The sequence below is a fragment of the Pygocentrus nattereri genome, chromosome 4, assembly GCF_015220715.1.
Source record: "Pygocentrus nattereri isolate fPygNat1 chromosome 4, fPygNat1.pri, whole genome shotgun sequence".
Classification (NCBI taxonomy): domain Eukaryota; kingdom Metazoa; phylum Chordata; class Actinopteri; order Characiformes; family Serrasalmidae; genus Pygocentrus; species Pygocentrus nattereri.
The window spans coordinates 13624842-13769020 of NC_051214.1; the positions used below are offsets into that span (position 1 = coordinate 13624842).

The 144179-nt window shown below is 38.3% G+C and overlaps 4 protein-coding genes and 1 non-coding gene across 13 annotated transcripts; 1 reads left to right on the forward strand and 4 right to left on the reverse strand.

The window, feature by feature from the left end:
- Positions 1 to 21117: 21117 nt before the first annotated feature.
- trnaa-cgc lies at positions 21118 to 21189 on the forward strand. The gene has a single exon. It is a non-coding gene; the product is annotated as a tRNA-Ala (tRNA).
- Positions 21190 to 25162: 3973 nt separating this feature from the next.
- scml4 (Scm polycomb group protein like 4) lies at positions 25163 to 86222 on the reverse strand. Of its 6 annotated transcripts, none has more exons than XM_017712967.2 (10): positions 86204 to 86222; positions 84883 to 84984; positions 68075 to 68315; positions 48921 to 49144; positions 44750 to 44879; positions 35828 to 36028; positions 34477 to 34677; positions 33506 to 33712; positions 31848 to 31993; positions 25163 to 31033 (listed from the first exon to the last, which is right to left on the reverse strand). In XM_017712967.2, exons 3-10 carry the CDS (start codon positions 68277 to 68279, stop codon positions 30908 to 30910), a joined length of 1440 nt encoding a protein of 479 aa, XP_017568456.1. In that variant the 5' UTR covers positions 68280 to 68315; positions 84883 to 84984; positions 86204 to 86222; the 3' UTR covers positions 25163 to 30907. The 6 variants fall into 6 exon arrangements, with proteins under 6 accessions (XP_017568456.1, XP_037393904.1, XP_037393903.1 ...); XM_037538007.1 differs by lacking the exon at positions 86204 to 86222 and adding an exon at positions 85329 to 85709; XM_037538006.1 differs by lacking the exons at positions 84883 to 84984; positions 86204 to 86222 and adding an exon at positions 84680 to 84803 and having other exon boundaries at positions 33506 to 33709.
- A 3261-nt stretch (positions 86223 to 89483) lies between these two features.
- On the reverse strand, positions 89484 to 113828 carry sec63 (SEC63 homolog, protein translocation regulator). Of its 2 annotated transcripts, XM_017712969.2 has the most exons (21): positions 113638 to 113828; positions 110179 to 110278; positions 106923 to 107037; positions 104736 to 104848; positions 103177 to 103238; positions 103003 to 103061; positions 102812 to 102862; positions 102585 to 102693; positions 98969 to 99063; positions 98698 to 98830; positions 98435 to 98527; positions 97709 to 97854; positions 96412 to 96559; positions 96239 to 96321; positions 96074 to 96118; positions 95775 to 95837; positions 95401 to 95568; positions 95155 to 95316; positions 94748 to 94948; positions 90531 to 90635; positions 89484 to 90006 (listed from the first exon to the last, which is right to left on the reverse strand). In XM_017712969.2, the coding sequence occupies exons 1-21, from the start codon at positions 113759 to 113761 to the stop codon at positions 89869 to 89871; spliced, it is 2313 nt and encodes a 770-aa protein (XP_017568458.1). In that variant the 5' UTR covers positions 113762 to 113828; the 3' UTR covers positions 89484 to 89868. The 2 variants fall into 2 exon arrangements, with proteins under 2 accessions (XP_017568458.1, XP_017568459.1); XM_017712970.2 differs by lacking the exon at positions 96074 to 96118 and having other exon boundaries at positions 89869 to 90006.
- A 3817-nt stretch (positions 113829 to 117645) lies between these two features.
- Positions 117646 to 120973, reverse strand: si:ch73-257c13.2 (protein ALP1-like). Its single transcript, XM_017712961.2, has 3 exons — positions 120844 to 120973; positions 120126 to 120246; positions 117646 to 119498 (listed from the first exon to the last, which is right to left on the reverse strand). The coding sequence occupies exons 1-3, from the start codon at positions 120945 to 120947 to the stop codon at positions 118533 to 118535; spliced, it is 1191 nt and encodes a 396-aa protein (XP_017568450.2). The 5' UTR covers positions 120948 to 120973; the 3' UTR covers positions 117646 to 118532.
- Positions 120974 to 129657: 8684 nt separating this feature from the next.
- On the reverse strand, positions 129658 to 136734 carry ostm1 (osteoclastogenesis associated transmembrane protein 1). 3 transcript variants are annotated; one of them, XM_017712971.2, is made up of 6 exons: positions 136249 to 136734; positions 134720 to 134834; positions 134283 to 134377; positions 134023 to 134133; positions 132374 to 132539; positions 129658 to 130759 (listed from the first exon to the last, which is right to left on the reverse strand). In XM_017712971.2, the coding sequence occupies exons 1-6, from the start codon at positions 136621 to 136623 to the stop codon at positions 130704 to 130706; spliced, it is 918 nt and encodes a 305-aa protein (XP_017568460.2). In that variant the 5' UTR covers positions 136624 to 136734; the 3' UTR covers positions 129658 to 130703. The 3 variants fall into 3 exon arrangements, with proteins under 3 accessions (XP_017568460.2, XP_017568462.1, XP_017568461.1); XM_017712973.2 differs by lacking the exon at positions 136249 to 136734 and adding an exon at positions 135098 to 135178; XM_017712972.2 differs by lacking the exon at positions 136249 to 136734 and adding an exon at positions 134952 to 135069.
- Positions 136735 to 144179: the final 7445 nt, after the last annotated feature.

The window sequence follows — 144179 nt, forward strand, 5'->3', positions numbered from 1 at the left end:
GAGCAGTTAAATGTTCCTTTATTTTAAAATAGGTCACTCAAATGAGTTGTGGTTGTTCTGGGTGCTGTCCGTGGTGCTAGACAACTCTCATTCACCACTGTTCTCATTTTTGTCTTAATAGAAGTTTAGGAAGTTTGTCTTAAAAGAAGAATAGGAGTTTTTTCACAAAGCATTCAGATTATGTTTCTCTTGTCAACAGTGCCTGCAGAAAATGATGTCTTGGTAGGAGAAAGCATCTTTAATGCAAGCAACATGGCTAATATTTCGCATTATGAGATTGGTTTAAAAGCATTATTTTAGGTTAATTCAACTGAGCTCTTAGTAGTTTGGTTATGAAGCCTAAACTGAATTTTTTTTTTCAAAGGTTTATTAATTAAGTTGGTGCTATATAGAAACCATTTCATGTTTGAATGGTTCTTTGCATTGTGAAATGGTTCTTCAGATTGATGGAGGCTGTGTTATACATGGTTCTACATAGATTAAGTGACCCTTATTAATCCCTCAACAGGGGGAAATTTCACCTCGGCAACCTAACCCATCCGTGCTCTGAAACACCACATACACACTAGTGAGCACACACACTATGGGCAGTGAGCACACTTGCCTGGAGCAGTGGGCAGCCATATCTGCAGCACAGTCACTGACATGTGTAGAAAAACTGCTTTACTTGGTTTTCTTTACAGTGATGGTGATAGGATCCAGGGTCACCATGTCTACAGCACAAATATAGCCTTTTTTTAACTATCCAGGACCACCACAGAACCTACACATTTCTTCTGAGCTTTTATCTGTGATGTTGATGTTGACCTAAAATAGCAGTAAATCAGAGAAAAAATGTTTTAAAAATAAGTAAAATTCACTGAGCACTACTTTTCCTCTCAACATCCTACATATACTTATGCACCATGAATGAACTTAAAAAGTTTTTATATTTATTTAAATTTTTTTATATTTAAAAAGACAAAATCATCTCAAAATGATCATAAAGCAATATCTCAGGTGTTAAGCAACATATTCATAACCATGTGTGCAATACCATGTGTACAGTGCACTGATCATGTTGATTATATTCATATCCACTGTTTGTTGCATGCCAGAAATGGCAGCTTGTTGAAAGTAAGAGTTGGAATTCTGGAGCTATAACAAAACAGGGTTATGAAAAAAGGTCTGGCAGGTTCTGCTAAGGCAAATGAGGTGAGGCAAGGGGACCATTAGTGAAATTTTCAGAGGGCCCAAAATGTATTTATCAATGACAGTATGCACAACAATAGCACCAGTCTCCTGCATGTAATAGCCAATTGCTACTACTGTGCTAGCAAGAAAACAAAGACCCTCCACTTCATAAAGTACAACTACCTTGTATCTACACTTGGTCCATTTTATCAGCTCCTCTTACCATATACGTGCAATTTGTAATACAACTAGAGACTGTAATCCACCTGTTTCTCTGCATATTTTGTTAGCCCCCTTTTACCCTGTTCATAAATGGTCAGGACCCCCACAGGAGCAACACAGAGCAGGTATTATGTGGGAAGTCCACACTATTAGACCCTCCTACCTTATTGCTACTCTGAAAGGTCAGAGACTGTGGCTCATCTGCTGCTGCTCAGTTTGTGTTGGTCATCCTCTAGTCCTTCTTCAGTGGTCACAGGACACTGCTCACAGGACCCTGTGGGCTGGATAGTTTTGGTTGGTGGACTATTCTCAGTCCAGCAGTGTCACTGAGGTGTTTAAAAATTCCAGCATCACTGCTGTGTCTGATCCACTCAGAGCAGCACAACACATTTACACCGCACCATTATGTCAGTGTCAATGCAGTTGATCCACAGCCCAAATAGTACCTGCTCTGTGGTGGTCCTGTAGGGGTCCTGACCACTGAAGAACAAAGTGAAAGGGGCTAACAAAGTATGCAGTGAAACAGATGGATTACAGTCTAATTGTAGTACTACAAAGTGCACTTAAATGGTAAGAGGAGCTGATAAAATGACAATGAATGTAGATACAAGAGGTTTATAATGTAATGAGATTTCTTTGCAGGTAAATTTGGATAATTTTTATTGGTCCATTCATCATTAATTGTTTACACAATGTAAAGAGCAACCAGTGTCAAAGGCATTCATATTCCAAAAAAAAGGGACCATGTTTTTAACTGACAGCAGCAATATAAATTTCTAGTGCTTCTGTGCAGTTTTCCCACTTGTGACAACTTGGGACAAGTACAGATGAGAAAACGGACACAGCAGAAATGGTCAGTCACAGGTGTGGTATTAACTTAACTGTAGCCTTACGCAACAATACCCTTGACGACATTCAATTCTGGAAGCTTTTCCGAAGGAACAGAAAAAGTTTACAACTTGATGAGTGCTAAAGAAGTTAGACATGTAGAATGTCACCTAAAGGTGCTATTAGAACCCCCCTGACAAATTTATTTTTAACACAGCACATTTCTTCTGCACAGGTATTGTAGAGAAATTCCTTTAGCCGTTGAATCCAATCTCCCAGCCCTGGGACTAGGTGCTGGGATTAAAGTAAGACTTACCTCATCCAGCACTACTTTGTGCTACTCCCCGAGCAGCAGAGGCAAGATTGGAGACTGAAAAATTGTACCTGTCATTCTCACATATGTAAAACACTTCTTTTTTGGCATTTCAATTAAGCTGGAGATGGGGACTCTCACCTCTGCTGTCTGTGTGATCAGTGCTTTCTCTCCATAAGGATTTTTGTGCCATCACCCTCGAGCCAGAGATTTCTTCACCAGCTTTTGTTATTGCACACTTCCACATATTTCACACTGTCTAGGAATTATCAGTTTGCGGACTGGCTACGGCATCATTAACAGCACTGTGATGTTAGTGTCTGGCTTTCCTGTGGCTCAGTTCAATTCTCACTCAATTTTATGTTTAAATATGAGTTTCAGATAATGGGTCCGTAGGTTATCATTTATTGTACCATTGTTATATTTAAACACATTTTCAGTCATTATGGCTGATCAGTGTTGTCACATTCACATCTGCTCCTCACTTCTTTGATAATTTTGGCTGGTGAGCATAATTAGAGGCTTAATGTACTAAGGTGGTAGCTCTATCTTGCTGATGTTATGGTGTTTATCAGTGCACAAAGTAAAGGAACTGACTGTTTTGTATCAGGCTTCATTCAAAAAGCAGTTCAGGCTGAAATACTCCTTGTAAGTTCAGCATGAATGGGCAGCACTAAAATGATGTAGACTAAATAGGCGGACATACGTAAATGAATTGGTTTTTGTGACATCACAAAACCAATTAATTCAGTACAGTTTGTTCATAGTTTCCATATATGGACTGTATGGTCTGGAGAATGAACTGTGCACTACATCAAACTCTTTTATTTCAGAGAAAGTGTTTTCCATGATATGGTTGCTTTAAAGAACCGTCTATTTTTAAGTAATACTTTGGAGACCAAGAGTGTTTTTTCCATGGTTTTTCCATGTGTTTTTTCCCTTTGCCCCATAGTCTGTGTACCTACAAAGTAGACCTACATGGTAAGCAGAGCTCATAAAATGGCCAGTGGAGGTATAATGGAAGTGGATCTAATAAAGTCCACAGCTAAGAACCGAAAGAAGTCCAAACCTGGCGTCTCGACAAACTCAACCATGGCTGGAAGCAAGTGAGTACAAATTGTTTGAGAGTTGTCTGGCACAAATAACATCAACAGCATTGCCAGGTGTCTAACAGAGTGATAAAAGGTTTGATTCTTTAAATTAGGTACCATAATTGAAGGTCTGCAAGATTATAAATAAAACATTTAGAGCCCTCATGTTTCCCATATTCTAAGTGTCAATTTGTAAACAATGATTTAACACCTTGTTCAGGAACACAAGATTATGAGTCATGTATTATTTCATCTACATGAACCCTAAGGCCTCAATGCCTGATTGATGTTCATGTAAGTACACCAGAAGGCTGTTGAACATATTAATGGCATGAAAATGCTATCAGGATCTTTATTAGGAACTCCTGAGTAGAGGGGTATAGATAATTAAGGTAAAAACGTTTGGTGGTGCAGAAATATTTTCAACAGTGGCAAGAAAAAGAGGCTTAACCAATTGCCCACCATAGAGTTGAAGCAACTATCACTTACCGAGCAGATGCTGTGTTAATACTAAACCTAGAAACTGTGAAGCTATCAGTCTGCCAGTTACACTGTTTTCATCACCACTACAGTTACACTAAATAGGCTGTAGAGGTCTGTGCCAACTCAAGAGCCAAAGGAAACTCATTACACTCATAAACACTTCCATATAGCCCAGACTTTCTCTTGTACTTTAACCTTATTTGAGCTGGTTTCATTTTACCAGAGGAGGTCCACTAATGTAATTTGTAAAGGATTTGGCCAGCCAGTTTGTACAGGATAAAGTATTTGTGTGAAATCCGTAACCTCAGATGGTCCAGATGGAAACATCATAGCCTGGACATTCACTTCAGTCTTAAACTTATCCAAACAGACAAAAAGCTAACGTCCAGTTAAAACCAGAAAGATTACAATGAATGGTAAATAGTAAAGTGGGCTCATTCAATTTAACAAACAGCACCCAACAGGACAAAAGCCTTACTGCCTTGTGAGAGATATCTTCAGATATTTCATTTCATTCTCCTTCTGATTGAGCCCATCACCAAAAACTGCAGATTACAGCAGTCCTGTTTTGAGCCTGATGATAAAGGAACTGTGCCAAGAGCTACATTATAGTGGTTAGCTTAATCTCAAATAGAGGAGCTGAAGTCTATTACAAAGATTTGTAATTAAATTACCATGAAGTCGATTCAAACAGGACTGCTATTATTGAAGGTGATTACTATTAAGTAAACAAGAAAACTAGAAAAAAGTACATTTTATGTCCATTCAGATGTTCAATAAGGATTTCTCCATCTAGGTAAAAATAATTTCATTGGGTCCTTGATGATAGCCATCATCTTGCCTGTTAGCTGACTTAACAGAATTGGAAGTTGGTGTTCTCCTCCAAGTGCACTTTGCCGTCCACTGACATCTTGGGGGAAACCTTCACTCTCCTGACTTGGTAACATCCTTTGATGGGGAAGACCTAGCGAGGTGGGTGAAACAGTATCAGCTCCAAAACTGCTCAAGTGCTGAGTTCTCTACACTTAGAAAAATACGGTACTTCAAAGCTTCTTTAGCAAAGACAATGGTTCTATATAGAACCCTGAACACTCAAAGAACCCTTTGCATGCTTAAATGGTTCTTTGCATTGTCACATGGTTTTTCAGATTGACTTAGAATGTGTTGTATATGGTTCTATATAGAACTTTTTTCAAAAGGCGCTGACAACGATAGAGAAGAAATGTTTTTGGTGCCATATAGAACCATTGAGGAGCCATCTTTTTTAAGAATGTATAGAACTGCAGTAGTAGTAAAAAGTAGTAGCAACTTTTTAGTAAATCCAGCTACGTTGTAGTCAAGACCAAAAAAAGCGAGTCCGAGTTTGTAGTAGTTTAGTATAAAGTCAAGACTGAGACTAGGAATGGTGAGGCAGAGAAAAGATCAAAGGTAAATTATGAGTTTTAGAGAATGTAAGAATTGAAAGACAAAAAGGGAAAAAATCTGTTTAGTCTACCTCAGATGAAGGCATTGCATTCAGCTGGTCTTGAGGCCAATTTCAGTCAAGCTTTCTCTGAGACCAAGACAAGGTTGAGTCCAAATGATGTTGAGCGAGGTCAGACTGAGACTGTTAATTTGCCATCACAAGAATACATCCAGCATCCATCAGCATTGGTAACGAAGATTTTTTGACATTATTCTATTCTTATTGGGATTCATTTGTCCTGAAGGAAAAGGTTGCAATGCTCAAAGTAAAAATTTAGCAATTTTTTTAATGTATTATTACATTACTGCTATTACATTAGTGCTGCAATAAAGTTACAGTAGGCATACAGTAAGGCCTTTGAAGCAGTATAATAATTTTCCCAGAATTCAGCACAGGATTCTGTTTAAATGTACTGGCTTGAACACTATCCATCGTAGTAAAAATTACAGAAATCCTTTACAGTGTCGGCAAAAGTATTACCATTTAAAAATAACCAGAAACTGAATCACATTTTCTGAGTAAATAGAATTAATCACTACTGCCCTCTGTTTGTAAGATAAGCTTGATATGGGCAGGCTGTGGATCAGGGTAAATTAAGATTTTCTTGAGGATCATAAAATGCAAAGTCTGTTGACAAGATTAACAAAGTATTCAGCAATGTTGATTCAGTTACATGAAACTTCACTCATCATCACCATCACATCCCTCTTGGGCCCCAATGGCAACTTGAGGCAGCCTTGCCTCCCTCTTCCTCTTCCCTCTCACTTTAATGTCTTGTCTGTAATTACATCTGGAATCGCTTATTTCAAAGTCCTTTGCTCCTTGGTGCATGTAATCACCCAAACAAAACACCAGCAACATATGAGCATACATGCATGCTGTCAGTCCTCATCCCAATTAGGCAAATCAGATAAATCAAAGCACTCTGCTGGTGAAAGGACACAGACCACAATCTTGTTTTCTCCTCTAATTTCTCTGCTTTCCTTCTTATCCACCTCCCAGGCTTTCTCACTTTTCTCTATCGCACTTCTCTATAAATTTAGAAGATGCTAATTCCTTTTGACAGGATAGCACCAACAGTATAAAGAGGCTGGAGGGTCATGCACTCTGTTCAGACTTAGAGCAAGCAGAAATACAGCAATGAAAAAAGTGTTGCCTTTTAAATGAACTTGATTCAAACGTAAGTAAGATGAATGACAGTAGTAGTTTTGATGTAATATATTTTACCCATGTGGCACCAGTATACTTATGAATCAAGTAAATTCAAAGTAACCTTTTTCACTATTGATTTCCTACTTAAGCACTGCTATTGTAGCAACAACTGAAGGAAAAAAAGTAATAAGAAAAGTATTAGTAGTTAAAACTACTTAAGCAATTACTTTGAATTAATCTATGTCAAGTTACTTTATTCGCCTAACAATGGTTCCACTAGGTTTAATACCTATGCTACCTATGCTAACCCATTAGCTTGTTGATTGCTAGCTTAAATTAGCTAAATTAGCTAACAGCATGTACAACAGCCACTAGCAGTCACAATACAACATATAAACAATAGTTTGAGGTTTAATAAAGTTTTTGTAATATCCAAAAATATATATAAATAAACAAATATGTAAATAAACACACTCAAAGTTACTTTACTAGACCTTGTTGGAAGACATGCAGTATAGACCAGCAAAACCATATGATATGTGGTGATTTGGTTGACAGTAAGCTGGTCAGCAGCAATGGAAATTTTCAGGCTTCAAGTGATCCATCTGACACATGTATTGACAAAGAGACAATTTACTGAATGTTTAAAGTAAAATAAACATAAATATATTACCTAAAAAATGTGCCATCCTCTTTGTTCATAATATAGATAATAAAATTTTTTGAGATGTCAGCTGCTCTCCCAGCTCCATCCATATCCTTAAAAAAAACAAAAAACAAAAAACAGTACATTTGGTTACACAGGTGCAAATGATTTGAACATTCAGATTGTTGTTGTTTAGTCACTTGTTAGGAAACTAAAATGCATTCCATACAGGAATCACAGTGTACAGTGTTTGTCTTAGATTCTTGGTCAAACAAAATGGGATTAGAGGGGGATGATAAGCCAAATGTATTATCACGATACTTCAGGATTCAACTACTTTTATTCAGTACTTCAAACACTAAATCCAATTAAACAGGAGTAATTATACTCTCTTTGTAATCCAACATGCAGCTGGTATGTAATTGTTAAGTACGGCCCACTATATGCTCAGATAGCCCCCTATAGACTATATACAGATTATAAAAATTATCTGCTGAAACAAAAGTAGTTGTTCTCAACAGTGTTTGGGTTAGGATTAGGACCAGGGCTAGTACCTGAGTTGAGGTTAAATCATAGTTTTGGGTTGAGGGTACAGTTACAGCTCCCCAAGATATCTTGTGGGAGGTCCTCCGGGAGTATGGGGTACTGGGGCTACTACTCCAGGCCATTCGATCTCTGTATTCCCAGAGTGAGAGCTGTGTTCGTATACTCAGCATTAAATCAGAGCCTTTCAGTATTCGCACTGGGCTCCACTCCTTTTCATGATATTCATGGACAGGGTGTCAAGGCGTAGCCAAGGTCAGGAGGGCATTATCTGTGGAGGCTGGAGGGTGACGTCTTTGCTGTTTGCAGAAGATGTTGTTCTTTTGGCTGAATCACATGGTTGCTTCCAGCACTCACTGGAGCGGTTTGCAGCTGAGTGTGAAGTGGTTGGTATGCAGATCAGCACCTCCAAATCTGAGTCCATGGTCTTAGCCCGGACTGTAGTGGTGAAGAGGGAGCTGAGCCATAAGGCAAAGCTCTCTGTTTACTGGTCAGTCTACATCCCGACCCTCACCTATGGTCATGAGCTGTGGGTAATGACTGAAAGAATGAGATCAAGAATACAAGCAGTAGAAATTAACTTTCTTCGCAGGGTGGCAGGCTACACACTATTTGATATGGCGAGGAGCTCGGCCAAATGGGAGGAGAGCCGCTACTCCTCTGCATTGAGAGGAGCCAGCTAAGCTGATTCGGATGCCCCCTGGACGCCTCCTGGTGGGGGTGTACCAGGCATGGCCTACGTGGTCCCTGGGGTCGTCCTAGGACCTGCTGGAGGGATTACATCTCCAAGTTGGCCTAGGAGTGGCTTGGGGTCCCTGGGAATGAGCTGGAGGATGTTGCAGGGGACAGGGTCATCTGGGATTCTCTGCTCTCCCAACTGCTACCTCGACCCTATCTGGATTAAGCGGTCAACGATGACAATGATGATGATGAACATCATTCTAGCACAGTCCGTGAGTGCCCCAGCAAACCAATTTCTTTTATTTTCTTCAGCAGTGTTAAGCTCTGAGCATGACTGCTTAAAGCAGCTGGTGTTGATGCAGCAGACAGAACCAACTTGCGCATTAAAATATAATCTTTCCCTCTGATTAGAGGTCTGCACTCCTACTGGATTCCTGCTGGACTTGTGGGACCAACCACAAGATCTTGCAGCACAGGACTAATTTTCAGTGTTGTGCGCAGGAGCAGGCAGGTAATCAGTCGACTTCAGGTGGGAGCGGGATGAATCTTACATGAAATCTTGCAAATTAATAAACAGTCTAAATTGTGGCAGGAAAAATGGGCAGATATATGTAATTGAACTATTTTTTGTGGCATCACTTGGCTATTCTTGTAGCTTGGTTTCCATAAATGGACTGAATAGACTGGGAAGTAAACAGTATGTTTTGAACCTTTAAAAATGTTTACATACTACATCAAACTCTTTTATTTCAGGGCGGTGAGGAAAGTTCAGTTGTCACTGATACATGCCCTTTAAAAACTTTTTAGAAGTACATATAAATTACCGTTTTCATCTTTCAATGTTTTTTCCCATAGGAATAACCAGTAGGAGTATATAAAGCATGAATTACCATAATTACTGTTCAGGCATCTAGATACATTTATCCTGTTTCATAATTTAAAATCAAGCAATTGATATTAATCAATAAATCATGACAGCCCTACAATTAACCTAATGAGGCACTAAACCCACTAGAGGGCAACATTAGAGGGATGGAGAGACATAGAAGAGAGAACCAGATGGAGAGATATAGTGACAGATACCAAGTTAGAACACAGACACACAAGAAAGAAAAAAAAAATCCTCATTATTGCCTAAGGAAAGAGAAATGTCTTAAAACTGTTGGGATAAAATTATTATTGGCCAGACAGGAGCAAGAGGAACCCTGCTGGGAGGGGGATGACATATTTCCCCATTTCACTCTCCGTCTGTCAAATCCGATAAGCTACTTTCCTCTTTCTCATCTCCGTCTGCTTTTCTCCATTTAAAACACCTCCAGAAGCATTCGACACGAACTAGAAACTAATGTTGCAGAAGAGATTGCGATGCGGAGCCCATCCAGATGAGAGAGCTCCACCAGGAGCAGAAAGAAGCAGACGGAGATGTTTTAATGTCCTTAAGTGACACACTCATGCCAGATTCACATTCCCTTAGGGCATCTTGTCAGCATGAGATAAGCTGATAAAAGTACTGCCAGCGTCTGCCGTGGAAAAGCAACATGACTTCTGTCAGTCCGCTGTCGCCGTGCCATCACGTTGATTAATTCATCAAACCAAACAGACAAACTTTGGCGCTTTCTTTACTTACTTAACATATCTGTTCTTTCTTTAAAGACGTTTAGCTGGTGGCTTGATCATTAGTTAAAAATGATACCTGCACACTGACTTTTCGTGAGCCAGAGGAGCTTTTTTTAGCTCTGATTTCTGGCTTTTTCTGCTAATCTCAGTTTACAGAAATGCAGGTTCTGCAGGTTTTTCCTGCTGTGTGGTAACCAGGTAATGGAACACTTTGCATCAATGCACATAAGATGATGGATCAAATTCTTACATGTGATCAATTATAATCTACATATTTATTGTTTTGTTAACACAGTTTGAAACGTCATTGAAACGACAGAGTGTTGCCCTGATGCTGATGCACAGTTTGTGTTAGCTATCCTCTAGTCCAGAGGTTTTCAAACACAGTCTAGCCCTTTAACAATGGTCAGATTCTGACCACAGAGCCACACTCAGTTGGCAGGCCACTCTAAACCCAACAGTGACACTGTCTACACTCTCAGAAAAAGGGTTTAATCTGTCACACCCCTCATATCACTGATTGTACTCAAAGAGGTACATCTCCAGTAACCTTTTGTAGGACATATAATTGTACCATGTATGTATACCTTGTTTATAAACAAGCATTGATGGTGTTTCTTTTGAAATGTTTTTCTTTTCATTTATTGAAGTATTCTAAAAGTACTTTCCTAAAAATGCAAAAAGTAGTATTCTAAATACTTTCCAAAACCTTGAAACCAATGTTACTTGGAGTGAATACAGATACTTATTTTCTGTATTCTGAATTTGTGATCCCAGTACTTGTATTCTGTTACATCTCAGCCTTGTTTCTACTAAACAAGTTACATGAACTAACATTATTAAAAGCTGGTGAATGCTTTCTTCAGGTACTTTCAAACTTTAGCTCAATTGATTTTAATTTGTTTTATTTCCTAACTGCTACAGGCATCAGTGATTTATTATCAAAATAAATACAGTGGCTGTTCTATACAGTTCTGATTATGATGACATACAAACATATTCAGAACACATAACATGTATGAATACACTTGCAACTGACATTTGGCCATTTGCTAGCATTTACTACAATGCTAGGCACTGTAAATATTTCTCATGTAATTATATTTTTTAACTTGACACCAAACACACTACCTTCTTTTGAGACTTTTTTATTTAAAAAGTTCATTTTAAGACATATATGAGCATCTTTCCATTAGTAAAGTAAATGTACTGTAAATTTATTTTATGTAGTTGTAAAACTTATTTACAGCTGTGCTATGTAGAAGAAAAAAGCAGCATTATGGAGTAAAAAAATGGTGTGTGTGCACTGCTGCAAGTCACCTTGTAAAGCATGTGCAGTCTAACACAATCAGTATTACAAAATGTGTTTCCACATTTTCACCAGAGAGGTCTCCAAATCCCCAAACCTTACAGAGTGAGGCGTTAAGGACCTTAATATCATAGTTGTCCATTGAGGGGGCAACTTTGTTTGTATTTGTTTGTATTTTGATGAATAAAAATTAACCTTTTTCCTGACAGTGTAAGTTTCCATTAATGTGTTTGCAAGCATATTTTGGAATTTTGAAGAAAAACCCTCTTGATGGAAATGGCAAATATTGAATGGAATTGCCAAACTTCAGATTAAAGTTTGTTCACTTGGTTGAGGTGAAGAAATTGTTTTGCAGGTATTTACTGTTTAAATATTGTATGAGTAAAAAAAAACCTGAAGAATAAATGCTGTAAATTTGAATAAAAAAGCATTAGTTGTTTTTTGTGTCTGCTCTTTCTATTAAATCAGACTAAATCTGATTTTGAGTACTGCTCAATGTTAAAGTGTCTCTGTATGTCTTAAAAATGTTTTTCTGAAAGTGTGGAGAGTAAAACTTATTCTCTTCTACAGAACAGGCAGAAACTAATTTGAATATTTTTTTCAATATTTCAGTTGTTTGCTTGATATTATTTGACAGCTGTATCAAAAACTGGCTAATGAAGGGTCTAACAACCACTGTACCGAATACACTCATACCAGCACGTGACAAACTGCCACATTATTGTCACTGCTGTGCAGAGACTTGTATATCACCCAAATAATATCTGGTCTATTAGTAGTCCTGAGATTAGAAATTGACAAATGACTAAATCTATGTAAGATTTGGGGATTTGGAGACCTCTCTGGAAATGTGTAATTGCATGTAATGTGTGGAAGAACATTTTGCAATATCAGTTGTACTTCCCTGAGCAGTTGAATCTGATTATTATGAGCGCATTGTAGGAGAATCCAATAGGTGGCTATTTTTAGTAGCTAGTTAGCGAAAAAAAGAGCTAACCAGTTCAGGAAGAAAAAAACAGTTCTGGAACGGTTTTCAAGCCCTTCATCAGGTCACAGAGCTGTCGCTACTTCTAGAAAGCCAGGCTGATGGCTATTCTTAATGTAGCTCAGTCTCTGTAGCTTTCCTTTTTTGCTTGCAGACTCTCTTCAGTTCTGGTTTTATGCTTTCTGAGATTTTTTAGAACAGGCGACATCACAGAGGGTGACTGGGTTTGTGAGATTTCATTCTGTTCATTGAATTTACAGTGCTGTTGAGGTAAGCACTGAGAGCCATGCCTCCACTACCTAGCTCTTAGGCTGTGGCTTTCTTCTGAACCCATGCATGTGATGTTAACACATAAGGAGTATGAAAAACTCTGGGCAAATCTGAGCTGATGTCTCAGCACACAGGCGCCATGTTTTAGTATGTTTTTTTTTTTCTCTTTAGGAATGCTACTTCTTTCAATATTAACAAAAAGTTGTACATGGTGCAGCCTTAATGTGGCAGAGCTGACTAATAAATTCTGCATAGCCTACACTGTTGAGCCAAAATAACCACCTGCCTACTATGCTGGCAGTGGTGGAAAGATGACTGAAAATTCCTACTTAAGTAAATGTATTGTTACTGTAGTGAAAGTAAAAGTATTAATAAAGTAAATTACTGAAATAAAAGTAAATAAGTAATAGAAAAGTACTTGAATAAGCTTTAAATGTACTTTTTTGTATGTCAGGAATCACAACCTGAAAAAGTTTCCCAGTTGACTCGACTACGTTATTGGAAATAATCTACAACCCCAATTCCAATGAAGTTGGGATATTGTGTAAAACATAAATAAAAACAGCATACGATGATTTGCAAATCCTTTTCACCCTATATTCAATTGATTACACTACAAAGACAAGACATTTAATGTTCAAATAAACTTTATTGTTTTTTGCAAATATTCACTCATTTTGAATTTGATGCCTGCAACACGTTCCAAAGAAGTTGGGACAGGGGCAACAAAAGACTGGGAAAGTTGAGGAATGCTCAAAAAATACCTGTTTGGAACATTCCACAGGAAAACAGGTTAATTGGAAACACGTGAGTGTCATGATTGGGTATAAAGGGAGCATCCCTGAAAGGCTCAGTCGTTCACAAGCAAGGATGGGCCAAGGTTCATCGCTTCATGAACAACTGCGTAAGCAAATAATCCAACAGTTTAAGAACAACGTTTCTCAATGTGCAATTGCAAAGAATTTAGGGATTTCATCATCTACAGTCCATAATATCATCAAAAGATTCAGAGACACTGGAGAAATCTCTGCAAGTAAGCGGCAAGGCAGACAACCAACATTGAATGCCCGTGACCTTCGATCCCTCAGGCAGCACGGCATTAAAAACCGACATTATTCTGTAACAGATATTACCACATGGGCTCAAGAACACTTCAGAAAACCATTGTCAGTGAACACAGTTCGTCACTCCATCTACAAGTGCAAGTTAAAACTCTGCCATTCAAAGCGAAAGTCATATATCAACAACACCCAGAAACACCACCGGCTTCTCTGGACCCGAGCTCATCTGAGATGGACTGACGCAAAGTGAAAAAGTCTTGTCCTGTGGTCTGATGAGTCCACATTTCAAATTGCATGGCTTCATAGTAAAAGAGTGCGGGTAATAGACTGGCCTGCCTGCAGTCCAGATCTGTCTCCCATTGCAAATGTGTGGCACATTATGAAGCGCAAAATACAACAGACCCCGGACTGTTGAACAACTGAAGTTGTACATCAAGCAAGAATGGGAAAGAATTCCACCTACAAATCTTCAACAATTAGTGTCCTCAGTTCCCAAATGCTTATTGAGTGTTGTTAAAAGGAAAGGTGATGTAACACAGTGGTAAACATGCCCCTGTCCCAGCTTCTTTGAAACATGTTGCAGGCATCAAATTCAAAGTGAGTGAATATTTGCAAAAAACAATAAAATTTATTAGTTTGAACATTAAATATCTTGTCTTTGTAGTGTATTCAATTGAATATAGGTTGAAAAGGATTTGCAACTCATAGTATTCTGTTTTTATTTATGTTGTACACAATGTCCCAGCTTCATTGGAATTGGGATTGTAAAAAAGTTTGCTTATGTTAACTTATAAGTGTGAATCTCCACATACAGAAAACATTACGTTGACAGCCTTCAACCTGTGTAAAAGTGTCTATAACTGTATAGTACATTTCTACCATTAAAAAAGAGAAAGAGAAAGAAACCATTAAGAAAGAGAGAGAAAGACAGATGCTGCATTCTGTGATGACAGAATAAACTCTCTGGTGATGTAGTTTTATCTGTAATGTGAGGTTGAGCACAAACTGTGTTTTTGCCTTTGTAGTTTTAAGTAAGCAAAAGTTCAGACACAGTTCCTTTACAGAACGAACGACGACCTAAATATTACAGCATGACACTGTTAAAACTGTGTTGAAGTGATGTCTCAAGTGGCATATTGATGTAATAAGGTTTGTGAACAGACTACTGTTTAGAGCAGTAAGAATACAAAGAAACAGAAAGTGAAGAAGAAATATTAGTTTGACAGAATTACTATGCAATGAGTTTATGCTGAATGGTTTGACTAGATTTTCTGTATCACGGCCTTATACAACCGTGTACCTTAAAAACTACATAATAAGTTATAAGTTGCAAGGTAGAGTCTTGGATTGCATTTGCTGTTGAAACACATCCCACAGATTGAACTGAAATCTTGGGAATTTGGAGGCCAGTGCAACACCTCAAACTCTTTATCATGTTCCTCAAACCATTCACAAACCATGCCATGTGGCAGGTGGCATTATCCTAGTGAAAGAGACAACTGCCATTGGGGAATACTATTGCCATGAAGGGGTGCTGGGTCCACAATGATGTTCACGTAGGTAAGTTAGGTGCCCAGGGCCAGGGTTTCCTAGCAGTTTCCTCTGACCAGACTGACACATTTCTCCTGAAATGTCTAACACTCTGTCTCCAGTTCATGGTTTGTCCTTCCTCACTGGTAGGTACTCACTACAGCTAACCAGGAAAACACCACAAGTTTTGCTGTTTTGAAGATGCTCCAACCCAATCATCTGACCATAAAGATTTGGTCAAAGTCACTCAGGTCCTCACGCCTGCCCATTTCTTCTGCATCTAACTGACTTTGTATGTGTCTGCAACTATACACCCATATAGGACCTATATGGTAAGTGTAGCATGCAAAAAGTGGCAAGTGAGTGGAACTACAATTTAAGTCATTCTAATAAAGTGGACAGTGAATGTATTGCTCTGTCTGGTGTGAACTCTGATCTTTCAGCATTGTGTGCTGCTGCAGCCACACACCACAGGGACAAGGGTGATTCTTCATGCTGTTCAATCTGCTGTGGAGGAAATGAGGTCACATTCTGACCACTGCCATATCTTGACAACATCTCAACACCGACAGTGCTGGGAACAGTCTGAATAAGCACACTGTGGGCTCAAACGTGCTGGGCTAAAAGGTTGCTGGGTCCTGTTTCTAGCAATTAGAGCTGTAGCATTTATTTCAGTTACCTGGAACCACATCCTGACTCAGCAGCAAGTAGCTTTGGCTTTATCATGCAAAAAGTCCAGATTATATACAGTGAATTTGTTTGGTGTATCTGTGGAAAGAGCAAGGATTGTTAGAGTTAATCCCCATAAGGAAGGAAGCTGGAAATGCTTTGCTGTGTTTGTGCATGTTTATGTGTCTAGTGTATGTGTTTGCCTGTTTGTTCAATTGACTCTGTTTTCCCAACATCCTAAGTTTATGGATTTTGTCCACACCTGGAGGGTATGTTTTCAGTATTCGCAACATCCATTAAAGAAGTGTCGGTTCCATCCTCCCCCAGAATCCTTCACTTCTGTATTTGTACCCTCCCCCTCACCTCTTCCACTCCTTTTGAGTTGTAGCTTAAGGCAGTCCTTCATGTGCACATTGTTTTTTTTTTCCCTTTTCTTATGGTGGTTGGGGGGGTGTGTGTTGGAGGGGTGACAAGCCTTTGTTGTTTATGGCCCCTCTGCATCATGTTCTCTTCGCTAAGCTGCTCCAGTAGCATCTCGGCTGCTCAAAGAGCCCTGAGCATCCACCCAGAATCTCTCCAATAATGAGTCTAGCCTCAAGCTGCTGGAGTAGTCTTGAGCAGCTTTTAAAGTGCTGTCCTTCTGTGCAACAATGTTGGTTGAGTTTTTTTTTTTCAATGCATTTTTGAAAGATGCCCATCATAACATAGATTTTCAACAGTTACAGTCACTTGGACACTTCCCACACCTCCAAAGTTCAGTCTTAGAAGTTGGATTTTCTGCTTCTCATGATCCAAATAATTCCAAACACATTCAGTCATGTTAAGGTCTGGGCTCTGGGGTGACAAATCCATTGTCCTTTTGTTTTACATAGTTTTTTTTCTTCAGTTGTTTGTTTATTTCCTTTTCTCAGTAATGGCTTATTGACAGCTACATGTTTGCCTACTTTCAGACCTGTAGCACTGAGTGGTCTTCTCAAAGTTGAAGGAAGGACTGAAACATCTACTGATTTTTCAGATCTGAAGTAAGAACAGAGCTTGATTTACATATCTTTTAGAGATTTATGTCCAGTTTTGGAAACTTCTGTTTTTGTTGGTGTTGTTGTTGTTGTTGCTTTTACCTAGTTTTCCTTTTTAAAGAACAGTTCCCTCTTCTTAATGCAGTTGAATTATCTTATATTCTTAAAAAAGATGGCTGTGTACATGAGTCAGGTGTTCTTCCTGTATAAAACCTTGAATACTCTATTCTATTGTTACAAACTTGACATCATAACAATAGCAGAACTCTTTTGGTGCTATATTCTTTTCAAAAAAGTTCTATGCAGAACCATAAACAACACATTCTCCATCAATATGAAGAACCATTTCACCATTGCAAAGAACTCTTTAAGTATGCAAATGATTCTTTCAGTGGTCATGGTTTATATACAACTATATAAAGTATATGGATGTAATGTACATCATAACTATTTCCTGAAGAACTTGTTCCTAATATTTGATTTGACAAGAAATTAAGTAATTGAGGGGTGCTGGATGTGTCTGATGTGTGTGTGTGTGTGTGTACATAACTTTACTTGGTCCCATAAAATGGATGTGTGTTATGTATCAGTTGGAGATCAATGTGTGAGAGTAAATGAGTGTCATATGCTTTAACTGGAGGAGTTCCTCAAAGGTCAATTGTAGGTAGTATATTGATAATACAGTGTTGTAGACATATTTTATACATCTGCTGTGGAACAGACACAGACAATGTAATACTGTATTGTCAAATTTTAATATATAGTTTATATATATTAAGCATGTGATTTTTGAAACGGTTCAAATGCCTTTGAGATATGCTTATCAGCAAAAATCCTGGAAATAAATGGGTTCTCTTGCATCATATTACATTAAGTGGACAGGACCCAGGACAACACCCATTTAAGGCACTGCTCCATATTGTAGAGGTGTGCCCTCCAGATGGATTCAGGCTTGAGTAACAGCTATACTGCTACCATCCACAGGTGGGGATCCCCAGGGGTAATGCCCATTGTTAGACAAAGCTCTCATTGTTGCAGACTACAGTCAAGTGCACCGAGAAGCTAAAAATGCTGTGTTGCCCATAGTTCAAACAGATGCAGTGGCAGACTTCCTATAGGAGGCATTTGTGATTCAGACAGGAAAACAAATCTATAATTTATTATGAGATTGCTAACCAACGTTGATGGTGGTAGAGAAACATATGCAACATTTATCAGGCCACGTTATCTAGAAAAAATGAACAAAAACAGTGAATTAGAAGTCATGTGATAGTCAGCTGTTGTTTATGGAGTTTGCAAAAAAAAGCCCACTGTCTCATAGCCAGCTCCCAATATATATCCTACATAAACATGTTTTAAGGGAATTCAAGACAGCAATCAATTGTTAATATGCCATTATTCTACCATATGCCCATTTTATGACTAAATATACTGTTTTTCTTGCATATTTTAGGGGATTAACAGTGTATGGGCAGCAAATGGCCTTGGCTCATTTTGCATGCTAATTGTATTCACTTACATGGCATATCCAGAATAGTCTAGTTTAATGTTGTACAATAAGTCTGGTAAATGTGGATCATCATTTCAGTTTATACCTGAATGCTTGAGACGAGAAGGCTTAGGCCAAAAACATTTGTGACATAAGAGCACCACCTACAGGCAGAGAGCAGCAATAGCAACATATAATGGCAGCGTCGAAATGAATGCATACAAACCATACAAACGTGCAAGATGCAACAATAATATATATTTTTTATATTATTATTTTTAAATTGCATAGCACAGAGACTAACAAAGATACAGAGCCAGAGAAGAATGCTGAGCACTCAAAGTGAAAACTGTAAAAATAGCAGAAAAGGCCTGTCGTGCCCACTAATAACGTTAAAACCAAAAACACCAGTGCAACCAGACTCGCAACTCTACCTTTGTTCCAACAGATGGCGCCATAAAGAATGTCACGTACATAACAGTAGGTCCATCTGTTGATGCACAATGCGTCACCCATTGCACTAGTCATCATCGGACCAGTACCTGACCACTGGACACCAGTTGATGTCATGGTAGTGGGTACCCGTGTATCAGACACGTCAGTGTTGTTGGGTAACTGACCACTGATGAATTAGGAGGAAGTTTTCCACAAACTGTGCAACAACAGATAAACTACAGTCTTTAACTGCACACCACCAGGGCGGAGACACAGGCTACAGTGTTGCTAATAAGTAGATTCTCAGCACATTCACAACACATTACTAGATTTGTATTTCTAAAGAAGTGACCAGCACTGTTTGACTTGCTTTTAACTAAACACTAGCACCTGTAGTAGCTGGGCATGAGTTATTTCTGACTGTAGATCTAAGTCAACATTGTTTATTAATGCAGGACAAGCTCAAAGGAAAACTATGATGACACTAATCATTCAGACACACAGTGTAGGAAACATCACTTACCTTAAACTGCTACAGATACTGATACAGTTAATACATAACATTCCTATGTTGACTATGAGACTTTCTTTATTCATATTGCTCTTGTTGTGTTTACTGAGTTTTTTTTTAATCAGCTTTTATTTTTTATGCTGTTGTAAAATAATTTGGATTCTCCAGTTCTAAAGAAACTTGCAGAATCAATGGCACACGGGCCAAGCTGTGATGAAGACGAGTGGTGGACATGTCAAATACTGAAACGTTTTGACTTGTCCTAAATGATAGTGAATAATAATGTATGGGGGAACAGACAGGGCACATAGAGACGCTAGGCTATGTGGTGCACTGTGAATGAAATAAATATGAAAGAGAAAGAAGCATGTTTGGTTAGTAACAATGGGTATATAGTAGTATAAGAGTCACAGTTGACTGATTTTTGGAAAGCCCATTAAGCATGTTTCTATAAGACATCTGGGAGCTGGCTGTGAGAAAACCTTGTTACTACAAAGTCCAGTGAAAACAATTACGCCCTCATATAAAGTCAAAGCAGCTTGTTTTCCAAAGTGTTATGCGCACAGATCCATCAGAATGTATTACAGATGTCATGTAAATAAAATATTTCCATTTAACCATGCTACCCTTCTGAAAAAAAAAATAAATAAATAAATAAAAATATATTTAAAAAAAACATTTAGTGTTTCGGTTGGTTGCTGATGGTTTTGTAATGTGTTATGGCTTTTTCGGTTGGTTGATACCACAATGGATATCACAATGTAAAGGATCCTAATGGTTTAACAGGTGATCAATGGCTGATTTAAAATGCATTTGATGGTTTGCCAGAGATCTAAAGCAAAATTAAAACTTAAAGCAAAAGCATTTGCTTTTACTCCTAATGGTTTCTAAGGGTCCTTTTTCAGCAGGGTTGTATTTGCTGTTCTACTTTGTGATCAGTGAGGCTTTCGATGTGGCCTGTTTAAGGCATTTGTAGGCATTTGAGTCGGTTTGGTTCAAATGACGATGTTGTATTCATTGTGATTCCCCCAGATTGTCACACCTGTCAGCGACTTGCTTTCACTTTCAGCTAAGTTGTTCATAAACGACAGGTGCTGGAAATACACATTTATAGCAAAAACGTGCAGTTTTCTTGAACAACAGTATTAACACTAGAGATCCCAGAGATTTCAACCTACCCCCTGAAGTCCTAAAAGTGGGTCAAAAGACCCTTAGTCCAAACTGATGACTCTGATGGCTCCAATTAGCATCCTTTCATTTGTAAATGTGGCCATTACCTGAGGAATCTGCAGGGGGACCCACAGCCTGCCTACACACAAACACCTCTCATCCCCCTCTGCCCAAATTCTACAGACAGGCTCACGCTTGTTTCAAGAAACATATAGGAATTGGCAGCAAGATTATTCACAGGAAAAAAATCTTACAAAATCAATAGACACACTGCAATTTACATATATGCATTTCTTACTTTATATACTTGAATTCTATTTACTTCATATCTTAGTCCTTAGTCAAAAACATGAAAAATAGTTCTCATTCTCATTCCTTTCTTTTTGTTTTCTTTTCAATAAACGATACAAAGAACAGCACGTGCTAGGCGATGCCTCGCTCTCCACCGCGTCTGTGGTGGGGATGTAGCTCAGTGGTAGAGCGCATGCTTCGCATGTATGAGGTCCTGGGTTCAATCCCCAGCATCTCCATGAACACGGTACAAAGTCTTAGAAGACATTCTTTACAGACTTTATGAATGACTCTGGCGGTAAGAGGTGGTTGCCGTGACTTACTAAAAAGAGGCAACGGCTCTTTAATTCCTGGGAAAAGCTCGGCGCTAATGAGGCTGTTGTTGTAGCTGAGAACAGCTAACACATTTGTTTATTTTCAAATTCGACTACAAAATCGAATTATTTTTAATGTGATATGTTTTTTTTATTGGTATTTGAGAAAAAGAATGTTTTATATGGACACAGAACAAATTTTCAGAACTGCATAACATATTTTAATACTGCTTTTGTCCTTATTATACGCTCTTCAACTCCAGTTATATGTTCTTCCTTCTTATTTATTTATTTACGGATGACTTGAGACTTTTTTTGTTTAGGTCTTTCTAACAGTGCCTCATGCACGTTCATGACGTCAGTAAGCGCAAAACGCGTCCCTCAGCATCGCCAACCAATCAGCACTCAGTAGCAGTAACGCCGACGTCCCACTGCACAAAACGTGTTTGCTGAGGAAAAAAAATCCTTTTTAAAAAAAGATTTTTTTATGAAACGCAACTGTCTACTTTTCAAAATTAAAGGAAGGTATCAGACAAATGGTCAGAAATAGGTTTACTTTTTAGACATTTAGCTTCATTAATCCCCTTCATTTGTGGGAGTTTTGCAGTTCTGTTTCTGATACAATAGAAGGAATAGGAAGTGGCTCTATAGCCTTTTGAGGGCCTCAAGCAGAAATTTTTTTCAGGGTCCTCAACAGCTTTCTAGCTGATGTACTGTGAAATAAAAGGCTGGCTAATAACAATGACCACCACCAGCTCTCTAATTTTCATGAATTTAAACTGGCTGATTTGTGTGTTGCTAATAATTGGATGATCGTTTGGGGTTCTAATAAGTTACTGTGTAGATGATACAGATATTACTGTGTTCTTGATCAAGGAGTCTGTCTCAACTTGTCAGTCGTGGGCTGGAGGTTAGGGATCTGGCCCTGTGACCGGAAGGTTGCCGGTTCGATCCCCAGGGCCGACAGTCCATGACTGAGGTATCCTTGAGCAAGACACCTAACCCCCAACTGCTTCCCGGGCGCCGTGGATAGGGCTGCCCACCGCTCCGGGCAAGTGTGCTCACTGCCCCCTAGTGTGTGTGTTCACTAGTGTGTATGTGGTGTTTCACTTCATGGATGGGTTAAATGCGGAGGTGGAATTTCCCTGGTTGTGGGATCAAAAAAAAAAAAAAGTATCACAACTTTAAACTTGATTGATCTAATCCTGGTGACAGTGGCAACATTATTGTTATTTTACTGTTATAAATGCTTCTACATATTGAGGTAGTATGATTTCTTTTTCATTCAGCGATGACTCCTTTTAATGTTTCACATGATTGTTCATCATAAACGTCATACTTTTATGTGCACAAGCACAAGGTTTATCACAAAAACAAAGGATACCTTAATCTGTAAACATTTCTCCTCTTCTCCTACTCTTCTCTTCTCTGTGTACATTCTTTTTTATTACATGATTTAACCAGATGTTCAGAGGGCAACACGTGGATATATAAATTATGAAGTTACACCTGTGCTCATTTGTATTAAAGTTCTCAGTAGACAAGCCCCTAAGTTAGTCACAGGCTATCCCACAGGCAGAAGACATTGGTGGTCATTCATTTGTGCCTATTTTAGTAAATCTGGCCCTAAATGTTTACAGGCTATTCTCCTGGCCTCAGTAGTCATGGAAGTCTTTGTTTCTTCCCTACCTTTAAAAGCCCTTTGCTGAATCACTTGCAGTTTGTGTACAGAGCAAACAGGTCTTTTGATGATGTGGTCAGCTGGCCATGGGCCTAATGCTGTAGCATCTTGACGGTCCAGGGACCAATGCTAGAATTCTGTTTGTGGACTTCAGCTCAGTTTGTAACACCATAGTCCCATCTCCTGTAGGTCAAACCGTCCTAGCTACTGATGGCACAAAGATTTCTTGACACGCAGGAGCTAGCAGGTGTGGACCCAGACCCTGTGTATCGGTATACAATAAATTTGAGTGCTCTCACCCCTTTTTTAAGTCTCTGCACCAAAGACTGTGTATCTAAGGAACCATCTGTGAAGATTCTGAAGTTTGCAGACGACACAGTTGTGGTCAGCCTCAGAACCTCAGTGGTGTCATTCAGAAATTCAGACTGCTGAAGGCCTTCACGATTCAGTTCTATACAGTGATCCCATCTTTTCTTCTGGTTTGGATCCTCCACCTCACAAGAAAGAGCCAAATTCCAGGTCAGCAATGAGGATCACTGGATGTAGTCCGCTGACACTTTGACATACAAGAGTAGGGTCATAAAGTGGGCTGGCAAATTTATAGCCAACCACTCTCAACCTGGACATCACCTGTTCCAAGCACTTCCCTCTGGTAAAACATTTAGGGCCATCAAAGCCAGCACAACTAGACAAGCCAGCTTTTCCCCCAGAGCTGAAGCTGTAGCGCAGTGGACACCCAGAAATGTTTATGTACCACAATGCAAAATGAACAACCGTACAGATGTTCACACCACTCCTAAATGAGAATACCACCATTTTTAAAAAAAATTCTGCTTAATCATTAAGATGTAAACACAGTCATTCATGACAGAGAGGTATATAGAGGGCATTTTAAGGCGAAGTAGCACTCAAAGAAATAGTACAAAAACATGTTATAATACAATGTAGACATTGTAACCCCTAGTTCCTATCACCACTGTAAAGAGTCTGAAAGTTTCTCTACAAGGCACTATTTCACATCAAACCACTCTGACCACTTTTTGTTTACACCTCAGGAACATATTTATTTATGCAGAAATATTGAAAATTAGATTTATTAATGTTTTATTTTTACCTTTCCTTAGTATCTTCTTTAAATATTTGTAAATAGTCTATTATAGTCTAGCATATGTCATACACATGTGCGACATTGTAATCTGTGGTGAGAGTAGAGAGCAGGTGGAAGAGAATCTGGAGAGGTGGAGGTTTGCACTGGAGAGGAGAGGAATGAAGGTCAGTAGAGACAAGACAGAATACATGTGTGTGAATGAGGGGGAGGCAGGTGGAAAGGTGATGTAAGGAGCAGAGGTCATAAAGGTGGATGACTTCAAATATCTTGGGTCAACCATCCAGAGTAATGGACAGTGCAAAAAAGAGGTGAGGAAGAAGGTGCAGGCAGGATGGAGTGGGTGGAGACAGATGTCAGGGCAGATGTGTGACAGAAGGATAGCAGCAAGAGTGAAAGGGAAGGTTTACAAGACAGTAGTGCGTCCTGCTATGATGTATGGTTTGGAGACTGTGGCTCTGTCTAAAAGACAGGAGGCTGAGCTGGAGGTGGCGGAGATGAAGATGCTGAGATTTTCGTTGGGAGTGACAAGGCTGGACAAGATTAGAAATGAGCAGATCAGAGGGACAGTGAAGGTGGAGCAGTTTGGAGATAAAGCCAGAGAGGCCAGGTTGAGATGGTTTGGACATGTGTTGAGGAGGAATAGTGGATATATTGGGCAAAGAATGTTGGAGATGGAGCTGCTGGGTAGAAGAAGAGGTAGACCTCAGAGAAGGTTTATGGATGTAGTTAAGGTGGACATGGAGATGGTTGGTGTGAAAGTAGAGGAGGCAGTGGATAGGGCAAGATGGAGGTAGATGATCCACTGAGGCGACCCCTAAAGGGAGCAGCCGAAAGAAGAAGATATGTTATATACATGTGCCCTTACCAAGACAATTTTCATTTGTGTAATATACTTGCCGAAAATAAGTGATTCTGATTCTGTTTAATTAATGTAATTTTAAAATAAACTGGTGGAATATTAACAATAATACTGTAGCCAATATCCTTTGAAACTAAACTCACAGGACAGGTTAGCATGGCATGTTGCTACTACTCTGGAAACTACTTATGAATGTGTTCTCTGCATAAAGGGCAATAAGAAACAGGAAATAAAGGAGAGCTGGCAGTACTGAGTGCTTATTAATGCTTTATTCAGATGCTTTTGTAATGTTTTGTATACTGTATATCTCACAAACAGACAGACAGACCACAGCCTGTCGGTGTTCACAATATTTCACAACACTGAAGCCACACCGTTGAAATCAATGAACTGAACAAAAGAAAATGAAAAAATCAAATGAATAAAATTAGTAATCATTAAATACAGTCATATTTTAGCACCAACATGAATGGTCCGTGTTACAGTCCCCCAAGTCTTGTATTGACACGAAAGCCTCTTCATAAAACCTCCTTTAATATATGAATGGTTGTCTTGTCTTCTGAAGAACAGCACTGGGTGAGACTGTCAGCAAGAGCAGCATTCATAAACATACACTTGTATTATGCATTATATCAAAAATGACACCAAAGTGACGTGGCACGAAGGCCAAAGTACAAAACGCACACAAAAGAGGAGAAAAACATTCTCCAGGGCTGTAATAACGGAGCAAGAATCCTTTAAAGGAACAGTTTGGTAAAAACCACATTTACACAATTTAGCCCAAATGGAGTCGATCAGCCAAGATGTTGTGTCCAAACCTTGTTTGTTTAATCTTACACAGGCGCTATGGGGCAAGGATGCATTTTCTCTTTGTTAACTACAAAAATGGACAAAAGTATGTCACATAGCGTAAAAATCCCAAAGTTTGTCTTTACTTTTGTCCATATTTATAGGAGGATTGGGACAATAAGCAATATAAAAATCAATAAAAATCGGGACAAAATTATTGAGACATAGTGTTTTTATAATTTTAAGTCACAGACTTTTTGCAGGTACTTATTCAGCACATCCAGGATGGCTGTATTTGTGCCAGTGAGTTGACAAAGCCTTAAGGCCTTTTTCCACTGAATTTTAGAAGTTTTGAAAGCGTAAACATTAACACTGTTGGTGGATCTAACCGTGCAGTTTGTGGCTTGTTTAGCAGAATGGGCTGTTTCCCAGGCACCATAACTATGAATGCATTTCTTTGTCCTCTTGGTCTTTTTCTTCATATTCTCAATGTTAACTACGCTCACTGGACTGGGACTTTGTATGGTTTCTGTGAGTTAAAGGCAAAAACACCAACATAGTATTAAATGATATCATGGCAACTACATATTAAATTAAAACTACTACAAAAATACTGCTTCTTATGCTGATTTATGTGTAGTCACATGCAAATGTTTGAATACCACCTGGCAAAATAACATGTTTTATTGATTTTCAGAGGAAGTTAACATATCCTCCACAGGAAACAATCTTAAAAACAGCATTTTTAAACATTTTAGAGCATAATTTCTATTTATTTGCTGAGTTTAACATATTAGAAAAAATAAAACCTACAGCATAAAATGTACAAAGGCCACGATTTATGTTTTTTCCGCAGTATGTTAAAATCAGCTAATAAAAAGTAACTGTAAATTAAGAAGTGCAGAACAAGATGTGTAACTTATTTTATTTAGAAAATCAACAAAAAATGTTTGACCAGGGGAAGGCAAATTTTTTGCATTACCGTATATGGCACCATGCCAGCATGACGCAAAGTAACACCGTGATGGGCAGGACATCCCACAGTGTAAACAAAAGTAAAAATAGGACTGGAGTTTCAGAAAAGGGATCTGTGCATATAGTGCTCAAGAACACAAAATGGGAAAAAAAAGAAACAGATGAATTCCATTAATTGTCCCATATGAATAATTATTGATTAACTATTCAGTTGTCCCAACACTAGTTTGCAGATATTAATTATTGGATGACTAACTACATTTGAGGAAAATTGTATAAAGTAGATATTTTTTTTAGCTCATTTAACACCCCGCTAATACGTCTGACATAGCAAACAATGCTAACCAGATTCAAACCTTCAGATTTGTTTACAACAAAACATTCCACCTTATGCAGTGCCATACATAATCAACAGCAGGACCGCAGGACTGGTTATGAACCTGCTAGGACAGCCCTCGGGTATTCAAGTGAAGGCTATCAAGAAAAAAATAAAACAATGGTGCCAGTGTAACGAAAGTAGTTGACACTAGGAGAAGGGCAATATGATGATATTAACTTTACACTCATACTTTGCACAATGCAAGGTTTACAGGTATGACTGTGTGCGTGTGTGTGTGTGTCTGTCTGAGTGAGTGAGGTAGGAATGCAGGTTTTATTTTATTTTGTATTTCTTTATCTTATTCCCTATATGTGAATGTCTGTCTGATACTGTGCACTGTGAGCTCCTGTAACCAAAACCAAATTCCTTGTATGTGTCGCATACCTGGCCAATAAAGCTTTATTCTAATTCTGATATTCTATCATCGTGATAAATTACTTCACAATATGCTTTTCTGAACATATTGTGGATATTGTAAATACTTAATAGACACAAACCACCTGCAGGTTTTATTATAAAGCGAGCATAGTAAGTCCTGTATAATTAAATTTACTGCTGTATACATTGAAAATTTCTTTGATTATCATCACACCTTGGCCATATTGCCCACCTCTAGTCAGTGTTGTCAAAAGCAGTCATGAGATTCCATGAGCATCAGCTTCTCACATGTAGAATTATAAAGGTAAAAGTTGACAGTGTGCAAACATTAATTCCACAGTACTATATAAACATGAGTGTCTTAATATGCCGCAGACATGACTGAAGTCTGAAGGAGTGTGGCTAACCATGATAATTGAAGTTGGAAAAGATGTTCCTCTGTTCTCAGTGTTACCTCAAAAAACCAACACCCACATCAACCACTAAGAAGAAATAATTTACAATACTACCAAGGTTTATAAATGTAGTCCTGTTTCCTTTGTACTACTGCATTTCTTGTATAGCCTTGTTCTCAGTGTTCACCATTCAGAATATAAGGTGTACCTAAAGAAGATAATCAAGTGAGATAATTTCCTTCCACAGGATAACAACTTCCTCTCCAGCCAGCATGTTTAGCCACACCACTGCACAGGCGAGCATCAACCTTTTTATGCAAGTGTGGTCGCATGTACACAGCATGCGGGTTTAGGCCTAATGTGTCAACTATTTTCGTTACACTCAGGCAAGGCAGAATGGACTTACAGGTCTAAAACAGGTGCAATGCTACTTACTATGCAAGAGCTATGCAAAGTATGGAAATAAAAATAAGGGTGGATATTACAATTAATAAGTTATTAAAACAGCACCTCTATGCTTTGAGTTATACACTTAGGCATTCAATACATCTTTTTTTGCCTCTTCTAAATCTTTCTAGTGCCAGGCACATTACACTCACCTACTGACCTCTACAGAAGGTATTACATGTAAAAAGCTGAAGGCCTTTTCAAAAGAACTGAACTACAAATCTGAAGAACCATAGGCAGTTTGGCATACTAATCCCAGTGAAGTGGCAGCTGACAGTGAAGGGCTTTAACTCAACAGCGTTTTTAATTACAATATGATGTACAGTACGTTTTCTTTTGCCTACATGAGGCATGTCTCACTGAAAGAAACAGAACAGACAGAGAGAGCCTCTCCAATGCAAAGCTGCAGATGACTCTGTACAAGTGAGAGTGTAGCTTTAGCTTTAGCCGCAGAGAGACATACTACAGTAAAGCTTAGCGGAGAGCTGATTACATGTTTTAGGCAAAAAGCTTGCTGTACATGATTTATTCCTTTTCCTCCTTTTTGTTCTGCGACACTGCTGATCTGACAAATATGCTGTGATTTAGCAAATATACACCTGTGGCTTGTCATCATTTAAATGATTGTATTTACAAAAGAATGCAGACCGAGATGCTTTATACTAGATTTGAGCCACCATTAAGTTGTAAAACTGCTCCATGCAGAAAAATATATATAAAAAAAAAATTAAATTAAATTAAAATTCTGAAGCTCAGGCAGCTCATAGTTGCCGACTGTTGACTCTGTCCACGCACAGATTGTCACCTTTCACACAAACATACTGTTTGAAAATACAGTGGGTGTCCAAAATAACAGAAACACCACATGAAATACTCATACTCACTGGACATCTCATCATAAACACCACAAAAGTGCACTTTCGAGGTTAAAACTGTCACCCATCAATTGATGTATATACCGGCCAATGAAGAGTATATTCATGTGGTGTTTCCTTCCACACTGTCCTTCAATCGAAAACAACCACCACATAGGTACACCACAGACCACATGCTATTTGCATTGGCCACAGCAGTCAGTGATGGTCCTGTGGCGGTCCTTTAACTTTGAAGGACGATGTAGAGGGGGGTGGCAAGTCAACAGATGGGCTACTGTGTTACAGTAATTGTAAACGTGCACCTGTGTGATTTTATCAGAAACATGTTTCTGATAAAACGGCCAATAAGTTTGAGTATTTAACGTGGAGTTGCCAGAATAATTACTTCATAGCTTGACATATGAATGAGCCTTCACTAAGGCCAGAAATAGTCTGTACAATGTTTATATGTATAAGGTACAGAGGTGCAGATTTTGTGAATCAGAAATCTTACCTGGATGCAGCCACCACGCACATCTCAAAAATAATACATTAATAATGTACTCTGTATAATATTGAATAGAAGCATTCAGATATTAGTTAAGTTTTCATCTTCATCTTAAGTTTTGCAATAATGCTTTATGAAGGATATTTTTGTTAACAAGAATCAAGTACTAACTTATCTGAATACCCCATGGATTAATATTGAAAGTGCACGCATAGGCAGGTAGAGATGGTGTTGCTACTATATCTGCGTTATGTGCACCTGACTGAAGTGATACCTGTGTAAGAAGCAGGTGTGAGTGGGATTTGGTAAAGAAACTCACTGTGGTTATACCTGTGTTTGGTCCATTGGGTTAAACGTTGCATTGTGCCAGTGTTTTGCATTGTCAGCTGCATTGGTATCCATGCATTTTCTGGGTGCTGGTTTGCATTAAACATGAATGTTGTAGAAACTGTATTGTAGTGTGATTTGGTGGTGCTAACTCTGAACTTATATCCAAACTTGTTCTGAAGGATTGGTCCACGGTTCTGTCCTCAAGTACTGATTCTTGTATTTTGCTGGTTGAGAAGAAAACAGCGTAACCCTGTATGGTTATTTCTGAATTCGGAACAGTTATGATTGTACTCAAACACCGCATTCTGGATGTGATCATGTCTCATGTAGCTGCTCTATGAACAAAATGCTGCAGAAAAAATGGGATCCAGTGTCTCAGGTCTGCAGAGAATTGCAGTGCCTCAATTTCATCACTAGGTGGCCACCACACAATCTGCAACTGAGCATACACCATAGAAATGTATACTACACTTGCATGGGTGCAGTCTACAACAACACGTCACTGTAAACTGTCCCTTCGTCTTAGGTGTCACACCTTTTTCCTTATCTGGGTGACTGTATATGTAATTCCAGGCTGGGTGCACTCTTCGTGACTTGGTCATCACTCAGTTTATCCATTTCAAACAAGCTCAATGTCAAACATCCACAGGTAAGCAAAATGATCGCAGTAGTCCGTTGAAAGTCCATGGGCAGTGACACACCAGGAGGGAGAGGGTTTAAAAAAATCCGCAATATGAAAAACATAAAGCACTGTAAACAAAAATCGAGTGGATGATGCCATAAACTGGTCTTTCTCAGTGCATGTGAGAGAAAGTGATTTTGTGTCTGTATGATTGTGTATATAAGGGGAAGAGTGGAGTACAGTAGGGTGAGATGGGGGATATATGCATGCGTGCTTGTGAGTAGTTGCGCATGGGCCTTACGGCAGACCAGGGCCAGATCAGAACTTGTTCTGTTTTAACTTGTCGATGTGGTAGCAGAGCTTGAGGGCCGGGCCCAGTTTGAGTCCCAGATACTTCATGATCATGTCACTCTTCAGCAAGAGGAGAGCATCTCCATCAATCTCCTGGAGGACCAATCACAACCCATCAAAAACTCCTTTTAGAACAATGCTTTCATAAATATATATCTCTGATGCTAACAACATTGTCACTGTTGCAACTAAACTTTGTAAGCATTTTAATACACATTCATGTAACAAGATTTGATTCCCAGTAATTGGGACCGTTCCTATTGACTAATGTAAAGGCAGGTAGTGTTTTCAAATTGTCAAACAATAAAACTAAAATGTTACGGTGTTATAGTTACATGACAGTAGCAATATTCCGCTATAATGGCATGTGAATAAATGTATTGTACTGTACAACAATATCACATTGTTAGTGTTCACAACATATCACAAGAATATAATTCTGAAGCCTTTACATGAAATAATACCATGTTTTAAAAAACACACTGTATAAACTGTGTTTCTATTCTCAGAGCATCATTTTAAATTATATAAATTCTGATAACAATGCTTGTTATTTTGGATCTTGAATCTGTTCATTCCAAGTAAAGGGTGCCATTTGAGTCTACACTATTTGATGATAGAGACACAAATCTGCTAGTGGTCTTCAAGCTTAAATATACGAATTTTGTTTGTACTTAACATTGTTTTTTATGCAAAAACAAAAAATATTTAAAAAAAAAATGAAAACAAAAAACATTTTTTTAGGAATGCAGGCAATTTATACTACAAAAAAAATGTATATTAACATTTACTGTGCTCAGACATATATCTGTGTCCACAATAACAGTACGATGCCATTCTGTTCTGAAATGACAATCCATCTGGATACTGTAACACTGTATATGCTGAAACTATTTTCAGAACTCACATGTTTTCGGAAGAGCTCTACATGGGGTCCTAGGGCCTGAGGGTCTGCATCCTTAATGAACCACACCACCTCCTCTACGCTCCAGCGGGACGGGTCTTTACTGGAGGGAGGCTTCGACTCACCTGCCTCCGGTGATGGACTGTAGGCTAGGGGATAGAGGGAGGGAGAGGGAGAGTGAGAGTGAGAGTGAGAGAGAGAGAGCGAGAGAGAGAGAGAGAGAGAGAGAGAGAGAGAGAAGCTCCATTTATCTAGTTCCAATTTAATCCAAAGCGACAGTTCTAAGTTTGGGCAATAAAACAATAACAATAATGATCTAAATAAAAATATTATTTTTGTATAGGTAATGCATATAAAAACACGATGCCATTCTGTTCTGTTCCTTAATCTCATACTAGCAGCAAAGACAACTGCTTCTGCTAGTTTTAGTACAGGTGCTGCATGTTTCAGGTTGAATATATACTTATATTTATAGTTTTTATAAATACTTAATACTATACTATATTGGGTCTGTGTACACCCCTTTTAAATAATGCTTTCTCTATTTTAGTCACATCCATTATTCATAGGGACATACAATAAAAAAAATACAGCCAAGCAATCTCCTTAGACAAAACCTAGAAGTAAAATGGATCAAGATAAAGGGCTTAGTGACTTTAAACATAGCATTATCATAGGATGTTAGAGCTGCCCTGGTCAACTTTAAGTGCTGTTAGTGTGAAGTGGAATGTCTAGAAGCAACAGCAGTTCAGCAGGAAAGCAATAGGCCAAACAAGCTCACTATCACTAGAGTACCCCACTGCCTCAATAGCCAGCAGGAGCTGTGCATTTAATTTCAATGAACAGCTGCACACGGTCTAAGATCCATGTGCATTAGCTAGAGCAGTGTAAAGCACTCTGGCGTGATAAGTCAGGCTTCAGCATCTGGCAGTCAGACAGATAAATCCAAGTTTGGTGGAAGTGAGGAGATCACCACCTACCCAATGCATAGCGCTAAAAGTAAAGGTTGGTGGAGGAGGAATAGTGGTCTAGGACCATTTCTCATGGTTTGGTCTCAACCTCTTAGTTCCAGTGAAATCTTAATGCTACAGCATACCGTATATTTTAAGGAATTTGTTTGCACTTCGTAGTTTGTGGCAACAGAAAAAGCCATTCATGGTTCAGCATAGCAATGCCACTGTCCAGATATAAACAGTTTGCTGAGTTTGAAAGAACTTCAATGGCCTGCACAGAAACCAGACCTCAACCCTGTCAATCACCTCTGGGATAAATTCAAACTGCAAGCCAGGTTTTACTGCCCAGTACTTGGCTGAATGGTAGCAAATGTTCCAAAATCTAATGGAAACCTTACCAGAGTGAAGGTTGTTACAGCAGCAAAGAGGGAACCAACTCCATATTAATGCACATGGTTTTGGAATGAAATGTTCAAAAAGTACATATGGTCATGATGTGTGATGTCCAGGCATCCACATAATATTGGCCATGTAGTTCACTATTCACACTTAAAACTGAGCATTATGAAATGCATATACTACGGTACTGAATGATACTATTTTTGTCAATACTGCCCAACCCTAACATACTCTAAATGCTGTAACACATGAAAGATGATTAATCACCTGGATATTACCCTAGACTATCTCTAGAAACATGCTGCTTACCACTTCTGTTTCCTTCCTGGAACGTGCTGGGACTGGCTGCCTGTCTGCACACACCCCCTGAGTAGGTGGGACCAGAGCGAAACCCATAGCTGGATTTAGGTGCTGTGTACGGTGATGACAGAGCACCAAAAGTGCTGTCAGTGGGGTCACTAGAGTAGCGCTTTGACTGCATTTCTTCAGTATGGTAATCATCCACCATAGAGTCTGCTGCACAACAAGAGGATAGCAAATGTTTTTTTTTTCCCCAAACAACTCGACATGAACATTTGAATATGAACATGTATTTCATTTATCTCTTAAACTTCAAGGGCTTGTATGTGACCCACACTTCAATTCTTCATAAATGACTGAAGTCTGATAGTACTTTACAAAGTATTGACACTAGTTACTGAAGAATGGGCTTAAAAGTCATAACTGAATAACAGTTCTACAGTTTAAAGGGTTAAAAAGGCACACAGACATGTGCCCAAGCTTGCTCAAAAAACACCTGTGCCACTCCTTAGACACGTATCCCACTCTTAGTTCCATTAACCATCAGCAATGGGCCAAATCGTCATGGGAACGTCTCCACAGAAACCTCTGAAGCAGTTGCATTATCGTAAACTTCATGACCTGATCTCAGTTCCTCCTGCTGCTTCCACAGCCACAGAGACAGAAACACCACAGTCGCCAAGCACTTAAACCACAGAACACTATAGGAGCGATTAGCCCTATGACTGCCACTTAAGAGAGCTCAGCTAGGACTAAAGGCCTCCTCCAAGCTCTCAGCGGGGGAGATCAGATAAGAGACTTAGAAATAAAAGCCTTGCTAAGCAGTCAGAAGAAAAAACAGAGCGCTCTCTACCAGAGAAAATAGTTCTGAGAATCAAGTTGGTTGAAAAAGCAGTAAACAACATGCAGGCTAAATTGGTTTGTCTGAACAAAGAGCTTAGTATGTGCAGGAGGAGAAGGAAAGTGGAAAGAACACGTACTCGACTTGGCCTGTCCTTCTGAATGCTTGTCGGTGTGGAAGGAGGAAGAGGAGGAGGGAGAGGAGGAAGGTGCGATGGGCTGGTCACTGAAGAGGTTTTCACAGAGCAGGCTCCGGCATAGCTTCTTGAGGAAGCGGAGGACATAGCCCACGCTGTTCACCACCGGGAGACTCAGCAGGTGCTGCTTACCATCAAACGTAGCTGAGAGATGATGAGAGAGTACATAAATAGTTGCAGAAGCATATTCTACAAATTTCTCCTTAACCCCAAATCAACTAGCCATACAATATTTGGTGCTCACATTGCATGGGCTAAATAATCACATAAAACACAAGCACATTTGCAGTACTTTCATTTAGCCAAATTCACAAATCAAATAATATTAAATAACATAACGGGTTGCCGAGGTAAGGAATTTTGTGCTACATGGAAAGTAAGAGGAAAGCAAGTTAGACTTATTCATTATTATGCTATAACAGTTTGATCATATGCAAAAGTTTGAACACCCATGGTAAAATCACGTTTTGTTGATTTTCTAAGTTTGTTAACATCCTCAACAAGAAAAACTGCAGCTAACAAAATAAAAAAACTGACGATAACTACTTAACTTGTAACTCCAGTCAAGGTTGGTTATGATTGTGCATCCAAAGTAATAATTAAATGAAGCTTATAGTGCACTATAATTAGCATCTTGCTAACTGTATGCCTAAATCATCACATAGTTATATTGAGTTGTTAAATAATCTCAATAATCTCTCTTTGTTAAAAACAGACAAAAGTGCAGGACTGCTACAACTGCTGTTAGCTAGGCAACGTACCTTTGTCCATTATTACAGATAACAGTATATCATACAGTGTCAAAAAACACATAAGAAACCTATTTGAGATGATTACCAAGACAATGTATGACTTAGACATGCAGTTTGCATAATATTCACTCATGAGATATACAACCCCATTTCCAAAGAATTTGAGACATGTAAATAAAAACAAAATGCAATGATATGCAAATCATGTAAACTTTATATTTACTTGAAAATAGTACAAGGACAACATAAGAAATATTGAAACTGATCATTTTTGTTTGTTTTTGTTATTTTTATTTACATTTTGCCCAGCGTTGTAAGATTCCACTACCTGTTAGCTACATTAGCCTTATAGCTCCAGCACAAAATTAAAAAAAAACAAACTTCATGTCTTGGCAGGTTGACTATGGGGAAATTGTAAATTTGTGCAAGATTATTAATTCAATAGTTGTTTTAAAGAAATTTATAGAAGTACGTCTTTAACAGCCATTTGATTGATGTATTTGATCATTAATATCCTTTTAGGATGCTTTTTTGTGTGTTACCTGATATCTTTTCTCCTCCATAGCCTTGTGTGAGCAGAGTGAAAACTGCTTTTTGCTGGTAAGCGCTGTCAATACAGCCCTGCACTGCCTGCTGCAGCACCACAGAGGGCCTGGCTGGACCTAAGTGATCAGGCAGTTGCAGAACCTTCTGCCTGTCCAAGTTAGGACCCGTGTTCACGTGCTTATTTACATAGATACAAACTAGAGAGAGAAAGAAGAAGAAAGAGGAAACATCAGATCAAACACTACAGCTCAACAGCACATCAAATGTAAAACGTTCATTTGTACAATCCCTGTCTCTTTATATTCCAAAGGGGCTATATTTCAAGGATGCTGTGATATACAATTTGCATATCAGGACTACTTATAATTCAGTATATAATATGCTGAGAGTAAACAGCGAGAAATAAAAGGATCACATACAAATATACCCATGTTATTTTTCACTCACTGATAGACTAGATGTAATTTCATGCCTTAATTTATGGGAAGCTAATGTTGGCTTCTTACTCTGCAGTTTTTCTTTTTTTTTTTTTCATTATCCACTCCACCTTAAATGCAACAGCACTTATGTTCCCGGCATTCAGCCAACTTTAGCTTCATCTGATTTCTCAAGTCATTTGACTCATATGTGCATCCCATACAGCCAAGCTTAGCTTTGTCCGATTTCTCAAGTAATTTGTCTCTTATACATGCGTCCACACAGTCTGATCATCAGATACTGACAAAAAATGTAAAATATCACCAAAATCAGTACCAGCCAATCCACGAGTGCACAAGGCCCCAACAATGCTATCTAATACAGCTGATTGAATCTGACAGCTCCCTTCACAAGGTACAAGGGTAAACAGAAGAGCTCTGGTGTTCGTGCTGGAATAAGGCTAACTCCAAAAGACGAGTCATTGATTTATGTCTGCCTTGAAGACAAGGTGGACTATGTCAGATGCAACAGACACAGCGGGAGGTGATTTTCATTTGAAATGTGACGAAATCTGCCTTGAAAACAAGGTGGACTATTTCAGATGCAACAGACACAGCGGGAGGTGATTTTCATTTGAAATGTGACGAAATCATCCATGACTTAACTGTTCGGGCAAAGAAGCTTATTAGAGTGATGTACTCTACTTGTACTATGCAATATTGAGATTTTCTCATTTGTGATGGACTGGTATAAAGGTTATGAAAAAACCCATACAAGTATATGCCCATACTAACTCTTTCATACAGTATTATCTGTATTCTTTCATGTGTGAGTATTTAAAATGGTATATAAAACTTTATTACATCTTTTCATGAAAGAGAAACAGAGGTATGCACTGCACTGTGACAACCTAAGCTGACAGAGATTCAAGGTTGAGGGGAAAAAACAGATAAAATTTTGGGCCATCATTTGCTACCAGAACAGCTTCAATGCACCCTGGCATCGATCCTATAAATCTCTGGAGCTGTACTGGTGGGACACCATTCTTTCAAAAGATATTCTCTCAGATGTTGTTTTGATGATGGCTTTTTTTCACAACTCAGAACTCTCACATGTCCATTCTGTCTTTGTAATGAGGGGTTTATGCACTGCAACACTACTAAATCTCTTTAAAATCAATTAGTAATGAATAAATCAATTTGTCTTAATTAAAAGTAACATAACAATAGCTTAATATTTGATTTCAACTTTTTGGAATATTCCAAGACAAAAGATGGGTTCACTTGAACACATTAAATTAAATAAATTATTCTAACCAGAATACAGAGAGGAGCTCAACATTTCACAGCAGACACACACACACACTCACACACACACAGAGCACATTCTCTATTCAACTAAACACAACCTGGGTCGGTGTTTCACATTCAGATCTTTGGCTCAAATATTTGGTGCAGAATCTTCAAATATTTGAACTTGCACACTTGAAAAGCGCAGTGGAGGGAAAGACAGACGCAAATACATTTTTCATACATGAGAGCGAGACACACAGAGAGAATTTAAACCTGTACTGAGAGACCGAAGAAAACAGCTGTGAAAAGCGAGAAAAGCATGAACTACTGTGGAGAAAATATTAATGATTTAAGCGCTTTTGATTTAATTTAAAAGGCCACAATCTTGAGCTTCTGCAAAAGCAACATCATGGCAGTTACCTGCAACAGAGCAACCCACAAAATAAAATGTAACCTCCTACCTGATGATCATGTAGGTGATCACAATAGCATGCACTATTTCACACCCCATTGATTTCACACTGTAATGGGCTAAGAAGCAAAAAAGGCCTCTAAATACATAAAGGCCCTTAGTGCAATTACAAACAGGCCATTTATTTTTGCAGACTTTAAGGAAGGGCCTGACCTAAAATCAAGCCGTGGCAACACAGTAACCCTTATTCTAATCAAGTTTGAATGGTTTTCAATTCCAAAAAAACATACTTTCCTTTTATTAAATAAAAAAATCTGAGCACTATGTAAACATGTTAAACTTCCAAAATGTGCCAATACACTCCACAGTCCATACAGTTCATGTATGGAAACTTATACTTGTGAATTTATCATAGTTGTGATGTCACAACCATGAAAATATCCATGAAAAAGTAACTGCCCTTTCAGTAACTTAAGTGGTAAGGACTGCTGTTATTGCAGACATCCTGTAGCAGAGCTATTGCAGTGGAATATGTGTGAAAAAAAAAAAAAAAAACATAATCCTTAGTAAAATACGTAATACCTAACCAAATACCTGCACTTTTTATAAAAAGGTCAGCATGAAACAGCATGAACAACTTATCAGAAGCATATTACACTCGAAAAGAGTGTCAACCTAAAACAGCCTGTCTTTGTTCTGCATTGGTGAGCTTCAGCATTATGTTTATAGTAATAAAATGAGAAGATGGGACGGGCCAGACTAAGCATAAAATTACTGTCCTCCAACAAACACAGATGACTAAATAAGACAGAGAAGAGCAGCAATGTTTGGCCACAGAGCACAAGGAACACATATTGAGGGGTGGGAGGAGGAGTGGGGTGTATAAGGGGGGGTAAGTGGTGGATAAAGGGAATGAGCCTGAGGGAGAAGTGTGTGTGTGTGTGTATAGGAATTCTCCAATCACTCAGCAGTCCTCTCCTACCACACACACACTCACACCCACATTCACACCGCCCCTCTCATCTGTGCCGCGCTGCTGCTTTTATGTGACAGATCGGCATGCTTAGGGATTTCCTTTCGGCGTCTGTCACACAGACGGTCCAATGGCCAGGCATCTCACACACACAGACACACACACACACACACAGACACACACACACACACACAAAGAAGCATATATACGCACACAAGCACACAACTATGCACACATACATGGTCATATCAAAAAAAGGAAGAGTGTGTGTATGTGAGTTTTTGTTTGTTTTTGAGCATTTTAAGAAAATGTAAGAAAATCAGAGAAATACAGAAGTGACCTACAATGTCGGCCGAGACTTTGAAAAATTACTAAGGATGTGCATTCCAACAAATTTTGATATTTGAGTATCCAGAACAGAACGGATATCTGGTTAACTGCAGGGAAGGAAAAAAAAACAACAACAAAATGGGAAAAATTAGTGGAAGTCTGTAGACCCACCTTTTTTAGATGAAAGCACTGGTGCTAAAACTAGGGATGTGTATTCCAGTGAATTTTGATATTCAATTATCCGTAAGACAGATATGTGGTGAACTGCATGGAGAAAAAATACGACAATAAAAAGAAAAAAAAAACAGACTTCATCTATGTCTGTGTATTCTGAATAATTTTGATATTCCAGTATACATAAGTTATCATGAACAGGTATCCAGTTAACCACATGGAATTTTCCTGATGGATGAGTAATGGAGGATGCCTCTTCAGATAGCCTAAAGATGGATGCTGATTATAAGTGTCTTATTTTTTCCTCAGTGCTTGATGTGCCGGCATGTTATTTGTCAAGATCTTTTCAAATATCTTTTTCTTGTATCTGGACCCAGCTAACATTGAATTTTCCGTTCCACCTTAAATGGCGCTGCTCTTACATTCTGGCACCTATACAGGCACCTGAATCGCTGCACCACTTAAGGTGGAATGGGAAATTTGAATAACAAATTTCAGCTTTGCATAATTTCTCCACTCATTTGTCTCAAACTTATTCATACTGACTGTCAGACTCTGCTAAAAACTGAAAAATATTACAGTTAAACAACTTGTAGTACCAGCTGGTCCACAGCTTCTTTCGTGCATAAAACCATGAAAGCAACCACATCTGATGCAGCCCTCCAAGTCTGGTGGCCTCTTAGGTCATACAAGAAAGCAACAATCCATGTTAGGCTAAAGCTAACCCCAAAAGACTGGCCATTCCTTAATGCCTGCTGCCTGAAAAACTAAATGTAGTACTTCAGATGCAACAGACAAGACAGGGGAAGGTGATCAAGGGTCTGCTATGTCTTCATTTTCATCAAATATGACAAACATCCCTGTCTCTCAGTTACTCTGTTAAAAAGACTAACATCACAGTGATTTGCACTGCTTGTATGTTGTGGTATTATGGACATATTTGTGGAATATCAATGTAATGGTCATGAAAAGTCTTATACCTGAGGAAGGAGATATACCAGTATAGTATGGAGCGCACTACTAAGTGCTTCCCTATGTATAACATTAAAAAGAATGAATCCAATCTAATCCTGTAACAAATCTCACCTAAAACAGCACATACACCTACTGGCCCTTATTCACCAAAGAGCAAAAAGGAGCACAGATTTGAATCCCTTTAATGACGTATTAACTGCTACTCGTCGTTTGATTTATGAAACTTTTGTACAGAGTACATATGACATTTGACTGGAAATGATGAATCAGCGTCAGTGCGTGAAATCAAGTGCCAGTCTACCAGTATCTTATTTACATGTAATTTATATGAATCACACCCTAATTCATGTAGATATTTTGGGCGGAAGCCAACAAAACAACAGCATTCATCAGCTCCTAGGCCAATGGCTGTGCTCATAGGCAGACTTGGAAGTCTAGCACTGAGTGCAGTGCTCTGCCCTACTGACCAAACATTATAGTGCTAAAAGTATGACAACTGGATAGAATAAAATGCGAAATACAAATGCAGTATCAAAAGTATAAAACAAAAGCACAGTGTAATATGCTTTTTAATGGAACATGCAATAGTTCCAGCATTTGCTGATAACCAATGTGCATGTAAAATTAAGTATTGGTATCAGCCAGTACTGAATGTTTCAATATCGGCATCAGAAAAGAAAAATGAGTAATGTGCCATTTCTACAGTTGGCACATATGTATGAGCACACGTCCTTACAATGTACAAAAACAAACATGAGCCCAAGTAAGCAATGAAACACAGCTGGGACATCACCCAAGAAAAGCCTAAAAATAATCCTCCTAAATATTTGCCATGATAGAGACTGCATTTATGCATGATTACAAACTGGGTTCAAATCCAGTTCAAGTACGGAAACACACACAACTGGAAACATATGAGCCAGTGGTAATGACCTCAGGCCGGCAAGGTCATGAACCCCAGCAGTAGCAGCGACAACTCCCACTGCGACCCCCACCACAAAGACAGCTCTCCACAGATTACACAAACAATAAAACACCAGGGGAGGGGTCTGCAGGAGGGTGAGGCAGCGGGTGTCTGGGTAAGCCAAAAGTCAATGTCATTCTAGATGGAATACTAGAAGCTGATATGCTGCTGCCAAGAAGGAAATAAGAGTGTAGGCTTTCCAGAGCCTGCAGACTCCATACATAACCCTCATACATAAACATAAACACATGACTTTTTCTTTAACTTTCAGTGGCTCAGGGGTTGACCTTCCACTGATATTTTAAAAAATGTCAGTAAAATTAAATGGCTGAGATGTATACAAAGTCATTCAGAGTGGTTTGATGTGAAATTCCGCGGTAGAGAAACTTAAAGAGTCAGAATCGCTCACAGCGGTGTTGATATGAACCAGGACCTCTGAAGAGTTTAATGCCTCTAAAACCTCCTTTACAGTTTTTACATTAAATGTAAATTTACAAATATGCTGCTTGCCTTTGACACTGATTTACAATAGTTTTTGGAAAGATTCTGGCCTCAAATATATTTTTAAAAAAATCATCCATGGCAAAAAGAGGTACATCCTGTGTTTTCATCGCAACCATTAAACTATGTAGAAATTTTAAGAAATCTGTGGAATTCCCTTTTAAGCATGCAGAGCTTGATTTTAGAAACCTCTATATCAGGATTATTATTGTGAGGGCAATACAACTGTGTTATCATTATTATAATAAATTGCATCACAATATGCAAAGTACATTATGGGTAGAACACTATCATATGATACCATATATTACAAAGAGACCAAATACAGAGAGCCTGAAAACAACAACAACCAGTGTATAGTAACTGTATTATGCCTTTATATGAATCTTATCTTTTTAATTTATGTTGAAAAATTGTATGAATAGTTTTCACCTCTTCCTTCTTAAGATTAAGGATGCATGATGAATCAGAATCATATCAGTATTGGCAGATATTTGCTGCATTTCAAGCTGATACCTGATGATACATTTATTGTATTCTGAAAGAGCAGGATGTTCATAGGCGATAGGCAATACTGAGCTGCTGTGCTAAAATCTCTGTATTTTATTTATGTAGCTTCATTTTGTAAACTTACAAAATGAATATTATGCCTCTTTGTAATTCTAATTCAGGTGGATTTAATAAAAATGTATATGTTACACTCACATATAACACGCAAAGAATACAAATTCATAAAAACTGATCAGGCTAAGGGATGCAATGCTGCATAATATGACAAACGACATATTAAATGCTAGTTTTAGACCAGAACTGCACTTTAATGTGGCACTGCCATTGAAGCTAGATTTAGTGATTCACATTGTGTTTCACGAAAATGCCTTCAAGTATTGTGATATTACATTTCTTCCATATTACCCAACCTTAGTCTTAATCCCATGTTAAAAGACACTTTGTCCACTCACAGGGTTTTAAGAGGAAGGCCCACTGCATTGATGCCAGACCCCTCTTTTGCACAAATTAATTAAACAAAATGGTTCTTTGTGCTTCATTATGCATAACAGTTACCATTTAATATATGATGACATTTTACAAAAAATTAATTAGCAATAATTTGATTATTTATATAATTTACTGAATGAATAATTGGAAGATCATGTCTCAAGTAATGCCCCCAGAGACCTCATCACTATTAATCTTCAAAAAAGAGAAGCAATTACTCTCCTTCTCTCTTTAGCTGTATTTCCACTTGGCTAGGATAACCTTTCCGGATCACAAGGCCATGACCTCTAAGATAACGAGAGTGTGTGTGTGTGTGTGACCCCTCGGTCCATAAGCACAGATTATGAGTCTGACATTACACTCACAAACCCTGTGCAATTACACATTATATTCAATACAACAGATAATATAATATCAACTTCATTTATTATTATGACATTAATAAGAGTAAAACTAACAAGCAGATTATTGTAAGGTTATCACATACAGATCTGACTTAATTACATGTGAAAAAAATGCACATAAATGTTCAGCAGAGGACTAACATCCAGTGGACCCTTCCACTAATATTCAGACAATGAAGTTTAAAATGTTTACTGAAAGACTTTGGCCCAATACCATTTCACCCCTTACCCCTACCACTTAGCCCTCAGCTGTTTTGCACGTTCACGTCTAGGGTTAGGGCGTCCCAATTTTTGTTGGGATGGAGGGATAGGATGAAGTGTTAGCACTACATGGCCCTCCAAATGGAGCTTTCTCAGGGGCATACTTGAAACAGTGTGTTATAAGAAAAAAAAAAGAAAAATAGGCAAGATGGCTGCATGAGCGTTAAAAATTATGATAACCATTGTTTTATGTTAGTTTTATGTCTTTTGAATGTATTTTGGTCATTTTCTTCATGACAAGCATAAAAAAATTGCTAACAGCATGCTAATGTCTCAGTAGCTAGCTAGTTAACTTTCCCGTTCCAATTTCAATAAGAAGCTGCTGAATAGCTGACTTTAGCTTCGTATCACAAAAGAATTAGCGGTAGGCGATTATAAATAATTGTCTTATATGTCTCTTTGAAAGCATATGATGCCCTAAATGTAACTAAAGCCCAGCAGCATGGTTGCTGAATTTTTCCATCCTCTGCTATTACTGAAGACGGGCCAGGTCGCCTATAGAGCAGCACTGGCAGCCTGTTAATGAAGCAAGGCGTGTTTTTTTTTTTTTGAGGAAGGTCTCATTTCGTAGGGCAAGATTTCAACCACAACTCCATTCCAAGGGGTTAGGGTGACATCAAAAACAAGGGGTGAGGGTAAAAACAAGAAATGGGATTGGGCCTTAATACACAGCTGCAATTTGAAGTAAAAAAAGATGCCACATGTACATGTAATCATGTCTGGTTCTGATCAAGCTCACCTATTTTTATATAATTTTATTATTTCCAACTTTTAATTGCTTACATAGTGGGCGTTTACATTGTTTAATTGATTAAAGCGATTTATTCAATAAATCTTGACAGACCTTATCACAACACCAGGCACCGCTGTTCAAAATTACGTGAGGCCACACAGTAGCACAAAATTTACACCAAACCATGGTGTCCCCGCTAGGATGAGCACTTCAGGTTACTAATATGAACAAAATCACAGCTATAATCATCGTTCAGCTTCATGAGCTCAGTTACAGTCCCTACTGGACAGTAAACAGTGAGGTTATGTTGGAGGAATAGACAGAACCAAGTCTGTTAACGCATTTAGAGTTCCTCAGAGAATAGTGAAGATTCATATCCTTTTCTACTGCAGCTTGTTTTTTCTTTCTTTTTAACTTGCTGTGATCATGGCTGCATGGAGTGTTTACAAGCAGTGGAAGAGAGACTGTCTGTGTATATGTTACCTGTAAGGACCTCTGGTGTGGCAGAGTGGGGAACAGTGGCAGCATCCTGGGGAATGGAGCTCATGTCTGGTTCTGGAGTGCTGCTAGGAGGGGAGATGGCCAGAGGAGTCATCGCCAATCGAGACTTCAGCTGAATACATGCAAAAACAACAGAATCAATGTAAACATTCAAAAAATGTATCATCGGTGTGGAATATAAAACCTTATAAGTTCATGTTGTTTTTACTTTTTTGGAGTTTCTTGGAATTCAATTTGGTTATGCTAATAATTACGAACATTTTCCCTCTAAACATTTGCCATACGGAAGATATAAACACATATAACGTGAATATGCACGTTTTAATAGCCCTGGTCAAATGCTTTGCTGATTGCTTTGTTGGTAAATTGAAAAAACTACACATCCTCTACAAGGAACTGGGTACTTTTTGTCTTTTTCATAAAATATGTGCAATAACTTTATAGGCCACATTTTATGTTTTTTTTTTTTTTTTTTTGCATTTCAGCATATAAGCAGTAAATGTGCATATGTGTAGTGTCCTTTTTTATTTAAAGTCAGAGGAAAACTTTTCTTCATGTCACAGGCCCTTTAAGAATTAAAACCAGCAGCAGTGCTTTTTAATGGTCAGCAGTCCTCCACTGACTGAACAAATAGAAAGAAAAAAAATATATTCAGGGCATTCTTTTTATATTGCTAATACACTGTCACTCACTTACACACACACCCCCCACCATGCGAGTGTGTTCCTCTTTAAATCAGCAGCAGTAGTAAGAGGCTTGCAGTCAGACACATGCAGCTAAAAATAACTCCCACTACAGCAGCAGACTGCAGATACATCAGTCATTGTGAAACCACACACACACGCACACTATCCCTTTCCCCTCACTGTCTCTCTCTCTCGCTCTCTCACACCCCTTCAGTGGGAAACATGAATGTGTTCCACTGCAAGTGTCTGGATAGTATTAGAAAACAGCAAGCATTGACTGGAAGTGCAGAAAAAGTATCATCTCCATTCATGCACATAAAGCACATTTAAAGGCTGATTACTTTCCTTTGAGTCTAGGGCAAGAAAATCCTTCCCTGGACACACACACGTGCTTGTTTTCACATGTCAGGACACAGAGGTATACATATTTGTTATATATTATATAGTTATACAAGAAAATACTGGAATTGTATATCTGCAAATAATGAGCAGCATCAGATCAATGTTTAGATTTGAACAATATTTCATAGCGATATTTAATGACATAGTTATTACACTCTGAAATGGCAGAATGTTCTGGATACTGAGCGATTCTTAAAAGATATCTTTATTTGATTAATATTACTAAATTTAAAACCCTACAGAAATAAATCTTAGATTTCTCTGTAATGCAAACTAGTAGAGAGTTTCCTTCAGAAAAAATTTCCTTCAGAATTTCTCTCAGTTGGCAATAAGTTTATCTCTATAGCGTTGTGTGAAAATCTCTTTCAGACTGAGAAACTCTCTCAACCAATAACAAGCTAACTCTGTAACGATGAGTGAAAATCTACTATATACTAAGAAACTCTCTGAGCCAGTCATGAGATAACTGTAGTGGCGAATTAAAAACCTCCGTTGGACTGACAAACTTTCTCTGAGCCAGCAACAAGCTAACAGTAGTAGAAAGCGAAAATCTTTCATCCAGCAACAAGCTAACCCTGTAGTGGCAAGTGAAAATGTCCTTCAGACTGAGTAACTTTCAAACAGTATAATAAATCTGTAACAATGACAACAGCTAGCAATGAGCTAACTTGTAGTGGCAAGAAAAAAAATCTCCTTCTGACTGAGAAACTCTCTCTCAGACAGTAACAAGCTAACTCTGTAGTGGCCAGTGAAAATCTTCTTTGGACTGAGAAACTTCCTCCAAACCGTTCACAAGTTAACTCTACAGTGACAACAGCTGGCAACAAGCTAACTCTGTAGCAGTGAGTGGAAATCTCCTTCTGACTGAGAAACTTTCTCTCAACCAGTTACAAGCTAACTCTGTAGTGGCCAGAAAAAATCTATGGATTCAGAAACTTTCTCTAAACCGTTAACAAAAGAACTCTGCAAAGTAAAACAGCTGGCAACAAGCTAACTCTTTATGGGATAGCGAAAAAATCTCCTTTAGACTGGCAAATTTATCTCAGCTGACAATGAGCTAACCTTCATAGCAAGTAAAAATTTCCTTCAAAACTTTCTCTCAACTGCTAACAAGCTAACTCTGTAGAAGCCCCTGAAAATCTCCTTCGAAGTATGCAGCCAGGCTCAGCAATGAGCTAACTCCGCAGAGGCGAGTGTAGACATCTATCAGACTGTGAAACTTTCTTTTAGCCACAACAAGCTAATTCTGTAGCAGCAAATGAAAATCTCCTTCAGACCAATAAACTTTCAGACAGCAATGATTCTTTGGACTAAGAACTTTTTCTCTCAGAATAACCCTGTAGTGACAAGTGAGAAACTCTTCTGCACTGAGTATGTGTGTTTTATAAAAATTACTCTGGGTTTCAGAAAGGTGCGTTATATATATATATATATATATATATATATATATGGATCACTTTACTAAACTGGTTCAAAGTCAGAGGTGATCCTACACATTAACACATTAATCATGTTTATTTTGTTAAAGTAAATGAATAGGATTACATGACTGAACATTCCATTTTGTCGTACCACTACAATAATTATGCCTCCAAACTTTAAAAAAATGTTTTGGAAGTGAAAATTTTGGTAGACAATTTTAGCTAATTTTGAGCATCTCTCAAAAATGATAGCCAGTGTATGATTATTAAATCAAGCTTTGAACAGCTGTACACACAAAAAATGCTTAATTCTTAAAGTGTTTACACTGAATTTTATACTTCGGGACACATTTGCTTCAAAACATTGGGATCTCACTGCTCACCATGTGGCCATGAGGATACAGTCTCACATCCTGCTCTAAAACAGAGGGGTGTGGCTAAAATAAGACTCAGCCTATGAACAAAAACTCTGTGTTTCAATAGAGTGACATGAAAATACGGGACAGCATTTTTAACAAAGGTTTTTTTTGTTTGTTTTAAACTCAAGGTAAAGCTAAATCGTTAAACTTCACTTTAAAATAAATGAAAAAGATCTTAAATAAATGAACAAATTTAGGGGTTAGGGAGTTGGACAGACACCTCCCAATATAAAGCAATCTATAAATTGTGATTGTTTTTCTTTATATTTAGCTTATTTCTATGACAATGCCTTGGATTTAAATAGATCGTGACATAATACTTGCAAATATCGAAGGTCTGAATACTTGTTTTTTTTTTTTTTTTTTACTATGGAACTGCAGTTAGAAAAATGGTCGTTATATGTAATTACTAGGCCTGTCAAAGAACTTTAATTTAATAAAGAATTTTAACATCTCAAAATTTTATTAAACTAATTTTCCTTGTTTGACACTTCAAATCATCTCTAGTAGTGCAGGCTTGATGCCCAGCAGCTCAGGATCTGTACTGCTATGATAAAATCCATAATTGCACCCATCACATTCAAAGCTTACAGCTTTCAAAAGGCTTTTAAAACAACATCTTTGGCAGGCAACCCTGAACAGTGCTCATGGAAGACTGGTTGGTAAAGCGACCTAACAAAAGATACCCACAGGCGGTATGAACAAGAGTGAAAGGAGTTGGAGCCATTGACTGCATATATGATGTATACACTCACTGTCCACTATGTACAGCGACTGTTACTCTCACTGGATGTTGGTGATGTGTTTACTATAAGGAAAATATATAATTTTCTTGTTCAGGTTGAGGTGAAGCCTATGGTCACATGATGAAAATAATGCTATAGAATTACAGAAAGCAATGCAATGCATTCTGTCTTCAAATAAGACATATGCGAACAGTCAAGATGTATTATTTTAATCCTTTGACAGCTCTAGTAATTATCTATGCAATGTGAATGTTTTAAGCCTAACCTTAGCCTCAGTAACAAAACACAAAAAACACAGTCTGAACTTGGACTTGACAAAGTAGGTTATTCCAGTTTTTCTGTGGTTTTCCTACATAGTCAGGACATTTTTGTTCTGAACACCTCAACATATTTGACTTTCAACAGCTTCTTGGGGGTTAAGGTTTTTCTACAAAGTCAGGACATTTTTATCCTGAAAGTAAACAAACACACTTGCTGACCTTGAATCCAGGTTTTCTCCCTCGCTTCTTTGGCACTTTGATAGGTGGGAGGGATTCTGGGTAGTGGTTCTGATACTCTGGGTGCCTTTTGAGTGGCGGACGTCCCCTCTTGCGACCCGGAACCTTTCCGGTTGGGGGCGGGAGGAAGGATGGGCTAACTGCCGCAGGTGACTGCATCTCTCCAGCCCCCGTCTGTCCAGACGTTGCAGGAATACTCATCAGACCTGAAGCCCAGAGAGGGGGGAAGGGGGGAAGGGGGGAGGGGGGAGAGGACGGAGAGGAGAGAGAGAGAGAGAGAGAGAGAGAGAGAGATTCAGAAAGCTGTGCTACCATCATATTCAAAAACTTACAAATCAAATAGTTTTTCATAGATGAACAAATGCAAAAAATTTAATTCAGACAAAAAGAATGACATTTGGGGCCTGTTTACACCTTCCATCAACGTACGTTTTCAGTGATCGGATCACATTAAGCTTTTACCTGACCACATGAAAAGGTGAGATGTAAACACCCTCCGGACACATTATCAAATTGCAATCTGAACAGTCAAACCACATTTGGAGGTGTTTAGAGATGTAGCACCAGTGTAAACGGAATGTGTTTGTTATCTGTATACAATTTAGAGTGGAAATGCATCTGTTGAGCACTGACTAGCAGGTAAGTGGACTAACAATGAATGGAAAGATGGAGGATATGCAAGGTTGGCTTTATCCACAAACTAAGAGTCAACTCGTATCATAATGGGAAAAGCCGACAAAAGTAAAATGGACACAACGCATGTGTAAAATTGGATCTCACATCACCAAAGTTCAATTTTAGAAATGGGTTAAATTTTCTGTTTCCCATGATTAAATCAAACATTGGACTCTGGGGTGGCCAATCTATTGTTCTTAGAACACCAGCAGCTTCTTTGTCTGCTTTGCAAATGCTTCCTTTGTCATTTTTTCAGTAATAACTTCTTGACAGCTAGACTTCCTTTCAGACTCATAGCACTGCGTTGTCATCTTACAGTGGAAGGATGGACAGAAACACCTGTTTTTTTAAGATCTGAAGCAAGAGTGGAGCTTGATTTTCTCCTCTCTCTCAAAGATGAAAGTCCTGTTTATCTGATGCTGACAGTTCTGGGCGTCTACCAGGACTTGCAAGGTTGTTAGGAGTCTCATTGTCTCTGTATTGTATATTTCATGATTAACTCCAGGTCTGGAAACTCCTGTTCTTTCACTTATTTTCTTTTGACTTGATGTTGACTTAACTTGTACTTAATTGCCATTTTGGCAGGAAATTAAGTATAGGAAGGGTGGTCTCTTACACATGGACTTTTACACATATTAAAACCATGCAGCTTCAAGATACTATATTAAAGCTACAGCTTGACACAAATTAAAAAGGAAGTGCCAAACCACACCTGAACTCTAGAGACTTCAGCTTGTTTAAACACCCTGAAACCACAGCAAAAAGAGCATGTCTGCATGACCGTCAACACTGCAACCTGCAAGGTAGCTCCTGTAGCAGTGTCAGCAAGGCAGGATGCCAAACCAGAAAATGGCAAATAATTCACAGAATAACTCACCCTTCTTGTAGACAACAATGTTTACTACATCACAGACATAACTGCCTTTATTTATGATGCAACACTTTTTTATATAATATCCAATCCTAATCTTCACCCAGACAAATGATTCTGAACAAACTGCTACACAATTAGCCACATGAGCACCAAAAGCTTGGTTGTGTAGATTGTGGCAGAAGCAGACGCTGAAACCACATAAAAGCATCTCATCTCTCCTCTCCTCTCCTCTGCTCTCTCTCTCTCTCTCTCTCTCTCTCTCTCTCTCTCACACACACACTATCTCTCACTCTGTGTTGTCCCCTCCCCCAACACTCGCTTAGTTCCACCCCTCCCCCTCCAGCTGTGGTGCCTGGCCTCCAGATCAGGCCCTGATGGACGGCTTCCCTGCTCTTCTCCCTCATTCCTCTCCTTCCCACTATCTCCCTCCTTCACTCAATCCAAACAGGTATTCCTCAGAAATTCAACTCACAATGCTGGGAATGTTTGCAGTGATGATTTAAGTAACAATAGCTGTTTTTTTCCCACATATTTTTTGCATATTTTTAATATCAAATAAAAATGACTTTATGGCAAGGGCACATATTGAATAAAATCTTCCAAATCCACAGAGAAGAACTCTTGATGATAAAAAGCAAATGCAATAAACACCAGTGCAATCCCATTTGCCAAGTAAAACAAAACAAAATAAAGACCAAAATGTGACCATTAAGGTGATTCTCTTATGGCTCAAGGGAGCAGGAAACAGGATTATAAAGAAATAAGAATGTACCGTTTTTGAAAAAGAAAACATAACAGTGATTTTAGTCAGTAAAGAGCCTCTAAGGTGTTTGAGCCTCTTTATTACATCAGTGCATTCTGTATTTGCACTCTAAAGGTGTGAAACACAGCCATCAAAGAGAAGTTGCACGACATTAAAGATTTCTCTGAAAACTTGCTCCATATTTCTCAGAGGTGTTTTCACGTGTCACAGAGAGTTGGATTCTCTTGTATAGACGTAGCTTAATTAGCATAATTCTCTGCAACATTTCAGTTGTTTGCTTGAATTTAATTCAGTAACTGAATGGAAACCTGGCCACTGGCCAATTCAAATTCACATTCATATTCATTCTGACACCTTGCCTGAACCAGCTTCTATACTGTGTTTTTTTTTCTGATGTTGGGTTCTTTTAATCATTAATAACTGGCAAAGTTTTAGATTTGTTGTAAATATAAGCCACTGCAAATTTTTCTATAAATGCTAGAAAAATATATTATATGCTGTGTAGCATAAGTAGAGCCAAACTGCAAGAATGATAAGACTGAGAATTAAAAGAGACAATAAATCCATAAAAATAATCCATATCCCCTGCCTAAATTACCATTTTTCTGATTTTAATATTTTACTACTGGGTCCTAAGCGGATTATAACTGAAGGGTTTTGTTGCAAGACATATTATAGTCCACTTTCAAGATTTTTTTCCACTCATTAAATGTTACTGGTAGCAGGTTTTACACATTTAAGAAATATCGATGCTATAATATGTTTAATTTCAGTTTTATTATTAGAGAAAAATGTGTTTTCCATTATACATCAGCTGTTATTCTTTTCAAAAATTATTTATATCCAAAATTATTCTGAATTATACCCTCCAGTTACTACCTACTGCAAACTTGGTACAGTATCTATCCATCTATCAATCCATACACATTCAACATAATGACAAATTGCACCCTGGCACTCTGCTGTTTGAAAATGCTCAAATTTGGCAATCCAAGCAGAACTGTGTACAGACAAAGAGGCAAAAGCACTGCTAAGCCAAGAACTGATGAGTGTTTAGAGAATCCTCCACATCCTCCTGTACAATATGCCCATTTTAAAACAAACTCCATAATGTTTCATTCACAAGAAAGATGCCAGATGCACTGAACTAAGCAGCTGCTGAGGCAGTAAGAGCTAACAATTTTCAGCATCTCAAGACAAAATAAGAAACCTTGATATCATTCTGCATACTAAGCATTATATGAAGCAATGAGTGATCAACATGTAGCTTTGCACTTCAACTAAACTCATTCCCACTATAGTTCACTGTTATATTCTAACATTCTTTGTATTCTCTTCTATCACTCTGTCTTGTCTGTCTCTCTTTCCCAGTCTATTCCAGTACATTTCCCCTCTTTCCCCTTCTACCCTTCTTTCCAACTCTTGCATTTTCTCATTCTACCACTTTCTACATTTCACTCTCTCATTCTACCACTTTCTACATCTTTTGCATCTCTTGCCCTCTGTCCTTCTTTCCCATTCTCTCCCTTTCTAATCTCTTTCACTCATCATTACAAATTCTATCAGTCTCTGTATCTCTTCTGCTCTATTTTTCCAGTTTCCGTCACATCTCCTTCCGATTCCACCACTGTATATCTCTTCTCCACGTTCTATCACTCCCTACGTCTCTTTGCCATTCTACTACTTTCTACATCTCTTTCCCACTCTCTTATCACTTTCTCTTTCCCATTCTATCACTCTCTACATCTTTCCTTCTATCCCTCTTTCAGGCACTCTTTTCTCTTCAGTCTCTATAGCTCTCTCATTTGTCCGCTCCCTATATATATTGCCTTCTATCCCTCTCTACATCTGTTCCCTTCTTTCTTTTCATTCTCTAGTTCTATCCCGTTTCCTCTCTCCCTCTGCCCCGGTCTCGTTAGTGGAATGTATTGCGCATGCTCAGTGCTAAATCCTCCTCTGCCCCGGAGGGAGGCGACTTTTCATTCTGATGCCACAAATTTCGTGCCCCACAAATCTCCTCCAGCGACCTGCACAACCCCGCGAAGACCTGTCAGCTCACACAGCCAACATGACCCTCTCGCGGAGCCCCTCTCGCACAGCTCGCGCGTGTGTTTACGAGCAGTGTGTGTTGTTGCACTGCGTGACGCGGCTTCCTTCCTCCTCTCTTTAAAAAAAAAACCTACAAACTAAAATGCCGCACACTGACTAGTTTTAGCTGTTTTGGTCACACGTACCTTCCCGTGTCCGCTGAAACCCGCTCGCGCGCCGCTCCGCTGCTTCCGTGTCCCTCTTTGACCGGCCCTCGCTCTGAGCTCGCGATAAAATAAAATCCCCGGCAGCCCCGAGACGACGCAGAACCGCGCGCGCGCTCTCGACGACTGCCGCGAGCCACGCAACCGACACGCGCACTACCCCCCCCCCCCCACCCCGCTACATTCACTGCACCCCCCCCCCTGCGGTCGTCATGGCAACTGGGCTCCTAACATCCTCCCACCGTTAGCGGCTCGCGCTGCTGCGGAGCCTGCGGTCTCGAGACCCGAAAAAGGCTAAAAAAATTATAATTATATGCATACTTATTATATACGTACTTCACATGTTTTTTTCATGCGTTGAGTACTTTAATTAATTTGACCAAAACCAGAAAAAATAGGGGGGTGTATGTACTGTGCATTTATTAAAAAACGCATTTGAGCATCAAATACATTTAAATGCAAAAATGTACTACGCAGCTTTTTGCCCATTTTTATTCAAACGTTTGCCAACAAAACATTAAGACTGATATCCAATTTATTAACACTTAGCACGATACTGGACGGCAACAAAATGTATACGTATCAAATTCCTTATAGGATATGCTGCCCATAATACCGAATCAGAGATCTACAAAAATGCAATTAGGGCATTTACTGGAACACGGTCTAATTTCGTTCCCGATAATCCTGTCCCATTAATGAACACTACAGTTTATTTTCTAATCTCCACCCTGCACGCTGGATACACCGCGCTGTATTCTGCTATTTCTATCAAAATTGCAAGAACAGGGCAGCATTACGATGCCAATAAATCAGCCAACATTTGACACTGGTGTGAAGGGGTTTTTGGGGAAGAGAGGTTTCTGTCTTCTGAGAGAAAAATAAGCAGTATACGGTATAAGCAGAATAAGAACCACATGGGCTCAAACGTTTAATATATCACTGGACTGGCTTTCTTATCTGCACGTCTACGGCTGCAGATGAATCCTACAGCAGAGAGTAGCTGTGCAGTTCTCTTTAGTAAATACCCACATGCCACTAAATCCAACAGGCCATACTGACTTTAGAGTAATAAAACTAAGCCTGCATCATCACTGCACTCCCAACAGGAGCATTACTTTGTTACAGCACATTACTGAAACGTTCACCCAGTTACAGGTTCGGAATTCACCTGCAGTTTTGAATTGAAATGGAAATAAATAATTCTGTTGAACCAATATCACTGTAGTCAGACAGAAAGACACACTCACAAACACAGGCCTTCAGCTTGCCATGGTAAGATATTATGTAGAACATAAGAGAACAAGTTGGGCCTCATAAACAAACAAACAAACAAACAAACAAACACACAAATGAATTTGTTTTTTAAAATATTTTTATAATAATTTACAAAACATTACAGGAGTTGTGTAATTGCAACTAATGCCAATCATTATAATCAACTTTAACAGTATTACAAATCAGTACTCTTACTTTCTGTAAGTATGAGCAAAACCACATAAGTGCCCAATTTAAAAAGTAAATCAGACTCCACTCAAAAGCTCATTAAAAAAGTGTTCAGGCTAAGCTATGAGACAGTCCCACAGTGCTGACAGTAGATTTCCCCACCTCACACCTGAGCAATGTAAGAAACTGAAAGAGATAGAGTTTTAGTCATCAAGTAATGGGTGACTCTCTCACACGCACTGTTTATACAGGTAGAACATGGGGTCATCATTGCTCTCATATCACAGCTGTCATAAGGTCCATTTTTTAATATCATTTGAAAACACATGATAGAAAAAAGCCTTCAATTTTTTTTGTACGCTACATCAAATTCTACCATTTTTGTTGCATTTTATTTTTACCTTTGAGGTCCACTTATAACATTTTTGTGGTTTTAGGTACCAAAAATGGTCAAAAACCATTTCCAACCCCTCTTTATCCTTAATAATTATGCATGCTGTTTTTGTTATTGTGCCTTTAAGGCTAATATAAGACAAACGAGCTCTGTTCTGATTGCCTGTAAATGAGTTGGTTCTCCTGGCATCACAGAAACAACAAATTTTAAACCGGCTGTTTTTCCCTATATCAACTGTATGGAAAACAGAGTAAATAGCTTGAAACTTTAGCAATGTTTACATATTATTTAAGACTCTTGTCCTTATAAGTATCTATTTGAAAGACATGAAGTTTTCTTGCGACAACAACAAACTATCTATATGTCATAAAGATCCTCTAAGCCTAATAATAAAAACTAAACCTCAAGTCAACCAAAGGAACAAAAATAACTTATAAAAATAACAATGGAACATGTAGCTTTCATGAAAATACTTTACAAAGTCAGAACCATCTTGTTGGGCCTGATAAAGTAGGTTAATCCTGTTTTCCTCTGTTTTTTCTACAAAGTCAGGCTATTTTTGTCCTGAAAAGCTCTATGTATCTGACTTTAAACAGTTTATCATGACTTGGGGCTAAACATACGAGCAAAGCTGAACCCTTTAAACTCTGTGAAAGGCTCACGCTGCGTGAGCCTGCAGGCAGTGCTGTACTCTCTTGTATTCTCTTGTACTCGAGTGAAAGGGTTAAAGCTGCAGACAGAGGTGTGGGTGGTGTGGGGAGGGGGCAATAAATTACCCTTTCCCTTTTTTTCCACCATTCTCCAGCTACAGAAAGACCACAAGCGCTGCAACACACATGCAGCTATTTTTCCGTAGAGATCCATGCGTGCGCACACACACACACACACACACACACACACACACAATCCCTGCTGCTTCTTCCACACATAAACACTCTCTCTCTCATACACAGACCTGCCCCTGACCTCCCACAGGGACCCTTGCATTTGACAAACTGCTTCCAGGTCGGCTGAAGGTCAGACAAGTGGTCTGAAACCCACACACACCTGACAACAAAGAGGTGAGTTCAAGTTCAGGGTCCACTCTCCCTCAGTCTTAGTATTGTGGGGATGAGAGCAATTAAAATCTGCTATCATTTCCCAATAACAAATTAACTTACTTATCTGCTGTAATACATGAAAGGCTGGTGAAAAAAAGAAATGGAAAAAAGCACTGATATGAAAAAGGCTGTCAAATTATTCAATTTAATTCCACTAAAAAAGTCATTCTTTCAAATGTAGCTTCATGATTAATCAGTAATGACTAGATGACAGTTTGTATGATGACAATGCAATATTTTTAATTGACATCTTTTTGAAGACTGATTAGAACATTCCACAAAATGTTCTGGATTTTTTTTGAAAGGCTATGCATGGTTTGCTAATAATGCAGCAGGAAACAAATATTTTGTTTATTCATGGGAATTATCGACTGATACATCACCCACTTCAACCACTGGTCAATAATTGGCCTAAACGTAGCATGTAAATGTGAAGAGCTGTAACAAGAAAATGTTAGGCCTAGCAGAAAACTGTCCAATCAGTAACTGGTTTTCTCTGTGGTCTCTAGGTAGATATAGCCAAGGGAGCACTACTACAGGTTAGGACTTCAAGAGCTGAAAAGAAGTCATACTTCATTAGATTAACCATCAGCATAACTATGGAGTGACAGAGAAATAAACCAGTCATATTCTGATTCCCAGTAGGTGGGATTCTGGAAGTCCTACATACATCACTAGCTGTGAATAAGAGTGACATTCTTATCAATGGGTTGTCCAAAATAGAAAACAGCAATGGCATCTCTATACCAGGGTGGTCTACAAAAAAAAAAAAAAAAAAAAAAAAAGTGATACTACTTTTGATCCCACAACCGGGGAAATTCCACCTCCGCATTTAACCCATCCGTGAAGTGAAACACCACATACACACTAGTGAACACACACACTAGGGGGCAGTGAGCACACTTGCCCGGAGTGGTGGGCAGCCCTATCCACGGCGCCCGGGGAGCAGTTGGGGGTTAGGTGTCTTGCTCAAGGACACCTCAATCATGGACTGTCGGCCCTGGGGATCGAACCGGCAACCTTCCAGTCACAGGGCCAGATCCCTAACCTCCAGCCCACGACTGCCCCAGGAGTTACTGTTAAGCTGCTACAAGGTAAAATATGTCAAACCAATATGCTAATATGCCTGTCAGAAGCAAATCATTAGATGCCATTTAGAAGATTCATGTATCAATCTCCAAAAAAAAAAAATTCTAATTAATATTTCTCCTGTTTTTTTTTTTTACCAGCTTTTGACATTTATGGTCTAGCCTAAGCTATAGTCCACAACAATAATAATATATATTACATAACAGCTACTACAAGCTGCACCATCATTCACCCAGTTTAACATTTTAAAGTGCTGGAAACTAGACAAGCTATACGTAAATTGTTTTTCAGGACAAGCAGATGTTATTTTTGTTCAAATGAAAAAGAGTTATGTTTAAAGCTAATAAACCACTTTTACATTGTTTGCTAGCTAATGTATGCAACACTGTAACAGGACAAGCTGCCAAATCTTGAATAGTTTAACTCTTTAAAATCCCAGGCTTATTGCATACTAAGGCTTATTATTCAATGCAATGTGGCTTAGCTGTTCTTTAGATTATAGAAATGTGTAATTAAACTTTAAGCCCACTGGTGGGCCCTGGCCATTTAAGGTGTTACACTAGCCTGCTAAATATTTCTATTTAACAGAAACTGATATGGCTTAATATATTCCAGTGACTAATGTTAGTAATCTAACATTATAAGCCTTAGTGATGTTGCAAGGGTCATATTAGCTCCATCTGACAAATTGCTTACAGTGTAAAGACTGCGCCTCCTCAGGGAGTAGTTTGGTCTGTCAGAACACCACCACAGAAGAAAAACTACCATTTGCTGTGGAAAGCTAGACTTGCATACGTTGTAGGTCACTATTTGATGTACCATTTTAAAAACCAAATGCCCGGGTTTTCCTTCTCTTCAGACATAATTGCTCTTCTTCTTGTGCTATGTACTCACACAGGTATGACACTACAAGTGCATTGCTTCCCTCTTCAGATTAAGTTGTTTACTCACTTTAGGTTGGATGCCACTTAGAGTAACAAACAAAAATAAACAAAATATTTTATTTTCATTATTATTGATAATGTCCAATAATTATTTCAGCCCTATTTGCCCATGTTCAGTATAAGTTTTTTTTTTTTATTTAAAAAAACCCAAGGATTCACTGATATGTGAACTGTGAGTCAATGCCAATCACTGATCATGTTCATAGACTTATCTGACAGTGTCAGCGTACATGCGTATTGTGCAGAATTCAGGAACTACCCTTTAGTTGATTGGTTTCCAGTCATGACCATTAAGTACTAGTTATTCATTTTTGAGTGTCACACAAAAGCAGTAAACATATCTAACAGAATATTACGCAAAGGCCTCCAGCACCAAGTATAATATCAAATTTATCAATACTTTATTTGTACACTCTTTACTTTTGTGCAACTACTGTCACTTTAACTCTTCAATCCTTCCAGTCTTAAAACCCTGCATTATGGCTATGTCCTCCCAACAAAGGTTCACACAAGCAATTACCCAACATGCATTTTAGCTGCCTAACACAAATGTATTTCTCATGTGCATCTAAAATGGTTAAAGTAAATATTTCTCAGGAAAAGATATAAAATAACCGTTGTATAAAGAAAGAGAAAGTTTGAGTAAAATAAGTGAGTTTCAAAAGAAAAATAGGGCTCCTAACAACCATGCAAGACCTGGTAGAGCACCAAAACGGTCACCATAAGACAAACAGTAGTTAAAACTTTTATCCCAAAGATATAGAGATAAATATATAGATATAGAGAAAATATGAGACAATCTAGCTAATGCCACTCTTGCGTCAGATCTATAAAACGATCTTTCTGCCCAACCCATCCACAGTGAGAAGACGTCTCATTGCTATGGGACTCTTTGGGAAGTAACAGAAGACAGTATGTCTTATATAATGAAAAACTCTTCAAACCATGTCTACAAATCGTAGTCAACTATGGTGTAGGTCAGAGGTGGACAAAGTACACAAATCATGTACTTGAGTTAAAGTAGAGATATCCAAGGTAAAATACTACTCCAGTACAAGTAGAAGTCCTTACTCTAGATCTCAACTTGAGTAAAAGTACAAAAGTATTTGCCTTCAAACGTACTTAAGTATCAAAAGTAAAAGTACTAAAAGATTAATTATGACTCTAATGTCCTGTTATCATTTTTGTAACAAGACTTGCTTCATGAACTCATTTTAGGTGAAAATCCTCCAGCGTCTCTCTTGGTAAATCAGTCTTTTAATAGAATGTCATTAATTAGTGATGCTGATGTCTATTAAAATTATCATAAGCACAAAACACTGAAGGCAAACAGTTTCCATCAGGTGGAACAGAGTGGCTCTGAAATCACTTTTAAAAACAAGCAAAGTTTCAGTTTAAGATTACTTTGTAAATTAGTTACAAGTTGAATAAAAACTTGCTTTAAACACAGGTTCACAAATGAGTTTCCTTTACTATATTGATCTGTAGGTCTCTGAAATGGTGTTTGTATGAATTCAGAAAAAAAGAAACATGCCAGTCATGACTGCATATGTGTACATTTTTCTATATTGTGGTCTATTTACACAAAGTTAGTTCATCATTTAGGTAGATGTATGTGCTCCCAAATTTTTATGCTGCTGCATTGACATTGAACTATGAGCTTGCACTAGGTTGGTATGACCAGCAGGTCAAAACAAGCTCAGAACAAAGTGACCACTGTGCCCTGATTGATGTTCTTGCTTTGCACTTTTTTTTTTTTGGAAATGTTACGTTTTTATACACACAAAAACCAAAAGGAACAACAGATTTCTCAAAATATAGTGGAGTAAAAACTAAGATGTGTATAGTTGAACTGTAAATTTGTATAGTAATTAATTCTATTTATATTTTTTATATTTTTCTGCTAACAGACACCTTGTTTATTTATTTATTTATTTATATAGTATATCTTATATTTTGTATTTTGTATGATGCACATCTTTGTCTACTTACTGCTCTTTATCTGCTTACTATGTATTCTGCTGTATTAATGCAAATTTCCCCCAGTGGGATAATAAAAGTCTATCTCATCTTATCTTAAGATATTTGACTTTGAAATGTAGTGAATTGAAAGTAAAAAGTCACCCAAAATGGACATGCTTAAGTAAAATACAGATACACAAAAAAAAAAAAATACTTAAGTACAGTAACAAATTAAATTTACTTAGTTACTGTCCACCACTGGTGTAGGTCTGACCTTTGCATAGTACTGTATGTTGTGCTATTAAAATGTAAAAATTGGGACTAGAGATTCCTTTGGATTAGCATTACAGAAAATGGTAACGTTTACTTCTGTAGGGCTACAAATGCAGTAAAACAAATAAAGTTTCGATACTTTTGTGTAGTAGCCCAGCATCTCCTAAACACTGAGTAAATACATAATCAAATACCAGTTAGAAAAATCTTAACATCTGTCCAGTGTCAATATTTTTTAAAGCAAAATTTGGAAAACACCATGCCTTCCAAATTATTTTACTGCTTGGTTTTTAAACTCTAATTATTCAACTAATCAGGAAAATAATTGCTAGATCTTTCAATTACTACAATAAATGCCCTGGGTTCACAGAAATTCAGAGACCATTCTGCCACCAGAACACAAAACAAAAGATAAAATGAATACTTTAGCACAGCAAATATAACATGCAGAAGCACATGAACACAACATAACACAAGCTCAGGTCACACACATATGCACACACCCCACCACACACACACACCTCAACAGCAAAAGGAAGGGAAAAAAATCAAATAGGTCATCAGCAAGATCGATAACCCACAAAGGGTTGCCATGACAACAGCCCTCGCCAATAAAAAACAAAAGGAAAAGAGAGAGGGAGAGATACAGTCAGCCGGGGAAAAGAGCATATCATTTCTTTCAGTCTAGCACAACCCAGGGCTGTCATTCAACTTCTGTGTAGTAGATTTAGGATTCAACCAGCCTTATCAGTACTACAGCACTGCTTTCGCAAGAACTCATTTCATATCATTCTTGTAACAGCAGACAGGAAGAAAAACTTTCAAGAGGGCCTAGCTTCAAGAGCCACATCAAAAGACACGAACCCGAAAAGCAAACTCCAGGAACTACTACGGAAAACCACTGAAGGTTTACAGAAGGAAGCTGTGCATCTTCAAAATAAGATGATTCCAGCACATGAAAAAGATCATTGTTTCACATTTAAACTGAGGTTGTGATCATAAAGATGTCACCAGGGATGCAATAATACATCCCTTAGTCAGTCCTTATAATTATATTAATCTTATAATTAGTTATCTATTATAATAATATATAATATTACAATAAAGTTTACTATGGTTTAATAGTTTAGTTATAATAATGCTCCCAGGAAATTTAGTTTAAGTGACTCTTAGCAGTCCCACAAAGAGGAAATTTCACCTCTGCATTTTAACCCACCCATGCAGTGAAACACCACATGAAACACACTAGCGAATGCACACACACGTGGGACTAGTGAGCACACTTGCCTGGAGTGGTGGGCAGTCCTATCCACAGCACACAGAGAGCAGTTGGGGTTAGGTGCCTTGCTCAAGGGCACTTCAGTCATGTACTGTCAGCTTGGGGGACTGAACCGGCGACCTTGTAAGTCACAGGGCTGGATCCCTAACCTCTAGCCCATGACTGCCCCTTATAAGCTTTAATTTCATCAGTCTATTAAATCTGTCAGAGGCATATCTGAAAATTTGTTTAAAATGGTAGATATTATTAAACTTTATTAAAATGAAATACATAAAAACTGACCACATTTCACTACCTTACTGCCTCCAATTACCAAGTTATCTTTCTCGTGCATGTGCATGTCAGCAAAAGCTGTGAAGAAAGCCAGCAATGTTCTGGTAAAACAAAGTTTTCATTCATTAAGTGATAGAAATGACGGCACTTTCAATGACTATCCAACAAAGGGGGCCTTAGTCTTAAAAAGTTTGAGATCTACGGAAAGGTATGCACTCCTTTTTTCCACCAAAATACAATCCTTGGGCTATTGCTATTCTATTCTGTAAAAATGCTTTACAATAGAATTTACAATAACATATTGTTTTTAAACAAAGGTATGCTTTTTTATTTTGCTATGAATTCTGAGAGGCAATGTCCATTCTTAACAGCTGCCTGCATAATTTAAACCAGGCTCGTAACATCTGTACAAAATTAAAATGGTAGAAGGGTAAACCTTAAAATGATTTCATGCCAATGTAGAGTGTAAACACATCATGCATAACAGAGACGTGACAACATGGCATTGATGGTGTACATATAAGTAGTAGAGTCAGTGAATCAGGAGTTGCTATAGTTACAGGCCCTGACGTGCGGCAGTTGTAACATGGTAATTTATGCCTGTGAGTAAACATCACTTGTAGTTGTGACCAATAAAATACAGGCAAATTAACTGACCTTCACTGGAATTGTGATAATTAGGTATCATTTAGATTACAGTTTGCTTTAGGTATATGTTTTTCAGTATTGTACAATATTGTTTAAAATTGGAGTAAAGCTTCTGTAAAATCTCTACTGTAAAACCAGCCTTATAGTACAATACAGTATATTTGCAGCACCTATAACTAAGTGGTTTTTCCTCACTGTAAATTTTAAAGCATTTATTTACTGTGTAAAGTCTTCCACCATTCAAGAATCTTATCCACCTGAATTGGGCTTTGGGGAAATTTAAGAAATCCTTATGAAACAATTGGCTTCCTAAAGAACCGAATGGTTGCCACGTCAGAGATTTACACCCCCTCAAAACACTGAGAACTCAGAGAGAAAAAAGTGAAAAAGCATGGTACTCTTCATTCTTATCCTTTATTTTTACATGGCTATGGACAACAAATTAAAAAAAATAATTTAAAGGCTTGTGCCTTCATCAAAGTCATTTTGGCCACAGAGCACTTTCAATACTAAACATTTATTTAACTACCAGCAGCACCCTCTGTATTTTTTATTATTTTTTTAAACACATAAGTCAAAATTGGGCCTTTTGTTGGACAGCAGTACTTGGCAGAATCTACTATGGAGATTTGCCATATACAGGCATTTGCCTTAGACCTGGCCAACACAGCAGTGTATGAAGTCTATGGGGATGGACCATTTCAAAGCCTGTGCTGGAGCTGCTGTGCCAGTCTCCTGTCCACCTGACCACTCCCTTTTCCAGTTTAATTTTTAATTTTCCAACACCATATGGCTGGGGACAGGATCCAATAAATCAAAAGTTAATTAAAGGCAAAAGATTCATCTTCAGCTGCACCTCAATCATCTCAAGCCCATTAACAGTGGTGGAGAAGACTGACAGCTCCAGCCTGAAAGCTACTGGTGTGTTTGTAAATGAGAGAGATGAGAGAGAAGGAGACAACATGACATGCAATGCTAAGGCGTTCCTTTTTTAAATTCTTAGGAAAACAATGTATGCAGTGATGAGGTGAAGAGGAATTCCACCCAACTCCGTTTTCTGTTCAGAAGTGATGACAGGAACCAGGGGTCGCAATGTCTACAATGCAAATACAGGCATTAAGTAATGCAACACACATCAATTCCACCTTCTTTACAGCCAAATTGGCCAATGACAGATTTTTATGGCTTTTTTTTAACAGAAAGGTCACGCAGTGTGAAATAAATGAACATGAGGCACTTTAGCACATTTTCAGTACCTCCTAATAGCCAAACTTGCAATGTAAATATCACTATTTGCTCATTATGGTTTCAAACTGGCATTTAAAACTTTTCACTTTTCACAGACATCAATTTAAAACACAAGCACCAAATAAAGTGTCACATCAAAAGCAAGAGGCAACTGACTAGACCTATTACAATTATTAGATAATCGCTTGATCACAATTATTTATCACATATTTTTGCATACTTATTATAACACTGAATGTGAACTGTGACAAAAACATGTAAATAACACCGTTAACATCTTTAGCTACAACATCTTTAGAAGGCAGAGATGAGTAATGTTTTTATGTTAAGTATCAATAGCTAGGAAGCAAGATAGCTGATGAACAAACAGAAGCTGATTAAATTGTTAATCACAATTACTTATAGGGCAATTAATTGTTAGCTAAAATATCTCTTTTAACTATTTATTTAGCACAATAAGTCATGCATAATAAGTGCACTTACCATTCTCATGATATTTACATCATAACATTGTAACAGAGATCAACCAAAGTCAAAATAAATCAACTGGATGATGAGCAAAACTGATTTTTTTAAGCAAAAATCCTGCCCATTTTATTTACTGTTCAAAAGGACCAATGAACCTACATGTACCTTTTAGCTCAAATTTAAAGGCATTAGGCAAAAACATTAGAGATGTCTGGTTCCTATCATCACCACTTTGAACAGTTCTCACTCAGCAAGTTTCTTTAGAACACAGCATTTCACCAAAACACCATTATATGTGTGTGTGTGTGTGGGGGGGGGGGGGGGCAATAGAATTTAACTGTTAACTGTTAACTAATTAACTGTTGCAATTAACGGCCCATATCCTACATTCTTCTTGGTCCACTTTCAACTTCTCTTTATTCCTTAGAATGAAACAAGCTTACTGATAATATATGAATCACCTCTGTTCCAGGCTGAATTACTCCTTATAACTGCAGCAGAAATGGGCAGGGCTGAACTGCTGTGGGCTGAGGTTTTTGTGACATCACAGAAACAATGAATTCAAAATGGGCTGTTTTCACAATTTTGTTTCCGTATTTGTAAACTGCATGGATTGGGTATTTTTGGAAACTTCAACAATGTTTATACATTAAAAAAGTTTTGAAAAAAATTAGTTTCTCTCAACATGGACCCTTTAAATGCGTAAAATTCACAGCGTGTTGTCTCTTGCACACAAAAACAAAAGCTACAGCAATCCATGCCCCCTCAACAAGGTTTGGATGGCGCCCAAAGATCATGGAGTATGGTGAAATTTGCACAGATAAAATGGTATGCTGCCTGCTATTTTCAAAACTGATATGATTCATTGTTGGCAGCTGTTCCAGCAAAGGCGTTCTCCAAGCTGCTGTACACCCAAACACACACACAGCTGTGGTATGTTCTTGACAGTGACTAACAAAACAGAAAAGGATCTTCAGTCCAAGTCAGAGATCTTATCCACTTTAATTAGGCTACAAGCACAGAGACGCCTTCCATTGACTGGAATTTTGTACTGAAACACTCTCTTAATTGTTTGTGCACGCTAATCCATGCCAAAACAATAAAAGAGAACTGCAGGCTTTTAAAAAGCGGCGTCGTTCGCCAACCCCTCAAGCCAACGCCTACAGTCAGAGGAAGAAAGGAGGGGTGGCGGTGGTGTTGGGTGGTGGGGAGGTGGGGTTGGGGGGTATTCTAATAAATGCATTATCCACCACAAACAACGACGAGAAGTTATTTACTACGCTGAACGTTGCCATGGCAACAGACAGGGGAAATCTGATACCGCAATAAAGCCATGTGACGAGGTGAGGCAAAAATAACTGTGTGTGTGTGTGTGTGTGTGTGTGTGTGTGTGCGCGCGCATGCTTCAAGGTGCGATACATTTAGGCTATGTACAGAACCCAGACCCCACACCTCAGAGGAAAAGAAAAAAAACAAGAAGGATTAAAAGCGCCCACCTCTCTCCCCACCCCCTGATCTGAGAGACTGCAGTAATTAAGAGTGGCTCACGTTAATCGTCACCTTTTCAGAGCTCAGTAACCCTCGAAATCCCAGAGCTGTGTTAAATGATGTGAAGATTTCTCCCTGTCATTTGTTCCCCCCTCCTACTCTCCCCAATGCATGTATTTTCCTGCCCTCCCTCCATTCCTACTTATCTCACATATCTCTAGGCTTGTCTCAAAGCTTCACTGGACAGAGTCTGATCATTTTTTCCCCCTAATTACTTCCACATCACTGAGTCCAAGGGAAGCTCAAGAAAAGAAAGAGGTTTGGTGTTGCCTATACAATCAGTTAGTAGTTAACAGCAATATGATGGAAACTGCATCCATTTGCAAGTCAACAACTTTGAACCTGCTGCTTGGATTCAGAATGAGGTCATGACTTTCATCACAGATCTAACAGAGCCACACGAAATCTGTGCAACAGATTTCACCTGTAAACAGATTTCACAGTCTACCAGGCAGACCTGCAGGAAGATGTTTTAAGTTGAGAGAGATGACATTTGAAAGGCCCTATATCATGGACAGAGTAATTTCCTACATTTTTTTGGAAATAAAGAGTTTAATGTAGTAAAGAAACACAGAACAGTCCACTCCCCCCTGTCCATATAGTCCATATATGGAAAACTAAACTGCACAATTATTTGTTTAATTAATTAATGCCAGTATTTGAGCTCACCATTTCAGGGTTGTCACAAAAACCAATACATTTACATTAATCCACTTATTCCACAAACAGCAGTTTAGCACCCCAAACTCACGCTTAAGTTATAAGAAGTGTTTTAGATTGTGATTGAATAAGGCCTGTTTAACTATAAGGGATTAAGAGAGGTTGGAAAAATAGCCATGTAAAAACATATTTTTTAAAAATGGACAGTTCCATTCTTGAAAAAATAAAACAAAATACTTGAAAAACTGAGGACAGGAGGCCTTTAAGCAGCACTTATGTAACATATTTTGCCAATGTCCAAAGAAAAACAAGTATCTCCAATATAGTAAGTTTACAGGAGAGGGCAAAAAAATTTTTTATTTTCCATGTAAGTTAATGTAAAGAGATTTTATTCCAAGTGATTTTGGAGCCTTTCTATTGGTCCATTTATGATGAAAGTTCCACACAACATAAAATAAGCTGCTGTGTTAAAATGATGTAGAAAAGTGAAAATCTCTGGAGAGAAAAGATTTAAAATGACATCATGCAGAACGATATGAATTTTTGCATTTTTTGGGTGACATAGCAGAGCGTCTCATAATGTGCCATGATATGCCAAGAGATGCCAACATGCACATATTATTGACACATAAAATGGCGTTATCTCCTCTCTCTGGTTCTGGATAAGCTGAGATGCAACCAATTTAATCATAAAATCTCAACTTTGAATACACAATTCTGTTTGATTTAATAGTTGTGGTACAATTATTATGGAAATACACTAAATAAACACATCTGACTGGAGGAACTACTAACAGTAGAACACTAAACTGTACATCATGTGGTGTAAAACAACATACCACTTTTTACAATTCTAAACAGTCTGAGAAATGCCAGAAAAAGCATGCATACTTTATTAATAATTATTATGATCCACTGATTCTAATATCCCCAAAGTCAACACAGAGAATTATTACCTTTGATGCCTTTTTTTACAGCCATGCAGACGACCAAAAGAACCACAACATTAACTCTGTAACAGCACAGAATCTGACACAAAGCGAAGAGAACCCTTGCATACCCTTCTGACCAACAACAGCAGTGGTTTCTAACCCTGGTGCTGTTCTGCAGTTTTTCTGCTCTAAAACACCCACTTCAACTGAGAAAGAGCTTATTATTGAGCTAATTGGTTGGAACAGGTGTTTCAGAGCAGTGAAAATACTAAAATTATGAAGCACTGTACTATAACGCAGGGTCTTACTCTGTGAACAGGTGGGCGGTGTCCTGTCCCGCAACCTCTGGCCATTCGTCGCCGCCTCTTCGTCCAGATCCACCAGCTGCCAGAGGCTCCTCCCCCTGTCGTCACGACGATCAAGGCGAAGGCGGAGCCTGAAACTCTGCACCCCAAGGACGTTTGGTATCCAGGAGATGGCGGAATCCTCCAGATCCCTGCCACGCAGTCTCATTCCCTCAGCAACACACGCTCCAGCCCAAACATTACACTGAGGAAGGAAGAAAAATCAGTTTTTAAACATCCCGCCAGTGACAGAAAATCTCAGCATCAACATAATGTATGCCACTGGACGCAAGACAAGAAATAAAACTAGTGTTAGTGAATCATTTCAGTGGATGACATTTATTTCCTCCAAAGGAGGGGCACTAGTATGACGAAGTAGGCCAAAGCAGTTCAGCTTTGTTAGGATGTCAGGCTGCAAAACGTAACATTTGAATAATGAAGGATTTCAGAAATAGATGCAACAAAGCAATATTTACCAAAAATGTTTCGTACTCAAGTAGCTTCCAAATACCATAACACATAAAACCTTTATATTATTTAGATGTAAGTTTAAAGGCAGCACAATATGTGGATGTAATTAATAAGCCCATGGCATTAACTGAGACCAGGTACTTTCTATAGGAAGCCCTACAGATATAACCGCTAAATTTCAACTTTTGCATTTTCATGCTGTTTTGTAAAAAGCCTTGTTTTTTATTTTTAAAGTTGAAAGATTTACATTTATCATGAGTTTACTTTTCAAAAACAATTTCATGTTTTTACTGATACACAAACAGTTTTAGTCTCTAGCCAGAGCCTAATTTTAACAACGCCCCTGCATTTTAGAGTGTTTTAGTGTAACCCAAAACAAATATTTTCTCCATCTTTTTTGTGTTTCACTAAAGAATTTGTGTGCGTACAACTGTCTTAAGCCATGCTCAAAATTAGTTCAAATTGTTGCTACTGAAACTCACTGCTGAAACATCTGGTAAAGTTTTGGTGGTGTCATTACTGCAGTAATGTTATTATTATTATTGTTATTAATGAAATGTTTAATAATTTGTTTTAATAAAATAAAGATAAAGTATAGAGTCACTCAAAACAAAAACACTTTAATCTAAGTTGGTCCCAGTGAGTTAAAAGTCCAAAATGTGTTATTAACTCTGACTTGGAACCAGCTCGGTGAAAATGATCCACGTACAATTATTCACCCTTAAACTGAGAACAAACCAATTAAAAGCTATGATGAATTTGCCAGTGCCTCAGAGCAGTCCATTTCCATCCTATCATAACCTGTTAATTAACTATTTCCTAAAGCTAATTGCTCCTGTCCACCTCAACACAACAGCGCAGTGGAACAATGCATTCACCTGAATGACCAGCTAATTCAGAAAATTGTATGCAATCGAGATAACTGCGCTCCATAAAGGGGCCATTGAACTGTCAAGTCTAAACAGTTTGCCCCACGGGGTAAACCTCGTTTTTCTGAGACTACATAACAAAAAGTGGACAAGGCTCTTCTTCTCTTGTCTTCCCTTCCATCAACATCTTCCTCTTCCATTCAGAGCACAGTCAGTGTCTCTACCAAAGCCAAACCTCTGTGTTAATATCCAAGCCATTCCATTACCATTGTGGAGAACTAAAACATACGCACTCTCAAAATTTAAACAAAAAAGTGATCAACCTTCATCGTCATCATATTAGCTCAGTCTTTAAAAGGTTAAGATGTAGATGGATTCATTCAGAGTGTTTTAACGTGAAGTAGTTTATTGTAGAGGAACTTACTAACTTGGCTTTGTTTACAGTGATGGTGATAGGAACCAAGAGTCACAATATCTACAACGCAAATATAGCCATGGTCATTTTTTTTTATTCAAAAAGACCAGTAAACATCTCCAGAGTTTTAAATGTAATTGTTTATTATTTTTGCCTTACTACTTATTACTTAATATATATGCTGCACTTATATATATTTTATTGTATTGCACTGTGTATTGTATTGTAATTTTATTGCATTGAATGGCACAGGGTTCTGTGTTCAACTCTTCCTTTTTCTCTCAGTGTCTGCAGTGACATTTTGTTTCTAGCAGTATCTGAGCTCAGGACTCTTTTCTCTAAGCTATTGGTAGCTAGCAAAGATACTTTCTCTAGATTGACAAAGCACTTCTTGTAAGTCGCTCTGGATAAGAGCGTCTGCTAAATGCTGTAAATGTAAATGTCTGTAAACGTCTGAGAAGTGAGAACAACTACTGCTGGTGTTTTGCAGTATGTGGTTTAACATTGTCTTGCTGAAATATGCAAGGCCTTCCCTGAAAGAGACACGGTCTAGATGGGAGCAAGATGACGACATTTCTAGATTGTGTTCACATATGGCTTCTTCTTTGCATGATAGAGCTTTAACTTGCATTTGTGGATTACACTGTGCTCACAGACACCCATTTCTGGAAGTGCTCCTGAGCCAATACAGTGATTTCCAGTACAGAATCCTTCCTGTTTTCAATGCAGTGCCGCCTGAGGGTCTGAAGATCACGAGCATCCAATATTGACTGCAGGCCTTGTCCATTGCATACAAGGATTTCTCCAGACTCTCTGCATCATTTGATGAGATTATGTACTATAGATGGTGGGATATCCATGGGATATCAAGTCTGTACTATTTTATGTTGAGGAACATTTTTCTGAAATTGTTCCACAATTTTTAGATGCAGTTTTTTGCAGATTGGCAACTCTGCCTCTCTACAATGTTCTTTTCATACCCAGTCACGTGAGTTACTTGCAAATTGCTCCTCCAGTTTTTTTTTTTTTTTTTTAGTAGTACCACTTTTCCAGCCTTTTCTTGACTCTGTCCCAACTTTTTTCAGATGCACTGCAGCCATCAAGTTCTAAATGAGTACATTTTTATCATGAAATGGTACAAATGTCTCATCATGTTTGGATTGATGCTTCACTCTGATCCAGAGTGTATTCTCTCTTTTACACCATTTGGCTTTGGAAGTTATTCTTCTGTTCCTTCTGTGTTCTATGTGTTCTATGTTCTTTCATGAATAAAATACAGGTCTGCAAATCTTAGTATTCTATTTTTTTTTTATTTACATTTGACACAGCGTCCCAACTTTTTTAGAATTGGGGTTGTAGTTTTGAGATATAAATTTTGTTATCTGGATGCTTTGGATAATAAATATGATGTCTATATATTTGTTGTTAACATTGTGACTCCTGTTACCACCACTGTGAAGAAATTTAAATCAGTATTTTTTTTTTTCTACAATGCACCATTTAACATTAAACCACTCTGAATGACTTTGTTTCTCATCTCAAAGATGGAATTATGAAGATTCTTTGAAACATCTGTGGAATTCCCCTTTAGGGTTTTTTTTTTTTTTTTTTTTAAATACCACACTACATGCACTTCAGGGTTACACCGCTTACTCTGCACGTCCATATTCATTTGGTGTAGTGACTCATACATTATGCAACATCAAAAAGAGGGTTAACTGTGCATTTCCACACAACAGTCACAAAGCATATGTAAAGAAATTAAGAAAGTCCAGAAATGCCATAAAAGGTATCGCCACCTGACTCCCTGAAACCTGAAGTCATGAAAACCAATAAAGAAGAGAAGGCAGGGATTTGACTTAATGAAACGGCACGGGCCCCTCACCAAAGCTCAGACACAAGGTTTTGATTCTAAGCGAAAAACAACAAGAGCTCTCTGGATGGTGAGTGGATGAATGCACATACATTACATTGGAAAAAAGAAGGCAAAAAGGGACCTCTGAAAAAAAGAGAAAAGCTGTGGCGTCGTCTAAACTCATACTGAACTAAGAGTGCATTATTACTATAACAGATCATGTTGTTAGGTTTGTCCATTAGATTTCTCACCTTTTCCCATAGACTGCTAGGCTACAGCTGTTCCCATATTCAGGAGACCCTCACTCAATTGCCCCAGTTTACTCAAAGACTTTAGGTGTTGAGTCTTATCTGAGAGCTGTGTACAAAGGAAAGAAAGCTAAAAGCCTTCTCTGTTGCTGGTACAGAGAGTTGGGGAAGGTCATTCCCACAATGGGCTTGTGTGTTTTCACTGATAAAGCTTGACAGGAGCTGGGGACCTAAGTGATGACTGGTCATCTCACATTCTGTCTGGTTGGATTTGTTGGGGATCTCTAGTGGAAACCTACCAGATTTGGCCAAATTGTACAGCTTCTGGTTGAAGTTGGAGGAGGAAAAAGTGCTTTGGTGGATGGACAAAATTCAGGCTGGTTTGTCATTATTGTGGCTGGATTTAAAAGTAGTATGTAAAATGAATAAAGTGCACTATTTAATAATGCAGCTGAGATTTGAATGGACCTAATTTCTCCCCACATCCAAACAGTTATCACAACTTTGAGTGGCATACATTTTATTCATTCCTTCTGAGAGGAGGCCGTTGCCCCATCTATCTGTGTCATTCACAACTGGCATCTGCAGTTAGCATACCCAGTTTATTACTGATGTAACGGATGTGCTCTTGGATCCAACACAATATAGATTATCTAATTTCTTATGCATTACTGAGTGTACATTGTACTACTATCATAAAAAATTGGAATGGCATATGATCGCTTACTAATAAGCTAATACTGGTTGTACTGTTGCTTCAAAACCTCATGCACACATACAAAAGTATACTGTCCGCATGTTATAGCAGCTACCTTTACAGAAATCTGGTATATGGCCATGTATATGTATGTATGCATGTATATGTATGTATGTATGTACAACCTCAATTCCAATGAAGTTGGGACGGTGCAAAACATAAATAAAAACAGAATACGATGATTTGCAACTCCTTTTCAACCTATATTCAATTTAATATACTACAAAGACAAGATATGTAATGCTCAAATGGATAAACTTTGCAAACTTTTGCAAATATTCACGCATTTTGAATATAATGCCTGAAACACATTCCAAAGAAGTTGGGACAGGGGCAACAAAAGACTGGGAAAGTTGAGGAATGCTCAAAAACACCTGTTTGGAACATTCCACAGGTGAACAGGTTAACTGGAAACAGGTGAGTTCAAAATGAGTGAATATTTGAAAAAAACAATAAAGTTTATCTGTTTGAACATTAAATGTCTTGTCTTTGTAGTGTATTCAATTGAATATAGGTTGAAAAGGATTTGCAAATCATCATATTCTGACTTCATTGGAATTGGGGTTTTATGTATGTATGTATACACACACACACACAGAGCTGTTGTTGGAACAAAACCTTGTATCTCCTTTTTTGTTGTTTTTCAGGCTTTGATATGACTTAAAAGTAAATGTGGTCCTATATATTGTGTGAAAAAACATCTGGTTCCAGGGACTTACATTAATAGCAGAGTAAGTTTTTACTTTCTCCTGTAAAGTAAGTCCAACAACATAAACACATATTATATTTATATATACACACACACACACACACACACACACACACACACACACATATGTCTGATACATAGTTGAATTAATCACAGTACACTACGTTATACATCCCAATACAACAAATATACAGTGTCCCAACCAAACACACCAAATATATGTCACCATGTTAACTGTTTAATAATAATTTCATTTAATTTTACAATATTTACATTTGTCAGGGAACAACACTTTCCCCATTGATTTATTGTTTTCATTATTTTATTAAATACCATACAATGTTTTTAGAATTTAGTTATGTAGTTTGTGTACTAATTGTGAATAATAAAGTGAAGCAAGCATATATAAGTAATATAGGCCATCCATACATGAAGTGTTTTTCATCTTATATTGTGTTTGTATATGTTCATATATGACTGAAATAGATGCACCACATTTGAACATGGCTAATTTCAAATATGTCACAGATATGTCGACCAAAATGTGGACATAAGCCCCTGATGTCTCAATGAATGCATGTGTGTTCTTTTATGTACATTTATTTGGCCCAACCCAAATACACCCAATTCACATTTTGTTTGCAAACATCCTTGAAATGAAGATAAAATTGAGCAATAAAGAAACAGAAGAATGAATGAATTAAGATCCCACCAAATACTTAAAAGAAGTGTAATTCTACTCTGGTATAAATACAGATTGTGAGTGCATACTGCAGTCTGATCAATTCACATTTTGCCCTCTGTGTTCTCTCATATTTACATCTGGCCCTAAGAGCTGAACCAGTGTTATTCCGTTGTTAAACATTCTTTCAGCACATGTTCGAAGTTTGTGCCACCATCTAGCCACTGTGTCTGCTGCCATTGTCAAAGTCTCCCAACAACATGCCTTTGAGAAATTACTGCTAATTTACACCTGGTTTTATGAGGTGGAGAAAAATCCATGGGCCAGCACTAGTTTCTTTAAAATGAAGTAGCACAGTCTTGCCTCAAATTCATATTGGATTGTTCCTTGCACATGACCCATAAACTGCGATTAGGCTCATTCAGCAGTGGGCAGAATGTGTCAAATCTGCTCCTGAAACTGGTGCAAAAGGCTTAGCACAACAAGCACAGAGTGTATTCTTTGTTTCGATTTTTTGCTTTGGTAATTCGGTAAATAGCTCCTCAAGTCACAGCTGTTAATCAGAGAGTTTTATTAATAAGTCTAATCAAACTGAAATGTGAGATTTCATAATTACATGCATTGACTTGGTTCCTAAAAAAAAAAAACACATTCAATTCAAATCAAGGTCAACCCCTACTCAGCAGTATGGCAGTTATACCACACACTAGGCGTATAGCACAATAAAAGATATTTATCTGAACATAGTACCTGAGCAGTTCCATAGGCAGAAGAATTTTCAGGTAGGCCTGTGACAAAGTGTGTAGGCCATCTTGGTAAATATACTATCCAAACAAATGCACTAATGTCTTGCAATGTCATAACATCAGGCTGTAGCCTATTCCTATATATGCCTATATATGTACAGTCATCACCCCACCTATTCCAACACTTATGCCATATGGTAATACAAAACAATAACAATCAATCAAAATGCACGATTCACAAACACACAACCAAGAGTGCAACACTCTACATTATTAAGCATGCTCACCACTTGATGGTTTGCACAAAGATTTTCTCATTACTAAGATAAAATCAGACAACTGAGATGTGCAAAGATGAGGAAAAACAACACAGCAAACGTAAAAAAAACATGAAGCTAATCATTTTAGGCTAAAGCATACTGGCACAGCGGGTGGCCCAAAAGAAGAAGATTGAGATAAAATCAGACAGCTGATATATGCAAAGATGAGGTAAAACATCACTGCAAACTTAAAAACCTAAATTTAATCCTAGTAGATATCTGTGGTCCATTTATGTCTGTTCTTTGACTACTCAATGCATTGAAGGAGCATTTGAAGTTTGCTTTGATATTGTTACAAAGACCATGTCAGCCTTTGTAGAAAAAGAGAATTGTATCTTCACAGAAAACTACTTTTTTTGTTTGTTTGTTTGTTTTTGCCATTGGATGTGCAGAAAATGACAAACTCTACAGGACGTGACCTCACTGATCCCCAGTTACATCTTTTAAGCATAAATGAAGCTTCAAATTCAAACACTGCGGCACTCATGATGAACTGAAGGCTTGAGGCAACAATAGCAACAGTTGCTAAGCAATAATTGGAGGGCTGAGAAAAAGATAAAGCTTGGTGGAGAGCATAATGGTTTGATTGGCCATAAAACAGTGACATCATTCACAGAAAACATTAAATAACAAATTAATCAATATTCTTTACCTTCTTGATTGAGCAGGCACAGTCCAAGCTGTGGTTACGTCTCTGTACATGAGGCTTTTTTACATGCATGGCTAGTCATGCAAAAATGGTCTCACATCTAAAAAGCCTACAACACTGGAAATCCTAAGAGTACGAAAATCCAAACACTGCAGAATACAAGCCTGTATGCAACACTTTGAAGAAAAAGGCCACGACATTTGATCTTTTTCTACTGGTTGGACTAGGATAAATCAAAGCGCTATGCTGCTGCAGGTGTATAAAGTTTTCATACCCCATCTGCACTTCTCTTTAACTCTTTTAGTAAGGGCCACAGTGTGTCAGTGTTATTGATGTTTATGTATATTTGAAAGTGTTTATTTCCATTTGCCCTTGCTCTGTGTAAACAGAGTGGGGGTGGGCTCCTCTCAAGACGACACTTCAGCAGAGACTGAGGGGAAACCGAGGCACTGACATGCTCCAAATTTAAACGTTAAAATCCACTGCAGCCCACGCACCTCATTGCACTTGAGAGACATATACACACACACACACACACACACACACACACACATTCATACAGACATGAAGTGCACACCCCAAGGGGGGCAGGGTTATATTCCATAAAGAAAGAAAAAAAAAAAAAAAAAAAAGAGATGGATGACGAATTGGCAGACAGTGGTGGGACAGGCAGAATACAGCTACAGAATATTAACAGCCAGAGGGAGCTGGTGCAGCGTCAAGAAAAAAAGAAAAAAAAGAAAAAAAAAGTCCAAAAAAGCAAGATGCCTGGATGAGAGAAAGAGCAGAAGAATAATTTCCAAAGCCAAATGGTGTAAAAAAGAGAATACACTCTGGATCAGAGTGAGGCAATTCAAACATAGTGATTAATAAATACATCAATTATAATAGCAGTCAAAAGTATGCGAATGTTTGAATACTCCTAATTAAACTGCACATTGTTGACTTTCTAAAAGAAAACAAGTTCACACATTTTCGGCAGAGAACAAACTTAAATATGGCATTTTTGTTTTTACAAATGTTCTAGTATAATTTAGTTATTTTCTGAAAACAAATAAACAAAATATAAATTGTGTCAACTTTTGCACAGTTCACATTTTTTATGCTTTATTTTGTGTTCCATGTTAAAGTCCGCAAATAAACAGTAAATCTGCATTAAAATGTGCAGAAGTGTGTTCTTTCTGAAGGATGATTTAACTTCTTTTTACATACATTTTCCTCTGGATAATCAGAATGTTTAGGTAAAGCTGGACTACTGTAAAATATTTTAATTTTATTATTTATTCATTCATTTTAAATTTAGCCCTATACAGATAAAAGTTACATTACTCTGTAATCCAGATAGATTCAAATTTCTCAATTTTCTAAATGGGTGTACATCTGCATTGAAAGACATGCACATAAAAAAGTATCACATTCTGGCATCAGCCCAGAAGTCCCATATTGTTGCCTAATAAAAATACTTTTTACTGTTTTTGCTTTTATTGTCCACATTCAACCACATAGGTACATAGTACATAGTTAAAAATCATCTTAAATCGGATCACTGTGACATCATAAACAATGGGTGAATCTAAGATTTCATGATGCACGGAATCATTTCTTACAAAATTTATAATTTAAGTAAAATGTTGATTGGGCAGTCAAAAAAGTCAAAACAGCCATTAAATATAAGTTATTAAATTATCAGGAGATTATCTCTGATTAAATATAAGATAATGCATAAGGAAGGGGAATGTCAAGGTAACCAAAAAATAAGTTTCCAAAATCGGAGAAAAGGGGACTCCCAAAAACCCTGCAAGACTTGGTAGACCACCAAAACGCTCATCATCAGATAAACAGTACTTAAAGCTCTCATCTTGGAGGGAGAGAGAGAGAGAGAGAGAGAGAGAGACAGAGAGAGAGAGAGAGAGAGAGAGAGAGAGAGAGAGAGAGAGAGAGAGAGAGAGAGAGAGAGAGAGAGAGAGAGAGAGAGAGAGAAAATCAACCCCATTCTTTCTTTAAATCTAAAAACACAAAGACAACTCAAAGCTATGAGTCTGAAAGGATGGCAAGAAGCTGCAACCAAGAGAAAGATAGACAAAAAAAAGAACACTTGCAAACCAAACAAAGAAGCTGTTGTCTTCTCAGAACCATGGACGGTCCACCCCAGACCTTACCATCACTAAATGTGTTTGGGATTATGCACACAACTGAGACTGAAGGTTGGGTGTGGATAAATGTTCCTGCAGATTTTCTTTGAAAAAGTCTCCTGAAAAGAATGGAGATTATATAAAAAAGCTGGTGGACATAGTAAATATTGGAAAATATAAAATATTATTAGTTGTTGAAGCTTCTATGTAAATTTCTATTAAATTTATGGTTTCTAACCAAAGGAAATGAAAAGTGGTCTCTGACCTTTGCACAGCACTGTCCCTAGACATTGAACACTGCAAATTGCTCTGGAATTCCCTGTTACAATCCAAATGCATCACACCAAACAATGTACATGTAAATGACAATGTTTTTGCACCCATTCAAACAGAAAACAGTATAAAAACAGTGCCCTCACATTTATTATACAGTATTAACAGTTCTGAATAAATGTGGTCACTTTATGGAGATGAAAAAGCACATGTTCCTCATGATCATTTGCAGGCCACTCGACTACATTCTACTTCCCTCCATTTGCTCAAAATAAAAACACCACCCCAAGCTAATCTGAAGCAGACCTGGGTTCTCCACAGTCCTGCTAATGTTCCTAAATGTATTTTTGTCCTCTGCCCAATGCAAATATGAGGCCAAAGCTATTAGTCAGGAACAATCTACTCTGCCCAATGTGGCTCGTGTTGATTGGACGCAACTGCTTTTATCAAAGCCTACTTTGTCTACTCCAACAGACAGTCTGCCGTAAAAAGCTGATAAAAGACGGGATTGCTGTTTAAAGCGTAACTGACAGTGTGCCAGCTCACGACTTTAGAATTTCTATATGGACAGCAGCCATATTCAAATATGCATCTCTTTACATCTACTAGCACCAAAGCACGAGAGCATTCATAAGTATTTAGTACCTATAAACACCTGAGTTACTGACTAACACCGGTTCATTGGTAATAGACAACACAACTTGTGATGACAGGCGAAGACTTAGTGTATAAATCACAAACAAAGCTGTAACGTTCGAATCCAATTGTTGATTGTTTATTCTCCAGATGGGATTTATGAACTGTGTGTATATGAATGCTGAAATGATTAAGTTGGCTATACAGTCATATGCAAAACTTTGGGCATCCCTGGTGAAATAACAAGTTTGTTTTTTTTAATGAATTTGAAAGCACACATCCTATAAAGAGAATACATTTTAATGCACAATTGCTGTTTATTTGCTGAATTTTACATACTGGTGAAAAAGTAAAACATAAAAATTTTTACTTTATGTCTAGGTTTTACCTTAGTTTTTACTTTAGGTTTACTTAGTTTTGTTTTTTTTTTGTTGAAATATGTTCCACATATATAGAACCTCAGCTCTAACGTTTACACAAAAAAAAAGAAAATAGTTTCACTTCAATATCAGCAAAGCATGTAATTTGACTGGGAGTGTTCAAACTTTTGCATACAACTGTACAAACTTCTCCCTGTATAGGATATTTTCACTTCAATATCAGCAAAACATACAATTTGACTGAGGGTGATCAGACTTTTGCATACAACTGTACAAACTGGAACTGAAAAGATGTTCCAGTAATGACTGGGAACGTATTGCACATGAGGAACAAAATAATCAAATTTGACTGCCAGTCTAGATTAAGTCAATGTAGAGTTCAACACTGATGAACATGGCACAAATCTTTTGAATGATCCTACCATGTCTTAGGTTATCAGGTACCTTGTCCCTACACTCATGGGCCATTTTACCAGATATCCCTTCCCCCATACAGACAGTACACCAATTAACAGACACACCCCATGGAATATCAGGCACACACACAAATATATGCACATAGGTACAATTTATAGGTATACAATTACTGACTGCTGCCCAATTCATCAGCTGCCCTCTACCACATTAATTAACAGAAAGGGACAACCAGAGGACTATGGTCCACCATCCAAATAATCCTCATTCTCAGCCCAGTACTGACACTGACAGTGTACCAGTCTATGAAACACAGCAGTGATCCTGGTGGTTTTAAGCTTTTCAGCATCAGGATGCAAACAGTCCAATAACCCAAAATATATGGCCGACAGTGGTCCTTTGGGCAGACACTGACCATTGACAAAGGCCTACAGCAGAGCTATTCTGTTAAACGTTGTGGTGGTCAAGTTAGATAATGTTTTTTGCTAACAAAGTTGAACAAACCAACATATGTGAATAGCAAATTACCAAAGGTTAATGATTACATAAATGCTCCATGACTAATGAACAGTCCAGCCAAGTAATAAAATAAGACGTCAAATATATTTTTGATAAACTGTTGTATTTTACCTTTACAATGAGAATTTTAAAATCTATTGGCCTTAAAACTGGATTTTGCCAATTTGTTCATTTGAAATGATTGTTGTATTTTGCAGGGAACTTAACATCTCTACTTTTAACTACTTTTAATGTCATGAACTCTGAAAAGACTGAAACCAGGCTTGTTCGTGTTTATCTATGTCACTGAAACAGGATCATTTTCATGTTTCATGATTTTTTAAGGTGCTTGGGCCAATTAAATACTTTGCGGCGTTTGCATTCAGACCACAGTCCGCCAGTTGATGACCCTTGGCCTACAGAATGACTGGCATAAACTGGGCATGAAAAAAATTAGCTATAGCATCTAACAAGGTAGGTGTGTCTAATATATTGTAGAGTAAGTTTGCACAATGTTTAACCCAGCAATGATAAAGTTATACCAATACCAACAATAATATGGCACTACCATTTTGGTATCACTGCTGTGCTGACAATCCTCCACCATCCAAAATAGTATCTGATAAGTGGTGATCCTATAGTGGTCCTTACCCCTCTCTTCACCATCCATCAATGCAATGAGACCATCTCCACCACTGAACAGCCACTACTTGGTTGGATTAGCCGCAGGGCTGAACAATTTAGGGAAAATCTCATTTCAAAATTTATGACCAATAATGCCATTGAAATGAACAAAACAGGCTGCAGCATTTCAAGAACATCAACACATTCATTGTTTCAACACTTGAGGCTTGAGAATTGATTGTAATTTGCCAGATTGCCAGTATGCTCTGCATTATTAGGTTACAGTTAAAACTTTAAAATGTAGGATGTAGTTACAATTAAATGTTCAAAAGGTAAACTTTGTTTTTTGCAATTATTCACTCATTTTGAATTTGATGCCTGCAACACGTTCCAAAGAAGTTGGGACAGGGGCATGTTTACCACTGTGTTACATCACCTTTCCTTTTAACAACATTCAATAAGCATTTGGAAACTGAAGACACTAATTGTTGAAGCTTTGTAGGTAGAATTCTTTCCCATTCTTGCTTGATGTACAACTTCAGTTGCTCAACAGTCCAGGGCCTCCATTGTCGTATTTTGCGCTTCATAATGTACCACACATTTTCAATGGGAGACAGGTCTGGACTGCAGGCAGGACAGTCTAGTACCCGCACTCTTTTACTACGAAGCCACGCTGTTGTAACGTGCAATGTGGCTTGGCATTGTCTTGCTGAAATAAGCAGGGACGTCCCTGAAAAAGAATTCAAAATGAATATTTGCAAAAAACAATAAAGTTTATCCGTTTGAACATTAAATATCTTGTCTTTGTAGTGTATTCAATTGAATATAGGTTGAAAAGTATTTGCAAATCATCGTATTCTGTTTTTATTTATGTTTTACACAACATCCCAACTTCATTGGAATTGGGATGGTAGAAATAATACATATATAAATATAAAATAAAAAAAATCAGTCTGCTCTATTGAGCACAGTGAATAACACCATACTATTCCATGTGGCAGACTGCGGCTTTCCAATGCAAATTCTTGGGCAAGACTCCTAACACTACATTCACCTGTTCTTCTCTGTAAGGTGTTTAAACTGCAAGTTGCTCTGGATAAGAGCATCAGCCAAAACAGCAATCCTGTGGTCGGAAACTGATCACTAATTAAAAGCTAGAACATGACCCTTCACAACCTGTGCATAATGAAAGACGTGCTGTAAATCTCCAACTGTACACTTAGAAAATGTACCAACAAGGTAGATGCACCTATTAAGTGGTGAGGAAATGCAATAAGATCAAATGTCCACACTTTCTCCAGTCCCAATCAGGGCTTTAAAAATTTACACCTTGCCATTTTCCAGTGCACATAAAGAAGCTTACTAGCCTCACACACAATTACCCACTCCTTGGCTCAGACATGCTGTTTCAGGAGTATTTCCTGACTGGAGTACAGTGTGGGATTCACTCATACCGTTGTTATCAGAGAACAGGCCTGAAGGTCAACAGGAGTTAATTATTTACCCCTCCTCTTGGAGGTACAGTGGTCCTTACCCATATGGTGTGTACTATAGCTATAAACATTTAATCTTGTTTTTGGATGGCTCAAGAACACCTCATGACTAGGGCTTGTTTTCCAAACCTTGTAAACAGACCACATCCCATCTCTAGTGGCTTGTTTGGTCCAATAATAAAGACTTTGTGTATCCCCTTATTCATTCTGGCAAGCTGCCTGAGGGTCTCTTCACACACCCCACTGCACATTGTGTGTGTGCGCAAGCGAGACAAAATGAACACGGAATGCTGATCTCTATCTAATGGGCTCTATTTTGGCCACATTCACCCTCACTCTTCACCAAAGACATCTCCATATTGAATCATCACCATGCAGTATTGTAGCAGATGCCACATTCTTCTGAAAAAGTTCAAAGTTACCTTGAAAATGACCAAAGTCTCTCAGCAAGTGTGTTTAAGCCATAGCCTGAAAAGCATCTTGTCTTATACTCTCTCCTCCCACTGGTTTCTGCAAGCTGTGTGCAGAGGCCTAGGCATCACACTGGGAATTGTTGAGGAGGCAAATGCAGCAGTGCAGGTGGGGCATGCACTGTCCCAAGAGACTTTCATAGCTTTCTACACAAAAACAACCTCACTGATTATACTTATGTAATTCTTATCACATCTACTTCTCGCACGTCACATACAAAATGACCATTATTTATTATTTTTAAGGGCCTATATATTAAATGTTCTTGTATTTTATTTTATCACCAAGGTCCATGTATTCATTTATGCGGCTGGATGTACCAAAAACAATTGAAATTTTATTTATCAACCTCTCTTTATCCTTTAGAATAAAAGAGGCTGTTTATGTAACTATGCTTTTAAGATGTATGTCACGCCTGGTCATATGGCAAGTTTTGTTGAAGTGAAAAAAATAAATATAAACATCCTCTACAGAAAACACTACTGCACAATTACTGTAGATTTGCTGAATAAGATATTGGGAAAAAAATAAAATAAAAACTAAATTGTGGCCTGACCAAAGGTTGTTGGAAAAACAACAAAATGTAATGTGAACAGGGGTGTGAAAACCTTTGCATATGACTGCACATGACCTCCAGTCTGACTGGCTGATTCTTACTGTGCCTAATTCAAAAAGCACTCCAGGCTGAAAAACATTTAAGGACTTTGATGGGCGGAATTAAATTGCTGTAGGCTAAACAGTCGGAAATATGTAAATGTGTTGGTTTTTGTGAATCATGAAAACAGTTCATTCAAAACTGGCTTAGTTTGACTGTGTGAACCTATATCAGGCTCTTTTATTTCAACTAGGAGATTTCAAGCCAGGAGAATTCAGTTTTCCATGATGTAGGTCTGTTAAGTTTAAGTTATGGAGCAGACAGCAGCAACTGGTGCCTCACAGAGGGAGTTCTAATATATGCTTAAAACTCCCAACATCCAGGTCTAAACATTAATTTAGCACATAAAATAGACATGTCCCGATTTAAAAATGTAACATTACGATAATTGCCTAATTGTGTGTCATGGTTTGTGACATTATTGCAATTAAGAAAAATATATATGCATAAGATAATACACCCACATACAAAGTATTCCGAATGTGAAACTGAAGCCAGAGATACTTAAAAATGTCAGTATTTCAAAGCGACCAGGATCACAATGTGGACTGAATATCAAGGGATACCTTGTTGTTGAATATCGGACATTAAAAAAGGTCTTTAAACAAAAGTGAATTCAGGCATCAGATATTTTGAGACTTGCCAGTCACAGGCTCATATATATATATATATATATATATATATATATATATATATATATATATATATATATATATATAATACCCAATTTCCTATATGCTATAACGCATTCAAAGATATTCCATATTAGCCTGCAACAAGTACTGCTTTGGATACAGTTTTTACAGTAACTTAGAGTATTTGTAATAGCTCATACACAAGGAGCCTCAGCTGACATTACAATACAGGAGTATCCAAGTGGCCCTTATTATCTGAAACCTGAATCCACTCTGCATAACACACAAACATAACATTTAGTAAAGGTGGGTGATATGGAAAAGGTGTAATATCACCATACTTCAGAAGTTTTCACGATACATGATATGCATTTCAATATTTATGCTGTAATGCCACATCGAAAAATGACAAGAATAATACTACACTGATCTCTATTTAATGTTTTAGAAACTTCACTGCGCTAAACCGAGTTAAACCGGATTATAAATGTGTTGACGTTGTAATGAAACATGCAGTCAGTGCCCTTTACGATATCCACGATACGCTCAGAGAAGCATGTCGTGATATTATCTATAAGGATAACGATAAAATATCGCCATATCGTCCAGCCCTACCAATCAGTATACATTCAAATACCTCGACCGTGTTAAAGAGCCTGTTTCTCAGCCGTAACATCCAGCCGGTGAGCAGCACCAGCTGCGAAATCTTCGCGCTGCTCCGGTTCGTCAACTTGTCGCGCTCGAGCCTGTTCTCGCGCAAGCACGTGCGATCCTTAGCTCACACAAACACACGCTCGCGCGCACGCAGGATCAATCTTAAACTTAGCCTCTCTACTTTACCTCGGTCTCTCATCACCCCGCGGTCAGCTCCACACACTGTCCGGGCCGCTTTTCCCGCTTTTCCGCTCCCTGCGCCGTCACCGATTCCGGCTTCAACTCCCCCTACACATAAACACACACACATACACACAGACACACACGTGTATTTGCATTTGTATTGCTGTCTTTGTGGGGTATTTCCACTGACGACTTCTGCTACAGCCTAGCTAACCCAACCCTCGTCTAAACCCCAGGTACCGAAAAAGAAATGTGCCATTTTTTTTTACAGGTCAAGCAAAGCTGTAATCTTTGAATGACTGACTGATTGATTCATACACACACACACACACACACACACACACACTCAGGCGGAGTACATCCAAATCTATTCCCTCTATAACGTCAAAATGTTAATATTTTCCACCATCTTGGGGATATTTGGTCCCCGGAAAGAGTTAAATACATACTCAGAAAGCTAAATACCCACTCCTCAGGGGATCTAATTAAACGGTGGGTCGCTCGGGATTTCGGTTTGGTCAGGTAGAGGCTGGTACGGAAACCTCCCTGCGCTACATTCCCCATTAGAGCCGTTTATAAAGCGATTAACCTGGACTACATTATTTCCCCCCATCAGTCTGCAGCGACTAAGAGCAGAAAGACAGCAGGAAAATACCCCTTCCCCTCCCCTTCATCAGCGAAAAAACGGCGCTACCATACTAATTAGTATGTAAAAAACTAGTTCACCGCCCCTAGAAGTCCGTTCGTTAGAGGAGCATGTGAAGTACAGCAGCGTGCGGTTTCGGACGCAGCCTGTGTTTAGTTGTGCATTAGCTCTGCATGCAGTGCTCTCTCGCTCTCTCGTTCATTATTTCAGACCCTGTGAGACTTTTCTCCAACAGCTGCTGAGCGAAACGCTTTGTCACAAAATATCTGCAGCGTCAACCCCCCGCATCCTCGGACTTTTCCTGCTCTAATAACCCGACCAACGAAACGAAACACAGCTAATATAACCGCGTTTATAAGCTCCTCTCGTGCCATTACGACCCAATCTCTTCGTTTCTAGCGTGTGTGAAATGACAATCTTGACCAAAAGCGCGCCGCTGTCGTGCTAAAGCAGGCTAATCGCTGGGGGAGGTTTATTCAGCAGGCTGCCTAAAATGCTACTTCAGCTTGTAGCTTTTCGTTAGACGCCCATTTCGATTCTTGCAGGTAAAACTGCGTTACCCTCTCTCCTCCAGGCTGGATCTCCAGCCTCACACACGGCCTCCTCAAACTTTCAGACCAAACAGCGAGCGCCGTGCGAGTGATCAGAGAAACGGCAGGCAGGACTTGACCTACATACCAAGGACGTTAGGAGATTCACGTCTGTCTTTCGCTGGAAAATTGAAGGAATGAGCGCACGAAGTGGCTCAGTTTAAATTATTTTCCCCTCTTTGACTTGAATATCATGAATACAGCAATATTTATTAATTCACATTTTTTAAAAATGTATTTTGTAATTAAAGCGGCGTCCTGCCTGAGCGTTGAATATGTATCGCCAGCTGTTCAGTAGGCTGTGGCACCCAGGATGAAGGGATCCTGAGCCCAAAGCGATCTATCTGATGTGTCCACTACTCCTGCGAAAAAGGGGGTTTTCCTTTAAAAAAAAAAAAAATAAAAAATACGACAAACCAAATCTATATAATCGAAAGACGAGACGTGATTATTATAAACAGTTAAATAATCAGACACAGGGCAGTAGCTTGTTTCGAAATTAATTTTGAAACAAAATGAGTAAATAAATATATAAAGACAGCTAATTTTCATCACAGCTGTGTATTTCAGATCTAAAATGATTCACATACAAACGCAAGTACTGACAAATCTGTGCTGGTTAGGATTTTGCCAAATCATCTGCAGTACTTATCAATAGAGCTGACCTGGGCTTTGCTAAAAGACCCAAAAGAGACTCTTTTAAAGGGGGGGAGGGGGTATTTCTTCTCAGTGTGGAAATACCTCCTACATCTATTGATTCACATTACTTATCCAAATCAAAGAAGTCACTGGTCCCTCTTTATGCTGTATGGTGAACTAAAGAAACCGATGTAAACTAGGCTGCTGCAACTGATTTTCATCTTCAAAAAAGGGGGATAAAAGCTGATTTTAAAAGTTCTTTTATTTGAAATGATTTAAATACAAATAATATATTTATATATATATTCCATTTACAATGAGTTTTCTTGTAAACAAAAGTGGCAGATACTGGTTTACTGGGCTATACACCTCTCTTCCGGGCTGATACACTGGGTTATACATGTCCGGCCTTTTATCAGCCTGTACATGTGTGTGTCTATGATGTGTGGGCATGGGCGTGTGTGTGTGTGTATACAAAGGCTTAATTCATTTCATCTGTTTTCAAGTCACAGCTTTCTAACTGATGCTACATTCTTCTGTGAATTAATAACACTAAAATATCTATCCAACTGGGAAACGTTAACAGTTTGGTAGAGCATCATTTTAATGGGTGGGCGTGTGTGTTACATGCAGCCAGAATACAACCTTTCTCTCCAAAAACAGATAACGCCAATCCAAAGCAACAGAAAAAAAAAAAAAAAAAAAAAAAAAAAAAAAAAAAAAACTTACCAAAATATTAGCTAATTTCCAAACAGAATTAAAATACATACATAAAGCACTGAGATTCAACAAGACTCCCGCAGAATCCAGTATCAGTGACAAATTCATAACGGAAAAAAAGGAGAAAATTTGAGATAATAGGATGAAACAGATAGATTACAATTGATACCCTTCTCTGGAATTCAATTTTCTTGCCTATTTGCAGAACATTTACCTTAGCTCCTGAAATGAACACATCTGACCAAGCCTCTCTGGCCACAGCGTAAATACACCTTGCTAACTCATGCACCCATCAAACAAGTCTGCACACCAACAATACTTTTAGTACAGGAATAAAAAGAACCCAGTCCACAGGATGGCTAAATTTATATTTTAAAAAACAAACAAACAAAAAAAAAAAACAAACAAAAAAACAGCAGAGGCTTGATGCCAGTTTGGGGTCATCCAGCCCATTAGTAATCTACACAGCACCACTACAGACATCTCACAGCCTACAAAAAGAGCTTCTTCAGATTGTAAAGCTACACTCCTCCCTTTGCGGCCATCCCGCTGACATAGAGCAGACCACTTAACTGACCATTTCGAAACAAGACAGTATGCCACCTCGGCCTAGTCAACAGTAACCCCAACAAAAACTGACAAATTGTCATCCTCACACCATGAAATACGTAAATAATCAAAAAATAAAATGTAGTCAAACTAGTTGTCTCCCACCAGTAGCAAATTCCTAAAAGGGGCCTACTTTTGGCCTGCCACTGCCATAAAGGCTACGAGCTGTGAGGTGAAACAAAGGCAAAAAGATTTCAAATGGTGGCCATCTTGCAATTAAAAGTAACCCACTGTGTACATAACCTTCTCCAACATCAAAATGGACAACAGGCTTTCAAAATGACAGTCTGAATCTCTGGTCATTTACCGCAAGTCATTCATAACATACTTCAAATTAAGAAAGAAATAGCAAGAAGTTATTGTACTCATTTAAAGGCATTCAAACATATTAATTAACAAACTGAAAAAATTAGGGGGAACAATGCAAAACTGCCCAAAAAACAAACTTACAGACTAAACTTCAGACTTCAAGATGAGATTAAGGCCTTTTAACATAAGTGGAATGTGAACTACAATGCTGAGGAAAAAGCTTTTTCAATCTAACCTGACATTAACATACTTTAATTGTGGTTGAGGCCTACACGCATCATACAAAATGAATGATGAAAATGAGAGGCGGGAAAGACTTATTATAATGCTAATGCAGTAAAAATCTCATGGTTTTGTTGAATTGTCAGAGCACCACAGATCTACTTGAACTTACTGACTTCCATTTAAGTCAATTGTCATTTTCTGCGGCACGGCCAATTTAACAGACTCTAATCCCTACCATTTTAACACCCTTGTGCTGAATTCAAGCCATAGCGCCATTAAGTTAAGTATGTTTGAGTGCTGTCAGCAAAAAAAGGGCATTTGCTTTATGCACACACCAAAAAGCAATTAAATAACACCTGCTGATTTTGAACATTCGGTAATCATTCAGAGATCTTCGACTGAACAGAATCTCTTGAGGGCAAGGGAAGGAAAGGTCTCACTAAAAGTGAAAAAGAAAAGCAATAATGCAGCAGCCATGTCTACCTTTGCATTAAGACAAAGAAACACTAACTGAAATTCAAGCATACACTCCATTGTAGATCTGGCTGAGGAATGTCTGGAATAATCAGTTGTCTGCATGGAGAAGAACCATAAGAAAAGGGTGTTGAGCTTCATAGGAAGAGAGCAAAAGGAGAGCCTCCACATCCTTTAACTAGAGCAAAAATGAGATGCATGATTAATATTTACCCCTCCAGTTCCCCATTTCCATTGTCACTCAGCTCCCTGTACACAGCCACAGCACTGTGGTGCACCTCATTAGTCAATCCAGCTCACACTAGCCAGTGGAACTACACTGGACTAAAATGTGATGGAAAGGAAAACCCACAACGCATAAAATGTGACAGTAATAAATGATGATCATGAGGTGCCTTTTTTGGGGAGAAGCAGTCTGTTTATTAGTCTTAAACGGCAGTTGGTCAAACACCTCTGATGAGGTGTAATGGTGCTGGCGGCGCTGCAGACACAAGCTCACAGCCATTTAGATCATGGAAGAAAAAAAAAAAAAAAGAAAAAAAAGAACCGACTGACATCCAACGAGTGGACATGTGAAGAACATAAATTGTGTGCACGACCGTTTGTCTGGAACCAAGGCAAGGATCACAGTCCATACCTCTCAAAAACCACATTCTTTCTGCGGTTACAGTGGTATGGCAGTGGCTTTGGACTGTCTGTGAAGGTGTTTGTGTGTTACAGAGATAGAGCGGCACATGGGTGCGTGAACCAAGTTCGAGTTCATGTGGGTTGGCTGGATTAATCGTTGTCTTCATCGTCTTCCTCAGACTCCTCAATGCCGTCACTGTCCTCCTGATCCTCCTCCTCTTCCTCAGTCTCTGGGATGTCCCACTGTGGGTGGTTATCCAGCATGGCCTTTGCTTCATGCACCTCCAACTGTGGATTGCAAAGACATGGTTGTTTGAGAACTAGAAAGCTTTCTTTTCATAAGTTGATGTACTGATCTGACAACTATATGAATAATCTACAGATCACCGACATCTAGAAGCTTTTAAAAAGGCAACAAAAATGTAACTGAACAATAAATAAACAAACATTTCATGTACGGCCTTTCAAAGATTCCAAAATTCTGAAATTAGGATGCCTCCCTGGTTTAAACTTAATTAAAAGATGTGTATGGATGTTCTACATTATATGTTTAATAAACAAGTATAAACAAGCAAACCTACTTTATCTCTAAACATAATATAAAATAACATAACCCATTAATTTCCATATACACTCAAACACCAAGTGTTTTGGTAAGGATGTGTCATGCTAAACACATTTTAATCGTTTTTCTAAAAATGTGGACAAATTTGTATCTGTGCATCAAAAATGCACATCATTCCTTTATTAAAATTTTCATTTTGAGGGTGTGGCCTTTTGCCAGCACTTCCAGAGAATTCAAAGAAACTGACCTTCAGTGGCTTGACCTTATCTAATCCCATATAGGAATCTGATCTGAGGATCACTGAATACTGATAGTTTCCTGTTTTCGATGGAGCAGGGAATTTCAGCTCAACCTGGGAAAATAAAAGATTATGATCATGACTTTTCATTCTTACATGATGGAATCAGGACTCAAAGTACATTTAAACATGCTCATTTGCTTATAAAATGAGAGGAGACTCATTGTCACCCAATCAGACTTTCAGTGCAGACAGTAAGCTTATGTTAGGGTGTGAATTATGGCACAAAATCTGACTGCCCTGTAACTGGCCCTTTAAATAGGCAGACACTGCAGCATGGAGGTTGCCTGGCAACAGGCTATGGGGAAAGCTGCTGTGGAGGAGATGCAGCGCACATCATTCCGTCCGTCTCTCTCTCTCTCTCTCTCTCTTACACACACACACACACACACACACACACACTAAAGCTCACGCACACAAACACATTCTATTTTCATGACAGGCACATTTTCTCAGATTGTATGCACATTCAACCTTTTGCATTCATTTTTAATCTAATGCATTCAAACAATTTACAATTACGCTGTAACACCCTCCCCCACAAAAATGAGTGAAAAAGCATCCTGCAAGAGCATTTTGGTAAAAACAAAATCCACACACAATACAGACAGTCACACAATCCACACTTTAATTAAACCACACTAAGCAAACTTATTCATATCTGCTAATGAAGAGATTGCTAGTCGCAACCATGCAGGCTAATTGCTTCTTGCCATAGTCCTCTTTATTTTGAATGAAACAGATGGGGAAAACTGGGAAACAGACTGCATTAGGTTAAAGCATAGAAAACACAAGCACATACACAGAATCCATCCCGTCAAACAGACATCTGAACTGAAATTGTACAGGATAAGCCAACAGCTACAGCACATTTTATTTCTAACATCTTAAGGTTTCTCACAATACAGATTCAACTGAATCCTCATTCTTACCAAAACAGACACTCAATCAGACACTGAGGCAAACGCATTGCCCATCACCAGATGCGTTTAATACTTACCTGAACACCTACCTGTAATACTCACCTGTTGTCTGTTTACTAGCAGAGTCAGCAAAAGGGAGGCAGATCAGATGGAGCTCACTTATGAGTGTGTCAGAGTCCACGGTTAGCTCACTGGAGGGGTAATGTCTCCAGCCTAGGTCTCAGGAAACAGAGTGAGACAGGTTAACGAATGTGCGCACTGTTAAGGCCTTATGAAATGGATTATGATTTTACCTATGTTTTAATCCACTTCTATAGCACAGCAACACCCCTGCAGAGTGGAATGGTTTAGCTCAGGTGATGCAGGGGTGGGGCTAAGCTTATAAGACATATGGGAGAAGATTGGCAAAAGGGAGGCTAGCTCGAGGATACTCACCTCAGACGGAGATTAAGCTGAGGCAAAGGGAGTAGAGCAAAGCTAAAAGTGTAGAGCTCTATGGCCTTATGGCCTAGGACTGATTATATTTACCTGTACTGCCAATGATTTGGATCCACATTTCAACCACCGTTTATTCTGGGTTTGCAGTTTTTCTTTAGCATGTTTTGCATGTTGTAAATTAATCACTCACCATTTACAAAGAACCACCCAGACTCATCCTGTCTTCAGCCTGCAACTGCATTCCACTTACCATTCAGTCACAGCCACTACCCAGTGACTGTCTCCTCATGGGGTTCGGTGAAGCATCATCATTATAGAGGCAGCGGTGTCTGGTTCCCTCGATGATAGTAATATTAAAACGACAACAGTATCTGGTTCCCATGATGCTCATCGCATCATAGCAGCAGCATCTACTTTCAATGTCTTCAGAGACCCACGAGGAGTGACGGAAGTGGCTGCAACAATTCACACTGAGGCGGTAGCAGTGAGCACGGCAACTGAGAAAAGCCGACACTGAAGAAGTGACAAACATGGTGGTGCCCACGTACAGCACAAACGGTGACAGAAGGGACTCTGAAAACTGTGTATAAAAGGACTTTGAGTCATTACGAGGCACATGTTGAGAAAAATGCCTCCTAAAAAAGCAGCAACAAGCTTGCATACGGAGGAGCAGAATGAGAGGGAATGAGCAATGTCAACAGCCGACGGCGTGAATCCACCACCAGGAGTACAACAGCAAGCATTGAGCAAGTCTGCGAGTTACTCGCCCAGCAGAGGAGTAAAGATGAGCTCATACATTGTGAAATGTCAAGACAAGAGCAAAGATGGTGGTCGCTTCAGCATCAGTTCGGACTTTTGCAAGGAGAAGTCCAGAAAAGCCAGTACGCGGCGAGTTTTGCACAGCACGAGGAACGTAGAGCAGAGTATGCAACCTCAAGCATGGATTTTAAGGACTTCACAAATGGCAACAGCAAGTCAAAGACAGTGACAGAAGGAGCAACCTACAGCGCAAATGGTATGGCAAGCTCCTAGAATGCCTACTTTGAAAGAGACTGATGACATTGAACACTTTATGGCTACATTCGAACGCTTAGCGCAAACTGCGCAGTGGCCTGTAGAGAGATGGGCACTTCACCCGATTCCTTTGTTAGAAGTCAAAGCAAGAGCAGCTTATGTTGCAATGGACACTGAAGACATGTGTGACTGAAAAGGTAAAGAACGCAGTACTCAATGTAAAAAATTAACAAAGAGACGTAGACTGGCAACACCATTATCACTGAACAATCCCTCAAGATGGCAAACTCTGAGCTCCGCAGCTGGATCATCAAACACAGCCCAACATCGTTGGATCAAGCGGTCACACTCGTAGAAGCATACACTGCAACAGGACAAGCTGAAGGAAAGTTCTGGCTGGGAGATCTGAGCACGCAATAGCACAGCAGTGCACCCTGTAAGTTTGGGGATGGTTATGTTAGTGGTTCTAAGCCTGAGGTTTTTAGATCATCCACTCAGGGCTACCGGCAAAGCTTAGATTTAAAAAAAAGCCAGAACTAGCTACATGAAACGTAGCCCAGATAAAACTTAGATGTTTTAACTGGAATAAAGTGGGTCATAAAGCTAACATATGCCCTAAGCTTCAGAGCAGTACTAACCAGCTATGTTATACATCTGCAAGAAAAGAGTTTTAAACCAAAAGAGCTCAGTAAAGATGTGATTTTAACCATCAAAGTATGAGACAATAAGCACAAAGCACTATTAGACACTGGTGCAAGTCAAACACTAGACTGTCTCCCAGAGACGCAGTTAAAATACACAGGAGAGCTCAGAGTTAAATGCATACATGGGGAGGAGCAGATTCACCCAACAGCAGAGGTTAACAATGAGTTAAACAGTTAAACATGTTTAATGAATGTACTGAATATTTACTGACGTGCTGGTAGATCTTTTAATTCAGAAGCAAAGTAAAGCGGAAGCTACGGTAATGACCCGTGCAAAGACTAAAAACAAAGAGCAAGAAAGTGCAGCACTAATGAAGAAACTCCCATTCTGTGAAGTCACCAAAAAGCGTAAATCTAAAGCTGTCGGAAGGCAGGAAAAAGTCAGAGGTACCTAGAGGCGTTCGCAGGGAGAAAGGTGAAGACAAGGCAGATGTCAACACCCTAGTTCAACTCATCTCGTGGTTAGGAATCCCAAAAGATTTTAACAGATCAGGGGTCTAATTTCATGTCCAAGTAGCTCACTGACGTTTTTAAACTACTGGGGTTTAGGGGTATCAGAACCACACCATACCACCCTCAGAGTGACGAGCTAACTGAACACTTCACCCAGACCCTGAAGTCCATACTTCGCCGTTTAGTCTTCGAGGTCGGAGCAGATTGGGACACATGGTTCCTGTATGTCCTGTTCTCATACCGGGTGGTGCCACAAGCGTCAATGGGATTTTCACCATTCCAGCTTCTTTACGGTAGAGAGGTGAGAGAAGCGTTAAGACGTCCTGAAAGAGGCCGAAGAAGGCGAGGACACAGCGCAAAGGCTGAACACTTTCTGACATGTCCTCAAAATGAGAGAAAAAAATGTCAAAGATCACAGAGCTTGTGAGGGACAACATGGAGAAGGCACAGCAACTGGTCCTGAAAAAGGATGGAGGAATGAGATTGTGTCGATTTCTCCAAACTGAACTCTATCAGCTTTCAATCCTTATGTAATAAGTACACTAAACTGTGATATGCAGAAATTTTTTTTACTACACCGTGATACATGTCCTCTCCATACTGCCTATTACTGCATTCTGCCCCTCTCTCTCACCTCCTCCGTGTCTTTGAGTGTGCAGACATGGTATGGCATGGACACAAGTGTCTGGTCCTTGCGGTCGGCGATGTAGAGCCACCACCACTCCTGCTTCTCCTCAGGAAAGTACAGGCTGTAGACTGGATGTGTGACCTTGGACTTGGTCTCCAGCAGTGCTCGTTCACGGCGCTGGATACTCTGCTGCAGAGCCTCCCACTCCTACAAGTCATATACAGACAGAAAAACTTATCACACATCTGCACAGCTTTCAACAACCGTTAACTGTCATCAACCTCCCCAATGTATCTATACAGAATGTAAACTATATGCACATGTACCTAAAATAACATTTGAATAAATATGCAATATAAACTAAACATATAGCAAACAATTTTACACTCAAGATTAATTTAAAAAACAAACACCTCTTCATCATCCCCTGCAATCTCATCAACCTCAGTGTCACTCTGTTTGTCGCTCTCTTCGTCTCTCTCGCTGGGCGAATCTTTGTTTCCCTCTGCTTCATCCGATTCACTGCCTTTGTCAGAAAGATCCTCCTCTTCCTCTTTTGCTACTACAGCCACTTCCTGTGAAAGGCACATGAGCAGCCATTTTAATGTTCCATGAACCAGAAGTGGATGACTAGCAATTTATATTTCACGATTGCTTACATTTCCTGCGACGTTGCCATTGGCCTGTTTGGCTTTGTCACCCTTGGCCTGCTGCTGGGAGACGGGCTTTTTCTTCGTCAGTTTCTTCTTTTTGGACTTGGCTGCTTTTTTAGCTCCTTTATGTTTGTTTTGCCAAACTTTAGTTTTGTTTTTAATGGCATCACCTTGCTGCAAATGATCAAAAAAAAAAAGATCAACATCAATGGCGATTTTAGACAATGAACAATTTAGGAAAGATATCTAATTGCAATATATATGAAAATATTGCAATTTTATGATTAAAATGTGATCACCCTTTATAAATAAAGCTATGGGCCTTATTCATTCATTAATTAAATTCTGAAATGTTTGAATAATTATTAAACCAGACATACTGCCTCCTCTGTGTTGGTCTCTTCTGCAGGTGCTTGAGGGTCCTGCTCCTTCTCAAAGACCTCCTGGACAAGAACACAACCACACATGTATGAATGAAGTGAATGAGTGAATATGAAATTAAGCTAGTCAGCAATGCTTTCAGAGTAAAATGCTTTCATAAAGGTTACTGTAATGTGCTTAAATCACTATACTGACCTCTTGTGGATACCACCAATAATTGCAAGCATGCCTGAAAAATTAATAGTGCCTAGAATGGCTGCAGTGTGCTAAAAACTGCCCAGAGCTCTTTACTGCTCACCTGAGGCTGAATGCTCCTGGTGTGTTTAAAATGAGCTTGCACTTGCTGAAAGCAAACAACAAGCAGCAAATTGCAGTCCTATTTGTCAACACTAAAAATCCAGATATTCATCCTGCTGGTTAATCATGAATGCGGCTAAACAGTGCATGCAAATGTATTACTTACAGCCATTTTCTTCCGTGTCAAGGTAACCGTAACTGTAACAATGGACCCTGCTGTGATGTTATTGCTGTCTTCATCATCCAGCACTGAAATGATACACAAACATACATACATTTTACATTCCTTGGTAACATTCCTTAAATGTTGGACACAGTCAACAATGCAGATCACCCAACCTTGAAGTTTGGTATCCATGGTAATGTGGGGGAAGCTTCCAAGAACGGCCATGACCTCATCATACTTTTCCTCTCCTAGAAATCTCAGCATGTTCCTCCTGTCAGAGTCCTTCAGACTGACCAAATCTTGAATACTCCGCACCTTATACTGAGAAAGTAATTGAGCGTGAAAATAATTGACTGATACAGACAATTAGATACACATAACACATAAACTGTGCCTTAAACGTATTGCGCTTTCCCCCTTCTGATACAGATAACTGATCCTTAAGTATCTGCTGATGGAGAGTATAAATATTGATAACTCTACCTAACCTAAGTGGCCTATAAATCCTAATATTATATAATTATAATAAGGCAGTGGACACATGTCTATAGAAATAATGGCACAAGACCGTCATTGTCAACTGCGCGCACACCGCAGACACAGGCTGGCTGTTAGCTTCTAGCCCCAGTTTAGCCTTTAGCATATCAATAGTCCAAAAGGCTGGCAGTTCCTCTCATGTGTCTCTCTAATGTTCGCTCCCTCGATAACAACCTCAACTAACATTAAACAAGACTAATTTACTACACAGAAGGTGGGAATGCGAGATTGCAGAAAGATCCCTGACTCAGGCAATCAGGTAAAGCACAACTGTTAGCATGTTTTACACTGTTTGTACATTGTGTTCTCCTTTATTTATGGCATAACTATTTAACTAATACCTTGGGAGAAATTCCACCCAGAATATCACCCCACTCTACCATTGCCTTCCCACAAATGGCAGATGAACATTTATACCATGGCTGTTCACAAATAAATAAATAAATAAAAATTAAATAAATAACAAAAACAAAAACAAATAAATCAGAAGTGCAGTCAGAAATCAAGTTAAAAGGTAGGTTACAACTCCAAAACCTGATCAGGCTACAGATTTAATTCTTGGTCCATGATTGCAGTAACATTCAGTTACCAGCCAGTGATTTTGAATCAAGAGAGTCTGACAAGTTTTATTGTCAATGGCTCAGCAGACAAAATTCACATAACATTTCTCTGTTTGTTACATAGTAACGAAAGACTCACATCGAACCTTGTTATGCATTTAGCCATGTAGTGATCTACAATGTTCAGTAAAAATTAAGAGTGAATTAAAGGTGATTTCAGTTCCTTCAAAACTCACAGAAATTCCAGAAATGGCTGACATATGTAATAGTGTCCTGAACCCACTTCAGTCACAGCATTAGAAAGCCAGAACACACCAACAATGAACCAACTCTAATCACCAAATAAAACACAAGAGATGTGCTTATTGGGTACCTTTTTAGAGATGCAGTATCTAAGGTGCTCCTCTTCAAAGTGGGGCAACTGCAGCAGAGGAGACTTGGCTTCCTGCAGTCCCTGAACCACCATCTGACTCAGCTTCATACAGTTCTCTATAGAAGTCAATCTAGGAGCACGAAAACCTGCACAAAACAGAGCAAAACAAAAAAAAAAAAATTAAAAGCTCTAGTATGTAAAATGTATGGTTTGGGAGACCTCTGATTGGAAATGAGTAACTGGACAACATGCAGAAGAACATTTTAACATCGGTTGTGATTCAAACCCCTTCCCTGAGCAGATGAATGTGAAAGAATACAAGTACTCAAAGAGAATTGAGTCTTGGTAAAGGATGTGTCTTCTGAGGATGCAAGTGAATTATCTACTATTGTTATCATATCTTTATTACTATAATGTTGATTTTGCATTTGACTACTAAATATTGAGCCAGACATTTTTTTCTGGGCCTGTGCAGGTAATGTTAATCTAAAAAGATAAATGATATGGTCTAAAAAACTTCCACAAAATCTGACCTGACACCTCAGTCTCTTAAAACACTAAGGTCTTATAGGGTGACTGACAGCAGTGCATGGACACTATATTTTAGCACGTCTTTCCTCCTGTCTAAGTAACAACAAAGATAAAAAAATAAAAACTAAAACAACTACAAAGGCTTTATACATAATGTCTAACTGCCAGTTCGATCTTGCGACTGTGTGCACATACCTCCTCTACTGGTGGCCATCATTGTGAGCTGGCAGCCAACGTTGATCATCTCCTGAAGCAAGGCAGGACACTTCTTCACTACAAACCTCTGATCTGAAAGACAGACACAAATACTTGAGTGAAAAAGAAAAATTGCCTGAAACTTTGCAACACACAAATAACTGTGAAAAAACACCTTGATATTCAATCTTTTTAAGACTATGAAAAAATATAGCATGGAGGTTCTTAAATGCATTGCCTAGGTGAGGGATTTTCATGCTTACCTTCTTCAATATTCTCAGACACCTCCATCCGAGCAAGGTGTGTGAGCACGAGAACACGGGCCTTCAGACTATAGGGGTAACAGAATGGAGGCTCCTTCTTCTTCACATTAATGTTCCCCAGCTCCCGAATCAGCTACAAACACAACATACTCAGTGATCTATACAGCTTTCAATTAACATGCTAACAAAACTGAACTAATATTTAGTGATACACCAATATTATAACAACATCCCAGTATTACATTTCTCATGTAACAACAGTGTCCTCTACCTGTGGAACTTCAATGTTGTCTGTTGGTCTTATAATAGCTTCTTTGTTGCTACGTGGGTCAAATTCGAATGCCGCCGTCAGCACCATCACTAACCCTGTGAAACAGTGAGGAGAGATGCAAAGCAGAGTCAGAAAGAAGACCATCTGTTTGGTCAAGGTGATGGCCAAATACTTCTCTGATATTAAAGACAGTAATAAAGACTGCGGAAATAAAAATGACAGCAGTGATGTTTGTGTAAGGTCAGGTTTCTGTGGGATACTTAGAGAAGTCAGTTATCAGGCTGAATAAGGACATTCTGTGATATATCAGTTCAGATTTTGAGTGAAAGCAGTGCTAGTCAGGTTTTTTTTTTTTTTTTTTTTTTTTAGACACAGTCCATAAGGTTAAAGTGTAGTAATATTTAGGCAATATAAATATTGTGAGTAGGGCTAATGATTTTTTCTATAAATCAGTTAATCTATCAACTATTTATACTATAAAACGAATGCTTTCTGTGAAAAACACCCTTTAAACGGAACAAATAACGCAAATTTGAAAATTCACCCTCAAAATATTAAAACGCTTTTGTTTACATTGATCTCAGCTGAAATTTTGCTTATTGAAAAGTATAAAACGAGTTAAATGAAGAAATCTTTTCATTATTAAAGAGTCACTAAATAGTTCAACTTTAATAGTTAAATTTATGATTTAATAATTATTTTAATTTAACACATTATGCTTTTTTTCCCCCATTCTAGCACGCAATCATTTTTCTATTACACATTTTTGACACTGTTTATACGACTCTAGTAGGCTATATCTGCCTCAGACATGTGATACATTGTTGGCTAAAGGTTTCTGCATTCATCATTGCTATTTTTATGGCTGGCATGACCAACTGGCACAATTGTAATTGCATGGCTGTATATTTCACAGATTTTAAGTGGGCAATTTAACTGCTCTGCTAGCATCCTAAAACAGATTTAACATCAACTCGTTCACTTTTTTTTTTTTTTTAACTCCCCAGGACAATTGGAAGGTCTTATGTCTGTAGCCTTACCATTTCATTACTGAACTGGTACAGCAGTAGTTATGCCACACTGTACTTAAACAGCCCTCACCTCTTCCATGAGATGGTTCTCTTTTCCAACATGTGGCTTAACATCACCTTTACATTAACCACTTAAGCTAGGTACATAAAGCATTTGCCAGATATCAACAGGAACAGAACATGTGTTGGAATGTGTAGGTACTTCAGCTTTAGTTATCTAATTTGTGCTTTGTTCGCTGTGAATTCTGTGGGTCTTGCTTCCTTAACTTCATCTTCATTTGCTGCCATTGTTTAAAACTCTCTGTGCCACACATGACTTATTGTGATGGAAACGACTGAAACATTGGCCCTTTGTGTTTAGAGTAAGTCTGCACAATAAATCATATTTCTATCATTATCACAATATGAGTTTCCACAATAAACACATTGTTTAGAGCTGCCGTGACAGGACAGATCAAATTACCTCATATACACAGCACCAGAGAGATTGCATTGCCGGCACAAACCATTAGAAGCCTTCTCTACGCTAGGCTCGAGCCCTGCTCTCCTATAGAGTAAACAAGTCACTTAACCATTTGGCTGAATAGGCAATTACAAAACACTCAGGTGCACAGCTCAACAACAACTCCATCCTGAAATACAGGCCAGTAAAAATGCATCAGATATTAGGATTGTTCTCACACCCAGCATTGTGTCAAGTGTGCGAGGCAGTAATGGCTACCGTCACGACAAACATATTGAATAACTAAATAAAACGCATAAAAAATAAATAAATAAGTACTCATTTTTGTGTGTCTACATAAAAAAATAAGTCTTCACATCAAAAGCTGTTACGGTAATGTTGACTGCTCATCGTGCTTATGTTATTTTATATTTTGCCATTGAAGGAGAAGGCAGTCAGATTTCTGTTTACACAGCCAAAAATAGAAAACAAAAAGGTCTGTATTTGCTTCACATCTAGTCCTAAATACACTATTTTAATGAAAAGTTATCACTTCTCATATTGTCACTGTGATATCCATCAATTCCACACAACATTGCATTTTACATTCATATCATGCAATCCAAGTTTTGAGTGTATTGAAATTTGTCAGCATTAACCCATATGTTAAGTTCTTCATTCATAGCTTTAACATGTGTCCCATAAGCTATTTACTATGCATATCTATTTCAGTATTTAAATTAAGTACAACTTCCTAAATGTATTCCCTTTGATGCTGCCAAGAGTTCATAACTTAAGTAAGCCACGTTTGGGACAGCTGTAAGTGCAAATGTATTTAAATCAGCACAAAATATACTGGCATTCCACAAAAAGGCCTGCATAGGCATGAATACCTGAATCCAAACCACACCTGCAATTCTGAGAATGTAACCCTGTTAGGCCCAATTGGTACTGCAAACCCATGTGTGCACACCAAAAGACGGATTATTGCAGACACACTTTCAGTGCTTGAGTTGAGACTTCAAGCTGAGCTGAGCTTTTGCTGTAGGTTTAACAAGTGCTAGGAAAGTGCTCTGACAGCGACATTTGTTTCTGTCTATTGGCTGCTGCAAAATGCCTCCACAGTAAATGTGTCACTGTAGAGACAACGTGCCAGTCATCCTGCCATCACAGCTCAAAATACTGAAGCTCTACACTGAACATGACCATGGTGCTTTTTATCTGATGCAACATCCTGTTTCTGCTGCTTCTAGAAGAGAGATGTCCCTGTCTAATTTGAAGGTCCTGATAGATTTAAACAGCTCTGGATGTCCACTCTTAGTTTAAGTCCAAGTTCCACTTCTGAAGACCGCATTTGTTGTTGAAAAAGATAAACAAACATGAACACCAGGGAGTCGTATATGGCAGAAAAGCAAGCCATTTTTGAAGCTGAGAGAAAGAGGTGTGCATAGCCATGATGACAATTTGGAATGTACTAAAAAACAAAGACACGACTGGTGTACTAACAATGAGTTCAGCCAAGAAAAACAAACAGCAGCAGTTCATGACAGAAACATTGTAAGAGCTATAAAGAAAAACACAAAAACAACAGTCAGTGACATTAAAAATAATCTCCATAGGGCAGGGGTGAAGGTATTTACCATCTGAAGAACACTTTGAGAGCAGAACTATAGAGTCCATACCACAAGATGAAAACCACTCATCAGCAGTAAGAATAAGAAAATTGGAATTTGCTAAGAAAAAGAGCAACAGTTCGGTGTTGTCAGTGGGTCACCAACTTGATGCAGTTATGGCAAGCAAGGCATATGGGTGGACTACCATCAAAGGTGCCATGGTCCAGGCTTATAAATATCAATACAATGAATTAAAAGCTGAAATTCTGATCTACTGTCTGATATTTTCCTTTTGATCTCAAGGCCAAATGTCTTCAGTGTTGGAAAAAACAAAAGAATATATATATATATATATATATATATATATATATATATATATATATATATATATATATATATATATACACACATATACACACACACATATACACACACACACACATATACATTAATCTACAGGTGCAGAGCTCTTTCCAACATATCAAATTTTATTCCCTCAGGGACATACAAACAACAGAATGTGCACTTACGCTTCATGTTCATGGTGGGTGTTTTGTACATAAAGTGCATGAAGAGCTGAGTTGTGTTAATGAGGATCTGATCACCACTGTAGCGAATAGAACGGTACCACCACGTGCCCTAAAACACAGAGACATATACATATATACTATTTGTACTGATAAAATTTTATTAAGGTACACACAGGCATTAACGGTAGGATTTCAAAGAAACTCTAGTAATAAAACAAGTATCTCACCACAACCACAGGAAGAATGACCATAAAAGCCAAACCATACACCAACAGCACCTGTAAACCACAAACACAGGTCAACAACACAGGCAACAAACAACAATGATTCGTTTGGGTGTTTCATATATATGAAACAATGTGGCATCTTAACTTTAGAGACAAAGAACAAACAACTGATAATATCAGAGACATCCTACCAACATAGAGTTCTTCTGGTCAACAATCCATGCAGGGAGGGCAATTCCAAAACTTGTGACTGGACAGCAGAGCGTTCAGAAAGCAAAAAGAGAGGAGACACAGACAGAATTTCAGCTTTGTAATGCAAAGACAGAATTAACTATTAAAAAAAAAGTCATGTTTAGGGTCTTCACCTCTAGGGCCATCTGGGTTGCCATAGGTCTCCCAGTTTTTCCGTGATTCCTCATTAGTTAAACTGTGAAAGGAACACAGCAGAAACCCATTCAGTTTGTACACAGTACTCCGTACTAGGCATCGGAGAAAATAATACTTAAATAGCAATTTATCTGGGCAGTTACTATTTATATACTAAGACAAACACTAACATTAGCATCACTACAAATGACATTAATACACTACGTGGTGGGCTCTATGCATGGCAATGTGTTCAAGTGACCATTTTCAAACCTCTTCCCATGGTACCCTGGTATTGTTTGCAGTTAAAACTTGATACCTGATGCAGTAAATCTCTGTTTTATTATGTTAAATCAAAATTGCTGGTGATTTTACAAAATCTACACAATGGCTACACAAGGCATCCAGGAGACATCCGGAACTATCAAATTAGCTCACAACATAACTATATTTTGTTAAGACGAACGTCTTTACTTCGAATGTACTATACTTTAAAACCAAAATCCAGATTATGGCATGACTGAAGGCAGGCTTGAAAAGTATGTTGAAAATGTATAGTTTCATATTAAAAACCAATTAGGTATGCGTAGTTTCATGTTTCAGCCACTAAACAGTTCTGGGTCAAAAAAAATAAAAAGATTTATAAAAAAATCACTTAGCTTTTGTGAAAGAAAAAAAAAGTCAAAATCTAAGACTAAATATGATTAAATCGATCTACAACAAAGTGTTGAATAATAATCAAATAAATAAATAAATCAAAACTAATCAAATTATTTGTAATGAAAATGGGAAAAATGAACCGTGTAAAAATATCAACCGTGTGAAAATATTTTCTGGTTTCTATGAAGGACAACAGACGAGTTGTAATCACTGCTCATGCCAAGTATTAAGAGCCCCAGCACTTCTGGTCTGGTAACACTTCACAACACAACTCACTGGATATGCAAAACACAGCACAAAAAAAAAAACCCCAAACCAAAAAAAAAAAAAAACAGAAGCAAAGTCTTTTGTTAGGCAAAGCCATCTATAGTCTCTGTATTTAGAATGATGCAAAAAATAAAAGTGCAAAGTACAACTAAAATAATTAATGGAATTCACTGACTTGGATGATCAACTGTCTTCTGATGCCGAGGACATTGGATTTTGTTACAGTGTAGTCTATATACTGCAATAATTATACTAATTTTATTTTATATAAATTATTTGTCAGATTTTTTGTGAAGCTTTAAGAAATTTAAGGAACAAAAATGCAAACAATCCAGCTCAAGCTTCTGTTGTGGCACACAAAAAGAACTCATTTTAATAATGTGCAAGCTAACACAGTGAAGCTGAAGTGATCAAAATGTCCTTGAAAACAGATGCTCCACATTATTAATAAAACTTTTATAGCTCGTATCTGTTGAAGCCAGAGTTTGTGTGGGCTGGGGCCCATATCCAACACAGTGTAACACATTGTGTTCAGAGCAACTGTTTCCAGTTTGGGGCACAACAGCCAAATGGACAGAAGTGCTATAAATAAAACAGAACAATGAAGCTTAAACAGTGTGACAATCCTTACGCTGAGTAAGCTTTAGCTATCTTCATGAACATGGCCTCATCTCCTCCTTTGTCAGGATGGTATTTCAGCGACAGCACTCTGTACTGCTTCTTAATCTCAGACACAGATGCCCCCTTGACAAATACAAAACATCAACAGTTAGACCTCAGTAAGTACCTATTCTGCAGTGCAACACACAGCATCTGAGAATGAACAGTGAGGAGAACACACTCCTTATGGTGCCTCGAAAAGAAATCTTCACATAGCAATGAATACAACACATGTTTGTACAGTCATATACAAAAGTATGAGCATCCCCCAATTACACGTTTTGTTGATTTTCTAAATGAAAATAAGATAAAGCATCCTCTACAGGGAACAAAGAAGAATTCAACCAGTTTTAGATCAAGACATAAGCTAAGTAATTCAGTAGTTTGATATGAAATGCCCCAGTCTAGAGAACGTTGCTGAGTCAGTGGTGGTGACAGGAACCAGATGTCCAAAGCAGTTATGTCTTTAAAAGCTACAACACACAAAGCTATTACAGAAAATGATTACAAATACTTTGCATGATGCTTTCGGGATTGTTCGACAGTTTTGAGATGACAGAATGAGGATTTTGGCCTAAAACATTTACTTTTTTAAATCAGCATGTTATCATTGTCATGATAGTTAAAATGGCTATATTTGTGCTGTAGACACAAATATACATGTTTCCACTAGCAGGACTGAGATTTCAGGATCCTCAGTACATCACCCCTCCTTCTTGCCAGCAATTAGCAGGACCATAGGTCAAGCTTTATTATGTTGATTCACAGAGAAGCACTGAGGCAGCAGCTATGTGGTGCATCCAGAAAGCCTACTAGAACTACTAGAAACATCTCTCTTTCTCTCCCCATCTCTGTACATATATAAATATATAATATACTGATTGATTGTTGTTTAGTGTAATATCTTCATATCATTATCATCAGTATATTTGATTTTCTACAGTAAATTAAAAATAAAAATGTTTTGTTTCATCATATAGATAATTATAAATACCGTTTTTGGATAGTTATACAGTACTACTAAATTGTGCCGTGTCTCTGTGTGTGTGTGTAAAATATTACAAACTCGTTTTTATTTTTATTTATTATTGGTGTTATTAGCATAAATAGCGCTTACGCAAATTCAAACAGAATGCAGAACTGAAAGTGTTCGATTACGAAAATAAAGCGTTTACTACGACAGGCCGACAACACACCTGCACCAAGCATACAGGCAAAAGATGGAACAGTTTGGGAAAAGGTTGACATCGAAAGAGAGAGGGAAAGGGAGAGATTCTCCACACAGGTGTACAGATCTGATGGTGCAAGGCTGATGGTGTATGCCCCCAAGACAAACAAAACAGTCTGCATTCTCAGCACTATACACCAATACACCAAGATTTCCAATGACCGCAAAAGGAAACCAAACACGGCGTATACAGTGCGCTGTGTTCGATTACGAAAAATATCATTATATAATAGTTTTTCCAATAAGAACAAAAATAAATGTACAAAGAGCGAGATTCAGACTGTAATTTTTTATTATTTACTCTATTGAATACGCCCTTGAATTATAACTTTTGAAACACAATTCTACAAATTTTCCGTTGCGCTGTAGCATCGGTAACAAACTCGGGTTGTAACTTCAAGTTCACCTTGAAGTTGTGTCACGTTAGGTGCTTTGGGAGTTGTACGAGCTTTCTGTGAGCATGGGGGTTGGTGCTTCCAAAGCATTCCTTATCATTACCAAGACAATTGGCGTTAATCACTTCACAGCAGGGGAGTGGGCTACAGGATGGCTGATTTCCCTTACGAAAATTTTCATAGCATTAGTTATTCTAGTGTTAAACATGTTTAAAAAAAAGGCAAAAATCAGTGAAAATCCACTTTAAATCTGGCATTTGTCTGCAAATATTAGAGCAGACTTCTCATTTATAAGTTGAAGTTAAAAGTACCAGGGGGAAAAGAACTCATAAAATATAAAAATGTGCCATAACATTTGAGCAGGCCACATTTTAGCTTTGACCCCCACCCAGCCAAATACACAACTGAGCATATCAACAGTAATTGCACATACCTTCACTTAGAAAATTAAGAAAACCTCATTAGCTTGGGGCACCCAAACTTTTGCAGAGGGCTGTACTGTAAACCACTGTAGAAAGAAAATGTTGGGTCTTACCGCATCCAGATTTAGGACCTCATAGGGGTTATACTCCTGGTACTCACGATCTAATTTAGACACCTTATAGGCCAGGAAGATAAATACTGCCCAACCAAACAATAGGGCCGCTTTTCTGTTGAAGTTCAAAAACAAATACAAAGACATATTTATATGTGTAACAAAAAACGGGTAAACAGTAAATTTAACAGTTGATTACTCATTCTCTTTACACAGCATCAAACAGAGCCTCTAAATCTAATCCCCCGCCCCCACACTTACACACACACACACACACACATATACATATATGTATCATAACAGGTATATTTTACATAGTTATAGCTTCCAAGGCAACATTATGGAGGAAGTTTCAACTTCACAAAAGGCAAGTTTGAACATTCATGTATCATTTATTAAAAATGAACTCTAACTAAAAACACAAATCATTACGATCAATGCGACATTTCAGTGTGATTTTATCAGTGTGATGAAACCCTCCTGCAGAGTTGTATCTGTCATTTGATCTGGAAACAGCTCTCTAGAAAAAAAGGCTTCAAGGAAATTGTCATGTATTCTAAATTATGAAAAATTTTTGTATTAAGAAAAATAGCAGTTCTCAAAGCTGTACATGATTATATTACTATAGTTAGGGCTGTCTAATCCTCATTCAACACAATCACATGTGTGCTAATTGCTCTAATGTGACAAAGATCGTGTCCATTTAAAAACAGTAATTGTACAAAATAAGCTTCATTAGAATGCATTCTCTAAACTCAACTGGACCTCAACTTTCATGTGATGAACATGAAAATAACATTGTCATCACCAACTTCCACTGAGAGCAGCAGTTTTGTATGATAGCTAAACGTAGCTGGAAATAACTTATGAAGCGAGCCATCAAGAAAAGCTGCCATTTAAAAGCAGTGTTTGAATGAAAGGGTTACAGTTGTAGAGTCATAGCAACAGAGTGTGAGCAGGCATGTTTCAGGCTGGAACTACGGAACAAGAAAATTAACTGCATTAAATTTGTGATGCTGATAATTTGTGTCAAATGTGCTACATCAGGGGTATTCAATTAAAATCAATGAGGTCATTTATTGCAAGTATTCTCTTTTCAGAGCAGCCCGTGTGCGCATCACTCACTCGACTTTCAGTGCTCATCGTAATGCACAGATTTGATTGGCTATGTAGCATCACGTATGATATGTACAAGACATGCGATTGGTCTGCGAGTTTCCAGGAAAAGTAAACCAGTACCATAAAAGCTAGAAAAGTTACACTGATTAAAATATGACTACCCCACCGAAGTTAAACAATTCTCCATAGTTTATCGGTTATAGGTCCAGGTCTGCATAGGACAGCGTCTGGGTCCAGACTCGGACCACGGTCCGCCTATTAATGACCTCTGTGCTACATTATAAAAATGATGTTTAATGAAAATGTGACATTGTTCATAAGATTTTTTTTAAGCACAGTCTTACAGACACAGTCTTACAAGCTACTGAAATGCCTTCAGCCCAAAGCTGCCAATGCCCAAGGGACATCTGCACAACAGCCTGCCCTTCAACGGTTGAGGTTTACAGATTCTCAAAGGAATTGTAGTTTTTTTTTAATATGTGCTTTATTGAATTTTATATATATATATATATATATATATATATATATATATATATATATATATATTTTTTTTTTTTTTTTTTTTTTTTTAAACCTGCATGAATTATGCAGCTCATGTTACTACTCTTACTGTTCTCATGCCCAACACAAAAAAACAAAGATCTAAAAATTACATCCATCTCTTAACTCCGTAAGTGCACTACAATGACTGGTGATGAGGTGCATTGGTTTGACAATATTTAAAGCACTTTGAGAAACGACTGTCAGTTGAAAGCACCTCTATTAATAGCTGCTGATACACCAAAACCATAACTTACAATTCATCTCTTTAAAAGGTCCAAACAGAAAGTATAATTATATTCCTTCTATCTTTGCCGTGAGAGCTACACTTTACTGCCAAAAGTATTCACACATCTGCCGTCACAAACATATGAACTTAAGTGACATCCCATTCTTAATCCATAGGGTTTAATATGATGTTGGCCCACCCTTTACAGCTATAACAGCTTCAACTCTTCTCAGAAGGCTTTCCACAAGGTTTAGGAGTATGTTTATGGGAATTTTTGACCATTCTTTCAGAAGCGCATTTGTGAGGTTAGACACTCATGCTGGACGAGAAGGCCTAGCTCGCAGTCTCCAATCTAAATAATCCTAAAGGTGTTCTATCGGGTTGAGGTCAGGACTCTGAGCTGGCCAGTCAAGTTCTTCCACAACAAACTCGCTCTTCCATGCCTTTATCAACCTTGCTTTGTGCACTGGTGTGCTGTCATGATGGAACAGGAAGGAGCCATCCCCAAATTATTCCCACAAAGTTGGGAGTATGAAATTGTCCAAAATATCTTAGTCTGCTGAAGCATTAAGAGTTCCCTTCACTAGAACCAAGGGGCTGAGTCCAACTCCTGAAAAACAACCCCCCAGATTCGGCACTACAGAAAAGACATTTCCACTGCTCTAGAGTCCAGTGGCGGCACTTTACACCACTACATTTGATTGCAGCTGCTCGACCTTGGAAACCCATTTTATGAAGCTCTCTCCGCTGTTCTAGAGCTAATCTGAAGGCCACGTGAGGTTTGGAGGTCTGTAGCGATTGACTGAAGAAAATTGGTGACCTCTGTGCACTATGTGCCTCAGCATCCACTGATCCCACTCAGTCATTTCACATGGCCTACCAGTTCGTGGCTGAGTTGCTGTCGTTCCTAATCGCTTCCACTTTGTTATAATACCACTGACAGTTGACTGTAGAATATTTAGTAGCGAGGAAATTTCACGACTGCATTTGCTGCACAGGTGGCATCCTACCACGGTGCCATGCTGGAATTCACTGAGCTCTTGAGAGCGACCCATTCTTTCACAAATTTTTGTAGAAGCAGTCAGGATGCCTAGGTGCTTGGTTTTATACACCAGTGGCCATGGAAGTGATTGGAACACCCGAATTCAATGATTTGGATGGGTGACCGAACACTTTTGGCAATATAGTGTATTTTTACCCATTTGTACATTGAAGAAAGAAAGAAAAAAAGGAAGAAAAAAAAAGTATTAGCATCATGAACAAGATTTTTAGCACAGTATAAGCCCAGTACCACCTTGTAGTACTGATGCACCCATCACTTTGTCTCTCAAAAAAAAAAAAAAAAAAAAACCTCAAAATCATACTTACTTTAGTGTTGGGACAATGCTCTGCTGCGATTTCATAAGCCGAAGCCGATACCACAAACATCTTCCATGAACTCTTCTCAAGCTCTTCAACCGTAATTGCTCTGCAAGTACAAAACCAACTAGTAAGTAAGCAGCATTTATCAGCTACATGATGTAAGTACCTATCATTTCCAATAGCCCCACAGAACTATGACCATTAATACTATCAGTGCTCTGTATACCCTTTTTCCCCAGTATTTATTGTTCTACAAGTTACCCAAAGGGGGTCAGCCTCCTCAGGACTACACACAGGTCTACTAAATACAAAATCAATTTCCAGGAAGCCCAGTTCAACCTGCATAGTTCAATTAAATATTAACTATAACTCCAATTTTAAACTCTGAGCTACAATTGATGATAAACCAGGTAGGTGAATTAAGAGGTTCGCAAACTAATTTTGACAATCTCTCATCGACAACAACATATCAAGTCAGTAGAAGACTACCTTAAACTAGGGCTGAAAGATTCATCATTTTTTATATCAAAATCGCAATTTGAAAGAGTGCAATTTTTAAACCCCTAGAGCTGCAGTTGTTTTATAGCATGTATTATGAGCAATGTTGTCCAAATAACACAGAGCTTGTGAACTGTAGACAAGTTAGGCCAATCAGAAGGTACAAAACACCCATGTTCTGTATGTGACATCCCAACCACTACACAATGATTCAAGGATTCAAGGAGATTTTATTGTCATTCGCATCACATGGTACATGAGGTGGAACGAAATTAAGATCTCATGGTCCAGTTTACACCCAAGAGCTGTTATTAAAATAGATAAATAGTACACAAGAGAGGGAGAGTAGGAGAGTAGGCAGTTAGCAGCAATATGAAGTCCAGAGTGCAAGTTTGCTATAGCAGCATGATATTGAGCAGCATGATGCGCTCAGCATTCCAGCTTTATACCAGAAAAAGTGGATATACAGTTCCTCTTGGCCAAAAACAGGCCTGGAAATGAATTTATAGAAAATAGTTGCATTTAAATTGCAATGACAACATAGGTCAGAAAAACTGCAATAAGTTAATTTCCCCAAATCATTCAGCCCTCCCCTAAAATGTACCAACAGCTCACTAATGAGCAAATCTAGCCTTGTAAAACTCTCTACTGAGGATACTGTGGCTGCTTTGGCAGTTTCTGCTTGGGGCTTTAAGGTCTTACAGTTTTTCTAAACTATATCTCTTGAGGCCTCCTGCACTGCACATTTTAGTGTTCTACCTGCTCTTAACAGTTTGCTCAACCCACCAATTCACTACTGAGACCTTGTAAGCAGTACAAATGTGTTATTTAGCATAGGAAGAACAAACATATGCATAGTAGGGAATTTTTTTAACTAAGATTGGCGTTCTTTGTTAAAAATATCTGACTCCATGAAAGAATAGAAAATAAATGTTTTAGGAGCAAAAACATTGGCTAACACTGTTTTACTGTTCCTTAATACAAATACAAGAGAACAAAAAAAGGTAGAAAGACATCTCTTTTGTTAAACCAAATTATTACAGCACTGTATTGAACAACATATATTATATCCATATGTGACATATGCTAAAACTTCATGCCAAGCCACACCTACGTACTTAAAGATTTAAAACTGCCTTTATTTCCAGGACAAACCTTTTATTAAACATTGAAAGGCTTCCTAAATAGATTTACCAAGAAAATAAAGGTAAAATTTTAAGTACAAAATGCAAGAGTGCCTTGGTGTGAAATGTACTTTTAGTAATGGTATATCCAGCCCTGCGACCAATTACTAATTCCATTAGCACATACGCTGACTGTTTCGTTACACTCTCTCTGGAGCCCAGCAAATGAGCACTAATCAGTAGCTTAAACGGAAAGTCCACTGTTTTTGAAAACATTCTCTATAAATAAACAGATGCGCAAGTCGTTCAAAGTGGTTTGATATGAATGCTTTGTTCTAGAAAAAAAAAACTTGAGTCACAACTGTTCACAGTGATGATGATGGGAACCACACATCCACCTCTAAAAGCTTCATCCACGCATTTATGATGGAGGGATATAGGAAAGGTGCTCTAAGGCAGTGATTCAACCTCAGTCCTGGAGGCCCACTGCCCTGCACTTTTTGGTACGATCCAACTAATCAGCTCATTAACAGCCCGTTACTGAATTAAAGTGGGTGTGTTAAACCAGGAAAAGCACTAAAGCAATAAAGTTCCCAATATTTCCTTTCAGATCTATATCTGTTTTACCATGACATTGTGGATAGTAAATAAAATGCCTATAGTTGTACTACTGACATTATGACCCTTGGTTCTTATGGCCACCACTGTAAATAAATCAAAATTTTACAATAAACCACTGCACATCAAACTCCGCAACCGCCTATATGGCAGACAATGTAGTGCATATGTTAGCACAAATCTGTGATCAGTTACCCTGTCGAATCAGATACTGGGCTACACTTCGTATCACCAAGTAACTTAGAACAACCTCCAATTCGACACGTCATGCAGGGGACGCGATTGCTTGGACACATGAGCTGGCGGGTGGCCAGATAGGTTAACTATTTATAAGCAGGATTTGTTTCGTTCAGCCCGTTGCTGACAAGTTAGTTTACATTAGGTACATTAAACATTACAACTGCCATAAATCAGAGGCAGAGGTGAAAACCTGCTTTCCCCCGCTAGTTTGTTAGCTACCTTCAATACGAATACGACGAATGCCAGCATCGTGAACTTAGCACTGCAAGAACACTTTCCTACGCTTTTCCTCAACTAGGTTAGGTTAAAACGCGGAGCTGACCGGTGGGCGCACCTAGCAATCAGCTTGTCAAAAAGTCAAAGCATTCAATTTTAACATACAAAACCTAAAAAAAGTCTAAATCCCGCAATCCAGCCACAGACCCCCGTGCGTGGCATCATATTAGCTAGTTCAGCATATTAAACTGCTAACCTAGCTCACTAGTATTAGCTAGCGAAACGTTTATCGCTGTTCGTGTGTAATGCACACAGACCTTAAACCTGTCCGTTGAGCTTCCAATTCAGTTTTACTGTTGTGGTCACAGTGGCAGAAATGTATAAGGAAGACGGGACAAACGGTGATGAAGCCGCCCGTGAACATCAATACAAGAAGTTTGCATACGGTTCCAACTGTAGCTAGAAGAGGCTAGCTAGCTAGCCATGTCAACAACACACGAACCAAACACGTTTCGCGTAAACTGTTACCTAACATAGTAACGTTAACCCACTAGCTACAAAATGAGACGTATCGCAACCGTGTGCTTTTCACAAAGAACTTCACACCCAGTTACACTCGTGAGCGAGAGTCCGGTCTTCTATAAGGGCTGTTATCGGTTATCAGGTAGAGGAGCGATAAGGCTTCGCGTTAGCACACGGTTAGCTGTTAGCGTTCACTACTTAGCTGGCGATGTTTTTCTCGCCTGTAACATCTTTCTTGTAGCCTCACCTGCATTCTGATCCCGCGGCCAGAGGTAATAGGTGGCTGGGATGACGATTAAGCCAACGAAGGACGTGAGGAAATAAAAAAATGTATTGCCACTGTCGTCGTACTGAAACTGCTGCCCAGCCATTTCGTAGCAGCGCCTAAGTCGCCCGCTTCTGCTCCGCCACCTCTCCTCCTCCTCCGCCCCTCAGCTCGGGCTAACCGAGTCACAGAACTTGCAGAGATTTGTAGAGATGAGCATTGCGGTGTCGGCAATAGCTTCCGGTTTTCTCAAACGCTAGAGGGCGTTCCCAAGTGAGTCCAAAATGAATGGGTTGTTATGGAGCATTTAAGCAAAATCATAGTTTAGAAATGCTTAAACATTTTTAATGTAAAATAATGCAATCGTTTCCTGAACAGTGAATATAATAAAACATTTTAAGGCCTCTGTTAAATTTTTAAGAGCTTTTAAACTCGAGCTATATGAGTTTAAAACGGCGCCTCATGTAGGTCCATGACGTCAGTGAGCGCGACCAGCCAATGAGCTGCTCCGCTCGCCAATCAATCATCACACCCGAGCAGTAATGCCCGCCTCCTGCTGCCCAAAACCCGTTTGCTGTATAAAAAACGAAATATATAGTTGAGTTTTCTTTGCCTTTTTAGTGAAATACATCCTTCTACTTTATAAAATTAAAGAAACGTTCTGCGGAAATAATAAGAAACTATTTTAACTTTTCGTTTTTAGCCGCTGGGCTCCATTCACTCCCATTCACTGAGGGACTCAGTCGCAGCGCCCTCTGCTGGTTAACAGTCCTGTTTTTTGATATAATGGGGGAATAAGAAGTGGCCAGGCTCCTCATAAACCGGCTTTGACTGACTGCTTAATTTCGCTTACTTCACAGATCTTGACGCGTGTAAATGTGCGACCGAAAGAGTCCGCTCTGTTACAATACGTGTTCTACGCATGCGCTCTGAAACTTTTTGTTTTGCATTTTAATTTTTTTATACAATTATATAAAGGGTAAATGTACAGCTACAGTTACAACTTGGAAGAATTAAACACACACTTATACATTGAATATATTCAAATGAATGGATAATACACATATCCTCACATGAAGTAAAATAAAATAAAAAATAGATGAATAAAATGAAATTAAGATAAAAAAAATAACAATAACAATTTGACCAGTAAAGAGTCATACATAGACATGATCTTTTACTCAGTGCAGCAAGGTAATCACTTCATTTAACAGAAGAGATATCTTTTTAGATTTTGTGTTATATTTGTTATATGGAGCACTAAATCTGTAAGATGTGTACGGTAAAGGGAGATGACCATTTGATTTATGACTAAATATCAACTGTTTTCTGTTTTAAACCAGTCTGCAGTCTCAAACAACAGTGGCAAGTTCTTAGCCTAGAATGTCAGTGAAAGAGAAGTAATCAATAAAAATATAATATAAAGGGAACTGGAGCATACGTCTAAGTTTATAGGACAGACCTAGGAACAGCAAATTCATTTGCAGTAAGCCAGTGGTTTGAACTGGGTTCCAGAGAACCCCATCATGGGCTGAATTTCAAATTGCTCCTTAGTCCCTTCGTAGTGCAGTCTGTATGTTCATTAATTTCGCATATATATATATATATATATATATATATATATATATATATATATATATATATTTAAAAGAGATAGTCGTTCATTTTGCACCTGCAGTGGGCTGTCTTCAGTTTTTGAGCCAGCTCTGCCCTTGTGGTCACAGGCCCCTGGGCACCAGCCCAGTCTGTATTCCATCCCTGTCCTATACACTTCACATTTTTGTGTCCCTTCTAGCACATCTGATTCAGGACACAAGGAGCTTGCTAATTAGCTGAGGAGCTGAATCAAGTGTGCTAGGTAAGGGAAAACACAAAAAATGTGCAAACGTAAAACACATGCAGGAGCGGGAATAGGAAGCAAACCAGTAGGCTTTGTAAAACCTACCGCATTAAGTTAAGAGGTAGCATTGACTTTAGTCTATAATACACTGTGTGCACAATTATTAGGTGAGTATTTTGACCATATTATAAATTTTAGGCATATTTTCAAACTCCAAGCTGGATAAACTTGAATGCTTAATGGATTTAAGCATAGCTTTTTTCTTTAGGCAAAATGGGCCAAAAGAGATTTAACTGACTCTGAAAAGTAAAAAATTACCAAAAGTCTCTCAGAGGGATGCAGAGCTCTTGAAATTGCTAAGATATTGGGGCGTGATCACAGAACCATCAAACGTTTTTGTTGCAAATAGTCAACAGGGACGCAAGAAACATGCTGAGAAAAAAAGACGCAAATTAACTGCCAAAGATTTGAGAAGAATCAAGCGTGAAGCTACCAGGAACCCTTTATCTTCCAGTTCTGTCATATTCCAGAACTGCAGCCTAGCTGGAGTATCAAGAAGTACAAGATGTTCAGCGCTCAGAGACGTGGCCAAGGCAAGGAAGGCTGAAACCCGACCACCACTGAACAAGACACATAAGCTGAAGCATCTAGACTGGTCCAAGAAATATCTGAAGACAGATTTTTGGACTCATTAAATGAGAGTGATTCTTGACGGACCAGATGGATGGGCCCGTGGCTGGATCAGTAACGGGCACAGAGCTCCACTTTGAGTCAGACGCCAGCAAGGTGGAGGTGGGGTACTGGTATGGGCTGGTATTATTAAAGATGAGCTGGTTGGACCTTTTCAGGTTGAAGATGGGCTCAAAATCAACTCCCAAGCCTACTGCCAGTTTTTAGAAGACACTTTCTTTAAGCAGTGGTACAGGATGAATCTGCATCTTGCAAAAAGACGATTTTTATGCAGGACAATGCTCCATCACATGCATCCAAGTACTCCTCTGCATGGCTAGCCAGTAAAGGCATTAAAGATGAAAAACTTATGATGTGGCCCCCTTCCTCACCTGACCTGAACCCAATTGAGAATTTGTGGGCAATTCTTAAACGGGGGATTTACAGTGAAGGAAACCAGTACACCTCTCTGAACAGTGTCTGGGAGGCTGTGGTTGCTGCTGCACAAAAAGTTGATCGTCAACAGATCAAGAAACTGACAGACTCCATGAATGGAAGGCTTATCACTGTTATTGAAAAGAAGGGTGGCTATATTGGTCACTGCTTTTTAATGTAAAATGTTAATTGGAATGTTGAGTTGTTTACAATTCTCACTTGAACAGATGAAAATAAAAAAACGTGAGATGGGAAAATGTGTTTTTCATTTAGCTGCGTAATAATTCTGCACAATAATAGTTGCCCAATAATTGTGCACATATAGATATTCTCCTAAGAAAGCCAAAACCTCACTTTTACTTTCTTAAACATTCATGCTTGAGGTTTATTAACATTTTGGATTAAACAAGAGCGCTGTAGTTGGTCATTAATAAAAATAAACCTCAAAAATAAGACTTGCCTAATAATTATGCACACAGTGTATGCACAAATGAACAGGACTAAGAGAATTAAGGGAATCGAGGGTCCTGTCAGAGATGGCGCAATACACCACTTTCTCTTTTATGATACTGATATTGAAGCCGTTTGTATCTGTTACCCATCCAACATTATGAAAGCGACTAAGTAAATTTCATTATTTTTATTTTTCTTTACTTAAGATGGGCCTCTAAAAGTGGGCTATCATGATCAATCCACTTAAACACTATACTACCCCCAGGAAGTAATACTCGGCTAATATATTACATACTGTGACTGTGGGTAATATCAGGCTAGATTTGTTACAGGATTGGATAGGGCAAATTCTTTTCTGCATAATATACTTGTTATGCAAACTGCAGCCTAAGCCAAGACACATTCCTGGCTTATGTATATGTGTATATATATATATAGATGGATGGATGGATGGATGGATGGATGGATAGATAGATAGATAGATAGATAGATAGATAGATAGATAGATAGATAGATAGATAGATAGATAGATAGATAGATAGATGAAGATAATTGTCTGAGAAGAGACAATAACCCATAGTGCATTCACACACTTTCACAGGACAGAAGTATTTTATTATTCAGTATTCAATTATTCAATGTTGTCCATGTACATTTTTTTTCCTCAGAAAACACACAATCATTACCATTTTCCATGAGAAGGAGGAGTAGCAACGGTTACGATCTACAAAAATAGCCTTGTGTTAAGAATAATCTTGTGGTGTATTTACATTAAAAATATTTTCACTTGTTAAAGGAACACTTTAACCAAAATAATATAACCATCATTATAACTTTTGTAAAGATGCCTACTGACATCTAGTAAGAGATTTTGTTTTAAGGATGATAATGCACTTTGAAGGTGGGAAAAACTATTAAAAAACTACACTGCACTTAATGACAGACATTTGTGGGTGGACTGTTTGAAATGTTTTCTACAATTTGCATAATGCATGATGGGTAGTGTAGTGTGAGAACACTGATGAAGGAAAACATGGAAATGAAATAAAATCATTAATATTTCAAAAGGGCTAAGAAATACAACACACATATTCCATTACATATGTACAGCATCCTTACGTTGACATGGTGATTACAAGTTAAGTTTCCTGTGGCCACAAATTAATATATTGAGGCCACAAATTAATATATTAAGGCCAAAGTGTAAAGAGGCTCGTGGCCATGTGGTCTCAACAGATTTATTTATGGCCATAAGAACCTTAACAAGTGGACTCATATTAGCTCAGGGCCTCAAACTATTAATCAGTGGCCTCACCTTATTAAAAAATGCACAATGAAATCAGACTGTACTGCAAGACAATAAATTGTGCATGGCACACACATAAAAATGGCTTCACATGAGTTTAAAGATGAAGATTGAGCAGGGTTACTGTAACAGTTACTGTATTAAATTAACCATAATTTTAAATGTTGTAAATGTTCACACTTCATACCACCGCCTGTAGTATCCTTTCGCTGAATCTCTTTTAGGCTTTCGCCCAAGTGAAGCTGCAATGTCCTGTCTTTTGGATATTCCTCCTAGACTGCCAGAGTGGCCATTAGGTAGTTCATGGAAAGGCTCCTGGGCAACCGAGTCCTCCATGCATTCTACACAGGCTGCATTATTGGTTTCCAAATACATGTTATACAAGGTACAGCAGGTCCTCACAGCCAGGCTAGTTTGTGTTATGGAACTCATTTGTAAAGATCTGAGCCTTTGGAATTTGTTTCTCAGAACATGGAGAGAGCCTTTTACCACTTTTAGACCAGCCTGCACTTTCAAATTATAGCGCAATTTCTTCTCTCCTAGTGTTCCATAGTCTGGAAAAGGTGTCAGAAGATGTTCTGACAGCGGAAATGTGGCATCACCTATTATGTGCCTCCCACGTAGCAGGTTCACCGGGTCCTCTTGCAGCGCTCGTCCAACCTCTGTCTCTAGAAGGACTTTGGAGTTATGCCAGCTTCCTGGATGCTCTGCTGTTACATAGGTAAAGCAACCTTGGTGGTTGCAGAAAGCCATGAGGTTTACAGAGTATGACGTCTCAGAGTCTCGATAGGTCTCTGGATCAGGCACATCAGTAGGCCTCTCAATAGGGATCACACAGGACCCCACCACACAAACAGCACCTGGCAACCCAATACTAGAAGAGAACCCAGACACTGAAGCATCAGCTTCCTTCCACTTGGGCCAACAGATGTTGTTGTCAAAGTTTGCTGTAACATGAGTGCAGAACTCTTTAAGCTGGTGGCAAATTAGAGACTCGTTAGTGTGGAAGCGGGCTGCTACGCTGCTGTGAGACTCCAAAGTAGAGAGTGTCCACAAACTAGCCAGCACTGCATGCATCACAGTCCATCCCTCAAGCTTACTGGTGGCCCATTCACAGGGTGACAGCAATCTTACCAACTCCTGCAAGAGAAAGGAAGGAGCTACATTAAATATGCAATTAGAGTGGGAAATTGTGATGTGTGCTTGGGGTCATTATCTCGCAGAAAGGCCCGCACACAGCCAAGATTTAGCATTCTTGCAAAAGCAGACAGATTTTGTGCTGAAGTCTCCAGGTATTTAGTGAAAATCATCAGGTCACTGATTTTCACAAGAGCTCCTTTTATAAGACATTGTTTCTGGAGGAGTGCCAATAACTCCAGAGAGGACTGTACATTCAGTATTGTAAAGTAAAATAGTACTGAAAGAAAATTTTAGATTGACCACTATTTTACAATTACCAGTGCTACACATACAACTCGTAAGATCTGTCTAGGTGATTCTGTATAGTAAATAAAATGTCTGTATTTGCATTAAAGTCAATGTGGCCCCTGGTCCATCATAATATTTGCAACATCAGAATTATTAATAATACCACAAACAAACAATTAAACAAAAAAATGCTCAAAACAGCATATTGTAACACAACAAAAATGAAATATCATCCTATGTGCAAGGTATATGGTATAATGGGGGACAATATGTTATGTCATGTAGTGTCAGTAATCAGATTTAATCCAAATGCAGTCAAACAACACTCAGTATACTTACTTCAACTTGGGTCTGTGTGAGCTGAAAGTACTTCTGAAAATCCATAACAGAGAGACTTGGCACAGTAGCACTGAAGTAGTTACTTTTGCAATCATCTTCATCATTGTCATACTCATCATCTCTGCACAAACCGTTTTTAAATGTAACACACAGCAATTTACACATAAATATATATATATATATATATATATATATATATATATATATCAGTAATTCACTGTCATGCAATAGAGTAATACACAAAATGTTCTAAGGGTTCCTTAGTAATGTCAATGGTTCTATCTAGAACCAAGAGTTCTAGATAGAACCATTTCATGCTTAAATGGTTCTCTGCATGGTGAAATCGTTATTCAGACTGATGGAGACTGCGCTGTACGTTATATGGATGGTTGTATATGTTAGCCCTTTTTGAAGATGCTTCCATATAGCGTTACAAGCTTGACATCACAGCTAGGTTAACTAACAGTGGCAGAACCGTTTTTGCTGCTATACAGAAGCACGTTCTCTGTCAATCTGAATTATTACACCATGCAAAGAACCATTTAACGCTAAGCATGGAATGGCTCTCTGTAGAACTCATGGCTGTAAACAGAACCAGTGCAAGCTCACGAGATTATACACCTTGGTAACGTAACGTTAGCTAGCTAGCTAGACAGAAAGTTAGCTCCCTAACTTTCCTTTTCTGTATCACGAGTGTCAGAATAACAGTGTAGTTTACCTGATTTCTCGGGCTTTTAGGGGTGCTTTAGTTTTAAAGTTTGTATATTCATCAGCATCGAACTCATCTGCTAATAAAAAAGCAATACATGTCTCCAGCGCCATAACAGCAGTGGTGCTTTAGCCAAGGTTGCCACGTGCATCCAAGGAAATCCTCCCCTACACAGGATTGTACTTTAAGCACTGAAGTCAAATTTTTTTTTTGCTTTCTTAGTGCCCTATTAAATAACATTTGTTCTTAGACTTGACACACTGACATTTAAATATATATATATATATATATATATATATATATATATATATATATATTGTATCCTTCTTGTGAAATACACAGTTATCCTGTTATCTTCTTCCTATAGCAATGCTTACGTACAGTCTAAAGCTCTGAATCAAATGAATCTGGCCGTTTTTTTATTTATCAAAATAATTAAAATAAAATGCCAAGCCATTTCACCCTAATATGGCAACCCGCGCCGTCCAAGTCGACCTGTATAGAGCGACACTGCCCTCTAGCGGCAGAAGACCGAGAATTACATCAGATTCACTTTTCAGGCTAAACTTTGAACAAATATGTTACACTCCCATAAAAAATCCTTATTTATTTACATTTTTACGTGTCAAACTTAATATTTCACAATAAAATGACTTCTTATTTCGCATGTTGTGCTCTCTTTTAGTGTGATTTTATTTATTAACGTTAATACTGCAATTTATGATTCTTTGAATTCATCTGTCTTTGTGTCTTTGTGTTTAATGCAGGAAATTTAAGAATCTGCTAATATTCCTAAATACAATACATTGTGATGTCCGCATTATATACCGCAATATAAACCAAATTTCCAAAAAGTTGTGACAGTGTGTGCAATGATAATAATAATAAAAAAAAGATGAGTAAATCCTGTTTGACCTGTTTTAAATTAAAAACGGTAGCAAAACTATATATTTAATGTTTTATCCTATAAACATTATTGTTTATTGTAAATAGATGCTCTTTCCAAATTTGATGTCTGCAACATGTTCCAAAAAAGCTGGGACTGGAGCATGTTTACCTCACTTTTTTACCTTTATGTTGCTTTATGCAGTGACAGACGGTTTGTAGAAGTTCTCTCGAGCCTGTATGGTAAAATCAATCACTGAAGCATGCTGGTTTTTGATGCAGTGACATCCGAGGGGTCAAAAGTCATGGGCATTCATTTATGGCTTTTGGCCTTTTCCTTTACGCACAGAAATTTCTTCAGATTCCCTGAAGCCTTTGATGATATTATGCACTGTAGGTATGTATTAGGTACTGTAGGAAATCCTTGCTAACCCTGGGTGAGGAATGTTATTTTCAAACAGCTAGATTTTTTGCTGAAGCATTTTTGATGAGTCTTGACCCATCCTTGTTCATTAATGATAAAAGTCTAGGCCTTTGCTGGATGCTCCTTTTATGCCCAAGCATGACTGCATCACCTGTTTAACATGTTTTTGAACATTTCTCAAGTTGCTTCTGTCCCAACTTTTTTGGAAAGTGTTGCAGGCATCGAATTCAGAATGAGCACTTTTAAAACATACTAATGAAGTTGATAAGATAAAACTGTACATATCTTGTCTGTATACAGTTTGCAGTGAAATACAGGTCAAAGTAGATTTATAAGTCACTGCTTTCTGTTTTTATTTGTATTTCACTTACTTCTGAACTTTTTTGGAGTCAGTTTTGTAACTCATAGGCCCATAAACAGACATACATTTACATCACCAACAGGAGGCAGCAGTGCAACATGGATAGTTTTGTCACATTTATCAAAGTGATAATTAGCATCAGATAAAATCAAGAGACAAAAATAAGATATTAATCAATTCAGTGCCAATAGAGAATCAAGTATTATCTACTGCAAGCAGAGTGTAAAACACCACACGCACATGCATACACACACAAACACGCACACACACACACACACACAGTGAGAGAGAGAGAAACCCTGCTCAGTAACCTTTGTCATCCCCTCTTCAATCCTGTTGACCCTTGTGATGACAGGAATATCAAATGATGAGAGCTCCAATGATGAGCTATGCCTTCTCCAAACTGGAGAGGTGCTCTTACCCTTGTGCCCTAATCAAAGTTAAATATGCATGGAGTAATTACACGGGTCACAACCTCTTTTCTTAATTTACTTTTCCCCAGCATGATTAGAAAACAGTGATATTTTCGTAGGGCAAAAAGCTGCAAATGCACAAATTAATGCAAAATATAAGTTTAATATATAAATATAAATTATACAGGTGCATATAACAGTGAGGATGAAGACTGTGGTACTTAATATTATCAAGCGTATAATATCAAATTGACTCAAAACAAATTTCACTTTGTTACTTACCAAATTATTAAACACTTTAAAAACACTTACCATTTAATCATAGTATTAAAATGTAACAACTGATGCAAAAATCATACAACCCCTGGCAAAAATTACAGAATCACCACTCTTGGAGGAAGATCTTTCAATTGTTTAATTTTGTAGAAAAAAGTTAATCACAGAGACATGCCACAAAACTTTTTTTTTCAAAATTCCAACCTTCTGGCATAATTGTTGTAGTCAGTCACAAAAAAATATGGAATGACTAAATTCTGAGGAAAATATTATGGAATCGCTCTGTAATTTGCAGTTCTAAAATGAACACCTGCATCAGATTAAATCTGCTAATTAGTCTTCAGTTAAAAAAGAGTGCTCACACCTTGGAGAGCTGTTGCACAAAGTGGATTGACATGAATCATGGCTCCAACACGAGAGACGTCAGTAGAAACAAAGGAGAGAATTATAAAACTTCTTCAAGAAGCTAAATCATCACGGAATGTTACAAAAGATGTTGGTTGTTCCCAGTCAGCTGTGTCTAAAATCTGGACCAAGTACAAACAAGATGGGTTGTAAAAGGGAAGCATACGGGTAGACCAAGGAAAACATCAACACGTCAAGATAGAAAACTTAAAGCAATATGTCTTGAAAACAGAAAATGCACAAGAAAACAAATGAGAAACAAGTGGACGGAAATGGGAGTCAAAGTCTGTGACCGAACGGTAAGAAATCGCTTTTACATATATGAAATGGGATTTAATGGGAAAAGGGATTTACATACAGAAAAGCCAAACGAAAGCCATCATTAACATGTAAACAGAACACTTATCTTATTCCATCAGCTGAAAGGATGTTTGGTGATGATGACTTCATTTTTCAAGATGATAATGCATCTTGCCATAGGGCAAAGGACGTGAAAACTTTCCTTCAAGAAAGACATATAATGTCAATGGCATGGCCTGCAAATAGTCCAGATCTCAATCCAGTTGAAAATCTCTGGTGTGAATTGAAGAAAATGGTCAAACTGGTCATGATATGGTTACTTTATTTAATACTAGTACCACTTACTGCTACAGTTCTTTTAATTTGTGAAAAAATGTGGAAAAATGCAAACAAAATTCCTAAATGTGTCCATGAATTATTATTGCATCAAAATCTTGGCGAAGAAGCTGAAGTATAGTAGTGCATCTAAACCAAGTCTGCTCAAGTACAGTCTGGGTCCTTTAAAAGCCTTAACTGACACTTCATCCGAAAAGAAAAATGTAACCATCACTACATCTGTTGTAAACATGCCTACTCGCCTCTTACAGCAATGTCTTAAATGATATTTCCTGGTTTAAAGATTAGGAAACCCTCCTTTTCATCATGTTTCGTGAAAGTTGAAGTAAATTTTGAAAGACTATAAATACTTCATAGTAAGATATTTCGAGGTGGGCTGTTTATATTTTTTTTCTTTAACGGAAAACAAAGCTTGAAATGAGATTAGTGCTATCTCACTAATACTGGCTAATTGACTTTTCCTTTATATCAATTCCTTTGTTTCCTTGTTGTTCTTGATTATTAAGATTATTTAAGATTATTAATTTGACAATTCATTTTATACTTTTGGACTTCATTTTAAACTTTTTAGTGTATACAGTCATCTACAAATATCTGGCTGATATAGCAAAATGTTATATTAAGATACATACTATAGTTTAATATACTTCAATAAGTTGAAAGAGAAACAATAGAACTTGTATTGTCACATATAACAATTACTATAATAAGGATAATAATAATAATAATAATAATAATAATAATAATAATAATAATAATAATAATAATAATCCTACAACTACAAAGATTTTTTTCAATGTTTCACAAATGTCACTGCACTAAATTTAATTTTACAATTTAACAGGCCTAAAAATGCTTACATTGAAATTAAATATGTATGAGTGTCAGTCAATACTGACAATATCCAAGATATGCACAAAAAACATTGTGACATAATTTATCATCATTTATTAATAATGATAAAATATCATCCCATTGCCCACCTCCAGTGCTATCACTTTTAGAGGCTTATTTAAGTAGTCGATCCTGCTGTAAGCAGCTTTGGCATCTGAAGACGCTATTATTCTTTTATAAATGGTAAATATACTTCAGATTTCACTGGCACCACAATAGCCACCCATTTCCTCTATGGAGTCTTTATTAGCTTCCCCTTCTAGAGGCTTTGAGGCATTGAAGCCGTCTGTGCCAGCTGATGGGTGTGATGCACTGTACCAAAGCAAAGCAGGCAGGGGTGCCCTAAAGGGTCAGATGTTCCTGCCCTTATGCCATACCCCCTCACCGTGATGCTTTCATTCTGCCCGACCCCCTGGGCCTTTGCCCAGACTGGCTCTAAGGCTTGAGAGCACCTTGCCCTATCAGGGCTATGAGAAGCTGAAGGGGAACAGAAGTCATCCACCAAAGGTTTCTGACATAGCCTATCATTTAGCATCTGTGATGTCACTGCCAGCTGACCTGTCATAAGACCTTTTGAGGTTTGGAGGGTGGGTGGGTGAGTGTTGGAGGGTAATTGAGAGAACACAGAGGTTGAGGCTAAAGCTTAAAGCTGAGGAACACAGCAAGTGCCAAGCCACTGAATGACTAGTGTAATGAAGTGATTCTATAATCTATCATAATACTATAAACCCCTGATCTAGAGACTTTGACCCCTGTCAGGTACAATAATGCTCCCCTTTCATAGAACTGCACATGCTGGATCTCTCTGGAGGACTCGGTTCTAATCGTGACCTGCTGGCCTCTGTTTCTAAAAAGTGCAACACAGTAGCATATTCAGTACTCCATGTACAATGGCTTCAGCAGTAGCTTAGCTCATAGCCAGCTAACTAATTGACGGTTTAAGGGGTTTGCATAACCAGCAAAGCTGTAACTCGCAGTTTCTTAATATGAGCTTAAATTGGCACAGACACAGCCGTTAAAGACAAATTTCACCAATTTTCACAATACTTGTGTAATTCCATGATTGAGATGCAAGCAAAAAAGTCATTCAGATTAGTTTGATGTGAAACAGTCTGTTCTTGAGAAATGAGACACCAGCTCCTATCACCAGTGGACAAGACATCCAAAACATTTCATTCCCCTAAAAGGTTACCTTACAGAAAACTGTTACATGAAATTATACGAATTTGAGCTATTTAAGATTTGGCCTTGGTACAGGAAGAGGGACGTATGATGACGTTAGCTTGGTGCCAAATAAGACTGAAAATCACACGAGAGGTGCTAATGGAAATTGGCATTGTGGTTGTGGTGGTAATTTGGTCAACAAATTTTGCATAAAACAATGTTGTATTGACATATGTTGATTATTATAAGATAAAAAGTTTAAAAGTTTATTAAATAACTAATTTACAACGACTGAATGTTCCTAGTTTCTTTCAGCAGTCCATGATTGCTTGACAACAATCTTATACTGTAAAGGAACTATATTTCTTGGGGGATGGATTGTTTATCTGGATTGTTAATAAAAATTAATTGGAAAAAAAAAAAATCACACTAAGCTGCCCAATGTTTTATAAAAGAAATAAGCCATGCGTTTTTTCACATGTAACAGGAGTTTTAGGCACAACGCAAAAAAACACTGTAATGCACGGCCTCTCATGGCTTTCTACTTTGTTTTATGTTAGTTTGAGACTTTCATAGCAAACAGTTACATGCAGGTGTTATGAGGCAAAATAGTCCCCAAGAAAGTGCATCTTTCCAGATTCACCCCAACATTACATGTAAACACTCAGAAGACATGTAGGTTCATGTGTTGTTTTGGATAGTAAATAAAATGGCTGTATATGCGATGTAGACACTGCAATCCCTGTTTCTCTCAATGAACCATTTCACATGAAATCTCTCTGAATTACTTTGTTTCCACTGATTTATCAACAATATGCTAAAGTAGAAGTAAAATGTAAAAAAATTATGTAAACTACTAGCTTTATAGAATATGTCATGGATTCCATTGACAACATGGGCGCAAAAGCTCCATAATTTTGTACGTTTTAGTGCGCTAACATGCTGCAAGCAATATGCCATTATTTAAAATGTGGTTTTAATAAATGCAGGGAAGAATTATGGCTTATCTACATGTATGCACGAAATAAAGGCTAACTCAAACCCCTGAGATTTATTTAATGTTCCATGGTCTAAAACGCTTGTAATTTTCAAGGAGTGAAATATGTATCAGGTGCTACATAAACTCCAGCCATTGCAGTTTACCAAGCTAAAAATGTTTCTGAGGTCATTGCATCACAGCTTGAACTCACTATGAAAAAGAAAAATCCAAGCCGCAATGTTTACACACAATGCACAGCATGCAACCAGAGCTGTGACAGAGGAAGAGTGACGGAACTCAACTATTTCAACTAAACTGATACCTGAAAGTGGATAAACCAGAAAGCAAAGCCAAACACTTTTATCAAATTTTGCAGTATTTAGTGTGCCACACTTTTTTTTTCTTCTATTCTTTTCAGAGACTCAGTTTTTAAAAGAAATCTGCAGAAATATTTTTCACACCTCAAAAGTTCAGTCTCTGAATTTGGTTGCATTTTCTGCTCATAGTCCCAAACACATTAACTGATGTTGAGGTCTGGACTCTGAGCAACTCCAGCAGCTTCGTTTGGTTTTCTAATGTTCGTCTTTTTTGTCCGTTTCATTTTCTCAGTAATGGTTTCTCAACAGCTACACATCCTTTCAGGCCCAAAGCACTGAGTTATTTTCTCACAGTGTAAAGATGGACAGGAACAGCTGCGGATTTTTTCAGATCTGAAGCAAGAGTTCACCCCTGAAAGCTTTAAGTACCATTTATCTAATTGTAACAGCTTTGGTGGTCTACTGGGTCTTGCACAGTTGTTATGAGTCCCATATTCTCTATGTACTTGATACATTTTTTTAATTTAGTTTTGAAAACTTGTGCTTTTCACTTATTCTCTTTCCTATGGAAGTGGATTATCTTGTTCATTTTTCAGGCTACATTTCTGAGGAGACATCTTAAAGGTTGGAAATTTATATAAGTGATTTTAATTCAATTTGCCCTTGACAACAGGCATAAAGATGACAACGACCTGCAAATTATGTGGGACCAGCCAAAGTTAACCTACAATGTTGAAAAACAAAATAAAGCAAGATAAAGTGTCTTCAGAATCACTACCATTTGGTTACACTAGGACTGAAGTATCAAACCATGCATGTTATTGTAAAGGTCTGTTTTAGAGTACATAACTCCCTGAATAACCGTAAACAGGAGTTCCAGAAGTCTTAGCATTTTTAATACAATGTAGTCCATAGGATTGTTCTAACGCATTATCATAAATATCCTCCGAAGTTTTCTGGCAGAAAACAAAAATGGCAACATACAGGAAGGAGGGGAATAGAACACTGAATCAGGTTACAGAGCAGGCCTGGGATTACATTTCAGAAATAAAGTTACTTCCCAAGGACTTCTGTTCATAGTCAAGGCCAATCAAAGTTCCTTGGGACTAAAATTAAGAGGCATAGATGCAGGCTAGAAGGGCATTAAAGGGACTTGGTCCCTTTAAAGGGAAGCTTGGTTTGGAGTTGCACCATCTTGGCTCATTTTGCTATTCTTAATATTAAGGCACTAATTTACTAAAAAATTATTTTAAAATGACAAAAACAAATAATGCTTGTGGAAAGTCTTGTTTAGAACCTCCAGGATTGACTGCAGGCTTGCATTTATTTGAGGCCTAAGTACCTGCTCAGTTAAGAGCTCAGGGCATTTCATAATGCGCTCATTACTTAAGGTCCAAAGTCACTGCTCTGATTCTAACCAGGGTAAAGCGTGATGGAGGGATAAGCTCATATTCCCTCCTGCTTCCGTCATCCTCTCTAAGGGTCTTGTCAGGCAAGGTTGGACTTTGCCTAGGTATTTCAGCTTTTACACCAGTTTCTTGGTCACGTGGACATGCGATTGGCCTCCTTGATACACGCTCGGCTCAAGTCAGGAATAATGACTTTCAGCCCCCAACCCAGATTGCGTATAGGAGCAAAGAAAGGCACACGGCTTACAGGAATAAAAGCTGTCATTCTCACTATGCCGTGAGCTTAACGCATATGAAAAGGTTGTTTTCCATCTAGGTCTCCCCTCACAGGCACTACGCAATCATATGATTCAACAAATCAGGCACAATGCGCTTAAAGGCCAGTGTGATAGGCAGTGGCTCCACTCCATAAGACCAAAAAGCCAAGGCAGCTTAAACGGATGTGTTGAGATTTTTCCGCCAAGTAACTTTATCCTACATTTAGATTAGTTGCTAATGACGGGGAGGAAAGCAGTCCAAAGAAAGGCCACGTAACCGGAAAACAACAGCCTCCTATTAACAAGAGGTGGCTTTTCAACTACACCAAGGACAAAACTCAGAGAAATGATAATATGCATTTCCAATTAGTCCAAAGTTTTGAAGAAATTATACCAAACATCCTAAGTTATTCAAATGATCCTTTATGCCATTGTTGCAGTAATTAAGCCTCATTTGTCACAGCATCAAAATGAAAAGCACAGAGATTCATTTGTGTGGAGAATGTGGACTACAAAGTAAACAGTCTGTCACTCAATAGATTTACAATATTTGCATTTGGAAAACTCATTGATCTGCAAAAATAGCTCTGAAATGTTAGATCTGGGGAAGGCACAAAATCACAAATATAACACAGTGAAACTAACTTGTTCCTTTAAATATTACACATCTCATCTATCCCCTCTCAAATAACCAGTCAGGCTGCTGCATCATGACCACACAGTTACTTCACAACGCATTAGCAGCAAAGAGGGTAGAGAGGGTTACTTTCCTGTACAAAAAGGGGGAAAAAAAGCCCTGGCCAAAGCAGCACGTGACCTGTATAGTTCTTTAGCTTCTTGTGGAGTGCATTCTCCTTTCATTTCAGACATTGCTTTTTCCTCCTCACTCCATGCATGCACCTTTGACCTTGCACCACATATTTATTAATGGGTCCTTCACTAATGGACATCAAGTGCTTGCTGCAGTACCGTTGCTGTGTTATATGTATGAGTACCCCACCATACCTGAAGGAAATAAATAATGAAAGCTGTTAGGAGGAATAAAAACGTTCTTTTGGTTGCAGTGGGACAACAACCACCAACCAGGCTCACTTACAGCTGTGGTCAGCTCTCCCTCTCTCAAATCACAAGCCACAAATCCTTAAGACCTCCACTGACACAGTAGTCATCATAATCTATTGCCACAAACAATCCAAAATAGTTTTTGATCACAAAAGACAGTGAAGTAAGAGCATCAGAAGAATTAGTGAAAGAAAATCAAATCTTCAAAAATATATGCCACATTTAGCTATTACTAAGCAGTTTTCTTCAAGTCAATCAGATACAGAAGATGTTTAAGTCCATCCCTATGATGTGAGCTGTCCATTCATCTCACATCCAGGAAATGCTTGTTGACTTGGCGGGAAAGGACACTGGAAGACCATCGTTTTCTTCTTTTCCCCTCTCTGTTCAGCTGAACTTGTCCTGGATATTCATCAGGCTGTGGTTGGACTTGGCTCTCTTGGCTGTAGAACAGTTGAATTAATGAGAACAATCAGATTGGGATGTGATTTATAAGAACTTATGGCCTATAATGTTCATTCTCCGGTTTTTAATGTTGGACAACAAGATCTTACTAAACTCTAAACTAAACCAAGCTAGCAACATGTACTGTGTTGCTGGTTTACGCCTAAGGACAGAATGTACAGTACAGTGTTCAAGTCAGAGACCAACATTTCATTTACTTAATTACAATGAAAATAGCCATAATTACACATTCATTTTTCAGTATCTTGATACCAAGCAAAAAACATATGTTTAACAGAATGTTACATAGAAGCCATGACCAGTATATATAATAAATCAATAAAAATAAATTATGTAGTGAGTTCACCCTTTGCCTTTATGACAGTTTCTATTCTTTCCAGGAGTCCCATTTTCTCTACAAACATTTTAACTTCACTTACTCTCTTCCCTATGGAAGTGGATTATCATGTCACTGCCAAATTATATCCTGAAAAATGAACACCTCAAGGGTTGTTTTGCAATGAAAAATGGTCTCTGCCTTTTAACAGTATTGCAGAATAATTTTGTGGTTTTAAAAAAGACTTCCAAATGATGGAGGACCAGCCAAAGTTAACCTACCCATTTTTTAAATGCAATTTTTTGCATCTTTATAATCAAAGAGCATTTAACAGCACATAACTTTAAAAAAAAGTCCTGTTTTTTTTACACTTAGTATTTTGGACATTCCTCTTCCTCATGCAAGTGGATTATGTGATCTAATCTCCTTAGAAATGTTTACTGAAAAAAATGAAAAACTTGTACTTAATGGCCATTTGACTGGTAATTAACAAATGATTTTTGCACAGTACTGTAGCATGCAAATATTCCAAACTGAGCTTCATTCAGCTAAGTCCACCTACAAGGTTCATGAATTGTACAAATACATGTTACTATGTACAAATCAATATGGGCTACATTTGTTTTTCTCTTTTTAGAAATCTTAATGTAATTTTCATCTTTCCTACTTCTAATTTATGGCACATACAACAATCCAGACAAAGCGCATTTACAGTTATAAGCAAAAAAATGTAATGCCTCAGTCAAATTACATGCTTTGTTGATTTCTTAAATGTTAATTTTAAAGGTTAATACACCATCTACAGAGATGTGTCCTAAATATATCACTCTTCTGCCAATTTTATTGCACAAGTTTGACACACTGGAAAAAAGTGAAACATGCTCTAACATTTCCACAGGCCATGTTTTATTTTTCTCCCAATATTTTAAACTCAGCAAATAAACAGTTTGTATGCATTAAAATGTGCAGAAGTGTGTTCCCTGTAGAATATGCATGAATGTATTATCACTCAGAATCAACATAACATGTTATTTGACCAACTAAGCCTAAATGCAGCAATACAGCTCTGGAGAAGCTTAATTTGTCCATTTACAGATAAATAAACCCACCAGACATTTTTTTTCAGGGGGAGAATACAGTCACTCTCAATACATTTGTTACTCTACTGTATACATAATTGCACCCCCCCCTCCCTTCATTAACAGAGTATGACACCTCTGCCCTCTCCTCCCTCCCTGTAGGATAGACAATAGGTCTGGCGAAGCGAGTTACTCACGGTGTATGAGCTTGCGTTTCTTTTGTTCCGAGTGCAGGAAGTTGCTCAAGTAGAAGATGACTGGGAGGAAGAGCATAAAACTGGACACAGCAATCACTGGCACCAGCTCTTCACGTTTAACCGTGCAGTCAAAGTTCTTGCTCCACAAACGCCGTGTCACATTCATCTAGAAGGTGTGACAAACCAAAGGATTGTAAGAATGCTGCCTACTGCTGTACACCTTTGTATGGAGTCTAGAGGTTTATAAGCATTTAATCAAACTCTCTTCCTCTCAAATTACATAAAATTTACATACATATTACATAAAATACAAACATTATGGTCTTTATAAATTACTGTAAAATAGTATATTTAGTATATCTAATATATCTATTACTCATAAATAGGCCTCCGAAAACTTGATCACTTTGTAGTTGGTGTCCCCAATAAGGAAGTCCTGGTCTTTTCTCTATGGAAAAATTGCCTTTTTGAAAATGTTGTATTCATTTACATTTACAGCATTTAGCAGATGCTCTTATCCAGAACGACTTACAAGAAGCGCTTTGTCTATCTAGAGAAAGTATCTTTGTATTCATGAACTGTCTAGTGCTTTTGAGTCATGCTTTAAACTAGCGAAGACTGTCACTACTAAAACAGTCACAAATAAAACATTTGGTAAAGGTTTAGTTGTGTAATGATTGTTCAATCATTTTGTAAATAAAATAAACATCTGTCATGTACGTACTGCTGCCCATCTTTATCTCAGTCCCAGCTCCTATTCAATGCACTATTTAATGAAAAGTTATAACCACTCAGCCAATCCCTCTCTCACACAACATTCCAGAAAGAGAATAAATAATTATCAAATCACTTCTCCTCTCTGGCCATTACAACTAGAAGCTGGTCACCCATGGGGCAGCAGATTTCGACTGTGTTATCAAAAATCTTGATGTTTTACATCTTTAGCATGCAGACGTTCTTCATATAAGCAAGAGGTTCCGTATCTGAACTAAAGTTATATATTTGGCCCTTTAAGGCTCCCATACAGAGATAATTCATTGTAAGAATTGGTAGCTCTAGTAGCTTCATAACTTGATTCATGTACTCATTGATGTCAATGTTTGGGTCAAAAATACTCTAAATTCTTAAAATTCAATTGTTCTGGATAATTCAGTTTAATAGCCGAGATGCAAACAAAGTAATTTTTGCCTGATCTCTAGAGAAACCTATGACTTGTGTGTTTTGTTTTTTTTGGACACAGGTGGTGGTCTCTGGAACCAGGAGTCGTGAGTACAATGCAAAGTCATTTCATTTGCTATTAAAAACTGACCACTGAACCAAACCATAAATTCTATATGTTTTATTCATAATGATTATTAGCTGGAGCAGGTGTGACAGACTGTAGTTGGAAATGACTCCAATAGGAAGGTAGATGTCCATGACCAAGGTTGGAAACCACTGCTCTAAAAGCTCCCTCACAGAAAGTTTTTAAATTAAATAGTTACAAATACACTGCCTGAAACATTGTTGAGATTTTTGCCAACACTTGGGCTGCTTTCATAGTTTCATGTGACATGTGCTTTCACAAGGTGTGAAAAGGTGATCATATATTTCTGCACACACAAACTATAACAGGAACTGTTATATGAGTAGTCAGCACTATTACTCACCGCATCTTCTATATCAATACAGAGAGACCCGTTTTTCTCCAAGTTACTGTAGAGTTCATTAAGCCTTTTGTAAGTGACCTTACATTCTGTGCACAGCTCACTGTGGTTCCCCTGTTTGAACACATACACAAAAACACATTTTAGAGACCACAGAAGACTTACACTGACATCTTCTATCCATATTACTCTTCAATAAAATATGTATTATATACTATTCCATATATAACATTATTATCGTGGCCCAACGCAACTTTTGTTACCTTGTATTTTTCAAAGCAGCTCAGGGTAGAATTCTGGCTGGATATGAAGTTAAGGGTACTGTTCAGCAGACCTTTGTGATCTTTGGTCAGACAAGCTGATGGACATAAAAACAAGAGTGTCACAGTTCAATCGTTCTTAACGTCAGTACCCAACCAAAACAGTGAATAAGCCTCAAAACAACATGCATTCATTTCACATTACATGTTCGATAACCTTACAATCTAGCACTTAAGCTTAAAGTGGCCTTAGGAGACATAAGAATTATTCATTATTTCATATGAACCAACAGACATATGATGCCTAAAACACAGCTAGATTTTCTTCCTGTTTCTGAGATGGGTATCATTGCTTTACTTCAAAACCAAAACCTGTGCTGTGTGTCAGTGATGAAGATTAAGTTTTCTTGGATAAATCAACAAGTGCTTAATGTACACACAGGTGCATTCAGCTGATCCCCAGATGGTTTGTAAACTGCTGTAAAGTCTGTACAGCAACATTAACCTATCAGAGTGCATCAAGCTCTCCTGGCAACTGTCGTTTTTGGGCCCCATCTGTGAAGAGAGAAGATAACACAGTATGTGTCAGAAGCAGTAACAACTATAAAGCTGATGTCCTGGACATCACAGTCTATCAGTAAAACATGATGGATAGCTAACAAATATGCTTACAGCTATATTGCCCAATAATCCCATAACTTCCTTTAAAGGGGGAATTCCATTTCACTTCCCTTAAAGGGGAATGTTTCACAACTTCTCTATAATTAAATTGCCAAGATGTGAACAAAATGACCAGTGGTGGTTTCAGAATAGCTCACAATTGGTGATGACAGAAACTAGATGTCCAAAAATGCCTTTAAAACCATGGTCACCAACCCTCCTCCTGAACATCTACTTTCCTACCTATCAGGCCAAAGTGCTGCAGAGATTAGCGTTTATCCTCTTCTAACACTCTGAATTCAATTCATGAAGCCCTTGCTAATTAGCTGATGAGCTGAATCAGGTGTGTTTAATGAGGCAGCGTGCTGAGGTCTGCAGTGTTTTGGCCTGCAAAGGCTGGAACCCGACACATGTGATCTAAAATGCTGTCTCCTCCTTACTAAACACTAAAGCAGGGGGACACAAGTCCACTACTGGAGGGTTGGTGTCCAGCACAGTTTGGTGATTTACCTACTCATACACACCTGAATGCACCCATCTGTTCATTTCCAGGTTAAGAGATGTGTTTGAGTAGGGAACCCTGCAAGCTGTGCTGGGCACCTCCAGTTGTGTACCCCTGCACCAAAGCATCTGATCCAGCCAATCAAGACCTTCTGAAGACATTAGTCAGCTGGAGCATGTGTGGCAGATTGTAGTTGGGAGTGTGACAGGAAGGTAGCCAGATGTCCAGGACCAGGGTTGGAGACCACTGCTCTTAAAGTACATTGCTCTCACAGAAATAGTTACAAAAACAGTGCCTGAAACATTGCTGAGATTTTGGCAAAAACATTTTTAAATGTAATTCAGTTTAAACAGATATAGAATTTTTGCAGTGAAGCATTCTGATCCCTGAGTCCTGATTCTTATCGTCACTATTGTGCAGCAATTTAAGTCAGAAGGTTCTTGTACTAAAATTCTTAAAATTATAACTATGATAATCGTTTAAACTCCCCTTCAGAGGATAACAACTGACAGGGCAACACTCCATCCAGATTTAAAGCTGTCCCTAGGAGAGAGTCAGAGATTCGTGTTTTCTTGTGAACAACAGACTGCTAAAAAATTCCAGGAGTGATGCGCTGACCACAATCACGGGATATCATACATGTGACCCAGGCTGGGGGGAGTAAGTGTGTGTGTGTGTGTGTGTGTGTGTGTGTGTGTGTGTGTGTGTGTGTTTTAAAAAAAAAACTCGCCTAGGCTTTTAATGAATCCTTCTACCGAGTACAATCAACAGCGCTGCCTTTTCTCACCATTGTAAGTAAGAACTCACCGTATCGGAGGTTATATTGGAGTATGTTTCATTAAAGCTGCTGTAAGCCCCATAACAGTTCTGACAGACCTCGACAGGGCGAGCTGAGGAGACCAAGCAGCTCACGAGGTCCACATATCGCTGACCAAAGACAAGAAGCAGCTTGAGACAGTCTTCAGTAATCTCCAAATCCTCTGGAAATTTAGCGGCCAGACTGAGAGAAGAAAAATACCCCAATCCGTCCAACGCTTTCTCCGGTAAAAACAGAAATGACGGAGGCTTCGTTTGGCTCGCCTCGGCGGCGAGGACGGACAGATTCAACGGCCCGATAAGCGCGAGCGGGCTGCCCCACAAAAGCCAACATAACATACGACCACAGAGAGTAAAACCTCCCATTTTTGGCCGGTAAAACTTCAGGGGTCTGTTCCTCTGTTCCCGTCTGCGCACACGTCTTCCTGTTGTCTTTCTCCTACTTCGCGCCGATCACATGATGAACTCTCGCGAGAAGTCACTCAGTGACAGTGAGGCACGTGCTGACTTGTCGTACAGTCTCTTCTGTTTGAACGGAAGGTGAAAAAAACAATATGAAATTATTGCAGTAGTTTATTTCGTTTAGGAATCTAGACTGTTTGAATTATGTCACACAATGATATTTACATGTAGATTAAAAGCGTACACCTATTGCATGTGAGTGTTTGATAACTGCACATTTTTTTGTTTGTTTACTTAATTATTTGGTTAAAATTACCAATACAAATCTAGGTAACCAGGAAACCATTCAAAATGATTGGACTGTTTGAGTTGAACTTACATGCTGCAGAAATGGAACACTCAAAAATAAAAAGTCATATATAAAGTTATTTAAGCTTAAACCTGTTAAGTAACTTTACTTTTTATTGTTTTCAAGGCAATAAGTTTGCATATTTTTTTTTTTCAGGTAAAGTCAACTAATTTAAGTTTGCAGTGTAAAGACTGCATGTAATGACTGTCTGTCTATCATTCTGTCTGTCTGCCTGGCTGCTTATTTTATTATGCAAGTAAGCCGTTAGAGTAGAGCACTGTTTCCAACAACCAATAACTTCATAAAATAGCTACCTAAGCTTAGCATGGCATAAATAGGTCAGAAAATAGCATAGCATATATAGGTTAGAAAATAGCACGAAGACAACATATCAAATGTTGAAACTGAGAAATATTGTTTTTTGAAAAATATACGTGCATTTTGACTTTGATGCCAGCAAAACATGGGTGATGTGCACATCTGTGAAAGCACCATTAATGTTGAACAGTACAGAACAGTACATGTTTTGGCAACATATGCTTCCATCCAAATGACATCTTTTACAAGGAAGGCCTTGATTATTTCAGCAAGACAATGTAAAACCACATTCTACATGTATTACAATTGCATTGTTCCATATTAAAAGAGTCTGGGCGCTAAATTGGCCTGCAGTCCAGACCTTTCACCTAATGAAAACATTTGTTACAATATAAAATGAAAAACATGACAAAGGAGACCCCAGATTGTTGAACAGCTGAAATCCAATGTCAAGCAAGATTGAGAAAACATTTCACTTTTGAAATTACAGCAGTTGGTTTCCTCAGTTCCCAAATGCTTACAGAGTTGTTAAAAGACTAGGTGATGCAGCACAGTGGTAAACATGCCCACTTTCCAACTTTTTTGGAAGTTCAAACTCAATATGGGCATATACCTTTAAAAAACAATTAAATTTCATAGTTTCAACATTTGATAGGTTGTCTTTGTATTATTTAGCTTTAAAAATATGCTTTACGTGCTTTGCATCATTGCATCCAATTTTCTTTTACATTCTGCACAGCGTCCCAATTTTTTTGGAAATGGGATTGTAAATGAAATTACTATATTGCACTAGTAGACATTGTGACCATTGCTTTCAACCAGCATCACACCACTGTAAAACAATGTGAGTTGATAAATTTTCACTGAACTGTTTCACATAAAAGTGATCTGAATGACTTTGTCCCTGTGATGAATTGCACAAAAATTTGAAAAAAAAAAAATCGAATTTATTTTGATGGAAGATGAGAATGCCATATAATGGAAAACCAAGGTGCACTAAATAAAAAAAAAAAAAACCCACTAGGGCTGAACCTTTTGGCTGAACCCATTCTTATGCTCAGTCTGCACTTCAGCAAGTTGTCTTGACCACATCTACAAGTCTAAATGCATTGATTGCGACCATGTGATTGGCTGATTAGCTATTTGTGTTAACAGACAATTGTACCTAATAAAGTGGCCGGTGAGTGTATGTCATGCTTCACAGGTAACATTGAGCAGATCTGTGTTTCACAATGCATGATTTCTCAGGACCAGACATCTGAAGTGCCTCTAATAGATTCCACACAGATAGTTATTACATGAAATGGTTATGAATATGCTGCCTGATAAGTGCCACATTAGTAGATAGTTGTGTAATGTGTAATACATGGGTGATGTGCACAATTAAATATTTCACATCAAACCTCTCTGAAAGATTAATATCTCAGTCACTGATGTTTACAGAAAATTTTTTAAAATTGGTGCTATTGCCCTTTAATTAAAGTGCTTACCCTTTGCCTCTTTCTTTTTACTTTGAGCTGTTTCTATCTTTGATTTTTGTTTTTTTATGTGCCATTTCAATGAAAAACACGAAAAAATTTACATGCAGCATAAAAAGCATAAAAGAAACAAAACTGCAATTAAAAAAAGCAATTCTATCTATAAATGAAGCTCCAAGGCGCATCCATTTTTTAAGCTTAAGGCTTTGATGATGCATGTAGTGTGACAGACTGGTGAGTTATAAGGTTAAATTTTCTTTTAAAATGTAATGTTGTACAGAGTAGGAATAAATGAAATTGAAGATCTTGCTATTTGAAAATTGCATCAAATTGAAAATTGCAATTTTTATACATAAAGGAATGCTTGCTCAGCCATAAAGGAAACAATAGACATTTTTTTCTATAACAGCACAATCTCATGTCATGCAAGATGTTGTTTGTGCCTACAAACCAAAATGTTCACTGCAAAGTCACAGTGTGGGACACTACTGTTAGCACAAAGCAGCAGCATTCATGCTTGAGATATACTACATTTCATAATATCCCATCTTTTCTATATTTAGGTAGCTAGTTACATTAACTCATAACATTTTTCTTCTGAATATTTGATTTACTTCTGCACAAATATATTTGTGAAGAAAGGAATGTACTTAGTTCTGCTTTTCTCTTTAATATTTAGTTCATAACGTTGAAAGTAAAGTCATTTTTGGTGACACCACTTAGATCGGCTTGTGTTTGCTAATGCGTTTTAAAGAGAAGAATAGAGTCTGGCAGATTATGCTGATAGATGCTGCAAATAATTCTGTAGCACACTATTGAATTTAGCCTGTTTTTTCTAAGTATTTTGGAAATTACTGTCTGCTTCTGTTTTTATTTCATCACAGCTACAGCAGTTTGATCTGAACTACTGTCTGGTGGTGATAATGGCAGTGATGGTGGTGGTCATGGTGTTGTAGGGGTGCTACTGTCTTCTAAAACTGTTAGCCTGGCTCGTCTCAGGCCTGGTGGTGGGGTGAGAGGGGACTTCACATGGAGGGGGGTATTAGGCCTTGAATAGGCCCCTCTGCTTCTCAGCGCACAGCTGGAACATTAGAAATGACTGGGGTCGCCACGCTATATGTGCACACACTGAGTCTGCACGACTCCACTCACACGCACTTCTAGTGGGGATCCCCTACAATATTTCCCACAATGCTTTTGCCCCCTCCCTATCAAACAGAATGAGGCTGCTTCAAACTCAAGGTTTTCTAATGGCCCAGAGCTTCCCTCTCTCTCTCTCTCTCTCTCTCTCTCTCTCTCTCTCTCTCTCTCTCTCTCTCTCTCTCTCTCTCTCTCTCTCTCCTCTCATCTCTGCTGCCCAGCACTTTTTTTGACACCATGCAATTTTTCGACCATGCAAGCGTACACGGCCACGAGAAAATAATTACGGAGTCAAGGTAAACGATCTTGGGCTCCGGTTCTGATTGTGGTAATTGTCCCAAACCCTCAAATCAAGGCATCGCAGTCAATGGTCTTTAATGCGAAATTAGTGCCTCTTGATAACTTGCAGGCCGCGGCAATCCCGCAGTCATCAGAGCTAATGGAAAGCGGGGGGGATGCAGGATGCCTCGCATTAAGCCCTATTCTGAAGGGAGCTGCAGCTTGGGTGTCAGTGCGCTGTATTTTTTGTGTGCTGGATTGTGGCTTTAGCTCTCCAGAACAGCTCAGTTAATGTGAAAAACTCTAACGGATGGCCAAAGTCATCTTGGTGATTGTGGCGGGCTCAGTCCAAAATCCAAATGCTCTCTAGTTTCCTGGAGGCCTTGCATGGCTTACATAAAACTGCCAGTTTGCCACTACCACTGGTGCAGGTGTATATCTTACAAGGCAAAATGCAATAGATTACTAAAGCAATTTCTATAGGAAGGAATAATCATAAAGGCTCTTCCAGGACTGCATTTGATTGCTCTCCTTCAACTGGAGAGCTCTTCTGCAAAGAGATGATGAGCAAAGTAACACTGCCATTGATTAAACCCAATATCAAAATGAGTGAATTAAGCTTTGCTCTCGAGAATGCACAACTAGGGACAAAGAAACTACCATTTTGAAGTACAATTTTAAATCAGTTCCCACGGATTCTTTTTGGATTATTTTTTACTCCAGTAATCTCATTGAGAGACCTATGGTATGTCTTTGTGATTACGTTGATTTACAGTTTAATGTGAGCTATAACACTCAAACTGTGTCCAGATATCCTGGATGTCCTGGGTCAATTCATGTGTCAGTCTCCTCTCACAGCGATCTTTGGAGTACTACTTGAATCCGCTCAACTGCCTGCTTGCCAGTCAGATTTTGTAGCCTTTGTGATGCAGGTTGCTAGACGTTTCATTCTTTTAAAGTGCAACAAGCATAACCCTCCTACTTACGTACTTACACTTGATTAGGAATGTTCAAGTAAAAAAAAAATTATGGAAACTTTTCTTGTCCTATTTGGGTGCAGTAATCTAAACCTTCCAGAGTGAAATGTCCTTTCTTTACCTCCCTTATTTGTGTGTAGTCATGCGGTAGTAAAGACAAGGTGGATATGGGTCACCAGTTGATGGATGAGTGATTTTTTAAGTGTCTGTGTTTGTTTATTTGTTTGTGTGTTTGTTTTGTCCACTGACTGTGTATTTGGGGTTTCATTTTTGTGTGAGATCTGTGAATTTTGTGAAACATCAGAAATGAACAAAACATTAAAACACTGACAGAAAAACACCAGTGATGAACTGACATCTGTGGCGTTCATGTTAGGTTTAACTGGACACAAATAAACACAATCAGTGTGAATTGTGAATTCACGTGAATTCATGTGAATATAATCAGAGTAAGAGAGAAAGAATCAATCACTGTAAGAGTGAATCTACTACTGTAATACTGTAAGAATGAATGCATCATTGTAAGAGTGAACACATCATGTTAAGAGTGAATACTGTAAGAGTGAACATGTCACCTTGAGAGTAAATCCAGCACAGTAACAGTGAACTGTAAGAGTGATTCTTACAATAAATTGGTTAGTACATTACTTTAGGAGTAATAGCAACACTGTTATAGTAAAAACATCATGTTAAGAGTGAATCCAACACTGTTAAAGTGAACACATCATGGTAAGAATAAAACCATTGTAAACTGAAATAGTGGACACATCAAGTTAGAAGTGAATTCATCACTGAAACAATGGATCCAACACTGTAAGAGTGGATTAACTTGTGTAAGTCTGAATTCCTCACTGTAAGCATGAATGCAACATTGTAATAGTGAATATATCACTTTAAGAGAAAATCTAACACTGTAGTAGTAAACACATCACATAAAGATTGAATACTGCACTGCAAACCTGAGTCTAGCATTGGTGCATTGTTGAATTTTAGAGTGGATCCAGACTTTCTGGACATCAGATTATAGGGGCCACTTTAAGATTCTTTTAATTACAGCTGACGTTCTTTTGTATATTCTTTATAAATAAAGGCTGTTAATTACAATTATAATTATAATAATAAATAGTAGGAAAACTGTAAATTCTAAATTAAATTCATGACAAATTACCTGATGTCCCATAACACCAATCCAGCTGAATTAATAACATATAATTCTTTAACCATTCAACAACAATAGGCACATCATACAACTGCTTAAAGCACATTTTCACTGACAAAAACAAAATATACAAAACAAGTTGTAAAGTGGAGGGTTTTTGCTTAATTGTTATAGCTACATGTGTGGATTAATGAGCCTAAGTTGTGGCCGGGTGTGCGCATTAAGGGTTAACTAAAAGCTGCTTTCCCTCACTAAACTTGGCTCCTTTAAGCAACGGGCCAGAGGAGCTGTAAAGTTATGCAGGAGTTATTCTCCATCCTCCGGGCCGTCCCTAATCCCCCAAAACCGCCTTCTTTTATGGGAGAGCCGTGCTCCTTTTCTTGTTCTGGGCTGCCTATACAACATAAAGTCAGGCTGCATTTAATGCTTACGGCGGGATGTGACGGGGTGGGGTGGGAGGACTTTGCAAATGCGAGGCCCCCATTTGCCGAAATATTATTGCCCTCTACATCGTGTGAGACTACCAGCCTGGTGTGACCCCCTCCACCTACACTCCATCCCATCCCACCCCTACAGCCCCCGGGAGTCTGACTCGAATGACAAACTAGCCCGATTTTCCCCCCATGGTCGCTGGGAAATGCTGGAGCTGATAATAGAGATTTCGTTTTCATTTTTTACGCTCGACTTAGTTATTGTTGCATTGCTTTTCTCCCTTCCAGAGATTAGTCCTGACTTCCCCCGCCAGCGGCGGCCTAAAAAAAGTGGCCCAAAAAATGGGAATGACAGTTGCTGAAACTCAGGCCTCATGCTGCTCTCCGAAAGCAGAGCCAGGCAAGAGAAATCGCTATCTCACTTTCCAATGAGTAGACCTCTCCAAAAAGCCTTCCAAGAGAGTCTTGTGAGCTAATGAACTACCCTGCAACTTTACTGTTTGGGCCAGGAATATCAGGACGCCCCACTCCATTAGGCTCTGTAGCTATTATGATAGAAATGACTGTTTACTGTAAAAAAGTGACTAGAAACAATACAATAAATTCAATAAATAAAACAGATATTAGACACAGTAAACAGACAGGACAGTGCAGTGCTGACAGCACTCATTTCTGAGCAATTCTATTGCTCATACTCTATATAATTCTATATAATTCTATTACATTTTTTGACATACAGTGAGGAAAATAAGTATTTGAACACGCTGCGACTTTGCAAGCAATCCCACTTAGAAATCATGGAGGGGTCTGAAATTTTCATCTTAGGTGCACGTCCACTGAGAGAGACATAATCTAAAAAAAAAATCTGGAAATCACAATGTATGATTTTTTAATAATTTATTTGTGTGTTACTGCTGCAAATAAGTACTTGTAACTAAGTAAACTAAGTACCTGTGAAAATCAATGTTAATATTTGGTACAGTAGCCTTTGTTTGCAATTACAGAGGTCAATTGTTTCCTGTAGTTTTTCACCAGGTTTGCACACACTGCAGAAGGGATTTTGGCCCATTCCTCCACACAGATCTTCTCCAGATCAGCCAGGTTTCTGGGCTGTTGCTGAGAAACATGGAGTTTGAGCTCCCTCCAAAGATTTTCTATAGGGTTTAGGCCTGGAGACTGGCTAGGCTCCTTGGTTATCCTGGCTGTGTGCTTTGGGTCATTGTCATGTTGGGAACGACCCATCTTCAGTGCTCTAACTGAGGGAAGGAGGTTGTTCCCCAAAATCTCGCAATATATGGCCCCGGTCATCCTCTCCTTAATACAGTGCAGTTGTCCTGTCCCATGTGCAGAAAAACACCTCCAAAGCATGATGCTTCCTCCCCCACGCTT

Excerpts from the sequence above, each read along its gene's own strand:
- scml4 (XM_017712966.2), bottom strand. The coding sequence starts at position 84,718 with ATGTTACGGCTGAGAAACAGGCTCTTTAACACGGTCGAG. Across the intron at positions 68,316-84,679 it reads GGCTCTTTAACACGGTCGAG|TGTAATGTTTGGGCTGGAGC; the intron begins GTATTTGAATGT and ends TTCCTTCCTCAG. Across the intron at positions 34,678-35,827 it reads TGGAGGAGAAAAGATATCAG|CTACGTTTGATGGTAAGCAG; the intron begins GTAACACACAAA and ends ATCATCTCTCAG.
- sec63 (XM_017712969.2), bottom strand. The coding sequence starts at position 113,761 with ATGGCTGGGCAGCAGTTTCAGTACGACGACAGTGGCAATACATTTTTT. Across the intron at positions 103,239-104,735 it reads ATAGCTAAAGCTTACTCAGC|TTTAACTAATGAGGAATCAC; the intron begins GTAAGGATTGTC and ends TTCCTTTCACAG. Across the intron at positions 98,528-98,697 it reads GTCTGAGAATATTGAAGAAG|ATCAGAGGTTTGTAGTGAAG; the intron begins GTAAGCATGAAA and ends TCTGTCTTTCAG.
- si:ch73-257c13.2 (XM_017712961.2), bottom strand. The coding sequence starts at position 120,947 with ATGGCGCTGGAGACATGTATTGCTTTTTTATTAGCAGATGAGTTCGAT. Across the intron at positions 120,247-120,843 it reads CTAAAAGCCCGAGAAATCAG|AGATGATGAGTATGACAATG; the intron begins GTAAACTACACT and ends CGGTTTGTGCAG. Across the intron at positions 119,499-120,125 it reads TCACACAGACCCAAGTTGAA|GAGTTGGTAAGATTGCTGTC; the intron begins GTAAGTATACTG and ends TTTCTCTTGCAG.
- ostm1 (XM_017712971.2), bottom strand. The coding sequence starts at position 136,623 with ATGGGAGGTTTTACTCTCTGTGGTCGTATGTTATGTTGGCTTTTGTGG. Across the intron at positions 134,378-134,719 it reads GGGATCAGCTGAATGCACCT|CTTGTCTGACCAAAGATCAC; the intron begins GTGTGTACATTA and ends TATGTCCATCAG. Across the intron at positions 130,760-132,373 it reads GAAACGCAAGCTCATACACC|CCAAGAGAGCCAAGTCCAAC; the intron begins GTGAGTAACTCG and ends ACTGTTCTACAG.